General features: G+C 43.8%; 1 protein-coding gene across 1 annotated transcript; it reads left to right on the top strand.

Annotated features, from left to right (window-relative positions):
* Window positions 1-8234: 8234 nt before the first annotated feature.
* LOC146344778 (collagen alpha-6(VI) chain-like) lies at window positions 8235-90229 on the top strand. Its single transcript, XM_084859815.1, has 32 exons — window positions 8235-8429; window positions 12148-12232; window positions 14315-14847; window positions 15785-16445; window positions 19273-19833; window positions 24320-24877; window positions 28669-29244; window positions 30826-31392; window positions 32470-32813; window positions 32908-32986; window positions 39128-39273; window positions 43385-43477; window positions 43622-43675; window positions 46000-46071; window positions 46183-46209; window positions 50659-50703; window positions 50812-50865; window positions 51912-51971; window positions 53258-53323; window positions 66237-66299; window positions 67867-67929; window positions 69854-69916; window positions 70208-70258; window positions 74238-74300; window positions 77540-77602; window positions 79820-79855; window positions 79962-79998; window positions 80894-80905; window positions 81711-82204; window positions 83414-83510; window positions 85156-85830; window positions 90129-90229. The coding sequence occupies exons 1-32, from the start codon at window positions 8235-8237 to the stop codon at window positions 90227-90229; spliced, it is 6594 nt and encodes a 2197-aa protein (XP_084715941.1).
* The last annotated feature ends 31667 nt before the right edge of the window (window positions 90230-121896 follow it).

Genomic DNA, 121896 nt, shown 5'->3' with positions numbered 1-121896 from the left:
CAGGCAGGAATTTTTCCAGCACTACCTGGAAATTGTATTTATTATTTATTTATTACATTTATATCCCACCTTTCTTCCATTGTGGAACTCAAGGTGGCTACATGTGGTTCCCAGGTGATCTCCTCTCTAAGCACTGACCGGACCCAGACCTGCTTAGCTTCAGCAAGGTGTCTGCTTCCTAGGCCTTCAGACCATGCTCTGGGACCTGAAATGACTAGGATAGAACCTGAGACCTTCTGCATGCAAACCCTGTGCTCTACCACTGACCCTTCCCACTCTCTTGGTTGGAACTCGTTCCATACAAGTGACCAATACATCATTTTGCAACATGCTGCTTAGAGTGAGGCAAAATGTAATGACCTCTGGGCAGCTTCCCTCTAAAGCAGGGCTGGGGAACCTCTTTCAGCCCAAGGGCCAAATTCCATTTCAGAGAAGCTCTTGGGGGCTGCATTCTAGTGGCGGGCAGGGCCAAAAATACCAGCATATGTTAGTTTAAAGGTCTCACTGTCAGTTACTCAACTTTAAGAGAGGCTTTTTAACTTTTCAGAATGAGGGAAAAAGTTGCTCAAAAGACAGGAATCCACCAAACGATTGGTGGTTGAGGGAAAGGGAGTTTAACCAGGGGAAAAGGGTGGGGCCCTCTGGGGAACACCAGAGGGTCAGATTGTGCCCCCAGGTGGCCAGATTTGGCTCCTGGGCATGAGCTTCTGTACCCCTGTATAGAGGAAATTCCCTGGAAGGCCTTTGCATACCAAGAAGACATGCTGTGTGACATGCTACAACTGCTTCTTTGATTCCTGAAACTCCTGTGAGACCTTAAAAAACAGGCCTCTTAGGCCTCTTTAGGGGCCTTCTAGCTTCTTATCCTGACTCCTTGTTCTTCAAACAAGTTAGTATGGTATGCCCTTGGAAGGCAGGGAGGATCTCTTTGGCTGCAGTCAACCCGCTAATTTAACTTATCTTTTGGGTAAGATGGAAAAATGCCTAAACATCATGAGACCATCACCACAGGTGTGATTGATTAAGGAGCTGTGAAAAACAGCACGTAGCCACGGGAGACTTTGGGTATATACGTCCCTCCAGAACATCACTCAGTGGAGCTTTGGTGCAGACCGGGACGGCGGAGGTGCTGTGCGTCGGCCAACTGGAGACTCTCTGCTGTCATTATCTGGGGCTCCCAACAGCAGAAAGGACTAAGATATTTTGCTTAGATATGCTTTATAACATCATATGCTTAACTGTAATACTCTGCCTGCTGTAGTAATAAAGCTTTTTGACTCTTACTCCCTGGTGTCATCATTGCTCTGAATCCAAGAAAGAACCTCTCTGCCTTTGGCAAAACACCCTGCTCTAGAGGAAGCCTTGTAGTAAGTGAAAAATCAACCAGTGTGGCCAACCTCCATCGTAATCTGTGGAGAGGTGATACTTTTGGTGGTTGGACAACTAGCTTTGGGCTTTGTACCCTACAGATGTAATATGTTCCCAAAGACCACAGGACTTCTCATGGCATAGAAATGAAGGAGCACAGGGTCCCAGTGGGTTAGCCCTAGGCCAAATGCCGCCCAGCGCAAAGAGCATCCTCAGCGCCACTTGTTTGTTCAGCTCTTGAATGCTTTATTTTTTATTGCATGTGTAGCCAATTTGATGCCTGTTCACACAGCACTGAACCTGCGATTAGACGATGAGTCTGATCAAACATCAGATTAAGATTGCTGGGAGAATTATCAACAACCTCTGATATGCAGACGATACCACCCTAATGGCAGAAAGCGAAGAGGATCTAAAGAGCCTCTTGTTGAGGGTGAAAGAGGAGAGTGCAAAAGCTGGTTTGAAACTCAACATTAAAAAAACTAAGATCATGGCATCTGGCCCTATCACTTCCTGGCATATGGAAGCAGTGACAGATTTTACTTTCTTGGGCTCCAAGATCACCGCAGACGGTGACTGTAGCCATGAAATTAAAAGACGCTTGCTCCTTGGGAGGAAAGCTATGGCAAACCTAGACAGCATAGTAAGAAGCAGAGACATCACCTTGCCAACAAAGGTCCATCTAATCAAAGCTATGGTTTTCCCAGTAGTAATGTATGGCTGTGAGAGCTGGACTATAAGGAAGGCTGAGCGCCGAAGAATTGATGCTTTCGAATTGTGGTGCTGGAGAAGACTCTTACGAGTCCCCTGGACTGCAAGGAGGTCAAATCAGTCCATCCTAAAGGAAATCAACCCTGACTGCTCATTGGAAGGACAGATACTGAAGCTGAAGCTCCAATATTTTGGCCACCTAATGCGAAGAGAAAACTCCCTGGAAAAGACCCTGATGCTGGGAAAGACTGAAGGCAAAAGGAGAAGGGGACGGCAGAGGATGAGATGGCTAGATAGCATCACTGATGCAATGAATATGAACTTGAGCACACTCCGGGAGAGAGCGCAGGACAGGAAGACCTGGCGTGCTATGGTCCATGGGGTCACGAAGAGTCGGACACGACTGAATGACTGAACAACAACAACAACTGATCAAACATCCCCCCCACACCATTTGTTGAATGGATCCTCATGTAATCCCCCCACACACACAATGAATAGTAACAAAAAACAAATGTGAGTGCAACACCTCACCAGCCAAGTTCGTGCGCCAACATGAAATGTTTGCAATATTGGTTTCAGCTGCTGAGTGAATAGCTGTAGAGATTGGCCAAGGCAGGCTCACCCTGAGCTTGACTCCCCCTGAGCTTGGCGCCCCTGAAGCCCAGTGACCCAGGCAGCTGCCTGGGTTGTCTGCTCCTAAAATCCAGCAGTGGAATCAGTGCAGAAGGTGACTGTGTCATGCAAAGCCTCCTTTTAAAATGACATATTCCCACTCTTACAGTTGGAAATGGCAATACCTGCTTTTATATGATGGTTATTCAAGCATACAATCAGACATAGCATTCACTTTTCAATAAATCCCTGAAGGATATGTTGTATTTATATAAGTGAGCCTCCGCCACCACCACCTCCCCAACCCAAGCCCCAAACGACTCCTGGATTGAACTGGGTCGAAACCATCCAGCTAATTTTCTCCATGTCCTCAGGCCAAGAATGGCATACAAGGAAGGCCAGGAAAATCACTGTCTAGATCATCCCACTGGATCTCTTGCAACTTTGCAGCTTTGCAGCAACCAAAATCAAGGTTCACCAGCAGCTTAGATACATCTCCAAATTGTCTTTGCATAGAGCCATTGTCCACAGGCATAGCTTTGCCAGCCAAAACTGTACTGGAGGAAAACACGACAATATCATCCGATAAGGTGGTTATAAAGAAGTTATATTAAGATGCTGGGTTTCCCCCGCAACCCTTGCTGAAAGCTGCAGAACACCAGAATCATTTAAGAAGCTCCTGCGCCTGGCTAAGGAATTTACAAGATTGGCCTGATTCCCAGAGAGCAAGTCAGGTTAGTAAAAGATTCTTGTCGGGTAAGGGTATGAAGCAGGCTTGTTTTCCTCTCTACTGGTGGAATCAGCAATGAAGACTTGCTGGAGAAAAGAACGGTTAAGCAATAGGGTAGAAAGGATGGGGGAAAATAATCTTGGGAATCTTTAAAAATGCATGTAGTTTCATCGTAGCAGTGCATTCTATTGCAAATTAATTATAGGGACTACCACTGTCCTTGGGATCCTCTGAACAGGTTGCAGTTTTGAACTGCATCGTCCTCATCACTGGGTAAGTAGCAGCAACTGTCTTTGGTGCTGAATATGACAAGGATGCTTCCCTCCTTTACAGAGCAGCCCTAGGCATGTCTACTCAGCATATGCCCCACTGAGTTCAATGGGACTTACTCTCATGTTAGGATTGCAGCCTGATCTGTTGATTTGAAAAATCTGATTTGGGCAATAGAATACAGCCTGAGCACTTCCTTCTATATTGTTTGAAGCTTGTCTTACAGGTGACCTTCTCTCCCTCTCCCCCTTTCCTTTGTAATGCTCCCCCATCAATAATATAAACCCAATATATTTAAAGAATTACTTGAAAAGTTTTCCTAAGTGCAAATGCGTAAATACTGACTAGACGGCATATACAGCCATCTGTATGTATGATGATAGTTTATTATATATCCTGTCAAATATGTGTGTGTGTGTGTGTGTGTGCACGCACGCCTGCACACAAGTGTGTATTTATACCTTCTATATCCATCAGTTAAGAAGATTTTATAAGAAAGTAAACAAACAAAAATTGTACTAACCATATCAGAAGAGCTCCCAAATTGTTGCCAGTTTTTCTGCCATATTTCTCCCAAATGTTAAAATAATATAGCCAGATGATGGTCTACATATTGGTGGGGGGGGGGGCATTGCCAGTTGCCAAAAACTGTCTGGTAGCCTTCTAGCAAGTTATTTTTAAAACATTGCCAACACTCAGTGGCTAAGAATGTGTAATAATAACTCTTTAAAAATAAAGCCGGGAATTAAAACATGCCTACTAGGGCTGTGCATGGACCCCCCCGATCCAATTTGGAGGCCGCTTTGGGGCTTCTGAGGTGGGCCCAATTTGGTTCGGCCTGATTTGGGGGGGGGCTGACTCGCCTCGGCCTATGAAGCTGAAGAGGGAATCCCGCTTCACCCCCCGCACATGCCGCCTAGCCCCCAGCTCCTCACCTGGGCCCTTGGGCTTGTTCCGTGTGGGGGACAGGGCGGTGTTGCCATGGGACCCACCACCAGCACTGCCAGAGGAGCCATCTCTGCCACTGCCACCACTGTTGCCAGGGAGGCTGCCGCCAGCTCTTAGGCACTCTGGACGAGTGCCAGCAGCTGTCTTGTTGTTCCTGGGGATGGGTGAGACATTTTTAAAATGGCGACTCCCTGTATTTCCAGAAATATAGGTAGTCGCCATTTTAAAAATGGCTCCCCTCTCTGGAACAACAAGATGGCTGCTGGTGCATGTCCATAGTGCCCAGGTGAGGAGCTGGGGGCTGGGCAACGTCAGTGGTGACTGCATAGCGGCTGGGCTTCCAGATCGCGCCAAAGTGCACTGAAGTGCACGGAGTGACCCGATTAGCTTCGTGCTGCTTCGTGCTCCCTCCACTTCACCTTGGAGGTGGCTCGAAGCAGCTCAAAGCACCCCGCTTCTACTCAGGGTTCCAGCTTCATGCCAAAGCGGTGCACAGCCCTAATGCCTACCTCTTACACTACCTGCACTGTGATGGCATGGTTTGCAAGACAAAGACATCATGGCCTGGATTTGAAGATAAGTTAATTTAAGGACATTCACAGAAGGAAGATTTCCTGTTTGGTCCTTCCACATGCAGTCCTGGTGCCCCTGAGAAGCCTGAGCCTCTCTAAAGAGTCACAGGGACACTCTCCTGGAAGATGTGGCTTGGGATATGGGGGATATTGTGGGAAGGAGGAGATGGGAAACTTTTGTTTGCATGAACTTCCTTAAGGGTGCAATCCTATGCATGTTTAGACAGAAAAAAGGCCTACAACCCCCAGCATACCTGGCTGGGGAATGCTGGGAGTTGTAGGACTTTTTTCTGACTAAACACACATAGAATTGTGCCCTAAGTTAACTTATCTTAAGACCCAAGCCTATGACTTTAAGAACGGACACCAAGACTTTTAATATATATCTGTACACATACTTAATGGAACTAATGCTGGTAATTGTTACTGTACCCTTCTGTGTAACCAAAGTGATTTTACACTCACAGACTTTCTCTGTTTCACATCAGTGCAAATGCTTAAGAATTATGCTTCACTCCTCACGAGGCCCAGACCAGGGCTACTTTCTATGGATCTTTTAAAATATAAGTTGTTGTTTTATTTATCACATTATGGACATCCACAAATCCTGGTTTTATGAATGAGTCAGCATGCATTCAAATTGTGAGCCAACCCATCTTGAGGAATCAAACCTTTAAAATATGGGTTGCCCAAAAATTTCTCTTGCTATGTGATCATCTTGTGACTTATTCAAAAGATGTGTTGAACAATTCAACAGGCAGGAAGGCACATGGATATCTGCCCCAAGTTGTCTGATAAATTGGATATTAAGTGGACATTTTGGAAATTATAATTCTTTAAGTCTACTCTTGTTTGCTCACAAAGAAGGAAATACATTGGGGTACAAACTGACCAAACACCTCTAGATTTTAAAATATCACAGGACACCCATTGCCAGAAGTGCTTCAGATAGTCCACCTGCGTTGGGTCTGCCATATTATCAGTTTGACAAGTAGTGTGTGTAGCCACCATACTGGAATCCAAGATGGCTGTCATGAATTCACATTTTGGACATTCACTTTTTTTTCCATATAAATGATGAGGAAGCCAATGGATTTCAGATCAGAGAAGTGTTCTCAGATATATGTAACTTATATTATGCTGCACTCAAGTTCAAAGAAGATTGGAAAGTTAACGCTGGCATGAAGGAATATAATAACCTGAATGAAAAGCAAGCCCACAAATAGCTTTTATCCTGTGAACCATTTGGTTTTAGAAGATAATATGGATGACAAATGTTGAAAGCTGTGCACAATAAGAATCTAGAAACCATATGTACTGAATATATGTCAGGATTTGGTTTACCTGCACATAAGGGGGACACACACATAAAAAGCCAAAACATATCAAGTTAGACTTGTTAATACATCACATAGCTAGATCTAAGAAGCTGATACTATACACTGTGTTGGATTCAGACTTAGAGCAGACCTGTTTTAATCAACTGAATTTAAGTTAGTAATGAATAACATAAGTCCGACTGATTTCAGTGGGTCTACTCTGACTGCCTAGATCCAACCCATTGTCTCCCTGCTGCTGGATGCAGAATGCAGTATGTCACACTGGGATCATCATTACTGAGAAAAACATAAACATATGTTGGGGAAATAGACTTATCCCAATGGATCTAGCTCCTGGCCATTTTTCATCAGGAAATGTTGTCATCTTCAAGTAGCCATTGGATGGAAAACAAATATTTAATGCAATGCAAATTGTAGCATTTTGAAGAGGACCATCAAAACCAGTTGAGACTGACTTGTACATGGATATAACATGAAAAATAGGAGCCTTGAATCATGTACCACTTGAATTTAACAAAGTCATTTCAGTGTATTGTGTCTGCACCAGCATCTGAGAACAACATCACGTAGACTGTCATCATGCAATGTAAACCAATGGCAGGCAACAGCATTCAGCCATAACGTTTGATCAGATATTGTACTGCAAAAGAGATACACGTGTGCTCAGCCAAAACAGATTCAAGGAATAAATTCAAGACTTGAAGGTAATTTGAGGAAATGCAGAGTGATTTGGGGAACATGCTTCTACCAACGTGTCGAAAGGAAAATTGTACAACTGAGCTGCGAGAGTAATAATCAAAACAAAATGGAAAAGACTGATCAACAAACTGATTGTGTGTTTGCCCAGTTCAATGCAAAGGATTAAATTAAGGTGCTGCTGACTGGCTTTTCAATGGTATAGTGGTTGCATACAGAAATTATGGCTGCACACATATACTCAGTTACCTGGAAGTAAGACCCATTGAAACCAATGGGGCTTATTTCTGAGTAGATTTGTGTAGGGTTACACTGTATGTCTATAAAATGGGAAGGATGTAATAAAAGAACTCATCGCCCCAAAAATGACCACTTACTTTGAGAATTTGTGGACTAACACTCCCTTTCAAGATGTATTTAACTACCGGATGACCAATTCGAAAGCAAGAGCTGAATTCAGCAACTGTACATTGAGCAAATACCTTGTTTGTTTGTGCATCCCCAGCAAGTGGCTAATCATAGATTGCCAATGTACCTTTTGACATATGTTTCATTTTGTGGATTCTGAGTTGAATTTACTGCACTTCACTAGACTCCATGATGCTATTGGCTCCATTGTAACATTTGCATAAGGGCGAGTCTCTTATTCACAATCTTCAGTTCTCCAGTGGATGATGTCACATCAAGAGGTAGCAATTTTACAAACCTTCACCCCAAAGTATCTAATAATAGACAAGACATAAATTTGCGGCAGCCATCTTTGCATCCAGTATGGTTACAATGATGAAAATATCACAATTGGTCTCTTTGATTTATACACTTTTTGTTTTGTCACTGGAATTAGTTCTCTAGTCACAGTGGGTTTAGAAATATTGACCAAAATGTGAATTCACAACATCCAATTTGGATTCCAATATGGTAGCAACATGTCTTTCCAACACAGGTAGACCACCTCTACCTGAAACACATGTACCACTTGTGGCCATGACTTTCCTATACAGTGTGGCTTCAGCCTTCTTGTTTGCTCTACTAATACTGGATTTTCACAGTAAAATTAAAAACAAAAAATTGGGAGCACCTTCTGAAATTTCCAAAGAAACAAACCCCAATCCCAGACCTCCAGAGCTGTTTATCATTGCCTGCCTTGCTTACACTTTACCTCAATTCACTAATATAAACGTATCCTCCTAAGTCCATTCTCGGATGTCCAAGAACATAGCTTGGCTCATGAAGCTTAACACCATATGCAAAGCAAATTAAAATCTTGCCAAGCCATCTGTTTTTAAGCACAAGTTCTGCTGTCCTGGGTAAGAAATTTTCAAAAAATGAATGGAAAAATGAGGCCCCATAAGATGGCAAATTTCATTAACAGCACTGAAAAACAAATATATCTCTTATTCAAACTTCCAGACATTACCACATCTTTGGTTGCTCACATGACAAATGTTCTGAGCATTCCATTCCTCCAGAAATATCAGTGATACAGACAGTATCTTACTTTGCTATTCTGAATGCATACCAATGTAACTCTACCTCGATTTCTAAAACCCTCCACTTGCTTTCAGCCGTTCTGTGTAAAACAAAATTGGTCACACATTAACCAATCCACATTAAGGGCTGCAACCCAGGACGGTATCTCAGGGGTCATAGGAGTTTTTGAAATTCCCTCTCTGAGTGTGGAGAGAGAGAGCTCTCAGAGAGGGAGATCCGACCTTAGAGACCTCCTCTGCAAGGCTGTGGAAAGGTCTGCAGCCATTGCCAGTCTTCTTCCAATGTGGGAGAGGGGGGAAAGGAGGCATGCTGGAGATATGCTGAGAGATGCTTTGGATCTGCAGGGTACAGATCCACAGAGCGGGAGATTAAAATGCATTGGAAGTGTGGCACAGTTTATGGATAACTCCTTAGTTCAGGGATGGTTTCCCCTTATAGTTATCAGCAGACTGGGCTCCCACTCCAACTCCTCCCCCAAGCCCCTACCCCCTGGAAGCTAGCAGGGATTCCCCTTGGTGCACCATCTGCCCTCCCAATTGGCTGGGTGAGCAGCATGCTAAGTGTTTATTTGGCCCACTTCCTCCCCTGTGGGGGAAGGCACAGGACAGGCAAAGCTGCCTCAACCAAGCTGCAGGTGTCATGCCCCTCCTGGAGGACTCCTCAGAGAAGGAGCTAGGGCTCCCAGAGATAGATGATGCCATTGAACCATCTATATCAGGAGACTTGGAAGAACATTGCATCGCTAATTCTCTATCTCTGTCACACCTAGGGATGTACGAAAGTCACTCACCTGAACCGAAATTTGATTCGCAGTGGGGGGGGGGAAGGTGCTCCGTCCCTCCCCCCAAAATTCTGGCCGGGGGGGAGGCGCCCCATCCCTCCCCCCTGAAATTTGGGCTGGGGGGGAGGAGACCTGTCCCTCCCGCCACGAATCCTGGCTGGCCGGAAACGCAAATGGCGGTGGCCGTAGCCGCCGCCGTTTGCGTCCCTGCAGTCAGCCGTGATAGGCTACATAAATGTTTACGTAGCCTATCACGGCTGAGTAAAACAAAAACAAAAAGCACCATGCGTACACAAATGGCGGCGCCCATGGGCGCCGCCATTTGCGTTCCTTATTTTGGCACGTCTAGTCTACGTAAACATTTACGTAGACTACGGCAAAAATAAGGGGAACGCAAATAGTGTAGACGCTACGCTATTTGCATTCCCCTTATTTTCGCCGTAGTCTACGTAAATGTTTATGTAGACTAGACGTACCAAAATAAGGAACGCAAATGGTGGCACCCATGGGCGCCGCCATTTGTGTACACGCGGTTTTTTTGTTTTTTTTTTTACTCAGCTGTGATAGGCTACGTAAACATTTACGTAGCCCATCACGGTATTTTTTAAAAATCTAGCCGTGATAGGCTATGTAAATCTTTACGTAGCCTATCACGTTTTTTTGGGGGGGGTTGTTGTTGTTTTTTGGAAATGGCGGTGGCGGCAGCCGGTCGGAAGACCAGCTGCCACCGAACCACCACTGAACCGCCGCCAGAGCCGCTGCCGCCGCCAGGGAGATTCGCACAAGGTAAGTCCCGTCCCGGGGGGTGGTGGGGTGGTGGCAGACCGTTTCGCCACCGATTTCAGGGGGCTGAATGTGCTGGCATTCGGCCTCCTCGAGATTCGTGGCGAAATTCTCTGACATCCCTAGTCACACCATTCCTTCTCTACTTTGTGCATGCATACACACATGAAGTGGAAGAGGAAGCGGCTCCCAAAGAGAGCCCATTGGCCATGCTGGCTGTTGCTGTTGCGAGTTGACGTCCAAAACATCTGGAGGCCACCAAGTTGGGGAAGGCTGCTATAGAGTTAGTTAGGGCTTCTAACCCCACCACAGTGCAATGTACAGGGTTTCTTCCCATGTCCTCTGGGGCATCTGGAGCTGCGAGAGTCAAAGACATGGTGCTGCATGGTCTGGAGATGCAGCATGCAACTTGGGTGATAGGATTTTGCATGCTCAGGAGCTACGTTGCCAGCAGTTTGAAACAAGGACTGGCTGGATAGAATAACTTAGGGGGGGATGCCCCTCCCTTCCAGTGATGCTCCCCTATGTCGACCCTCACACATAGCCAACCAGGTCAAATGTCTGAGCTCTGCCTCTAACTTTTCCCTCTTTGCCGCAGTCTAGCATCCCTCAGGCCACGCCCTACACTCTCCTCCTCCTCCTCCTCCTTCTCCTGGGTTCTCACGAATGAGGGAAAGGGGGGGGGGGCTTCAGGCCCAGCCATCTCTGTGTTAGTATCCTGAGAAGCACACCTATTCATATCTGAACTTGCTCAGGAAGATGCCTCCCCTGGTTCTGGCTGTTTCCCTTCTGAGTCTGAACTGCTAACTATCTCCATACGCTCAGAATCAATCCTGACATCACCCCCTGACATCATCTGCCCCCCCAACAAGGTTTGGCACCCCTGCTTTAGTAACTGTGGAGATCAGAACCAAAGGGTGTCATTTCATCCAAATCTATCAATCAGTCAACCAAGGATAAAAAAATCCTGACACTGTTCCTGGACCTCTCCTGGATGTATGAAGCTGCCATTTGGGGCTTAGGGAAGGGAGGTCTGAGTAATCCAGGAATTCTTCTCCAGTTCATAGTTCAATCTGAGCTGGAGAAGAGTTCAGGACTTTCTTGATCTATGGATCAAGGGCAGGGCCTTTCTTTATTCAGCAGACACAAATAAACTTATTTTGGGGGTTAGGATGATCCTACAGTATTTGGCAAATAGCACAAACACCACGACTGGAGAGTGAATGAACACTGCCAGTTTAGGGTTGGTTACACTATAGCCCCGTGGAGGAAGGCTATGTGAAGAGGGCAGCACATGCAGACAGCTAGCCACTGTGTCTGTAATTATAGCCTTATAGGAGGATGTCCTGGATGAGATATGCAGGAATAGCCCTACCATGATGGAAGATGAAATAGTCACTTCAGACAGCAGATTCAGAGGGAGCAAGCAAGGCAAATCCTACCATTAGGCAGAGAGATTCAAATGCCCCAGGTAGTGAATGCTGTGAGGTTTGAGGCAGGGCAACAGTGGCAGCTCCCCTTCTCCTCTTGAGCCCCCTAACCATTCCCCTGTGTTGGAGGACAGAGCTGAATGCATGGCCTTCCCTACACCCCATAAGCTAGCTTACTGCCCTCAGGTGTGGTGGAGGGCATTGTCCTGTTACCAGTGTTAAAGTAAAACTGAGCTGTCAGTTTGGTTGACTTCTGTGCATGGAATTGGGTCTGTGGTTTCATCTTGACCTTTGCCTCAGGCATCAAAATGTTTTGGGACGGCTGTGCTCCGTCTTTGTTTCATGCTCCTGAACTAAAACGTGTGATGAACTGCAATGGCCAGCTAATGGGTTTTTCATTTTTCTTCCACAGCTAAAAATTGCTCCACTTATGAAGATGCTGTTGATATTCATTCTCATAATGTTTGAGATTCAGATGTCTATAGCCCAGAAACCAGGTATAGTTGTGTTTTTTCTTGTTTTAAAATAGTGAACTTTACCTCTCTGAGAAGCCGGAATACCACAAGGATAAAACCAAAAGAAAGAGGCATTTCAACCACCGAGGAAAATATTAAGTACAGTCACCATTTGTTGAAGGGTGCTCATAGGACTTAACAGGCCTCTAAGTTCATGTTCATTGACTGAGGGAGGAAAAAAGTCGGGGTAGGAATATGGGAGTAAACAGGAGGTTTGGAACACTCGCCCTGAGGAAGTTCAGCCTTTCCGATGAAGACCTTTTCTTTTATTTTCCCAGGCTTTAAATGCATATTTTAGCTCTTTTAAATGCTGTTTTAATGCTGAAATTCCTGGCTGATCTACTAGTTGTTTATTATTATTATTCAGTTCTAGTGTTATTTTTAGCTTGCCATTAGCTACTTTCAAAGTTCTTGGAACTGAACAGCAAGATATTAAAGAAACAGCAATAAAACAATTTTCCACAATGGTTGGGCACCTGTGCCAAGGTGGTGGAAAATGGTTCACAGGGATAGGCAACCTAGTGCCCTCCAGAATTTGTTTACTACAACTCCCACAATGCCTGACCCTGATGGCTGGGGCTTATGGGTATTGTAGGACACCAGGGGTAGTATCCAATGTTGCTGTGCTTGCATGTAGAGGGATCCCCATAGGGCAGGGTAGGTAACCTGGGATAGTATCCGCTGTTACATAGAGTAGACCCTTTGAAATGAATGGGACTTAAGTTAGTCATGACTAGCATAAGCCATTAATTTCAATGGGTCTCCTCTAAGTAGGACTAACACTGGATGCTACCCCAGATTGCCTACCCTGCCCTATGGGGATCCCTCGACATGCAAACGCAGAAACCACTTTATGGAGCAGAATTGTGCACTAGGTTAACAGTATAATTAACAGAGTAGATTAGCCTTCCACAACATGGTGCCCTCCAGATGGGTTGGACTACAGCTCCTATCATCCCCAGACAGCATAGCTGGGGAAAGCTGGAGTAGATCAATACTATAGATGAAGTACAAAAAGTCTGTGCAGACATTCAAACATGATAACAATGCGAGTTTGTGTGTCTGTGAGGAGGAAATGACTTGTATACGCTGACTCTGCCCCACATCCATGCATTCGTTGGAGTCTGTTCACAGGGGAGGACACACGTACAGCTCAGTCTGCATAGGCTCTGAATGAGTGAATTGAGTCCTGCAAAAATGGAAGGTACAGACTGCGCGTTTCAAGCCTATATGCACTGGGGTGTGCACAGATACTCCCCTATGTACATGCTCCGATGAACATATGGAAATAAGGGGTGGGACACCTAGGGAGGAGGGATAAATACATTCAGTTCACATTTTAATGTGAACTTACCTAATTTGGCACTTACAAACCAACATGCGACTGCAACTCAGTTATTCTTAGAAATCCACGCTTCCCAGAATTTTGCAATGGCATTCTCTAATTTAAAAATGCACGGAACAATGTGTATATTAGGGGAAATGACATTAACGATGCATTGTGTTAGGAAAAATGCTTGAAGAAATGTGTGTATTAGGCAAAAATGCATATAAAATGCATGTAATAAGAGAAATGTACAGAAAAATGATTATGAATTTTTATGTGAATGTCAAAATACTCTCAAAGTTTGGGACAAACTGAATTAAGATTGGAAAATGAGAAATCGAAAGGAACCGAAATTGACAGATCCATCCATCCCTAGGGTGAATAGAACCTACTCTTTCCTTTTATGTGTTCCTCTGTACCCAGCTTGAATGATTTCACATGGTTAAAGGCAGCAAGAAATACAGAAATGGAAGGGATGAAAACACTGAAAGAAAATGTTATTTTCCATATAATCTTAATAGATCACATGACTTGGCACACTCTCTGGCCTTACTCCCACAGCCACAATTTTCTCTAAAGTAATCCTTTTGGCCCCTTAGACTGCCATACTCCAGATTAATTGCTGAACCCTTTTCTTGTGCCCTGTGAAAAGTGAATATAACTAAACAAAGATTGTATTCAGTAGGCACAACAATATTACTTAATTTTATCTTTTTTCCTTCTTCTCTTCTTTTTAGATCCCAAATCTGCTGATATTGTTTTTTTGGTTGCTAGCAGTAATACATCTTCCCGCCATGTCAAAACGTTTATTAGCAAGGCAATCCATAGTTTACTGGTAGGTCTCAGTGAATATCGCATTGCACTTGCCCAGTATAATGATCAGGTATACAGTGAATTCCAGCTGGATACCTATAAAGGGAAGAATCCAATGTTGAACCATATCAAAAACAAAATTGTGTTCAGAAGTGGCCCCTTGAAAATTGGCAGTGCTCTTCGCAAGATTCTTGAGACCTATTTTTGGAAACCAACAGCCGGAAAAGACAGGGCCAAGATTTTGGTAGTTCTGACACCTCAGCCATCTGAGGATGATGTAGAAGAAGCTGCCCAAATGTTGCAGAAGGCTGGAGTGAAGGTCATTGCATTGGGGATGGAAGATGCTTCTTACAATGAACTAATTCTGATGGCCACAAAACCATTTTATTTCTTTTTTCCAAAAATAGAACAACTCAGTTTGTTTTCTCAGAACATTTCTGGGATCATCGTTGATGCTGTTCACATAGGGAACACTAACCCAAACCTATCAAATACTACAACTGTGAACAAAGTAAATAATGGAACAGCATTAGAAGGTAAGAAATCAGATTCTCTCTCTCTCTCTCTGTATATGTGTGTGTGTGTGTAGACACACACACAGTGAATTCACACACACACACACACACATTTATATCTATATCTCCAAATGTACGAAAATGTTAGAAACCAAAGTACAAAACTGACCCATCTCAAATATGGTTGGAGTCTTGGCATACATCCTTGCAAAACCTATTAATATAATTTGACATTTGGCCTTCACATGGTCTCCATCAGATTTCAAACAAGCTGGTGTGTGCTCCTGTCAGCAATCACATGGAGACCTTGGCTGACTGAACCACACCATGGCCTCTAGAGTTTTGACAACTTGCTTCAACACTGCTCCTTAGAGTCATAAGCAAGGGTTTGGTACATAAACAGTAGCAAACCTCCTTAACCACTTTTATGCAGTGGTTTGACTGGAGAGGTACTATTCTGACAACCTGTATATACAATTTGTAACTGTTCAACACTCAGTTTGTAACTGTTCAACATTCAAATATGTGTCAGTAGATTCCCATTTCCTGCCATTTCATTGTGACAGGAAATTAAAGGAATGATTGCAGTGGAGAACAGTTCACTTGGGATGCCTGAGCATAGGTGTACAGCTTCATTTATTTATTTATTTGTTTGTTTATTAAATTTATTACTCGCCCATCTGGCTGGTCACCCAGACACTCTGGATGATGTACAATAATAGAAACAGTTTAAACAATAACATTCTACATTAAAAACATCATATTTCTAAAAATACCCTAACAACCCCAAATGCCTGCCTGAACAACCACATTTTTAATGTGTGGCGGAAGCTCATTAAAGCTTCACAGCTGCTGTCCTAATAAAGATACCTGAAATAGCCAAGCGATAGCCAATCTTTAATTTCACATTTCCTCCCCATTACAGCTTGTGACGGTGATGCAGTGGCTGATGTGGTGTTCATAGTGGATGCGGGTTCTTCGTCAACCAAATTTGAGGAGATTCAAATTTTTTTAGAAAGCCTGGTGTCTTCTCTGGACGTGAAGGAGAAATGCATGAGGGTCGGATTGGTGACGTACAGCACTAAACCCCAGATGGTCTCCTTACTGAGAATGGCAAGTGATAAGACTCATGTCTTGCAGTACATACGAAGCCTTTCTCCAAAGACAGGGAAGGCCAACACTGGTTCCGCCATTCATTTCACAAGGGAGAAAGTCTTTACTGAAAGTGCAGGAAGCAGGAAGTCTCAAGGGGTGGAGCAAATTGCCATTTTGATCACCCACAGGTCTTCCGAAGATGGTGTCAGTGATGCGGCAACAGTTCTCAGGAGGGCTGGTGTGACTGTGTTTGCCATTGGCATTGAAGGAGCTAACATCACCCAGTTAGCTTGGATCGCTGCTTATCCACCACAACAATATGTTACTAACTTAAAAGCATTTTCCCATTTGCCACGTAAAGCTCTGGTCTTTCATAAGAAAATTGTGAACCAAATCCAGCAAAAGCTCTACATGGACACCAAAAGAACAGAACTTCTCAAAAGAGGTAACTTCTTGTCAGTGAATGCTGTTTTGAGCCTCTACTTAGGTGGAAGAGTGCTAGAGGTTCAGTTCATCAGTAAAATCAACTGGAAAATCTCCAGAGGAGTTGCAGGAAGGATTATTTTATTCTCAAAAACTTTGTGAGCATGCTATAGAAATTAAAAACTGAAAAACAAAGAAAACATATTGTCCCTTGAAAGAACTGAAAAAGGAAAATACCCTTGAACAAGAACTGTAAAGCCAGTGGTGTAGTGGAGCCAGGGTTTGCAGGGATGTAGTCCTGGCATTTTTTGATCAGCAGGGATGCTGATGTGCCACCCCCTCAGAATTCCTTGTTCCCTCTGAGCTTAGTTGCTATCCTCACAGAGGCTGTGGGCTGGGGCATGAATTCTCTCAGCAACAATATATAATTATGAGCTATCCCTGTTGTAATGTCAAGTATCTGGGTGTGGCTTTGCCTTGAATAGGCTATTAAGACCCAATCGCTTGATCAAAGACCTGCTCCTAGTAGAGATGAAAACTGCTAGGATTGTTTTGTTGATATGGATCAACACAAGCTGCCTGCAGTTTTGGCCTCTCTTTGGGGCCATGGCTATGGGGACTATGAGTGCCTGCACTTCAAAATTTACCACTACACCACTGTATAAAGCTCAAGGTGCTGTTGGCCAGTTTTGAGAATAAAAGTAGTCTTCTGCGGCTACCTTTGCCAATTCTTCTCCTTTTCTTTCTCCCATGGACTGGAATGGCTCTCTTGTTTCTGGGAAGTTCAGTTCCTCACACAGTCTAATCTCCACCTCTCTGCTCTTTCCTTTTTACTTGGAAGAACCTTGGAGGTTTTCTCACCATCTTGAACTTGCATGAGATTGATCTGTGACATATGTAGTTCTGCCACTGTACCCAGAGAGGATCCACTCACACTGATATGAGATTAACCCTGGAATAGGACACTTGTTGTGAATGGTCTCATCTGAATATTACGCTGTTGAAGACGAGCATTTTGGAGTGTGTATTCTGATGACAACCACTCTTCCATTCCACTTGCAAAAATGGGACACTGAAAAAATGGCTCGGATGATCGCTTCTTCCCATGATGCTGGCCGAAAGTTCCACACAGGCTGCTGAGCTTGTGTTCTCACACACAGCTCACAGCCTTGTGCAGCTTCCTCTAGTGGTCAAGATAAGGTGGGACCAGGAAGGAGGGAAGGGGGACCTGGTCTCAGTCCAAGTGAGTGCCCCCTCCCCATATCTCCCATCGCAAATTATCATTGTGATTGTGAGAAGCTTCAATGTTAATTTATACACCATGCTGACCACATTAGCTGAGGGGGGGAGGGGGCGCCTTCTTCTCTCTCAGTGGAGGCTGGTAGCGCCGATTTTGGTGGGGCTGTACAGCCATTCTGGGTTTCAGGCAGAAACAATCCCCCAAATGGGTCCAGCACCTTGGATAGCTCCTTTAGAGTTCTGGCTGGTTCTGACTGAAACCCAGAATGGATTCACAGCCCCACCAAAGTCGGACCCACCAGCCTCCACTGTTGTCTCCTCTCCCATGGGATATAATAACAGTTTGGCACTGGAACAAGGCACTCAAGGGCTATTGCACACATTGGGAAGCAGCAAATCCTAGTTTGCTATCAATTCAACAGGGAGCCCAAACCAACCATGGCTCCCTGGCAACTTGCAAGCACATAAAAAGAGCCATGCTGGATAGCCAAAGGGCTATCTAGTCAATGTTCTGCTTCCACAATTGCCAGACCAATGCCTATAGGAAGGCCACAGGAATACAATAGTATCCTCCCACTCATGTTCCCCAACAACTGGCATATAGAGGCATATTGGAGCAATACTGGAGGTAATATATTGGCTCAATACTGAGGGTAATATATAGCCACCACGACTGGTAGCCTTATCCCCCATGAATTTCTAACCTCCTTCTAAAGCTGTCCAAGTTGGCATCTTGTGGTAGCTAATTCCATAGCTTAACCATTTACTTGTATGATACAGGTGTCTGCAGATGCACGTTTGTCACATTCACACATTGTATTTTAGGTGTACATTTTAAAATGTTTGGGTATATGCCTAAAAATGTGATGTGTGAAGAAGTCCTTCATTTAATGGATTCCTGTTTCATCAAAGTGGCCCTAAGGGCTACTAGGGGCATGTGCCTAATTTGTGGCCATTTTTTCCCTATGGGAAAACTCGTATTTTTCCAATATAACCATGGACGATATTTCTTCCATGGCTTACCCAGTTGCAACTGCTTGCCCCAAAGCTGGAATGCTCATATAAGGACTTGCTTCGCTGTTGTGTGCTTTAGAAAATAATGAAGGAACAGATGCGCTATTTGAGTGGTGGAGGGAGCAATCCTATGGCCTCTAGTCAGTGGCTAGACGACCATAAGATATGTTGTTTTCTAGTGGGAACTGACCTTGAAGCCCAGGCTCCAAGGTTGGTTCCCAGAGAACCGACCTCCCCCTACTTCCACGCTGCCTCAGAGGCAGCGCGGAACAGCCCTATGCTTCACGCTCACAAGAGGAGCATGGAGTAGCCAAAAAGGGGCGTTCCGGGGCGGGGAGGGCGGAAATGCCTGTACGACACATCCAATGTGACGTACAGCAGCCTTCTCCCCCACTCAGCTCTCCCATGGCTAGACAGCCACAATCGGTTGTCTAGCTGAAAATGCAGGGCAGGAGAAGTGCAGAGGGAATGATCCCCTCTGGCTTCTCCTGCCCTGCTTTAGATAGGTGGTTGCCTCCGAGTTTGGAGGCAGCTGCCTATCTGAATAGGATTGTGCCGTACATATATCATCATGTACAAAATTCTGTTTCTTGTAGGATGTGTGGATACTGAAGAAGCTGACATTTATTTTCTTATTGATGGTTCATCAAGCCTGGATTATTTTGACTTTATGGATCAAAAACTTTTTTTGAAAGAAGTGGTGAAATTTTTTACAATAGGACCAAACAAGGTTCATTTTGGAGTTGTGCAGTATGCAAAAATCAATGAGCTGGAGTTTGGGCTTGAAGAATATGGTAAAACAAGTGAGATATTGAAAGCCATTGATAACATCCGCCAAATAGGTGGGAGCCCTCGCATAGGAGCAGCTTTGGCATTCATCCGGCCATTGTTAAGAAGGTCCCAGGGTCAGCATCCCAGAAGTGTGCCCTGCCATCTAATAGTGTTAACGGACCAGAATTCAGAGGACCGGGTGGAGGAACCTGCCAAGAGGTTGAGGAACGAGATGGTCAACATGTATGCCATCGGTGTTAGACGCGCTAATGAGTCCCAAATCTATGAGATGGCCACGTCAAAGGACCGTGCTTATTTTGTGAGCGATTTTGCCTCTCTGAAACATATAAAGAATGAAGTTGTTCAAGAGATCTGTGCTGTAGAAGGTAAGAGGAATAACAGAACAGTAGCAGAAATGTTTGAACTCCATAAAAGTTTTTGCTACCCAACGAGGTTAAGTCTAAAATAATGATGACTGTGTCCAAAATAATATGGAAGAACATCACAATCTACAGCTTCAAAATAAACAAGTTATTCATCCTGAGTACAGTTTAACAGAACAATCCTATGGCAAGTGGAGGGGAGAAGCCACACCATAGCTTTGCAGTTGCCTCTGGGTGGGAGATGGCGGATAAGGGTTTGTTGCTCTGTTGCTTTTTCACTGCTGTGGTCTTTTTTACACAAAAGTTACCCCTCCCATTGACATCAAGGGGAGCTCCAGGAGTAGTTTCTGGGCTGCTTCAGGGGCATGTAGAAGGAAATGGGAGGGCTATGGATCCAAGGCCTCCCCACCCCAACATGGCCATTCCTCCCATAAGAGCACCCCAACATGGCCATTCCTCCCATAAGAGCACCAACGGCACAAGGGGTGCAGAGGTTTCCAACTCTGCAATGAGGAGGCCTCCTTCTCCATCCAAGGGCCTCAGTTTCTGCAAACACTATCACAGAGCTGGGATGCCCCCCTCCCCCAGCAGGATTGCTGTCTTAATGTCCCCTCTTGAGCAGCTAATAACCGAACATTGAATTACTAAGGTGACTAAAATTTGAAACACAAGTCTATGGCTCCTTTTAAAGATGTAAGACATTGAATTATTGGTGGATTGCTTGGAGGCTTTCTTTCATCTGTTATTTTCTATTTCTTTTGAAAACAATTTATTTAAAAAGGTGATTCCCCCCACCCACTTTCCATCAGTAAGCTGCATATTTTCCCCAAGAAAATGGATTTTTACAGAGATGGAAAATGAGGTGTGCAAATATTGGATTCCTATTTGCATTATATCTAAACCACAAAGGTGCAATTCGGACAATGGGGATGTTATGTAGTACTACAGCAGGGCAACCAGGGACATGTTGAACCTCCTCATAGATCTCCACCACAGAGCGGCTGCTTGAAAATGATCTTGTGTTGAGAAAATGTGCGTGCGTGTGTGTTTTAAAATCAGCCTTAAACTCTTCCATTTTAAGGTTGCAGGGAATAGGATTGCTTCTACATATTCACTTTGCATTCATTTTTCCAGTTGTCACCATTAAAAGAAATTATATTTACAATGCATAAAACCCATTTTCTGTAGGAGTTCTAGCATCCAGCAGTAGTGATGAAGAGGAAAAATGTGAGAGCAAAACCTGCATGTGCCCAGACTACTAGTATTCTTCCTACATTTCGATTCAGTTCAGTTTGGTCTCTGCATGTATAGAACCCTTGCATGCATCTAAGGTGCTCTTTGGATCCTGGTCCTGATGTAGGTTTCAAATTAATCCAATTTCTGCACACCTGGCTCCCCTGCCAACATAGTCATAGCGAATGTGCAGGGCCAGCATCAAAGGTAGTGTCATAGAAATTTTCAGACTCTTGATCTGTTAAGTGTTTGTTTATTCAGGCACAAAGAATACACACACAGAATACACACACGTGTGGGTGCAGTCCTGAGGCTGAACAACCCGTGTAATGGTTAGCACTCACATTTATACGTACGAGTACGCAGGATGGAAAGGAAAGGTACTGACCCCTAGAGGGACGCTACTTGCGCTGGCGTTTTCATGGCAGACTATAGCGGGGTGGTTTGCCATTGCCTTCCCCAGTCGTGACTACCTTTCCCCCAGCAAGCTGGGTACTCATTTTACTGACCTCAGGAGGATGGAAGGCTGAGTCGACCTGAGCTGGCTACCCGAGACCCGGCTTCGGCTGGGATCGAACTCAGGTTGTGGGGAGAGTTTCGGCTGCAATACTGCCACCTACCACTCTGCGCCACACGAGGCTCATGTATACGCAGGATACATGAATCTTTAAGCTGACTGGTTACAGTTTGCTGCATTGCCGCATCCACACAAGCGTCAGCCAGCGCCCTTTGGCAGGGAGCCAATGACTTCCTTATGACCGCTTTGTAAAATAGGGACCAAGAAGATACGACAACTTGTCTGCAAGTCAGGAAGTATGTGCCTAAACACAAGGCTAAGTAAGTCTGCGGTTTGAACTGTCTGGAGGCAGAAAGTTCATGCAAAAGCAGAAGCTTGGAATGGCTTATCACACTCTTAGCACAAAATTTTCCTCCCCCTGCCATCCATCCATCCATCCATCCATCCATCCATCCACCCATCCATGCATGCATGCAGGTTCCCAAGATGGAGGGACATAGGCTAAGAGATTTCTTCCCCAGTAGGCATGGCTGGGCACTTGCCAAGGATTCACATTCCAGCAGCGGCCCGCTGACATGACGGCCCTACAGTTGCTCCTCCTTCACCCTTGCAACATGCGTCTTCCCCCACCTCTTGCTCTAGCCCAGACAATGATGGTGGTGAGAAGGAGGAGCAGTAGATGCCACCACCTACATGTTCACTGTTCTCAGCCTGTCAAGCAAGGAAGTGGTAGCGCTGATGATGATGTTGAGGAGCAATAGCAGCTGGCAACAGTAGTGGTGAGAAGGTAGACTTTCTGAGGGAGGCAGCCCACGGAGGGTGTCTTGCCCAAGAGTCCTAAAACCCCCGGGGAAGGCACTGCAAGTGTGAGATCTGAAGTTTGCCTGGTGCATGATGGGAAAGGCCCTTTCAACACATTCAAAATGGGTGCAGACTGAATGTTAGCGTCCTGTGGGGTTAGAGCTATAAACAAGTGGTTAGAGGAGCCAGAGGGAAGTTTCATTTTCAAGGGCAGGCCCAGGTAGTTTCCAGAGATGGCGGTCCAAGGAACCAGATGCAGGCAGCATAGGCCTGGAGCCTAAATTAACTTAAAGAAGTTCATGGAAGAGAATGCTTCCTATCCCTCCTCCCACCTGTAGCTACTCCCCCCCCCACAAACCTCTCCAGAGGGTTGGGCTCCTTCTGAACAATTCATGATGGGATGTGGATGACAATGGGGGCTTTTTCTTTAGCCCCTGCACAGGGAGGGGTAAATTTTAGAAAACAGGCAGCTAGGGATGGAGGTTTAAATTTCTCTTAACTGCACACAGTTATCAGAATCTGGACTGAGACCCTGTGTGCTTACTTGGGAGTAAAAAACCAAAGACATTCAGCTGCGTGCTATGCATTTAATGTTATGTGTAGTTTTGCTTCAGGATCAGAGCCCGATCTTGGGTGATTTTCCCCTCCCCCTGTATCCCATCCCAAATTGTTCAAGAGCCCCGCTTGTAAAGGGAGGAGGCATGGGAGAATTTCCTTCTGTGGACCTCCTTAAGTTAACTTGCGATCCAAGCCACAGTCCATGACAGGGAAGAGCTCAAATCCCAAAGACAGCAACCTAAAGTGCAAAGGGCCAGAGACAGGGGCTATTTATTAATTTATTTATTGCATTTGTATTTCACTTTCCTCCAAGGAGCCCAGGTAGCATATATGGTTCTCCTGCTCCCCATGCTATCCTCACAACAACCCTATGAGGTGGGTTAGGCTGAGTGACTGCCTCAAGGTCATCCAATGAGCTTTGCATGATATAATCTAATAAAAGAGATGTTTACACATTACCGTGAATACACTGTATGCATGTTCAGATGGCTGTGAGAATCTACTTACTTGCATTCATACCTGCTTTGTATACAGGTACGAAAATTTTACTTAACCCAGGGTGCATGGCTGGAAGAACACACATATTTTTGACCTTCAGCAATCTGGGTACAGTGTACATAGATTGTACACATCTTGAATGTTACATGCAAATTACTCTGTGTGTGCGCGTGTGTGTGTGTACAGATCAACAATCAGTGTACAATATGTACATAGATTGCATGTGCATTGAATGTAATGTGTGGGCATCCCTACCAGCAGGCGGGTGGCCAGGTCTGAAAAACCGGAAGTCCAGGGGAAAGGGAAGGGGTAGGTGAGACACAGGAGTCTCTGGAATTGCTACTCTATCTGACAAGTTGCTCAGATTGCAGAACCAAGCAGTAATTATATAAGGCCAACTGGGACCCCTTTTGGCTCCCCAGATCACCTGATCCATTTGGGCTGCTGAACTACACCTTTCTGGCCATCTGGGCAGTATTGCAGAACAACAAGGATCAGTTTCATCAAGCAACACACCCATCTTTTCAACTCAGCTCTTAACATTACTAGAATGTATGTGACTTCAGCCTCATAATGCTGTTGTTGTTACTGACATTTCTATACTGCCTAATAGCCACTCTGGGTGGTTCACAAAACCCTAAAATACAATATGATAAAACATAGTATAAAAAATTTAATAGACAAAAATTTAAAACAATTTAAAACAGCTAAAAACAATCAACAGTAAAATACAAGGACCCAGTAAAACAACTAACTTTAACTTTAAAAAGCCTCATCCTATGTCGTCAAATGCCATTATTGTGGCTTTTAAAAATATCCAGTCTGTGAAATGTCAAAACAAGATCATACGTAACAAGCTTTCTTTTACACCTCTTCTAACAGCCTGCAAGGAAAAGAAAGCCGACATTCTCTTTCTGGTGGAAAGTGCTAGCGGCATAGGTCCTGAAAACTTTGTGAAAATGAAGAACTTCATGAGCGAACTGGTGAACAAATCTGACATCGGTCCTGACCGCGTACACATTGGTGTCATCCAGTTCAGTGACAGGAACAAAGAAGAATTCCGGCTCAACTGGTACTCGACGAAAAATGATGTCATTGATGCTATTCGGAGAATGTCTCTCATGGGACAGAACACATTCACTGGACGAGCACTGCAATTTGTATCCAGTTATTTCAAACTTGCCAAAGGGGGACGGCCGTACATCAAGAAAATTCTTATTCTCATCACCGATGGCGAAGCGCAGGATGAGGTCAAAACCGCTGCCCAAGCTTTGCGAGAGGAAGGCATCATCATCTATTCGGTGGGGGTGTTTAATGCAGATAAAACGCAGCTGGTGGAGATAAGTGGGAAGCCTGAGATGGTGTTTTATGTGGAGGATTTTGATGTTCTGAAGCACTTAGAAAGTCAGATCCTCTTTGGAATATGTAGTCCTTATGATGGTGAGTTATAAAGCCGTTTTCAAATCATCCATAAATCTGTTTGGATATTGGCATGGTTTCCGATTGCAGCCTTCCAAGTTTGTTGTCACAGAATCTCATTGCTGTTGGGGCAGAAAGAGCCCATGCTTTTTTGGAGATGCTTTCACAGTCAGAAGGCAGGAATTACTACAGCACTGAGCTCAATGCTGTAGTAACTCTGCTCACTCTGTAGTCCATTGCACTGACCTCCACCATAAGTCATCACTCCCCCCGCCCTGGCTCTTTCTTTGCTTTTCTTTCTCACTAGAGCAGGGGAAAGGAACTAAGGCCCTCTAGATGTTGTTGGACTCCAGCTTCCATCAGTTGGGAGTGGCCAATGGTTAGGGATTATGTGAGTTGTAGTCCACCAACATCTGGAGGACCACAGGTTCACGCCTGCCCTACAGCTTTGTACTGATGTTACTGACAAGGGAGGTGAAAGGGAATGAACAGATCAACCCAAGGGGTGATCCTCCCACTGGGGACGGGAGTCAAGGGTTTATTAGTCAAGATATATAATGGAAGATCCTTTGAAGTTATTAATAAAGTTGTGGCCTTTGATTGAGTGGTTGCAATTAATGTTTATTTTCATCCCACATTTCAGGATAAAAATCCTTCCAAGATGGCTTAATCATAACGTCAAAATATATTAGTGAAATCACAGTAGACAATATTAATATCGAAAAAGTCATCATGATCCTTCCTATGGGGCAGCTGGCCCTGGCGGGGAGGGGAGTTCAGCTGAAGCAGGAACAGGTGTCGCCTTCACCTCCCTCCCTCTGTCTCCTGGGATCCTTCCCACAACACAATTGGTTGTGAGAAGGTAAATGAACCTGTGAGGGAGGGAAGGCAAAGCCCAGCTGGAGCAGGCCCTTGCCTCTGTCTCTGCCCTTAGTTAACCCCTCAAATTGCGCCTTGTCACTTTAAACCTAGGTCCAAGGATAACTTGCATTTGAACTAGGTGCCAAAGTGCGCATTTTCATTGGCAGTGTAAATACTGCAGTAGTGCCACCAGAAACCATACCGGGAACCATAGGAGCATCTTGCCTAGGGAAAGGTCCGCTCCATTCTCCATTCAAGAAATATGCAAAATCCATTGGGCTGGATCCAAAGGCGCCCTTCTGCATGCAGAAGAGCTGTTTGACATCTCATACTAGAGCTAGACTGTTGTATGAGAAAAGTGAGACTAAATCCAAAGATTTGTCTGTCTGTCTTTGTTGGATCAGCACTCTCGCCTTTCTTCCAAGGAGTCCAAATCAGCATAGATGATCCTCCTCCTCCCCATTTTATCCTCACAACCAGGGTTGGTGCAAGACCTCCCACCACCTGAGGTGGGAAGTCACGCCTCTGCCCTCTCTTCTCTCCCCTGCCCCGTGGCCATGACAACAACGGTGATGATGGTGGCAGCCCACCCACCTCCACCTCCCTTCCCTCCTGCTGCCACTGGTGATGGCGATGGCCACTGCCCAGCCACCTTCACCCTCCCCCCGCTGATGCCTTCCGTACTCTCTCTCCCCCACAGCTGTGACAGCGACAGCCCTCCATTCTCACCCTCTTCTCTTCCTGGCGATGATAGCAGCGTTGGCAGTTGCTGTACTCCCTTCCTCCTCACCTTCCCCCTTTTGATGGCAGCGGCAACAACCATGGCTGCCACCACCAACGCCCCCTCTCTTCCCCCCTGCAGCAGCATGAACAGTGTGCCACTGGCCTCTCCCTCAATGCCTTGCTGAGAGGGGTCCTTCTTGAGAGGAAGGCACTGGCGGGAAGGTGGCTCTGGAAATCGCCTGTGCCACACAGCACAGGCGACCTGCAGGGCCACCTCCCTGCCAATGCCTCCCTCTCAAGAAGGACCCCTTACAGTGAGGCATTTGGGTTGGGCCCTCTGGAGAGCCGTGCTGGCCACTCTCTCCTCTGAGCAGCTGGCAGCGCTTCCCAGAGAGTGTACTCACCTGAAGCCATGCTTTGAGGGGTCCTCAAGTGGAAGCATCGTGTGGTGGTACCCCAGAGAGCTGTACCACCTGCTCTTGCTGCAGCAGGAGAGTGGCCAGCATGGCCTTCTGGAGAGCCGGGTAGGGCATGCATTTCTTCAAGATCTACCACCTGAGGCATGGGATTCACCCCACCTCATGGAAGGGGCCAGCCCTGTTCACAACAACCCTGAGAGGTAGGTTAGGCTGGGAGTCAGTGATTGGCTCAAAGTTATCCAGTGAACTTCATGGCTGAGTGGGACTAGAACCCAGGTCTCCTGAGTCCCAGTATAAGATTCTAACCACTACACCTCACTTCTAGTGTGAAAACTTGCTCTAGTGGAAGCATGAGAACCTACCTATTATAACACTACACAAATGCCACTGTGCAAGTGGCTGTGGAACAGCACTTGTGGCTATCTTCCTTCCCCTCTCAGTTGTTTGGATCCAAGCCCTTAGAGTGGAAATTAAGCTGTCTTGTTAAACTAATACACATGGCAAGGAAGACATGGCTTAGGCTATAAAGTCACGTCTCCTGTCAGGGAATGACAGATAAACTGCAAGATACATAAATAAATACAGCTGCCTGTAAGTCAGAAGAAGGAATTAAGTTAGACTGAGCTAGTTTGATAAGGCCCAGCTGTTCTATGTTGACGTGAAGCAAATTTTCAAATATGATTACTGTTCCTTTTAGGGGAAAAGGTTTAGCACAGGCATAACTTTATATTGCAAGGCTTAGGAAAGGTTTTGGCTCCCATTAAAATGCTGGTTCAGAAAACTGTTGCTACAAACTATTTATGTGACAAAAATCATAATAAGGGAAGGACATGCCCATATCTACTAACAAACTTTCAGGCTTTGGTAGGCCAAACCAATCCTAATATCCCTGCCATACCCAAATTTGACATGCAAATAGCAGACCCAGAGACAGATCCAATACTACATTTTGTTTGTTTGTAATGGGACTTATATCTGGGGAAAGTCCTGTGAATCAAAATAATTACAAGGAGGCCTGCCAGTACTGTCAGAAGATGAGTTGCCTCAAGTGTTATCAAAGCTTTAAGGCCACTGCATAAATGCTTTCAAAATGGACCAAGAGCAGCACCAAGAGCCCTCCTGGACTTTCCTTCAGCCTCCTACATCTAAACGTTGTCTCATGCCTCTGAGGTGTACATGTCCTTCATGGAAACCTCGCAAGCATTTTGGTGACTGTTGCTGATTAACCAATTCAGTAGCATAATCACTGGATCAACTGACACATTGGTGCCTTTTCAGGGTCCTCAGAATTTACCACCTGAGGCTGACATCTCCGTCTGCTTCATGGTTGAGCCAGCACAAGACCTTGACATATGGCATATGCACATTTGTAGCTTTAAATTGTGTGACCTAATAATATAGCATGGTTGATGAAGGTCTCAAACGTTGGAGCAACATAAATGCTTGCCACACTGCTCTACTTGCATCCTTTGTGGAATGCTGGGAATATATCTGTATGTCCTGGGCTTAGCATATGTTTGCTGGCACAATAAATCTAGTATGAAGATACTCAAAGCTTTTCTAGTCATGCTCAACTGAATTTAGTTTGACATTGTTATTGTTGTCACGAAGCCCCGAATGAAGTTCTGGCAGCATAATAAAATATTACTGCTACCAGCTTAAGATTTTCTCTTGACTATGTGTTCCAAGCAGATTTTTTTTTGCCGAACAGTGATCTAAAGTCACAATTTTTGCTTGCAACAAAGGAGAGTATTAGAAATATTTGTTTTGACATGTATTTGTGACCTATTTTTACTATTCTTCTTCTAGAATGCAGGAGGATAGAACGTCTAGATATTGTTTTCGTCATTGATGGTTCTGCAAGCATAGATCCCAAAGAATATGATATTATGAAAGACTTCATGGTTGCTCTGGTGAAAAAATCTGATGTTAGCCATGACCGAGTTCAGTTTGGAGCTGTCAAATACTCTGCTGAGCCAGAAACCTTTTTCTATCTTAATGACTATGCTACAAAATCGGCAATTGTTAAGGCTATCAAGAATGATAAGCCTATTGGGGAAACCACGTACACAGCCAAGGCATTGCGACACTCGGAAGGACTTTTCTCTGAGGCGCATGGCAGCCGCAAACACAGGAATGTTCCCCAAGTTCTTATAGTGATAACCGACGGGGACTCCCATGATGCAGCGGAACTTGATGAAGTGTCCAAGAGACTCAGGGCTCATGGCATTGTCATCTATGCCATAGGAATTGAAAGAGCGAAGCCTGATGAGCTTCTGACCATGGCAGGGTCAGAAGATAAATATTTCTATGTAAATACATTTGAAGGACTGAAACACCTCTATCGCAATGTATCTGACAGGATATGCAGTGTTTCAAAACCAGGTAGGTGGCTATTTTATTTTTTAGCGGAAGCATTCAACTTTAAATTAAGACTTTTTGAAAAACGGCATTATCCTTTGTTCTCAAAGGCTGATCCACAAACCATTAAAGATGGAGTGTAACAACAGCCTAAATCCAGATACTTGAAATTACAGTGCAGTCCTTTGCATGTTTACTCAGAAGTAAAGTCCCTCTGTATTCAGTGGGGCTTTCCCCTAAGTAAGTGTGCATTGGACTGCGGTCTTAAACACATTTGTGGACTGTGCTGCTAGTATCTCCCATTTAGCTGTGTTCCAAAATACAGCATACTAGGAATGGGCGGGCACTCCCCCGCCCCCATCTGGGTTCTCCAGGCATCTGCCCAGCCCCTGCCTCTGGTCATGCACACCCGGAGCCATACTCAAGCTCCCTGCCGCTTCCTGAGCCACCTGCACTTACCTGGGTAACCTTGTCAAGCTCCACGATTGCCATTTTTTGAAAAATAAAATGGCAATCGCAAAAATGCACATAGTTGTATATGCACAAATATACACACTTTTGCAAATACACATGCACGAATATGCACCTTCTCATGATCATCGTTCCATTTTTCAAAAAATGCCTTTTGGGGGGGGCAAGCCACCCGGGTGAGTATGGGTGGCTCGGCAAGTGCAAGCAGGGGGCAAGCGGGGGTAGCGGCTCGGCAAATGCGACTCAGGGGTGTGGGCAGGAGTGGGGGTTCCACTGGATCCCCGGACAGAATCGGACGCCTGCTCCATCCCTACAGCATACCTTCTGTATTTGTTCTTACATGCATGGTGACAAACTCATTTTAGAAGATCCCATATGTCATAGATAGCTCAGTTGAAACACTTGCATGTTATCTGGTATTGGAGTCCTACTTCAATCAAGACAAGGAGTGAGTCAGCACTTTTCTTGCTTATCTAAGCACAGCATATGCAAGAAACTTTGGACAGGGATTTCAAATCTCTCTGTGGGCAGCAAGTACACCTCCTCATGGACTAGAGACTTCCTTCACACTTAAGGCGATATATGAAAATGCACATCATAAAGATAGGAACAGCTTAATTTTCACTTCCTGAACTAATATGTTAACTGGAACACAAATATCATTCAGTTTTTGCACGTCTCCAAATTCCCCTGAATGTATCAGGGCAAATCTGTGTACAAATTGAGTACACATGGGAAAATTACATACACAAATGAATATATTAGGGGAAATACTTGCAAAAATATGAATATTAGGGGAAATTGTGTGCAAAACTGTGTATGATTTTTTTATGCACACAATGTGCACGTGACTTTTTGTGCAATGTTTTTAAAAATCATAAACTCATGTAGAAATGGGACAGAACAAACTTGTGCTTGAAAAAAAAGTGAACATTATAAAGAGCAAAAGAGACAGGTTTGTCCATTCCTAGCGCATAAGAAAATGAGCTGAAACACAAGCAGAACTATTAAAGCTAGCCTGTGTTATTATATTATTCCCCAAGATGCATTGTTTGTTCATCTTCCCTCATGATTTCTTGAGATGTGCTTGTCTTTGTAGTCAAGTTCATTCTTCTTTTTTCTGCTCCTTTGCAGAATGTGGAATTCCAGCAGATTTGGTATTCCTGATTGATGGGTCTAACAGTATAAGTGACAGTGACTTTACTAAGATGAAGACCTTTTTGCAAGATGTGGTTCACCCATTTGACACTGGTCACAATGTAAAAGTTGGTATTGCTCAGTACAGTGACCGGTACCAGAAGGAATTCAGCCTGAATATTTTCCCACACAAATCAGAACTTGAAACTCAAATTGGACGCATTAGACAGATGGAAGGACTTCAGACATTCATTGGTGCAGCTATTGAGAGGGTGAAGCACTACTTTACACCAGAAGGTGGCAGCAGAATAAATGAAAACATCCAACAGATTTTGCTGGTGATCACAGATGGCCGATCACATGATAAAGTTGTTAAAGCAGCAGAAGATCTGAGAAAGAAAGGTGTTGACATATATGCCATAGGAGTAGGGAGAATTGACCATTTGCAGCTTAGTCAGATAGCTGGCTCTTCAGACAGGAAATACACAGTTGATAATTTCAGCGAACTGAAGGTAATTAAAAAAAGACTAGTTGATGATATTTGTGAGGAAGAAGATAAAACAAGTAAGTATTCTCACTTCAAGCATTCATGTAGTTCGGTATTCCCCAATTCTTGGGGCTTTGAGAAAAGTGGGGCATATGTCCATCCCTCCATCCAGTCACAAATTTACACAAACCTGATCCTTGACCCATAAGTTATAAAGATGGTGTGTTGCCCCAGCCGTGGGCATTGAACTCTTAGGTTAGAGGTGCCAAGATAGTGATAAATCAGATTCCAAGGTTTACTTACAAGGAGACTTTATTGGGTAACTTACAGCACACAGGCGTACCCGGTGGTTGGATCAGACAGCTTCTTGTAGGCCCCTTCCAACCCTACTATTCTATGACTCTACTATTCTATTCTATGAAATGGGTTTTATACAATACATGTTAGCAGTATAACAGCAGCAAGCACCCCCTAGCGTTCATTCCTGGCATAAACTAACAGCACTTGGTTCTCAGCACAGCCACCTGTAAACAAACTTCGCTTCCAAGGCAGAGTGCTTGATAACATTCTCACTCATTAGTATGGAATGTGCTAGGCTGCGCTATCGGCCCTTTGAATCATCTTCACATGCTCAGAGGCTTACTAGCAAGGGAATTGCAACAATAATGAACTTAAGCAAGCATTATGGATCTCTAGGCCCCCCTAACACTACAAATGACTTGGCTACACTCCCGGGGCCAGTACAGATGGACATTGGTGAATGTCCAAAGTGAGCCATCTATAAATGTTTTAATTGGGAGGAGCACTGAATGAAGCTGAATACTATTATCTCTAGCAAAAGTGTGATTCACTGATAACAGCTTGACAATGTAGTTCAGTATCTCTCAAGAAACATTTGCAAAACCTGTTGCCATATTTGGTAATGACTGGTTTAGAGTAATGAAAGATTCCACCATCCAGTCTAATTTGAGGTCCTTGGGTATTAGTTGTTCCTTGGTCCTCCTTTTAAGGTTTTGGGATCCCCAGTGATTTTAAGTCTTAATTCATATCCTTCACCTCCTGTCTTTCACTTATTTCACTTCCTCCCCCACTCCCAGTTTTTCCACTATCAGTTGTGTGTAGTAATTGGTGCTATTTTCCTCTCAAAAAAATAGCATGCTTCATGGATATTGTTGTGGGAATAGATGTCTCCTCACAAAGTCAAGGTGACTATGTATTCCATGGGCAGTCCCAGCTGGAAACCTACCTTCCTCAAATTATGAATGCCCTCACATCCTTAACTAATGTGAGCTGTAATGCGGGATCACAGTCACAAACCAGTGTGGCATTGAAAGTGAAAAATACCGATCCAGCTGTGACATCCAAGTTCCACATTGACAGTGAAAAGCTTTTGAACAGTCTTGTGGGCACAGCCATCCAGAATGCATCTCACCTGAATGTAGCCTTCTTGGATTCCCTTTGGGAAACATTCCAAGTCAAATCTGCAAATCGAAGAAAGGTAAGTGCTCTAGGTTCATCCTCATGCACTCAGAGCCAACAATATATGATGTAATTTTAACAGTTCCATAAACAATTGTTCTAACTTTCTGTAGGTGGTACTTGTATTTTCGGATGGCTTGGATGACAGCATAGGAGTCCTGGAACATAAATCAGAAGAACTCAGGAAAAGGGGTACATTATGAGCTTGATGAAATCAATAATATTTCATATTGCAAGACTTGATATGTTGGTTGGGCCTGAAGGGCAGTCTGGGGATTCTGCTTGTGTACCGTCCACCCCGCTGCACGACTCACTCCCTGGCCGAGGTGCTTGAAGTGGTCTCTGATGTGCATGTACAGTCCCCTAACTTATTGGTGTTGGGGGACATCAACGTATATTCGGAGGCCATCCTCACAGGAGCACCTCGGGACTTCATGGAGACCATGGCTTCCTGGGAGCTGCACCATATTCTAACTGGGCCCACCCATGTAGCCGGTCATGCACTAGACCTTGTGTTTGTTTCTGGAGAAGCGGGGAGTGATCTGGAAGTCGGGGGTATATCCACCCCCCCTTGTCATGGTCAGATCACTGTCTGGTGACGTTGGACTTCTCGGTTCCACAACCCCTCCGCGGGGGTGGAGGACCCATTAAAATGGTCCGCTCCAGGCGTCTTATGGATCCGAATAGATTCCTGAACGCGCTTGGGGATTCTCTGGATCACGCCAATGGCCACTTGGTCAAGACCCTGGTAGGTGGATGGAATGCCCGCAATCACTGGGTCATTAGATCAGGTGGTTCCGAAACGCCCTCTCCCCCTGAACAGGGCTTGGACTGCACCATGGTTCAATCCACGGTTACGAGTACGGGTGCACGAAACCCACTTACCTGGTCTCGCAGCTTTTCGCGGTGGGGGGGAGGCGCTTCGCTGCTCTCCCTCCGAAGTTCAGGCCGGGGGGGGAGGCTTCCCGCCTCGCCTGGCCGAAATTCAGGCCGGGGGGGAGGCGCCTCGCCTCGCCCGGCCGCGAAATTAAAAGTTAAAAAAAAAAAAACGCCCCCGTGATAGGCTACGTGACAATTAACGTAGCCTATCATGGCTAGATCTGCAAAGTCAGCCATGATAGGCTACGTAAATCGTCACGTAGCCTATCACGGGTGACTTTAAAAAAAAAAAAAAGCGTGTACACAAATGGCGGCCCCCATAGGGAGCCGCCATTCACGTTCCCTATTTGGTCCCTGTAGTCTACGTAAATCTTTACGTAGACTACGGCGAAAATAAGGGCAACGCAAATAGCGTTTACTTTTTTAAAGTAAAGTGACGATTTACGTAGCCTATCATGGCTGACTTTGCAGATCTAGCTGTGATAGGCTACGTTAATCGTCACGTAGCCTATCATGGGGGCGTTTTTTTTTTTTTTTAGTTTTATTGGAATGGCGGTGGCGGCAGCCGGTCGAAAGATCGGCTGCCGCCCCCGCCCCTGACGAAGACCCGACGAACCGCCGCCGGGACCCGCCGCCGGGAGGGACATTCGGGAAAGGTAAGTCCCGTCCCGGGGGGGTGCGGGGGGCGGGGGGATGCGGAGAATTTCTCCCCGAAACTTGTTCGGGGGGCCGAACACGTTGGCGCTTGGCCCCCCAAGTTTCGGGGAGAAATTCTCCGCCAACCCTAGTTACGAGCTCTGAAACAGGAGGTGAGATGGCTAGAGCGCCGGTGGTGGAAGTCTCACTCCAAAGACGGTCACTGTAGGGATGGACGAAAGTCACTTACCTGATCCCGAAGCTTGCTTCGCTGTGGGGGGGAGGCGCTCCATTTCTCCCCATGAAATTCTGGCCGGGGGGGAGGCACCCCGTCCCTCCCCGCCGAAATTCTGGCCGGGGGGGAGCGCCCCGTCTCCCCGGCCGCGAATCCCATCTCCTGCCGGGACGCAAATGGCGGCGGCCGTAGCTGCCACCGTTTGTGTCCCTGCAGTCAGCCGTGATAGGCTATGTAAATCCTTACGTAGCCTATCACGGCTGACTTTGGAAAAAGAAAAGAAAAATGCGTATGCAAATTGCAGCGCCCATGGGCGCCGCCATTTGCGTACGCGCTTTTTTTCCCCCCAAAGTCAGCTGTGATAGGCTACGTAAGGATTTACGCAGCCTATCACGGTGTTTTTTTAAAATCTAGCCGTGATAGGCTACGTAAATCTTTACTTAGCCTATCATGTTTGTTGTTGTTGTGTTTTTTTTCACTTGGAAATGGCAGTGGAGGCAGCCGGTAGGAAGACCGGCTGCCGCTGCAATGCCACCGAACCGCCTCCGGGAGCTGCCCGTACGAGGGACATTCGCCGAAGGTAAGTGCCATCCCGGGGGGGAGGGTGGCGGGGGGGTGGCGGACCGTTTCTTCACCAATTTCGGGGGGCTGAATCCGTTGGCATTCACCCCCCCGGAGATTCGTGAAGAAATTCTCTGACATCCCTAACGATCAGACACGGGCTAGATCTATATCTTCAGCCTATCACGTGGCGGTGAAGGCAGCAAAAAAGGAATATTATGCTACCTCTATCGCGTCTGCAGAGTGCTGTCCCAGGAGGCTGTTCCAAGTGGTCCGGAGCCTGGTCGGTCCAGTGGCTCTGGAACCACTGGAGCATTCTAAGGCCTCCTGTGAGGGCTTGGCAAGGCACTTTGCAGATAAAATTGATCAGATTAGGTGTGTTACTCTGCATGCTGTGGATACAGTTAGTGAGCAAGAGGTGGCCTGTGACAAACCGGTTTTGTGGGATCGGTTCCAGCTTCTTCCTCATGATGAAGTGGACAAGGTGCTTTCATCTGTAAGGCCGACCACCTGCTTACTTGATCCTTGCCCATCTTGGCTCATTATGGGCTGCAGAGAGAGACTGGGTGAGGGGATCAGGGTGGTGGTGAATGCCTTCCTTGAGGAGGGAGTGATGCCATCAGCCCTCAAGGAGGCAGTGATAAGACCGCTCTTAAAGAAGCCCTCCTTGGATCCTCAAGTTCTGAACAACTTTCACCCAGTCTCAAATCTGCCATTTTGGGGCAAGGTGATTGAGTGAGTGGTGGCGATGCAGTTGAAGGCACACTTGGAAGAAACTGATTATCTAGACCCATTTCAGTCGGGCTTCAGGCTTGGGCATGGGACAGAAACGGCCTTGGTCGCCTTGGTAGATGATATGAGGAGGGCTCTGGATAGGGGTGAATGCTCCTTCCTTGCTCTCCTCGACCTCTCAGCGGCTTTTGATACCGTTGACCACGGTATCCTCCTGGACTGCCTGGAGGGGTTGGGCATTGGAGACACCGTATTGCGGTGGTTCCGGTCCTTCCTCTCCAGCAGGTACCAGAGGGTAGCACTGGGAGAGGAGGTTTTGGACCTGTGGCCACTCACTTGTGGGGTGCCACAGGGTTCCATCCTCTCCCCAATGCTATTTAACATCTATGTGAAGCCGCTGGGGGCTATCATCACGAGGCTTGGGGTGTGGTGTCATCAATATGCAGATGACATGCAGCTCTACCTCTCGTTCAAATCTTCACCAAGGTTGGCTGTAGAATCCCTGTCCAAATGTCTGGAGATGGTGAGTGGCTGGATGGAGAGGAATAAGCTGAAGCTGAACCCTGACAAGACCGAGGTACTTTTGGTGGGAGACAAGAGGAGGCTGGGGGATGCTGACCTGGTGTTGAATGGGGTACGGCTACCCTTGAAAGACCAGGTCCGCAGCCTGGGGGTCATTTTGGACTCTCAGCTGTCCATGGAGGCTCAAGTGTCAGCTGTGAGCCGGACAGTGCTGTATCAACTCCATCTGATATGGCGGCTGTGCCCCTTCCTTCCCGACCATCTGCTCCCATCGGTAGTACCTGCCCTGGTCTCCTCTCGTTTAGACTACTGTAATGCGCTCTACGTGGGGTTACCTTTGAAGATGGTTCGGAAGCTGCAGCTGGTGCAGAACATGGCAGCTCGCCTGATTAAAGGCAACCGCCTGCGAGATCACATCACTCCAGTGCTGAAGGAGTTGCACTGGTTACCAGTTGTTTTCCGGGCCAAATTCAAGGTGTTGGTTTTGTCCTTTAAAACCCTATATGGTTCCGGCCCAGCCTATCTTAAGGAGCGCCTCCAGCAACACCAGACAGGCTGCTCAACAAGATCAGCCTCGGATGGCCTTCTCTCTGTCCCATCAGCCAGGACAGCTAGACTGGTGGGGACAAGGGAGAGGGCCTTCTCTATGGTGGCCCCCACTCTGTGGAACTCCCTCCCTAGGGAACTCCGCCATGCCCCCTCTTTAATGAGCTTCCGTCATGCATTAAAAACGTGGTTGTTCAGGCAGGCATTTGGGGTGGGTTAGGGTATTTTAGAAAATGTCTTTACTGTAGAATTTTATTGTTATAAACTGTTTTATTGTACGCTGTACATCGCCCAGAGTGGCTGGGTGACCAGCCAGATGGGCGATTAATAAATTTAATAATAACAATAATAATAAGACTTCTCAGGGCCAAAACAGACGTTACTTTACATTTGTATCTAGCAGCTATGTGCTTTTCATTTTTACTCTAGAGTAGGCACAAGGGGCTCAATCCAGACCTTAAAAGACTCCCTACCTCCCAAGGTAGGGTTCTGATGTGGATCACCACCCCTGCACCTACTCTAAAGTAAAGATGCAAAAAAAAGGATGTAGCTGCTAGATATGGATTTAAAATCATGTCTGTTTTGGCCCTGAATGGCAAATGAATTAGGGCTTCTTTGGCATTCAAGAGTCAGGAAACAGAAAAGCCAGGAGGGAGGGAAGAGGTGCAAATATGAGTGAAAGTTATAGACGCACTTTTGGCCAGCATATCTTGAAGGTCTGGGGAAAGCCTGGAGTCTGGTTCCTCAGACAGTTGAGATAAAGATCTTATGTTGCACATGTATCCCTTCAGGATATGACTATTATTCCACTTTCTAGGCCAAATTCGATGTGATGGAGAAGCCATCCATGTGTTTGCCCCATTCACATTTAGTGTGTGTGTGGACTTCTTACATGAAAATTCATTCCCCTCCCCTACATGACCTCACTGCACTCTACTGCTTTAAGCAACTTTTTTCTGAGCTGGGCTCTAACATACGAAAAGAGCAAGAGAAATTGCTTAAAGCAGCCAAACACAGGGAGGTAAAGTGGAGCCTGCAAGTTTCCCTCCTGTCCCTTGTCCACATTTATTTCTAGTTTCATGCTTTATTTGTTTTTGCAAGAAAATGGAATACATCTTTTACTAACTTTATTCGGTTCATTTCACCAACCAGAGTACACACAGCCCTGAAACCTAACAGTAACATAACTTCCTAAGGGCTCAATCCTATGCATATTTAGACAGAAAAAGTCCTACAGCTCCCAGCATTCCCCAGCCAGCATGCATAGGATTGTGCCCTAAATCATTAATATAAAGTACTAGGATTACATTGTTATAATAAGAAAAAAGGAAATGCAAACAAAAAAGAAATAAAAAGGGATGTCAATAATACAGTTAATCAGGTCTCAGATTAAACATTACTCTTAAAAGAAAAGAGAGAGAAAAATCTATACAAACAGATAAAAAATAAGTAATCCAAGAGGTGTGTGTGTATGGGGGGGGGGGAGGGAGAGAGAGAGAGAGAGAGAGAGAGCGCATCTTTTGCAGGGGTTACTGTCGCATAAACTTCATAGTATTTCAAAACAAAGATGTAAATTGGGATATATAGCATTTGATTTGAATAAGGTGATAAATTGTGACCAATTAATAGTGTAGTTATTCTAATTTTTCATGTTTTTCTTGCAAAACTAGATAATTTAGCTATTGCAGCACAATCCGATAATTCTGTAATCCATTCTAATACACATTGGGTATGTTTGGCTTCTTCCAGTATTTTGCATAAAGGACTCATAGTCATATCACTAGCAGTTTCATAATGCTGTCCTTTATTAATCTATACTAGATTCTGTAGTAATACATTCTATAGTTATAAATACAAGTGGCTGCCCCATCACATCTAGTGGGGCTTCTAGATACTATGAGTTAAACATGACAGGTGGAAATTGTGGAATTCTGACTTATTTCCCCTTCTCACTGCCCTCTCAACCGAAGCTTTCTGGGACAGAATCAGTATTTATTCTGGAGTAAAATGTGGAGGAAGGTGCTATACCCTCACAGATTTAGGTTACATAGGTGCATGTCAGATTGCTTCGCAACGTCCTTTTTTTTTTTTTAAGATGTAGTTGCTCCTCAGTTTTTACATGGTCATCTAAAAACCCTAAATTAGAATATGCTAAAGAAATTGTGTTGACTTTTTAAGTTCTTGGTGATATACTTACAAATAATAATCATCACTTTAAACAGGACTGGATGCGCTAATAACTGTTGTTCTGGAAGGAGCTTCAAATTTTAATGACCTTCAGTATATTGAATTTGGGAAAGGATATGGATACAAGACACAGCTGAATATTGGCATGAGAAATATTGCCAGTCAATTGTTCAAACATGTGGTAAGTAACTCACTGAAGTGCTGAGGTACATATTTACTAGGGCTGTGCACTGCTTCAGTCCGAAGCCCAAATCATGAGGCAAAGAAGGTTGATTCTGAGGTGCCTTGCTGTGATATGAGGCAGATCAGAACAGCACCGAGGCGCCCCAAAGTGAAGTGGGTCACTTATAAGGCGCCTCAGCCTGCCTCATATATTTGGAGCTCTTCTGATGCGTTCTGAGCAGCTCAGACAGCCTGTCTCCAAAATGTATCAACCTGTGAAAGATCAGGGAAGGGGAGGAGGAGGGAGGCGGGAAGGTGAGAGGAGGAGGAGGGAGTGGGTTTTAGAGAATGGCTGAACTTAACCCAGCAGTGTCCAGTTAGTGACAGTGGTGGAGGAGGGGGGAGGATAATGTATATATTTTGGCGAAAGCCTGCATTTGTTCATAGCACGAGAGTGAATGCTAGGGGGTTCATTGGGTGTGTTTGTTAACTTTGGTTAGATCTGGAGGGTGTGTGTGCAGCTTCTTCTTATTCTTTCCTACCCAGTCCTTCTCCACTCAACTCTTCTTTCTTTTCTAGATTATTAATTGAAAAACAAATGTTTACTGTATTAGTTAGCTTCTTCTTGGGTTGTTCTTTCACTCCCCCCCACCCTGCCTACCCTTCTTAATTATTTTCAAGAATAATATGCCCTGGTGGGCTAGACACTGTCCTCTTTCAAGGCACTGTTGATCCATTTCTGACCACTCTTCTCTAACATGCCCTGGTGGGCAGGGCATTGTTGATTTGTTTGCAGCCCCAGGCCGCTCTTCCAGATAGAATGAGGTCACTGCTCATTGCCATGTATTAGCTCTAGAACTACCACAGTTCCTGCCTGGCAGGGCTGCTGTGTCTTGCTTCCTCTTCTCAGATAAGGCCACTGCCATTGCTCTAAGTTCAATGCAATGTGCCCGCCTGGCAGGGTTGCTTGCTGTTCCTCCTGCCTCTGTCAGACAAGACCACTGACAGCCTGAAGTCATTGAAACCTACAGCAGAGATCACCAGCTGCATATATAAACATACAATGGATAGCGACATGCACTTGCTACAATCTCAGTTCCTTCAGTTAACTTGCATCATTTTTGTCTCTCTGAACTTTTGCAGCTGTGGTGTGGCTAATAAAAATAAAAAGTATTAATATAAAATAAATACAAATATTCATTTTGTGTGTGCTAAAACAAAAAAGCACATTACTACACAAACTGCTCTGCCAGTCTGCCTGCCAAGTCACGTGTGTATTCCATGTTCAGCCAAAGAGAGCCCAAGATCGTCCACTGTGAACCTGAATAGGAAGTAGTACCAGGGAAGATTTGCACTTCAAAGAAATGTACAGCAGAGATTAGGGATAGTGACCTCCTCCACTTAAAAACCTAACTTCTCTGATTATCATCCCTTCTGAGTTTGGTTTGAGTTTCTGAGAACAGCACATTTCACCTGCACCTAGCACAGAAACTACTGGGCCAAACTGTCTAAACTTTGGCATGTGGGATCCCCTCCAGGGGGCTGAGAGTTCCCCAAATGTCATGCGCTTCTGTGTAACCAGTGAAAAGTTGTAGCTCCCTGCTTTGAGAGTTTTTGTTGAAAAAATCAAATTTCACCTGCACCTAGCACATGTATCATGAAAACTGAAAAGGTTATGGCCATTTGTGTTTTCCCATGATGCAAATCAATGGGAAACATGAAAAATAGGTGATTCAGATGTCCGAATCTCACTTTGGATTCAGATCCGAGTTGAAGCGGGTTGGGTCCGAATCAGTCCAAAGTGAAGCGGGGGGGGGGGGTCTGTGCACAGCCCTAATACTTACATTTACACCAATCCTATATATGCTTGCTCAGAATGAAATCCCAGGATGTCCCATGGGTCTTACTGTCAGGTAAGTGTGCATAAGATTACAAAGCTCGAATCTGGAGTAAATTGGTCAAGCTTATTTAAATCAATGGGAATTAAGGGTGCAATCCTATTGTCCCAGGGGCCATAGGACTTTTCAGATCCCCCTCTCCAAGGGCAGGGAGAGAGAGGTCTTGAACTAGCAAACCCTCCTATCTGCAGCTGTGGAATGATCCGCAGCAGGAGGTATGTTGGAGGTGTCTACGGGATATAAAGTCCTCCTGTTTTTCCAGCACACAACTGGAATAAGGGGGGAGGGGAACTACACCATCCCTGAAACTGGGAGTAATGGGAGAGATTTATTTAAAACAACAATTGGCCTTAATTAATTTAATTTTTAATTGGCCTTAATTTTAAGGCCAATTAAAAAAGAATAAAGCAGTGCCCCTCCCACCTTCTGGCCTGTGGTTATGAGTCGGCAGGGCATAGGAAAAGGTGGTGCCTCCACCTTGGTTTTTCCCGACCCCTCCCTCTTAAGATTGCTCGGTAAATCAGTTGCAACTAAGGCTGCTTCCAAGCTAAAGCCCTTTAATGTTGCTGAGGCATTGCCTTCCCACATTTAGTGGAATGAAGTTGTGGGTTCCACACACCACATAACATAGTGTTACATTATCTAGCAGTGCCCTTCCCTATAGCCAATATCCTCCTATAATGTTTACTCAGAAATGTTTTATTCAGAAAAGATCCTTTCCAGTGTTAATTGAAAGCCTTGTTTGCTATTCACTTTACAAGAAAAAAAATGAGATGTGGGGGGGGGGGGAATGGAAGGAAAACAGTAATTTAAACCCCTGCCCAGGGAATAAAAGTGCGCAAAATAAGGGGCAAATAAAGGGCACTTCAGTGCTATTCACCTAGATGTGCTGAATGGAGCAGCAATAAAATGGGTTGAACCTGCAAACAGGTACCTTTCAAATAAGGGAGCAGTCCCCTTAAAAGTCTCAAAGTTTTGACCGTACTGTTGCAACTCATTTTATAGCAAAAATTCACCATAAATAATAAGACATGGAAAAAAAACTGGGAAAACAACACAAAAAATGCTGCAATGCAATTATTTGACAATAACAAATAATTCTTTGGAACCTCTTTAATACACCTTTAACTCCCTTGTCATCCAACAGTCCAGCTGCCTCCCTAGCTGATTTCCTGCTTTTGATGTATTTAAAGCATTTTTAATGGATGCTCTTAATGTTATGTTATTAGTGACATGCTCCTCTAAATCCATGTTTGCATCCCTTATTATCTGCTTGAATTTTTTTGGTGCAAGTCTGTGTTCCTTTTTGTTCTTGTCTGGATAGAACTTCCATTTACTGAAGGAAGCTGTTCCTCTCTCTCTAATAGCTTCCTTGACACTGCTTGTTAACCATACATATTTGGATTTTGTGGTAACCTTTTTGATCCATGGTATACATTCTAGCTCAGCTTCTATTATTGTGGTTTGGAGTAACCCCCAAGAGTTCTGGAAAGATTTGATCCTCTTGACTTTCCCTTTCAACTACCTTTTTACCAGTCCCCTTATTTTTGAGAAGTTTCCTCTTCTGAAGTCAAGTATGACTGTATGGGACTTCCTTGGTAATTTTCCACTTACATATTAATTAAACTTGATAGTACTGTGGTTGCTGTTTCCAGCTGGTTCAACAACACTCGCATCTTGCACAAGGTCATAGGGACCATTTAGGATTAAGTCCAAGATAGTCTCCCCTTTTGCCGGCTCCATGACCGACTGTGCTAGAACTCAGTCATTTAGGATATCTAGAAATGTTACCTCTTTTTCATGACCAAAACATGCATTTATCCAGTCTATGTGAGGGTAATAGTAGTCACTCATTACTATAACACTTTCTCCTTCAGAAGCATCCCTGATATCATTCTCTTTCATCATGTGGAAGCCCCATAAAAAGTGAATGAACAATGGTTGGCAATTCTACAGTGGATGTCAACAAGCAAGTTAGGGTGTTTTTCTAGAAAATTTCTCTAAAAAAGCACTCTTGACTTGTTCGTTTCCATAGCATGACCAACTTTCTTTAAATTGGTGCCAAAATGTTAGAAATCTGACAATAGTTGACAGTAGTACATACTTAAGTACATACAATAATTAAGAACCAAGCAGAGAACTCATGTTATTGTGTCACATTGATATAGTAGTCCTGTATAAGTAGGTTACAAAACTTTGAGTGACTGTACTTATCATTCTCTTCTTGCTAAGACCAACATTGCTGAACGAACATGTTGCTGTGTGTATTGCAAATGTATTGGTGAAGACGGAGAAGTTGGAGACCAAGGAAGACATGGGATGGAGGTAAGGATAATAGACTATCATCCTGTATATGGATTTTAATCAGGGAGACACAATGCAAGTGTTGAAAAGAGAAAAGTTCTCATAGTTGCACATGCTTGAAAAACAACATTTGATTTTAATCGTTCTTCTTAATCTTAATTTCAGGGTCTTCGAGGTGTTAAAGGAAGTCCAGGACATTTAGGAGATGAAGGGGAACCTGTACGCTTTTAAGTTACAATTATACATTTCTGATCTGATAAAGGACCATTTCAAAACTATAGCCAAGATCCAAAGAACATGTAACGACTTGTATGCCCAAAAAGTAGTGCTGTGCCAAAATCTGCCTCCCCCATCTCAATTTCCTAGAGATTTTCTTCCCCTGTGAAAGAGGTCCCATTTTTCTGCCTTATTCTCAGGGTGCTTTGGTGATGTTTTTGAGCTTGCCTCATTCATTGCTGAGAGGTGGCCATGGGTGCAGTGTGTTTTCTTTCTTTCTATTGCACATCTCTGTTCTGTGGTCTCCCCCAGCAGTCCACACTTCATGATCTGAAAAAGCCCCATGGGAGGAGCTACCTCATTGTGGTATATGGTCTGTGAAGGGTTAAAAGGAGATTGGCTGAAGCCACCATTCCTCCCATAACTCAGTGAGTAGGACTTTATTTCTGTGTTCTTCTCCTCCAGTCAGTCAGTCGTGTATTTGTGAGCATCTGTGCCAGTTGTATTTGTTACCTGTTGTTCAACTGTTCTCTGGAAGTCAGCTGTGGTGTGTGGTCAACAGAGAGGTGCGCAATCACGTGAGTAGTTGCACAAGGGACCCATACAAGAACACTACACTCACGATGTCTTCCCCTTGGCTTTAACTGAAGTATGGGCACCTGGAAAGACCACCGGAGAGATGATTGTACTATGAAAGATAGGACACTCTCACGTTTGCCTTTGGCCACCTCATAATTGAACCACATGCATGAGAATTTTGGAGAAAATTTTGTTTCCTCTGAATCTTTAACAAGCAATTTCTTTTCCATCAGACTGGATGAGAATGGAAAATACAGACACCCACACATACAAAAAAATAATTCAGCACAGCTATCTGAAGGAACTTTAGACTTGTGTTGCTGAAACAGGAGGTCTCCCCATGCCACATGGCAAACCTGTTCTGAAACTTAAGGGAAAGTCAAAGATAGTTTTGAAATGGTGAAAAGGGAAGGTAGTGTCTGCTGTTCCAAGAAAAACAGTCAAACATTTCTACTGGGTGTGTACTAGGGATGGATGGCAGGGGTCATGGGTGAGATACTTTCTAGCTCACATTCTTAGCCACTGTGTTATACCAGCTCCCTGCATCAGCTCACATCTGTGTTGATGAAGAAGATGATGAAATAGCATCATTATCACTGTTATTTTCTCATCCTCCCCCCCAACTTTTAGGGTGAGTCCTCACAAGGCAACTTCCAGATAGACAATTGAAAATATTAAAATCAGTACAATAACAATTAAAACAAGAACAACTCCAGTATCAGATTAAAACTAGTGCCTGCTGAATACTCCCCATCTTTTGTGGAGCTATTTCTCCCCTGAGAAAGGGGGCAGCAAGAGAGATTTGGCTGCTCTGGGGGGATGAATTTCCTAGAATTTTTCAGATGTGGGGACTTTGTTTACCTTAGTTTAGATGAGATGGCTCAAGGGTCCCATCCTTTTTTTGAGGAGTACAAAAAGAAAAAGGAGAAACCCTCAACCAGTTTACTCTGTCTAAAGTAAGATAAGGTAAGCCCCACCCCAATTTTGAGAAATCTACCCCCTGAGTTTTGGGGAGCCTTTTCTTTTCACCCCCCCCCATGTGATTGAGACTAGAACTGATTTCACTAGAGAGGGTCACACATGGAGAGGCAAGCGGAGTGCTCCTGAGCAACACCTGCACTGCCATAAAGACCACTGGGTCCAGGAGAAACCCCAGATTGTACATTTTCTTCAGGGAGAGTACAACCCCATCAATAACCCACTGCAACCCCCTTTCCAAATCTGTGATCTTCCCAACCAAAAGCACTTCCATCTTATCTGGATTAAGTTGCATCTTGCTTGCAACTATCCACACTAGAACTGTCTTAAGACACCAGTGCAAGGTTCCCACTGCCTCCTGGGATTAGTGGATGGAAATGAGAGGTAGAGCTGTGTGTGTGTTGGTGACAGCCTAGCTCAGACTTGGGAATGACCTTTCCCAGTGGTTTCATGGAGATGTTTAAAATCACCCATGGCCTTTCCCTGAGAAATACATAAATCTTTCCTCTGTGTAGAGTGGGCCGTCGCTCAGTGGGAGACCACCTGCTTTGCATGCAGGATGTCTCAGGTTCAATCCCCAGCTTCTCCAGATAGGGCTAGGAAAGAATCCTAGAGCTGTGTGGAGAGCTGCTGCCAATCAGTGTTGACAATACTGGGCTAAGTGGAACAATGGTCTGGCACAGAATAAGGCAGCTTCCTATGTCTTATGGTCCTATATTCCTCCCTTTCTTAATTGTCATTCATTTTCACAATCATGCTGTTGTTATCAGGGTCCAAGAGGTTTGCCAGGACCAGATGGAGATAAAGGCTATATGGGTTGCCAAGGTGACAGAGGACCCAAGGTAAGCATCTGCTACAAATGCATTACTTTGAACTTCTAGCAAAATGTTCCCTGTGATCATCTTGTGTATAAAGTTCATTCCATTTACATTGGCTTTTCTAATCTTTTTCAGGGGCAAAGAGGAATAACTGGCCGAAAGGTACAGGGACTTTCTTTAAAAGTATTGGAAGTTTATTTTTATTTGCTGAGTAAGTTTAAGGGGGCAATCCTATGCATGTTTAGACAAAAAAATGTCCTGCAACTCCCAGCATGCCCGGCCAACCATGCTGGTTGGGGCATGCTGGGAATTGTAGGACTTTTTTCTGTCTAAACATGCATAGGATTGTGTCCTAAATGAGTTATCATATCCAAATCAACACTGGCTGTTTCCCCCTCCATCTTTCATCTCTGGAAGCGATAGCACTTTGAGATTATTATCAAATATGATCTTCTGTGGACTAATATGAATCCATTCTTCCAAGGGAATACTAACAGCATCTAAGAAAGCCACTATGGAGTAAGTAAGTGGCTGGCCGCTAGAGAAGGGTGAGAATTTTGTTTGGTTCATTTTTTGATAAGAACTTGCAGCTTTGTGCAGCAGCTTCATTGTAGCCAATGGAGATAAGGACTTGCCAAAGTTAGCAGATTCTCTCTAAACATGATGAAAAGGACTTAAGGCTTAAAAAAGAAGAAGAAATCAAATGTGTGAGAAAGCAAAACTGAGGGACTTGTCCATTCGGGCAGAGGGCTTTGAGTGCTTCGCTCTTTAAAGTCTGGGTTTGAATTCTCGTGGGTATAGCCATGTGCTGTGGTGCTGAATTAGGGTCTTTTTACTGGCAATCTCCTCCTCTTTAACAGCGACATGGCAGGAAGGTACAATATGGTCCTCTCTATGCTGTGAATAGCTGTGCCTATTGAATCTGCCCTGTGCAGATGGGTGAGAATTTCCTTTGGTTCGTTGTTTGATGAGAACTTACTCCAAATTCTCAAATTTTGTCTTAAAAACATGCAAAGAATTTAAGATTTAAATGAAAATTGAATGCAGGAGAAAGCGAAACTGACAGATTTGTCCATCCCGAGTGACCACCCATGTTGACCCAGTTATAGAAAGTGCACTGCAGTACACATGAGTAATGTATGGAATTTCTCTGCCATGAGATGTGGTGAGGGCCATTCACTTAGATGGCTTTAAGAAGGGGCTAGACCGATTGATGGAGCATGGGTCTGTTTCAATGGCTCTTATTGATCGATCGATGATTGATTACATTTCTATACCACCCAATAGCCGAAGCTCTCTGGGCGGTTCACAAAAATTAAAACCACAAGTACAGCATAAGACAATATAAGATATAAAAGCTTAAAACTACAGTGTAAAAGTACAACCAGAATAAAACCTAGCAGCAATGCAGAGATTTAAAATACAGATTTAAAACAGCAGAGCTAAAAGACTAGAATGGTAAAATACTAAAATGCTGCAAAAATGAAAAGGTCTTCAACTGGCACCAAAAGGAGTACAACATAGGCACCAGGCTCTCTAGGGAGCTTATTCCTCAACCAGGGTGCCACAGCAGAGAAGGCCCTCTTCCTGATAGCCACCTGCCTCACTTCCTTTGGCAGGGGCTCCTGGAGAAGGAATCCAGAAGATGATCTTAGGGTCGGGGCAGGCACATATGGGAGGAAGCGATCCTTCAGATAACCTGGCCGCAAGCCATTTAGGGCTTTGAATGTTAATATCGGGCCCGGACATGGACTGCCCCCCCCCCCAGTTGTGGAATGAGCTCCCTGGAAGGGTGCTGGCATAATATGATATGGCCTGTTAACAATCTCGCTGCCCTGTTTTGGACCAACTGAAGTTTCAGGACTGTTTTCAAAGGCAGCCCCACATATAACGCATTGCAGTAATCCAGAGGAGAGGTGATCAGAGCATGGGTAACTGTACCCGGACTATCTGTGTCTAGATAAGGGCATAGTTGGTATATCTGAGTCAAGGTGGCTATAACGCCTCCTCCTATTTGGAGGTGATATGCCTCCGAAGGGCCGTCCCTGGGGAGCAGCAGCAGGAGAATGGCTCTTGCCCTCAAGTCCTGCTTCCCAGGGGCATCTGGGTGGCCACTGTGGGAACAGGATGCTGCACTTCATGGAACTTTGGTCCAATCTGGCTGGGCTTTTTCCATGTTCTTATGGGATTGGGTCACTATTATGGGATATACTCCCCTGTGAGATCTTCTAGCTGACATTTATTTTAATCTTTAAGAAGCAGGCAAAGGGTTTTCTTTTTCTTCCAATAGGCATTTGGGAACAGAGGGAGACCAAGTGTATGCTTGCCGCTCTTTTGCTTTGCTTTTCTAAGGGTTGCGTAGAAATGTTGATTATACTTGGCAGCAGCTTTCTCTAACCTGGTGCCTTCCACAGGTCGATGGACTACATCTCCGATCAATCCTAGCCAACGTGGCCTGTGGGCAGGGATGATGGGAGTTACAGTCAGTCAACTGCTGGAAAGCACCAGGTCAGGGAAGGCATATATTTGGGCAGAGCAATTGTATAGCAGGAGGAGGGAGAATCCGTGGCACAAGAACGGTCTTTTCCTAGGCCCTGCTGGGCATGTGCTAGGAGGGCTGAAGATGGAGGAGGGAAGAGAGCAGATTTTAACCTTTGTTCTTTCATTTCCTCATCAGGCTTCCTCTCCCTGCCCCCCTGCCCCCAAGTTCCAATGGGAGGAAATTAACTACTCCACCTCCAGGGCTGGGTCAGAGGAAGAGTCCACTCCTGATCCATTCCCAGCATGCCCCTTTCTACCCTCTCTGAGTAGGGATGGATGGGCTCGCCCCAGTCCACCTCCTATGCTGCTCACTGGCCCCCTGCTGCCTGCCCGCCCTTGTTCGCCATGCAAGCCACTGGACGGTCTGCAAGCACCTGTCACTTTACTTTAAAGCACTTTGCGGCCACCATGTGTGTAACAGGCCCTTGACATAAAAGAACGAGCTGGCATTTTTACACAAATGGAGACTCACTGAGGGAATGGGCAGCCATGCGCCACTCACCAGGTGTTCGTGGGCCACCCAGCGGCTCACATGACAAACAGGGTTCGGCAGCAGGGCGGTCCAAGGAGTGGCGTCCGGGGGGCTGAGTGGGGGTGGGGGGAGTCCACTGGACTCCTGCGGCATCCCTATCTCTGAGGTTCAAGCACTGAGGCAAGGGCTGCAGAGATTTCCACATTTGCAGCGGGGAAGCTTGTGATGGCAGACTTCCTTCCCCAAGGAAACACCTACCTTTCTAGCAACAGAGAGGGAGATCCCCTCTATCCTATGCATTCCCAGAGAACATTGGATTGCAGAATGGGGGAAGTGTGGTCTTTCGGATGTTGTTGGACTGCAGTTCCCATCATCCCTCATGATTGGTGATGCTGGCTAGGGGTGCTGATGGGAATTGCAGTCCAACAACATCTGGAGGGCCACATGTTCCCCTTCCTGGTTTTAAAATGCTTTTATGTTCTGGTTACACAACCAGATGGTGGGCTGTAAGTGAAATAAATACATGTAAGCATACAAGCTGATCTAATCAAAGGAGCAAATGTTGTAGATCTTTGCTCGGAGTGATGTGGGAGCAGTGTGGGAAAGTGGCAGCCATGCAGCTTTTCAACTGCAATCCTATGCACACCTTGGGAGCTTTTCTACATACAGCTGTTAATTGGCTGCACCAACTTTCTGTTTCATCGCAGAATTGAGATCTGAGCCCTACACAAGAGCATTTCCTTTCTTGCTTTTCCACTACATAACCTCTAGGTGGCACTGTGGTATAGCGGATTAGTGCAAATACACAAAAGGAAATCACACTTTATTTTGCTTTCACAATTAAATGCCGCCTTTTCCCTGATCTAAAAAAAGTAAAAAACTCACCGAAAGTGCCAGTTGACACAGAAGTGAACCTGGAGGGTCACAACATCATCTAAAGAACCCATAAAAACCATGAGTAGGAAATGATGAGCGTGTGATAAATGCCTCATGTAGAAAAACCCTAGAAGTAAATCATATTGAAGTCAGAGGGACTTATGACTGAATATACATGCATAGGGTTGCTCTGTATGTCGTGTACAAATGAGACCATAGTTACATGGATGTCAATAATTGAAGTTCTGGAGCTTTTTAATTGTTTAAGTCAGGCCCAGGTTGGGCAACGTATGCCCAGTCCACCCCACATCAAACTGTAACTCATATGCACATATGGATATGTGAACCAGCCCTTGGAACAGGGATGAGCAACTTGTGGGGAACAGGGATGAGCAACTCCAGTTGTTTTGACCTACAACTCCCATGATCCCTTACCATATTGGCTAGGGCTGATAGGAATCGTAGGTCAAAACTGGAGGGACACTAGTTGCCTACCCCTGGTTTCCCTGTGTACTGGACTACGTAGCTCCTTTAAGCAAAGAAGAATGTCAAAACAAAAAGAAAAAAAAACCCAACTGATTCCAATAGAAGGGAAAGAACTTGGGGGAAAAAATAGCGGACATATCTTTTTTATGATTCTTATCAGGAAGCAGCTTCAGCAACACATACTTGATACAGCAAGGAATTTGGCAGAAAACTCCTGGTGTTATTTGTTCTTGCAGGGAAATGAAGGGGAGAAAGGAATTGATGGCATGAATGGAGAGCCTGTAAGATCTTCTTTTTCGTTTCAGTGGTCTGTTTGAATTAGTGAAAGAATTTTGTTTTAAACACTGAGTAAATCACGTGCAGTATTTCTCATTCATTTTATCTTTAAGGGCTCATCTGGGCTTCCAGGAATTAAAGGAGAAAATGGTGACCCAGGCTATCAGGTAATTTAATTTACTCATTTTAGATATTTACAAGTGGGACTAGCAATCCTTATTCATGGAGGAGAAGGCTATCAATGGCTACTAGTCCTGATGGCTATGTGCTACCTCCAGTATCAGAGACAGTATGCCTATGTACACCAGTTGCTGGGGAACATGGGTGGGAGGGTGCTGTTGCACTCATGTCCTGCTTGTGGGTTTCCTGTGGGCAGCTGGTTGGCCACTGTGTGAACAGAATGCTGGACTGGATGGACCCTTGATCTGATCCAGCAAGGTTCTTCTTATGTTCTTAACAAAATGTTGCAGCGTGAAATTCTGTTGTTCAAGATTCTAGCCACTCTACTCCATTCCTGCTCCCCGCTTTTCCGATCCCTCCCCCTCCTGACCCCCTAAACAGCCAGTCAGAATTCTGTGGCCATTGAACACGCTCAGTCCTTGTTGGGTTGTTTTGGCTTTTTACTTATCATTAGTGTGTGTGTGCGTGCGCGTGTGTGCGGGGGGTGGGGGTTTCTAATGATTTTTTTGTACTTCTGCAAATCCTGGGGTGCCCTCAAGCCTACCAATACATCCCTCTTGTGTATGGGTGGTGCAGTTTTGGCTTCATAAACAACAGCATGCACAGACTGAACACTGGAAAGAGAGGAAATGATACCATGTCCTTGAAAGAAACTTCCCCAAGGAAGCTTTACAGTAGAACGGAAGCACAGTAACACCAGCATTCAACAGAAGTAATAAAATGAATACCATAATAATTGAAACTGTAAATGGGAAAGCAGCATAAGACATTACAATGCTTGGGAGAATAAATGGTCTTAACCTGAAAAACCAAGATGACATCAAAGTAGTGGCATGGAGAGCCTCCCGGCGGGTTGCTTCTAATCTCATTACCCTGGAAAGCGTATATTTTCATTGGGCCTAAATCAGAAGTGGAAGAGAAACCAGAATCACTTGAATCCATCAGTTGCCAAAAACATCAGTCACACAAAATTAAGATTGCTCTCTTCTGTTTTTTGTTGTAAACCTCTCTCAAATGTTTTATTTTTTTAAAGGGCAGTCCAGGACCACAGGGAAACCCTGGTGAACGTGGTGAGAAGGGTTTTCAAGGAGATGTAAGTTTTTCCAGAGGCAAGTGGGAGGGAAACCCATGGTGTGCTTATTACTCTGGTTTTTGCACTCTGCTTTCTGGGGGAGCAGGGAGAGTGGGCCAGACTACTCTGACAGCCCTCTTTGCTTCTGCCGTATATCTATATGTAGTGTATGTATATGTGTGTATATGTATATACATACGTGCATGTATGTGCCCTCTCTCTCCCTCCACCTCTCTCTATAGACTGCTTACTATCTGAGACAAAGCACGGAGGAATCTGTTCCAGTTTCTCCCACATTCAGCTTTTAAAAAAACTTATGTTCTTTCTGTCTTGAATATGAAGAAATGTGCAAATTTTGATAAACTATAATAAAAAAAAGAATTCAAATGAAATTCTCACCGATCTGCACTGGCCAAATTCTCAGTGTGGAGAGGACTATGATACCTGCCTGCCATGTAACGGTTAGAGATGAAGAACCTGTCAGAGAAAAAGAGTTGCCAGCTGTAATTCGGCACCACAAACACAGTTGAATACACCAGGATTCAAACCCAGGCTTTTAAGAACTAGGCACTCAGTCAGAGCCCTGGGCCTGGATGGATGAATCTGTCAATTTTGGTTTCTCCAACATTCTTTCCCCCCCTTTAACCCCAAATTCTTTCATTCCCAAATATGAAGGAATTTGCAAACATTGATAAATTCTTATCAGAAATGAACTGAAACAAAATTCTCACCCATCCTTATCTCGAAACTGCTTAGGAACAAATAAAACACAATAAACATCACAACAAATACACATTAAACATCAAAAATACTTTAAATCCAAGGCAGTAAGGCCCAGTGTTTAGTGATCAGTAAATGCCGGGGAGGGGGGGGACACACCTTTGAATAGGTGCTGTAAGCACATAACTGTTGGCTCCTCCTGAACAACATAGGGGGGAGCATTCCCGAAGGCAGGGGCCAAAACAATATCCATCCATCCACCTATATCTGTCTAGTGTCACTGCTAATATTTAGACCCCTCTTGGCCCTCTTACTCTGTGCCTGAGATTCTAGTATTATTCATTTGGATTTTATAGATTTACAGGTGGCAAGGGAGAGAACCCATTACAGTCATTTTGATTTGTATCGCTGATATATGATAGGGCTGATTCTTTACCAGTGATTCATCTTACATTGGTGCAGTCTTTTAATAAAATTGCACTAGTATGCTAATCTGTAATTCATTGCTGAATTACAGAGGATCATTCATTGCTGAAAAAAGTCTTAACAGCATGGCAATCCTAACATTTTTCCCCCTTTGCATCTAGGGTAATCCTGGGGTAGATAATAACATAGTAGGACCGAGAGGTTTGGAAGGACAAAGAGGAAGAGAGGTAACCTGCTATTTTTACACAATGTTTCTTTATTACTCATCTATGAAAAGTAGTTTCCATAGAAATATAGTATAATAAGTGGGTGATATTGTGCATGACTTATATAGCTCTGGCAAGCCCTTCCATCCCACTCCCTGTGCATGGCAAACAGGTTATCAAAATTGATTGCCATGGATAGAAGCCACCATTTTGCAAGGCATCACTCAATTCACACAACAGTTCCAATGGTGTGCATCACAGAAGCTTATGCTCATGTTGAGCTATTCAGACAGCCTGTTTTCTGTAAAAAGGAATATGGCATAAGGAAGGTGAAAAAGGACACCCCCTGCTCTTACGTCTCTGCTCTTACATCCTGATTCCTGAGACAGCCCTGTCTCTCAGCTTCACTCACCCACCTCCACTGCCTCAGTCATCCCCAAAGTCTCCTGAACCACAGAGGACTCCACTCTTTCTCCTTTGCTGCCCCTTATGCCTGGAGCTGCCAACCAAAATGCCTCCATGATGTCACCTACCTTGCTTCAAATTTCTCCTCAAAACTCACCATTTTTGTGAAGCTGTTGGCTAGACCCTCTAGTTCCAATACCTTCTTGTAACTAAGCCTGTGTAACTGAAATAATTGCATATTCTTCCCCCTTTTACCCCTGCCTCCATTCCCCTCCTTCCTTGTGGACATTTGTAGCCCCGCAGAGTAAGAATCTGCCTTCTCATGCTTCGTAAAGTACTATACATCATCATCATTATAGTGGCAGCCAGTTACCACAACGAGAATGGTCATGAACAAAAGGGCTGGGTCTTCAGAAACATTAACAAGAAGGGTATACAGGAAAGAAGTGCAGGGAATTTTACACAGACTAGATTGGGCATAGCCCTGCCAAACATTGGCTGGCTATGAGGCTGACTGATTTTCAGTGGACAAGCAACAACAACACCATGGGGCTGTTCACACATAATGACAACCCATGTCTTTAAACCTCTTCCACTTTAGCACACAACCCACAATCAGCTCCTTCATAGGTTGTGTAGCGTGATGTGTGATCCCAGACCACTGGGTTGTTTAGGGGCTAAACAACCCAGTGGCTAACCCAACAACTAACCATGCACAACAACCCATCAGTTTTTTAAATGATGCATTGTCATTATGTAGAACTAGGTCCATGACTGTCTGGTAAGCACCCTTAATACTCTTCAAAAATCCAGGATGACTTTCTTCACCTCATCTGATTGTAGACTGGAACATGGCACCAAATCAATCTTACATCAATCTCTAGAAATGTACTTTCAGGAGTAAGTCCCATTGAGTTCAATGGGACTTACTCCCAGGCACTCCCAGCTAAGTGGGTATAGGACTGTACCCTACACACACATTACTTGTGAGTAAGTTCAATTGATTTCAGTGGAACGTACTTCCAAATAGCTGTGCTCTGTGCGCAAAAAAGCTAGCACATAGTGAGATAGAATAGTTTTGCCATATACATTTGCACAGCCTTGGATCAGTGGTAGGAGATTGCAAGATAGTTGCGATAAACATGTGTGCTAATTAACCCTTTCCTTTTTCAAAAATGTGCTAGTATTGTGTACCAGGGTACACAGGGTGCATGACAGCCAGCTCTTCTGTTTTTAATTTCTGCAAGTGAGTGAGTAGCCCACACACATTGCATAAATAATATCACAATGCACATTTTTTCTAGTCTCCAACTTCTGTCTGTTTAAGGGGACAATAGGCTGGGAGCTTAGGAAAAAAACCCAAAACCTGGTGCATAGTAAATCAAATTAAAATTCAATGTTTTGTCTCCAGGGTGAGAGAGGACCAAGAGGTCGCACAGGATTTCCAGGCTCCCAAGGAACCAGAGTAAGAGTCAAAAGAAAAGAAGATGCTGACATTGTTTTTCCCCATGGAAGAACTTCATGGTGTCATCCAAGGCGGAGAGCCACTTTGTGAGATAACCTTCTCCAGATCTATTCCTGGCCATAGGCATAAACAAGCAGTAAACCCTAGCTTTCCTCTTCTACAAATAAAAATCAGTTTGAACATGTTTTAATTACAGTTTTATAGGGCTTTTCCCTGTGTGAAACTATTCTCATTTGCCTTAAATTTTTTGATACCCAAGTCTGGGAAATGGCTTGAGGCACAGTGGTATGGTCAGAGCAGTTCTTTTGAATCCACTTCATGCAATCCAACCCCACTAAAATCGGTGGGGGCTTAGGCACTGACACCAATAGGATGCACCTTCTCTTGTGGAGCAGGGCCTTCACCACTGTCATTCGTGCCCTGGGAACATTTTGACTGCATTACTGAGACTCCTTGCTTCAGAACTTCTCCACAAAGTGTGGATGGGCGGAGGTGGGGGACACAGGAACAGCAGGCCAGCAGCAAACATGGCCCCATTCTCACTTTCACATTATTGTATTTGCATGAGGGGAAAACGCCTGAAAAGGATTATGGAAAACATATTAAAAGTGCAATCCTATGCATGTTTAGACATATAAAAGGCCTACAACTCCCAGCATGGCCCAGCCAGCATGGCTAACTGGGGTATGCTGGGAGTTGTAGGCCTTTTTTCTGTCTAACCGTGCATACGATTTCACCTAATGTTATGAGAACTTCATTGGCTCTCAGTTAGGGATGTACGAAAGTCACTTACCTGAACCCGAAAGTTGATTCGCGATAGGGGGGAGGTGCTCCGTCCCTCCCCCCAAAATTCTGGTTGGGGGGAGGCGCCCCGTCCCTCCCCCCTGAAATTCTGGCCGGGGGGGAGGTGCCCCATCCCTCCCCCCTGAAATTCTGGCTGGGGGGGAAGCGCCCCATCCCTCCGGCTGCGAATCCTGTCCTGTTGGGACGCAAATGGCAGCGGCTGTAGCCACCGCCGTTTGCGTCCCTGCAGTCAGCCGTGATAGGCTACGTAAATGTTTACATAGCCTATCACGGCTGAGTGAAAGAAAAAAAAAACCCTGCGCATCTGCAAATGGCGGCGCCCATGGGCGCTGCCATTTGCGGACATGCGGTTTTTTGTTTTTTTTTTCACACAGCCATGATAGGCTATGTAAACATTTACGTAGCCTATCACGGTGTTTTTTTAAAAAATCTAGCTGTGATAGGCTACGTAAATCTTTACGTAGCCTATCACTTTTTTTGTTTGTTTGTTTTTTTAACTTGGAAATGGCAGTGGCGGCAGCCGGTCGGAAGACCGGCTGCCGCAGCCACTGAACCGGTGCTGAACCGTTGCTGGAGCTGCCGCCGCCGAACCGCTGCTGGAGCCGCTGCCGCCGCCAGGGACATTCGCACAAGGTAAGTCCCATCCCGGGGGGGGGGGCGCGGGGGGGCAGACCGTTTCTCCACCAATTTCAGGGGGCCGAATGCGCTGCCATTCGGCCTCCCCGAGATTCGTGGAGAAATTCTCTGACATCCCTCAGTTTGCTTTGGAGCTCAGTTCAAACTTCTGTAGTTAATAATTAAAGCCCTAAATGGTCAGAGTTGATGTAGGCCATTTGGGGCTGGACCTTCTATTAGACAAAATGAGGTGGCCGCCTCAGGTGGCAGATGCTGGGGAGCAGCAGTGAGGTGCTGGAGGACAGAGCTTATGGGTGTTACCTAGCTTGTCATGCAACTCCTAAGCTACATTGCTGTTCTCAGGTGTGGTGGAGGACGCTACTCCACTGTAAGCATTGAAGCAAGGTTTGTTCAACTATCACTTGGATCAGCTTCTGTATGTGGAATGGGAGAGAGACAGCAAACTGCCTTGGACTGGCCCAAGGGTATTAAAGAAAACTTTTCAAAGATGAACCTTCCCGTACTCTGAAGTCTCTAGGCTACTACCCTGCTCTTGATGCCTCAGCATGCTGGTATCATAGAATCATAGAATAGTAGGGTTGGAAGGGGTCTGCAAGGCCATCGAGTCCAACCCCCTGCTCAATGCAGGAATCCAAGTCAGAGCATCCCCGACAGATGGCTGTCCAGCCTCGTCTTGAACGCCACCAGCGTGGGAGAGCCCACCACCTCCCTAGGTAATTGGTTCCATTGTCATATTGCTCTAACAGTCAGGAAGTTTTTCCTGATGTTCAGCCAGAATCTGGCTTCCTGTAACTTGAGCCCATTATTCCGTGTCCTGCACTCTGGGATGATCGAGAAGAGATCCTGGCCTTCCTCTCTGTGACAACCTGTCAAGTACTTGAAGAGCGCTGTCATATCTCCCCTCAGTCTTCTCTTCTCAAGGCTAAACATGCCCAGTTCTTTCAGTCTCTCTTCATAGGGCTTTGTTTCCAGTCCCCTGATCATCTTTGTTGCCCTCCTCTGAACCCTCTCCAGTTTGTCTGCATCCTTCTTAAAGTGTGGCGCCCAGAACTGGACATAGTACTCCAGCTGAGGCCTAACCAGTGCTGAGTAGAGGGGAACTAGTACTTCCCAGGATTTGGAAGCGATGCTTCTATGAATGCAGCCCAAAATAGCATTGGCCTTTTTTGCAGCCACATCACATTATTGGCTCATATTCAGCTTGTGATCGACAACAATTCCAAGATCCTTCTCGCTTGTAGTGTTGTTGAGCCACATATCCCCCATCTTGTAACTGTGCATTTGGTTTCTTTTTCCTAGGTGCAGAACTTGGCATTTATCCCTATTAGATGTCATTCTGTTGTTTTCTGCCCAGCGCTCCAGTCTGTCAAGATCACTTTGAATTTTGTTTCTGTCTTCCAAAGTATTAACTATCCTGCCCAATTTTGTGTCATCTGCAGATCTGATCAGCATTCCCTGCACCTCCTCCTCCAAGTCATTAATAAAAATGTGGAAGAGCACTGGGCCCAGGACTGAGCCCTGCGGTACCCCACTTGTTACCTCTCCCCAGTTTGAGAAGATCCCATTGATAAGCACTCTTTGATTCCGATTCTGTAGCCCACTGTGGATCCACCAGATCGTTGTTTCATCTAGCCCACTTTGAGCTAGTTTGCTCATCAGGATATCATGGGGCACTTTGTCGAAAGCTTTGCTGAAGTCGAGGTATATGATGTCTATAGCATTCCCACAGTCCACAAGGGAGGTGACTTGATCAAAAAATGAGATCAGATTCGTCTGGCAGGATTTGTTCTTGACAAATCCATGTTGGCTTCGAGTCATCACTGCATTGTTTTCAAGGTGCTTCCAGATGGATTGCTTTATCATTGCTCCAGAATTTTCCCAGGGATTGATGTCAGACTGACTGGTCTGTAGTTCCCAGGTTCCTCCTTTTTACCCTTTTTGAAGATAGGAACCACATTAGCCCTCCTCCAGTCATCTGGCACTTCCCCCGTCCTCCATGATTTCTCAAAGAGAAGTAGGCAGCGGTTCTGAGAGTTCTTCTGCCAGTTCCTTTATTACTCTAGGATGCAGTTCATCTGGCCCTGGAGATTTGAACTCATTCAGATTAATTAGGTGTTCCTTGACCATATGCCTATCGATCTCCAGCTGCAATCCTGCCCCTTCAGCCTGTACTTCGCCTTTGCCAGGGGAGTCATAGACCCTCTTTTGGGAGAAGACTGAGCCAAAGTAGGAATTGAGCACCTCTGCCTTTTCTTTGTCATCTGTTATCATTTTTCCATCCTTATTTAATAGCTGAACCACCATTTCTTTCCTCTGCCTTTTACTATGCACGTAGCTGAAGAAAGCCTTTTTGTTGTTTTTAGCATCCCTCACTAATGTCAGCTCGTTCTCAGCTTTAGCCTTCCTGACGCCATCCCTGAAATTCTGTGCTACCTGCCTGTACTCTTCCTTTGTTACTTGGCCTTCTTTCCACTTCTTATATGTGCCCTTTTTTGTTTTCAGGTCATCTCTAAGCTTTCTTGTGAAGCCACATTGGCTTCTTCTGTTGTCTTCCACCTTTTTTTCTTGTTGGAATTGTTTGTAATTGTGCCTTGAGAATTTCCTTTTTTAAAAGCTCCCACCCATCTTGGACTCCTTTTCTCATTAGCGTCACTTGCCATGGGACCTTACTGATCATTGTTCTGAGTTTATTAAAATCAGTTTTCCTAAAATCCGGGGTACATGTTTGACTACACTCGGCTTTTGCATCCCTTAGAACCGAGAACTCAAGTACAACATGGTCGCTTTCCCCCAGAGTTCCTGTAGGTGCTACTTTATCCACTAAGTCATCTCTGTTGGTTAGGATCAAGTCAAGGATAGCCCATCCTCTAGTTCCTTCCTCTACTTTCTGTAGGAGGAGGTTATCTACCACACAAGTCAGGAATTTCCTGGAGGGGCCATGTTTTGCAGAATTTGTCTCCCAACAAATATCGGGGAAATTGAAGTCCCCCATTACTACTACATCATGCTTCCTTAAAACATTGGCTATTTGCTTTTCAAAAGTTTTATCCTCGTCTTCTCCTTGATTGGGTGGCCGGTAGTAGAATCCGACCATCAGGTTCCTTTTATTCTTTGCTCCATTTATTTTGATCCAGATGCTCTCGATGGGGCTACCAAGCTCATCCTCCTGTATTTCTGTGCAGAGATATGTCTTTTTCACATACAGTGCAACTCCACCTCCCTTTCTGTTCCTCCTGTTCTTTTTGAACAAGTTATATCCTTCAATTGCTGTATTCCAGTCATGAGAATCATCCCACCAAGTCTCAGTTACACCTATCAAGTCATAATTTCCCTCCTGTATTAAGAGTTCAAGTTTGTTCTGTTTGTTTCCCATACTCTGGGCATTAGTATATAGACATCGAAGACCATGTGCTTCATAGTCTGGCTTTCTTCCTACATGTGTCTGAAGACTATTATTTGGTGCTAATAGAGCTGTTCTCTCCGTTGCAGTGCATGAGCCTACGTCCATTGTTACCCCCAACTTTACATCTCCCTTCCCCATAGGATTCAGTTTAAAGCCCTCCTGATGAAGTTCTTCATGCTGTGGCCAAACATATTCTTCCCATCCTTTTGAGGTGCAACCCGTCCCTTGCCAGCAGCCCATCGTCCAGGAGGTATAGCCCGTGGTCCCAGAATCCAAATCTCTCTCGTCGGCACCACCTTCGTAGCCAGTCATTCACCTGGAATGATGATCATCATCAGGCTGATGATTACAAGGATCAGGGCATTTTTGGTGGTGGCATCCTCACCCTGGAAATCTCTGCCAGCAGATCCTTGTCAAACTGGCTTGCCCTTGTTCTTTCATAGGTTGGTCAAGTCACGTTTCTGCTGAAGGGCTATTGGTTTTGCCAGCACAAGTGGGAAAACTAGCTGGACATGGGGGCATGGCAGGGGAACAGGGGAAGTTCACTTTCTGAGGGCATAACTGGGGCCTCTGGGGCAGATGTCAGCTTTGGAGAGTTTTATCCTTGGAATGTTAGTATAAATGTAATCACAAAAATGCATGTTTTGCCATTTAAGGGGTGGGTGCATCCATCATTTTTGGTGCTTTTATAAGGCATGTGTTAATTTAAACAGATCACATGACAAAGCTCTCTATGGCTGCAATTGTATACCCACTTACATTACCTGGGAGTAAGCCCCATTGAATTCAATGGGATTTATTTCTAAGTAGACATGTATAGGTTTGTACTCTCAAGGTATTTATCTGAAGAACTATAGACTGCATTGAGGCTGCAGTCCTATGCACACCTACTTGGGAGTAAGCCCTACCTTCTCACACGTAAACATGCATAAGGATGAGCTGTAAGTTCTAATAATGAGTCCTAATAACATGAGGTCTAAAAAGTTGCTACTAAATTTCTAACTTATTGTAATGATCTTATCTTAGGGATGCCAGGGTCAAAGAGGCCATCAAGGCCCTGAGGTATGTATAAATAATTTCCTAATTTATAGAAGTGCTTTCTCATCATGATGATATGTTAGGTTGTCCTATAAATTAATCTAAGTTTCCAATATTCCCCTGTTTATCATAATTTAAGCAAAATAGACACTTCCTGAAATGCCCACAAAAATCATTTGATTTTTTAAAATTCTGTTTATTTTAATTTAGCTGTAAAATGTATAACAAGAAAAGATGCCTAGAACTATAAAGAATATAAAAATACTATCCCTAAATTATGGACTTGAGCACGCTCCGGGAGAGAGCGGAGGACAGGAAGGCCTGGCGTGCTATGGTCCATGGGGTCACGAAGAGTCAGACACGACTGAACGACTGAACAACAACATCCCTAAATTAGTAAATAGCTAGATAATTTGATGCATTTTTGTTTGTTTCTCTTTGTCTTTGGACAATTAATAACATTTAAAATAAATAAGTTAGAGTCCATAATTACAAAACCCAGAGCTATAATGTCACTGACTCAAAAATCCACATGTGATCTGATGCGTACATGAAACACTTATGTGAGGTGCCTACTTTCACTTTAGGAGATGGAGTAACTCCATGCACATATCTTTCTGTGTCTGTGATACTTCCCCCCACCTTGACTCTGCAGATGAGAGAACTCCATGTGCCCATGGTAGTCCTGGAAGCACAGTGTATCTTACTGTCATGTTACACAACACTTCCATTGCCATATTTTTTCCAGATGTTTCTATTGTTTTGTTGATTTCACTCAGCCATGTCATGGATGGGGGATAAATGGATTCACATGTTCCGATTTATTAAGTGTGGTGATTGATTTGTAAATGTATTTTTCAATTCCAACATAGAACGGAATTCTGTTTTCATAACTGGATCCACATCACAAGAATAGCCACTGCAATTAATTTCTTGACTGACAAATGTGGTTCAATATACAGTTAGGGCCAGAAATCTTGGAACAAGGATAACTGTTTTGGCAGTTGGCCTCTGTACACCACCACATTGAAGTTGAAAGGAAACACACCCAGATGGGAGCGAGGTCAGGACTTCCAGCTGTAATTCAAGGGGTTTGACAAAAGTGGGGCACTAACCATTCAGGAAGGACAGCCAGTGGCATACACCCCCCCATCGTTGGTGGCTCATAAGTAATGGAACAAACCAACGTCATGTTAATCCTATGTCTTGATGAACATAACATTTAAGCACTGTTTTTTGTTGCCACAGGGAAGAAAAGGATCCCACGGTCCCAGTGGTGTTTCTGGACAGCAAGGTTTTAAAGGCCCACAGGTCAACATTTAATCTGTTCAGGTTTATTTCTGAGGAAGTGGAAGTGCCAAGGTGAAGAGAGGGAGTCTATGCTGAAAAACTGTGCAGTTTTCAAACAAAAGATGTAACAATTTTGTGAACACATTTTCAAAAGATTCATAAAGTTTCCACAAGATTTCTATTAGCATAATAGATAAATCATGTGAAAATTCCATGAATGATTTGGTTTCTCCATAATAGCCTTTTCTTGAATTATGCCCAAGTTAGGACTGTCAGTGGTAACTAGGGTTACCCAGAAATAAGTTTGCCACCATGTGAACGACAGTCCAGAATTCTGAATCCGTACTTATAGATATTGGTTCTAAAAATTTATACTTCTGGCTACGTGGTATGAAATAGTGAGGCAATTGTACTATGCCATGTTCTGCATATAGCTGCCTCAATTGTACCTCCTAGTGACATGCATCTTCCTTCCTATACCAGCATTTGCATGTTTGTTGAGCAAATACACTTAAGCTAAATGTTGATTGAGACTTCTCTGCATGTATAGCACAATTTCAGCTCTATACGGACATTTCAGTACGGATGTTGTGAGTGTCCAGTTGGGGGCTCGAGCTCAGTGGGTTCCCACCAGCTCAGCCCCCTGGATGCCAGTCCACAGAACCCCATGCTTGCCCGACTCAGCACGCGCCAAGGTGGGCAAGCGGGCGGTCCCTGCTCCTGCATCAAGCTGCCATTTTGTGGGAAATGGTGGCTTCACCTTTTCCATAAAGGATTTTATGTAAATCGTGGCTCATTTACACAACATTACATACATAAATGATCTACGCCTTTAATGTTGTGTAAATTTGCCTCTTTATGACAGCCATTTATGTAGAATTGGCCTTTACAGAAAAGGCTGAGCTGTCATTTTTTGCAGAATGGTGGCTTGGCAGAGAAGTGGGACACCACATGCCACTCGTCAGGCGCCCGTGGACTGCTGCGTATGGCGAACAGGGGTGGGCGGCTGGTGGGGGTCTGCATAGCAGGGCAGGTAGAGGTGTGTTCAGCCATCCCTACATTCCAGAATGCAGGTACAGTGTGTGTGCATGTGTGTGTAGCAGGTGGGGCGGGGGGGGGCACAGGCTCCCCGGGTGCCACACTGTGGAACGCTGCCTTAGAACTAAGTCCCTACCATATACCCTCTATGGATTGTTTTTCTCCTCTTCCAAATTACAGGGGGTGCCCTTTTGAGGAGACAGCAATACTCTATCAGGGTGCTGGGTCTTTCCAGCCTCCTTAATATCCACTCCTAGTCAGATCAATAGACCAAGTGTTTTAATAAAATGTCCAACTTCTTGCCGGAAACAGCAAGGTAGGGATGGGTGAGAAATTTGTTCAGTTTGCATTAGGGATGGCGGAGAATTCCACCACGGACTCCAATGAGGCCGGATTCTAAAGAATCTGGCCCCCCAGAGTCTCTGGCAGAACGGAAAACTTACCTCCGCCTCCCCGTGGAATCCTCTTCAGCCGGATCCTCTTGCTCCGGATTGCCAGCGATACGGCCACCATGCTGTATCACTGGCTGAAGGGGACTGAATGCAGACGCAAATGGCGTCCAGGACGCCATTTGCAGCCGTAAATGCCTTAGTTTAAGGTAAATGCAGCTGTAAATGGCTGTGTTTACCTTAACCTAAGGCCTTTACGGCCGTAAATGGCGTCCTGAATGCCATTTGCAGCTGTGCTTTTCATTCACGCGATAGGCTATGCAAATATTTTTATTTAGGCTATTGTGTGAATGAAAAGCACGGCCGCAAATGGCGTCCTGGACACCATTTGCATCCGCAGTCAGTCAAGTCCCCTTCAGCTAGCGATACGGCATGGCAGCTGTATCGCTGGTGCTTCGGAGCCAGCTGGCAGCTCCTCAGAATCGCTGCGGAGCAGAGCCGGCCAGCAAGGATTCTGGGGGGAGGAACAGATTGCCTCCCCCCCACGCCCCCCCCAGACTGGCAGGTAGGGGATTCATACATCCCTAGTTCGCATTTTAAGGTGAACTTACCAAATCTGCACCTCTCAAACTTGACAATGAACTGGAACACAGTTATACAGCAATATCCGCACTTTCCCAAATTTTGCGATGCAGTTCGCAAATTTAAAAAACGAATACAACAATGCATACAATAGGAAAATGTGCACACACAAATGTATATATTATTAGGGAACGGTGCACACAGAAAACACATTACGTTAGACAAGCCACCTGCAAAAAGTGAGTGCATTAGGAAAAGTGCATACAAAAATGTGTATATTCGGAAAAATATGTACAAAGTTTCATGAGGACTTTGCCGGGGGGTGGGGGTGGGGATTGTAAACTGATGTGGAAACTGGGTGGGACAAATGTAATGTTGGCAAAATGAGAAAGTGGGCAGAATCGAACTTGATAAATTTGTCCATCTCTCCAGCAGGTCTGTTTCTACCATCACAGGCACTTGAACTGAGTGATGTCACTGGGAGCTCTAAAACACTCATAACTATGAGCCCATAATGCATAAAGTTCCTGGAGGAAAGAAAATTAAATTGCACAAACACAGAATCTACTGGTATAGAGTGTGTTTCAGACAAAGAAATTAGAGCCCTAACTTCGCAGACTAAAATATCCATAATGAAATTGTTCAGTATTTTTCTTCATAAAGATCCAGCTGAAAAAATAGGCTCTGCACTTTGCCTTGGCATTTGCTTCCACATTTTAAAGGGAACTTGCATTCTATTGTAGGTAGGGATGGCAGAGAATTCTGCCACCGATTCCAGTGAGGCTGGATTCTAAAGAATGCAGCTCCCCGGAACCCATGGCAGAACGGCCTCTTGCCCCCCTGCGGAATCCCCCCGGGACGGCACTTACCTGGGGCGGATTCGGTGGCGACGGATTCGGTGGTCTCCTGCCGCCGCTATTGCCGTCCTTGCAGCCGTGATAGGCTACGTACGAATTTATGTAGCCTATCATGGCTAACCCCCCCAAAAAAACCCAGCGTACGCAAATGGCGGCGGCTACGGCGACCGCCATTTGCATTCCCTATTTTTCGCTGATTTATCTTACGTAAATATTTACGTAGGCTAGAACGGTGAAAAATAAAGGAACGCAAATAGCGCCCACTACGCTATTTGCGTTCCCCTTTTTTTCGCTGTTTTATCTTATGTAAATATTTACGTAAGATAAATTGGCAAAAAATAGGGAACGTAAATGATGGCTGCCATAGCCGCCGCCATTTGCGTACACTGGTTTTTTTTGGGGGGTAGCCATGATAGGCTATGTAAATTCTTACATAGCCTATCATGGCTGCCTGGCTGGACGCAAATGGTGGCCGCTACGGCAGCTGCCATTTGTGTATGCAGCAGCCCGTCCGCAGCCGGAAATCTGGCTGCAGACGGCCCTGGCTGGCTGCTCTGCGGCCTGGCCGCGGAGCGGAGCCAGCCATCAAGGGTCCTGGGGGGAGGACCGGATCGCCTCCCCCCGATCGAGGATTCCGGGGGAGGGACAGAGCGCCTCCCCCACCCACCGCGAAAGATTCCGTGAAAAGGTGAGTTTCGTACATCCCTAATCGTAGGGCTAATCCATTTCCATTCATCATCTCTGGCAGGGATGGCAAAACTCTGGCTTCCAGGGACTTTGCATGCCTAAAGGTGCAACCCTATGCATGTCTAGACAGAAGAAAGGCCTACAACTCCCAACATCCCCCAGCGAGCTGCTGGCTGGGGCATGCTGGGAGTTGTAGGCCTTTCTTCTGTCTAGACATGCATAGGGTTGCCCTCTAAATAGTTTTAAAGAGTAAATAAAAATAAGAGAAATGCATGTGCACTCTGTGTGTATGCATTACGTATTTTAACTCAGTTTTCTGTTTTGTGAAATATGCTTCTAGGGTGAAAGAGGAATTCAGGGAGTGAACGGAATGAAAGGAAATCAAGGAAGCAAGGGGTTTCCAGTATGTAATATATAGCATAAATGTCATTTATGCCTTTTCTCTGAATTTCTATTCTGCTTCGCGGCCTTCATAGGTGGGCAACGTGTGGCCTCCAGATGTTGTTGGACTGCAGCTCCTACTATCCCTCACCATTGGCTGTGCCGGCTAGGGCTGATGGGGATTGCAGACCAACAACATCTGGTGGGCCATATGTTGCTCTTAAATCAGCTCACAGCTACAAAGCAAGTCAATATACCTAGACCCAAAGGGCCACATGCCGTAAGTCCGTGGTGACTTTTTCATCCCTCTCCCCCTGCTTCCGACAGCAGCCCCCCACACCGGTGCCAGCCCAAGACATTTTGTTGCCTGAAGTACTGCCCAACTGGTAGTGCAGCTTCCTGGCAGGGCCGACGCTTTAAGAAATCTGGCTGCTGGTGTGGCCATGTGTGTTGCTTTACAGAGAAAAGGACCGTCCTCCATTTGAAGGGCTGTCTAGTCCAAGTCCACCTTAAAGATAAAGAACCATAGGAAGGGACAGCCGGGGCAGTGAACTGACCCGTCATTGATGGGCACCAGGTCCCAGTCTTCCCCCGTATGGTGAGATGCATTCCATATTTAAATTATAGTAAGCATTTCCAAATTTGCATCTATACATCTAAATTAGCATACACACATTTTATGCAAATCTCTGCCTTATTTTGCTCCTTTTGGGGGTGATGCATTTCCTCATTTTTTTGGCTATGTGTAAGAGGTGCCCCTGCTTGTTGCCCCATTCAGGCACCAAATCCTGCCTTCATCTTTAGATGCTGCCTGAAGCAGTCACATCACCCGGCTGCAATGTAGGGCCAGCCCTGCCCACACTCCTGCAAAGGCCTTTCAGATCAGGAGCCCTTCTGAGCAGGATCCATGAGGCATGAAGAACTGACACTGGAAGGAAAACAGAAGCACTTCGCTTACATTGGTGGGCAGGTGGGCGAGCAGGCCTCTCTAGGGGGCAATCTACATCACAACTTTAAACTGGTTTCAAACCTGTTTTTAGCAATTACGGCTACCAAATACAGGAATTCTGGGAATTGTAGCTCTAGGAAGAGGGGCTGCTTGGGCAGGGGACAGGGGTCTCTAGCAAAGAATTCTCAGTACCGTCATGAAACTGCAGGATCCCTTTAGATAAACCGGTTTGAAACCAGTTTAAAGTTGCAATGTAGATTGCCCCTAGGTCCCTGTCCTAATGTTTTCCATACTTTTCAATTGACACATTCAGTGCCATCCTATATGTTTCTTCCAGTGACGGAATATTATGCTGCTCTATTGTTACTTCAGAATACTCTTTGGAAGGTTGGTTTCTCCCTATTACTCCCAGTTCCTTTAACATCTGCAGGAAATGCAAAAATTCAACCATTGAAACTTTTCCCAGCATGGAGTAGTGAAAAATACTACATTTGCAGGTTTTATGACTATAACATAGATGTTGCAGTGCATTATAAGAGGAACGTTATGAAAATTGTTATTTTCTAATTAATATTCAATCTAAAACAATTCCAGGTGTACAATATTGCATTGCTTTGTTTATCTCCTTGTTTTATTTTAGGGTCACCCTGGAGTGGCAGGTCCAACAGGCATTCCTGGAAGTTGGGGAACCAAAGGGAATAAGGTATATCTCACAGCCTAGCAGCTTCCATTTTACTTTGCCTTCTCAAAAAATATGTGTTAGGTAAAAGATTACATGACCAGGCTGGCATTTGGTCAGCCAGGGAAATATTGCAGTGGTGGTTCACCATGTTTCAAACCAAATGCAATCGCTCCTCTTTGTTCTGTCTTTGGTTATAAAAATAATCACAAGAAAATCACAGTGCGCTGCTGCGGGGGGTGGGCAATGTTATCTTAAATATATCCAAGTGAATCTTGACCCCGCTCAGCTAGGAATGCTTAAGGATTTTGTTTGGCTTGCATTTCAAAGCCAACTGTCCTGATTTTACCTCCTGGACTGATGTGGGAACTGGAATGCAGGTCTCAGCTCAAAAATACTGTGTACCAAATGTGTATTTGGGATAAAATACATTTAGGGCATAATCCTATGGCCACTAGTCAGCGGCTAGACGGCGATAGGATAGGTAGTTTCCTGGGAACCAACCTTGGAGCCTACTCCAAGCTTGGTCCCTGAGAACTAACCCCCATCCCCTCCTGCACTGCCTCATAGGCAGCGCGGAACAGCGCCACGCTCCACACTCGGAAGAGGAGCGCAGAGCAGCAAAAACGGGTCATTCCGGGGTGCATGTCAGGGCGGGGAAGTCAGAAATGCTGGTACGACATATCTTATGTGTCATCCGGCTGCGGCTTCCCGTGCTCCAAGGTCCCACGGCTAGACAGCCGAAATCGGCTGTCTAGCCATAAATGCAGGGCAGCTGAAGCACTGAGGGGAAGCCCTCCGTGAAATGCAAACTTTGCTAGAAAAGACCATTAGAAATGCATATTGTGTGAGAAAATACGTTCAAAATAGTATTTAAATACAAATGTTGGTGCAGATTTTTTTTTTTTTGTAAATCACAGATTAAAGATGAAACAGGACAGGACAGATTTACGGATGAACACCCGTGAATCTGATACAGACTGGAAATTGATTGATTCTGCCATTTGTCCCCACCGCACATGCACACACAACTGAAATGATAGAACATTGGTCTTTGTGATACAGTACCATATTCCAATACTTGAAGAAGAAAAAAAACTATTCATGAACTTTGATGGAACAGATTTTTTTGACCACTGTGACATCCTTGTTTAGTCACTTGCCATAGCTACGCTAGCACTGAGATGTTTACCTTTTCTCTTTTTTGAAACAAAGGATAATAATAGTTCTTAATGGCATGGAAATTTGCATGGAAAAAGAACAGCCGGACAAAATTAAATTGTAAAATAATATGATCAAAATAGTTTAGTAAAACTATTTTTCAATCAAATAAAAAGCTAACAATAAAGTGTCTCCATATTTCTTTTGCAAATAATTATCAATACACATCTGTCAACTCATGCTATGTTTAAATACAGAAATTGGTTTGCTTACATAAGGTAGACAACCTAGATGCAGAAGTAAATCAGAGCACCACACATCTCAGTTCTGCCCATCCACGTTCACCCAATTTTAAAGGCGTTTGTTCAAAACTAGCTTCCAATTTAAGTCTCCCTCCCATCTTCAGCAGTCTTCTAAGAAATCTTTTACATCCATACAATAGACATGATCTGAAATTGATCAGAGGTTATTTTCCAGATATATTCATCAAATGACACATAGATAACCAAACTATTTTTTCCCAGTCTTGTATGAAAGGTCTCTTTTCATTCATATGTGTGTGAGATGGGGTTGGGAATATGATAGCTCCTCTTCTCACAACCAAAAGGTACTTGTTTTATCCCACAAATCTGATTTCTTACTACGTTCACATTAAGCTGATATGTGTTGTTTCAAGTTTTTAGCATATTGGCACAGTTTTGAGCTCATATGTCGTTATTTACACAGCACTGTTGATGACACTGGAACTACTCTCAACTTTAGTATAAATTTTATATTCATTTAACAGGGAGAGTCTGGTAATCCTGGGGTGAAGGGGGAGAAAGGACCACCTGGACTCTGGGGAATGAGGGTTTGTATTTTATCCTCTTGTTTACATTGCAGTTTTAATCTTGTTAATATTTTTATCTAGGTAGAAGGAGTAGCTGATCTGTTCTTTGTATGGTTCTAAATAAAAAGCAAAGCTTATAAGGAAATGAGGAGAAATACCTTTTGTTGTCCTCTGTTCAAGTAGGTTTGCCAAAAGACACCTTTGGTTTATGTGTGGTTGCTAACACAAAATGGAAACACTGAAGAACACTGTGTACCAAAAGGGTAAATGGAAATGAAAATGAAACCTAATGTAAATGTAATTTTGTTTTAGGGAGATGGTGGTGCTATTGGATATGGTGGGCCAGGTAGTAAAGGAATAAAGGTAAGTGTCAAAGGAAATCCTACATGAAAATCTGAACTCCTTTTCAGCAGTCTTTCAGATCATTAGAATGAATGCAAATAAATATGGCTTATTTTAGAGGTATGGACACAAATCATCCTGCTTAAGTGTTGCTTTCTAATACCAAATGTCATAGTTCAGTACCTATTCATTTGGCAGCAAACAGGGCCATTCAAAAATGTACACGCAAATCCAATCTTGTTTTTCTCATTTGTGAGTTACAGGGGCAAACAGGATTTCCTGGCATTATGGGACAGAAGGTAATGTACTTTCAAAACATTAAAATAAAAGAGGCTGCATATCTATTACACACAGGGATGGTACAGGTGCCCAATTCTGTTTGGGAATCCGGTGGACCCCGCTGCCTGCAGCCCCGAGCCCTGCTCACTGAGCCCCTGCCCCAGCTCACCCCCTGCCCATGCTTGGCGAGCAGGCCACTCTCACCCCAGCAGCCTCATCGAGCTCCGTAGACACCATTTTTTGAAAAATAAAATGGCAATCGCAAAAATGCACATATTTGCAAATGTGCATATTTGCGATTTCCATTTTATTTTTCAAAAAACGGCGACCGTGGTGCTTGACGAGGCCACTGGGGTGAATGCAGGCTGCTCACCGAGTTTGGGGGGCCTCGAGCACAGTCTGGGGGCCGGTGAATAGGGGCAGGGGCTGGGCGGGCACCTGGAGAACCCAGACAGGGGCAGGTTTGCACATCCCTAATTCCACGTCACTGTTTTCACTGAGTTCAAATGATCTGGGTAACTGTGTATGCAAAAGAGTGGAAATGCAATCTGACAGCAGATGAATTGAATAGTCTCCTTTTGGTACAAGAGTAGTTGTTTGGCTGGCAGTTCATTAATAACATGTCTGCTTCTTCATGCCCTGCTATTCACAGAAAAATGGCTCCCTTTTGAGGATCTTTTTCATCCATTCCTGCGACTTGCATGTAGATGGTGAAGTCCTGCTTGAACCTTTCCCTGGGTTCTGCTGCGTTGCAACTGATTTAGCTTCCCTGCAGCCTTGAGAAATTCCATCTTTTTGCTTCAGTTTTCTGTGCCTTACTTTCCTCTTCCTCCTTCCTTTTTATTTGTTTACTTTTTGACCCCACTCCTGGTATCATGTAACATTCTTCATCTTAAATGTACTGGTCAGATGAGATATACAATGAATTATTTTATTAAGGACTGATATGCAAAAGGTCTTCCATTCTTGAGCAACTTTCTCCTTGTGGAACCCTTCCCTGCGTCTAACCTCCAGACTCAGCTGGGGGTGGTGCCCTTTGCAGTACATGTGGAGCTGAATCCAAAAAGACCCTTAGACTATTTATAGACACAGATCATCCTTGCTGGACTGGAGAAACTATGGTCTGATTCACATTTCCCTCTTTGTGTATCACTCCAGAGGTATCAAAGTGGTGAACATAAAATACATTATCAAAACAGTAATAAGTATAACAATAAAACACCACAATAATAAAAATGTCAATCAGCAATAAAACTGCACATTCTACAGTGTGCTACAGACCATGGCTAGCTGGTTCACACTTCAGGGAAAGCCTGTGTGAAGACATGGGTCTTAGGAAGACATCTAAATGTCAGAACTGTGGGGGCCCATCTAATGACAGTTGGTAAAGCGTTCCAGAGGATGGGGGTTGCAACACTAAATCCTCTGCTGCACGTGCTCATGAGGTAAATCTCTGGAGCATGTGGCGCCCTCAAAAGTGCCTCACAACTAGGGATGTGTGAATCCAGCCCTGTCCAGGTTCTCTGGGCACCCGCCCAGCCCTTGGCCCTGTTTGCTGGACCACGCTTGAGCCCCTTCTGCACTCGGCGAGCAGCCTGCACTCACCCCAGTGGCTTTGTTGAGTTCCGCGGTCGCCATTTTTTGGAAAATAAAATGGCAATCACAAAATGTGCATATTTGTGTGTGTGCGAAAATGCGCATTTTTACAAATGTGCATAATTGCGTATGTGCAAAAATGCATATTTTGCAAAAATAAGCATTTCGTGCATATACCAATATGTGCATTTGCAAAATGTGCATTTTTGCGCATACACAAACATGCACATTTTTGCAATTGCAATTTTATTTTTCAAACAATGGTGGCCACAAAGCTCAATGAGGCTGCCAGGGTGAGTGCATCCCTACTCACAACTCTTATGATTGCAGAGATGGGGCAGGGACATAAGGAGTGAGGTGATCCTTAAGGTAACCCAGTTTCAATTGTTTAGAGCCTTATATATGCCTGGATATGGATAACTGAATACAAAATACAGATACGCACTATGTCATTTGTGAATGCCACACGTACATTCTCACAGTGTACACAGAAGCGCAGAATCCATCCCCCCCTCCCGCCCAGTCACTATTTCCATGTGGAAGAGCAAAACACCTATTTCAAATTATGCATGATTCACAATGTGTGTGTTTGGTGTATATTTTGCACTTGGGTATCCAACCCAAGACTCATTAATTTTCCTTGGCCTTCTCCTGAATTGTGGTTTGTTTTTTTCATGGAACTGTTTTGATTTCAATTGTTTCTTGTTTTAATATTTTTAGATTGAGATGTCTGTTTTATTATTGTCATTGGCTTTTATTCATTACTGTTGTATTGTTTTTATTTTGTGAGCCAACTTGAGAGTGTTTTCTACTGTAAAAGGTACTCTAAAAGTATTTGAAATAAATAAATACACACAGAAAGTAAAGTGCAAATTGGCCCTATGTTTGTGTTAAAGGGGCACTTTCATTTATTATTTGTATATTTATGTACAGACTATGGGAAGAATATTTTCAGTGTTTTCATTGCATACAGATATTCTTAAGATTTCCACTCCCACCCCCCATGCCTTTGCAAATTTGAAAACATATTGCAATACTCCAGTCATTTGTCTCGGAAAATACTCGGCTTGGAGCTAAAGGTTACACAGCATATCTTCGACTCATAGCAGCAGACCAAAATCTCCTCCTTCCCTCTCCTATTCCCTGAAATGTCTGGTCACTTCATGGACAAATCTTTCTCAGACTGATTCAGAATTACTCAGCAATTACTGAGAAAAAAGCCCCCCCCCCCTTTAGGGCCAAACTTGAAGTGATGCCATATGTGCAATTAGCAATTGTGCGGATGGCTTTTTAAAAAATATACAGCAGTCACAGGCGGCCTGATCTAGACTGGGACTCTTGCAGGGGGACTATAGGGACTTTAACCCTTTGCCCCCCCTTATGGTCTTGATCTCGATCAGCCCCCTGTGTATCCTTCCATTCCATCCTTTTATCATTATTTTTGCCCTGTGGTCTATTATATAGGCGTATTGTGAGAAATTGTGTAAGGATGCTTGAATCATTGAACAGCCCTGCTGGACTTCTTTGAGTTCCCAGAACTGCCACAAAGAAATTCACTCTACAGGGGGCCTTTTAAGAGTTCTCAGAAACTATAGCTGGTATAATGCGGTTCTCAGGCCAGAGTGGGCTGCAGGGCACAAGTGATATCAATCTTGAAAAGCTATATTAGTCCCCAATTTCATTTCAAAGCTTAATTCAAAGTATTTTAATGGTCCCAAAGCCCTGGTGCCAGCTTCTTCATATGAGAGAAGGGCCACCTTCTCTCATATGAACCTATGCAAACCTATTTGGGCAGGGTTTTCCATTTTGACGGGGTTCTGTCCTTATTCTACAGATCTTCCAGCAGATAGTCAAGATTATTTTTATTTCAGATGGCATTTAAGTTTTGCAGAGCTGATGTAGTGGGACAATAATTTCAAGCTGCTGGCTGTTTTTGTTTTTGCCAGTCTGCTTTTCGATTTAATGTTTTTAATAAGTATTTGATTTTGGTTTTTTTGGCAGCTGTTAGCCATCTTAGGTTGCTTTGGTACAAAAGGCAGACTATAAATATTTCAAAAAATAAATAGACGCATCCAATAGTCATCTCCCCCTTAAATTATTGGTTCTTTTAATCTATTCAACGTAGGGTGATGTCGGCAACACTGGAATTCCAGGAGAGCGTGGGCCAAAAGGGTTCCGTGGGCAAAGGGTAAGCTAAACCTTTATACCTTCTTAATATCAAAGTGAATTTTATATCTTAGAGGGATTTGTATTTTTTTTTTAACATACTGCTTAAGCACTTACAATCCAATCCACAACTCAGACATAATGAAGGATTTGGGTTTAATTTCTTCATAACATGAGTGTGTGTGTTGTGTAGTAAACAAAGTATTGGTATTAGAACCAAAAGGCATAGGTTCAACTCCCCACTCAGCCATGAAACTCAATACGCAATATTGGCTCAAACATTATCTCTCCACCGAAACTACCTCACTGGGTTGTTGTGAGGATAAAATAGGGGAAACTTATGCATACCACCTAGAGCTCTTTGGACAGGGCCGGCCCAAGACATTTTGCTGCCTGAGGCGGACAAGATGGTGCCCCTTCCCGTTCCATGTACAAAAGTTGACTGGACTGGCAGATGAGTCTGTCTTCCACGCTAATGATGGGACAATGTTCTCCACTGAACTTGAAGGCAGCAGGCTAACTTAGGGGGCACAGAGTAGGCTGCAAGGCACACAGCTCTCTCCTTCAACACCTTGCTGCTCTTTCCCAGCATCTGCTGCCTGAGGTAACTGCCTCACCCTGGCTAACGATAGGGCCAGCTCTGTCCTTGGAGGACTGTTAAGGAACATATTATGTTTAATAATAGTAAAAACTGTGTCGGTTTCATATCGTGAGAAAATCTGGGGCCATCATGGAATATCAAATGCCAGTTTATGAGAACAATTTCAAGTGTTTATGCTCTTGGCTTTTCTTAGGAAATAAGAGAAATAGGCAGTCTCCCAGTGATGATGAGGATCCAACTCTATTTTTTCAACTATAGGCTGAAGCTTATTACTATGCCAGATGCAAAGTTGCCTGGTAGAGACACTCTAGCAATCATCTGTTGACACTTGATTATAGGAGAGAAGATTCAACAGGCCAGGTTTTCTGCAAATTCTTTTTTTAGGAGCCAGGAAGTTGGCTGCCAAAGCTGAATTTAAAAACAGATTTAAAATATTTTCATTCAGAGCAAATTATCGTCTTCGATTTCAGCAAAATTACCCCTTATACTCTATGTTGAAATATCAGCCTGGACTAGAGCATCCTTCCCCGATCTGGTGCACTCCAGATATTTTGGACTTCAGCTCCTATCAGCCCTAGCCAGCATGGCCAACAATCAGGAATGCTGGGAGTTGTAGTCTAAAACTTCTGGAAGGCATCAGGTTGGGGAAGACTGGATTAGAGAACTGGTGTGTGTGTGTGTGTGTGTGTGTGTACATTTCCCGTGAGAAAAACTTCTCATTACTTAGATTTCAACTAATGCCATCTGCTGTCTTAGGTCACAAAGTCTGAAAAACAGCTTACAATACGTGGCATTGTGTTTGCAGCACTGGTGACACTGAAGAGTTACCTCACCGTTTGTTCTGTTGCCCAGTAACAAATGGAGTATGGAACTGATTCCTCAGTGATTTGTTCTTAAGGCAAGAGCGCTGATCTCATAGGCAAAAAATTAAAATTAAAAAATTGACCTTTTACCAATGAATAATGACCCAAAGTATGTTCAAAAGGTGGCTATTTTTGCATTGCATATAGTTTGGATTGCACATACTTAAACAAGAATATATGGGTGAACATGTCCTTGATGGCTTAATGGGGATGTAGGCCTGATTCTGTACTTTTACTTCTTTTTTGACTAATGATCATTTTGTGGTTCTCTTACTGTTTGAAGATGTGCTGTTAGAATCACTATTGCTATAGCTAATAGTGCCAGCAACGTTCTCCTGAGCCAGGCTCAGAACTGAGTTTGAAGGACCTGTAAATCCACCTCAGAAGAAGAAAACCCTGATCAAAAAGCCCTTGATAAAAATCCAAGCAGCAGAGGAAGTCCCTCGGGCTGCCTCTACTGTTCTTCCTGCTCATCTGAGCCACCCACTTCCCTTCCCTCCTCTCAACATGGTAGCTCAGGAACGGCAATGGCAACAGGAAAGGGAAAAAAAGGAGGCTTTATTTGTTCTCTCCACCCCTCCCTCTGTTCCTCTCCTCCATTACCCTGGCTAACAGCATGATACAATGTGGGGCCTATGAAATTTGTAGTCTTCAAGCCCGGTTTTATGGCAGAGGCCATTTCCCTCACAGTATGTTTCTGGAAATGATTCTACATCATTGCATAGTGCAGTAGTTCCTAGGGGGATTCTGTGGAAAACTGGCAACCACCAGCTTCTGGCCACATGAAGGCCCTATTGCCACTGTCCTGCCACTGTCCTGCCCCTGAACTTTCAGCCACCTGAAAATGGTCAAAATTCCCCCCCCCTTGCCATTGTTGCTGCCTGTGAATGAAATGGTTAAAAAAGAGAGAGGGAGGTTCAGGGCAATATATTTACTACTAAAAATAAGAATTGTATCAGAGGGAAATATCGCTGTTCCCCCTCCTTGTAAAAAAAAGCTATAGAAGTAATGGAACTAGGACTTAAATTTGACATTATTAGCTTAAACCAGGGGTGGGCAACTTGTGGCCCACCGGACATTTTGGCCTGCAACTCCCGTGTTCCCTCATCACTAGCTATGCTTAACTGAAGTATTTTGCCTCCACCATGTTGTGGATCAGGCTGTGATAGTCATGAATGAGATAAGATTGTAAAACACCTTTTCAACTTTAAAGTGCTATAGAAATCATGAAAATAATAATACTAATAAATTCCAACTGTGTTTATGTAAAAATAATATCAAGGAAGCTCAGCTGGAGTGCGTTATAAAAATCTTTTAAACAAATGTAGGCTAAGATCCAAAAGACTGCGTTAGACATACCCAACAGCTTTCACATATTCAGTGGAATCTTTGATGCCTTGTCTTTGAATGGCTGACCCTCACATCATGTTACAATCTAATGTTACAAAAATTACAATCTAATTTTAATTTCCCCTCAGTTTCAAAAGTAGCTTGCCAAATAGTGGACTGGGGTCATGGAGAGATGCTACACTTGGAGAGAAACAAGTCCAAATTCCCCTTGGGCATATGGAATTATGTTGGACTGTTCTTTAGATGCTAGCCATACAAAATCAGAATTAAGATAATTTTTCAAATGTTCATGCAGTACCTGTTAACAGTATTAGAACTAGCAATCCCAGATCGCTTGCTGGCTATCCTGTATCTTACCATTAGCATCGTTCACCTTTTCTGTAGTGCCAAATGTGTGTCTAAAAGTATGTTAGTTTAATGGGGACCTCCCAATGTAATTGTTTTTAGGGTGCAGCAGGTGCCACCGGCCTGAAGGGGATATCAGGAGACCATGGTCCTCCAGGACGTAGGGTATGTGCATCTATCACATGTGCTTTGCACAACCTTGTTTGCATGGAAAGCTCCATCTTGTGAAAGTGCAATAAGTGCAAGGTGCAATAATAACAGCAAACTCAGCACTTTGCATCCTTTTCTCCTTTCCATTTCAACATAGCTAATGTACATATTCCTTTCCTGTATGTATTGGGTTATGCTGGATTAATTGGACTATCTCTTAGGATGAGTTTTGCTTGTTTGTTTTGTAGATTACTTTTTAATTAGAAATCAATGACTTGCCAAGAGGCTGTGTATGACAATTTAAATTTTATAAACACAAGATTTATATCCGTACATGCACTTCTTTATGCTTCTTTGAACACATCTTGCTATGCTTCTAACTGAAGCTGTAATGTGACTTCTTTTATGGAAGGGTTTGCTGTGGATTGAGTTTAAGCCAGTTTCCTAGCTGCACCTAGTGTATTGGTTGCAGCTCAAAGATGCAGATTGAATTCACATAAGTGTGCAGCAAGTGTCAGGGTGGACACTGAGCCCATAGAATCCCAGAGTAGTTCTGATTCTGAGGAAGAGCAGTCGCTCCTGGGAGAGGAGCGCGCTCCTCTTTCCCAGGGCCCACAGCTGACCGAGATTCCTCCCACCAGCATTCCTAGTTTAGTTAGCAGTCCAGGGAGTGACCGAGCACAGATAGCAGACTTGGTGGATGCGCGACGCCGACGCAGAGAGCGGCGCCAGATGGAGGGCGCGGAAAGGAGGCGAAGTGCCAGGTTGGCGCACAAACAACGGCTGTGCCCAGAGGCTCCAAGGGAAAAGGGGAGGGACTCTCCCTAGTCCTTAAGTTCAGGGGTCTGCCAGTAATTCCCTTTCAAACGGGGACCAACTGTTCCAACTTAGGGCATAGGTACTGTGCTGCTCAGATCTAGTTGCAAACGGTATAGTTGTTAAGTTGTAAAAGAAGAATAAAGCTTTGAAAGGAATCCCTTTGTCAGTGTCTGGACTTAGCTACTGGATTAGACTGAGAGAGCCCTCCAAGGAGCCCTTGACAGCAAGGTGGCAGTAGAGATAGACACTATGTAGGCGCTAGGTAGCTACATGTTAGTCCTCAGTTTACATGGATGTCTTCATGCATAGCTAGTACATTTCAGACTCTTACTGTATTGTGGTTTGTGCTTATGACCATGTACTATACAAGCAAGTTGTGCTGTGGTGATTAAAAATTTCATTACGCTGTTGGGGTTGCCAGTGTCTTGCATGTGTCCTGAACACTTTTTGGCCTTGCAATTACGTAAGTTCCAGGAGCCCTCTGATCCAGGTGTTCATAGAACAGTTACAAATGACAATTTAAACACGGGGTGTATCTGTTCTATGTTGGTTTAACATAGTTGCTTGGCTTTAAAATATGTTGAATTTATAATCCCCAAATTGATTGCCTCATAATTCTAAGACATAACATAATAAAGCAACAGAACAAATGGCTATATTGGATGATTGGATTATTAAAATGCACTCTTTATGGAGCTGCCCTTGAGGCTGGTCCAGAAGCTGGAGCTAGTGCACAATGCAGCAGCTCAGCTGTTGTCAGGAGCTGCCCCTTTTCAGCTTGTAACTCCTTTGTTGAGGGAACTGCATGGGCTGCCTATTTATTCCCAGGCCAGGTTTAAGGTATTAGTACTAGTATACAAAGCCCTAAACTATTTGCAGGGACCAGGATACCCGAGAGAGCACCTTCTTCTCTTTACCAACCTGCCCGGTCACTGAGGTCGTCAGAGGGCTTGTGCCTGGTGGTTCCACATGGACCTATGGCCTGGTTAGAGTCCACCAGGAAAAGAGCCTTCTGCGTGGTGGCCCCCTTCCTGTGGAATTCCCTGCCTTTGGAGGTCAGACAGGTGCCAATGTTGTGTTGGTTTTGGCACCTCCTGAAGACATCACTATTTCGAGAGGCCTTCCCTGAGTGACCAGCTGCGGTTTATTAAATTCAGAATCTGTTCTTTTAAAATGTTTTTAACTGTTTTAATTATGGGGTTTTATTCTTTTATCTTGTTGTTTACAGCTCCAAAATCTTTGATGTGAAGCAGTATATAAATATTGTAAATAAATAAACAAAATAAATAAATGATCATATTCTGCTACAGTGTTCTCACCTTCCCTTTCAACTACTTTATCAATTGTGGCTATCCATGAGAAGCCATTACTTGGTGATTTATTCAAAGATAATCTGTGCTTTCCTTCTTTCAGGGTGTTAAAGGAGCAAAGGGTGTGGCTTCCTTTTCAGTATGTATTTAAAACATTAGCCTTATACGTACAGAAAAATCCTCTATAACATTTATCATATCACTCATTACTTGATTCTGCTTGTTTTGCTTTTCTCCTTCCACAGCCATGTGAGCTCATTGCTTATGTTCAGGCGCACAGCTGTAAGTACTGCAATAATAGTTCTGTGCTTACACAGTCACTTATGCATGAAGCGGGAATCATCACTCTATTTGTCATGGGCAGATCACTGCCTGGGCTTCTGATATGATACATCTGAAAGTACCTCTAGATGTTAAGATTAAGGACGTATTATTTATTATTTTTTCTATCTCTGAAGGCCTTTGTAGATGAAAGCACACTGAAACAGTAGTTTTGGAAAGGAAAACCAGATAACTTCGTTGAGGAAAATCCTATGAACAGGATAGAAGCTGGCATGTGCACTTAGACTGTTCCTGAAAACACTGTGTTAATTCCAATAGCAGTTTGAAAGCAAGAAATTGCAAGTAGATAAATAGGTACCGCCTCGGCGGGAAAGGTAACAGCGTTCCGTGCACCTTGGTGTTCAGTCATGCCGGCCACATGACCACGGAAGCGTCTTCGGACAGCGCTGGCTCTTCGGCTTAGAAACAGGGATGAGCACCGCACCCTAGAGTCGGACACGACTGGTTGGGGACACCTTTACCTTTTAATGTGTACCATCTGTATTCACCTGTAGGAATAATTCCAAATCACCCCCATGAAAGAAAGAAAAAAGTTGCATGGGATCCAGTCATTTGTATGCTTTCTGAAGCACTCAGTGCAACTTGGAACTGGGTGACTTGGACTGCAACAAGTTGGTGCGGGGGGTATGCAAAGAAACACAATTCTCACAGTGTCATTTGCTCTCTCTGGCTGTGGATGCCCTGTGCATTCAAAACCGCACTCCCCAGTGACACAGGCACCAATTCACTGCTGTAAAGTAAATCAGCAAAGAAATCACAGTGGTGATATATGCGCAATAGACACTTGAATGTTGGCTGCATAATAATGCTATATTATTTTCTCTCTTTTGTTCAGCTTGTTACAAAGGTGAGTATTCATTTAATATTACGCGACTTAGATATCCAGATGTGCTCAGATATCTGACAAGGTGGCCGAGTGCTACTTTATGCCTGTGTGGGCTTCATGATACTGGGTTGTATTCAATGTAAGTCCTACTAAGAGTAGACCTATTGAACGAATGGGACTTGCGTTAGACTAACATTGGATACAACCCACTGCTTCCCTGGAGCAGCTGCTCCATGAAGGAATCATGTGGAGTGGCATGGGGACAAGTCTGTATGAGACGTTATTTAGATAGTGAGATCACACTGGGGTTAAAAGTGCTGCCCTTTGGCTTGATCATGCCCTTTCTTGCCTGTTTTTGCATCCAGGCAGGGCAAAGACAAGTATGCTGAGATGAATTCTTCCATTAGTTCAATGTTCAACTGCTTTAAGTCTGGTTATTTAGGGCACAATTCTATGCATGTTTAGACAGAAGAAGTCCTACAACTCCCAGCATTCCTCAGACATCCATAGGATTGTACCCTTAGTTGTTTAGTCAGGCTTATAGTACTTGCCTTTGATTAAATTAGGTCATTTTATTTTTTTTATTTGTTCTTATTTTAATGTGTTCATACACAGGGGTTTTTGTATACCAGTTTGGAAAGAATTATAGAAAAGTGGTCTCGAATTTAAAAAACAAACCAGATTACCATATAGTGAATAGTTTAGCCTGAGCACTACACTCATGTATTAGTAACAAAAATGTGATTAGATATGCATTGAAGCAAACATTATCTGCCTTTTGAAATCTCATGGCTTGTTTGATAAGCAGTCTGGTCTTTTGTCCTAGGAAAACTGGAATGCCCAGTATATCCTACTGAATTAGTATTTGCCTTGGATGTATCCCAAGATACTACACTCCAGACATTTGAACAAATGAGACAGATTGTTGTAGCAATTGTAAACGATACCAAAATCAGAGAGAGCAATTGCCCAGTGGGAGCCAGAGTGGCCGTTGTGTCCTACAACTCCGATACCCGCTATCTCATCCGCTTCTCAGATTTCCATAGTAAGAACCGGTTGCTCCAGGGACTCAGTGCTCTTTCTTACCAGAGATCAACAAGCAGACGGGACATTGGTGGGTCTATGAGGTTTGTTGCCAGGAATGTCTTCAAGCGAACTCCCCAAGGTCCTAATGTGAGAAAAGTGGCTGTGTTTTTTAGCAATGGCCCATCTGACGATCCAAGTTCTATCAACACAGCAGTCCTTGAATTCAGCGCACTTGACATCATTCCAGCAGTCATTTCTTTTAATAACATCACTGAGGTCAACCGTGCTTTTCTGGTGAGAAAGTGTTGTCTTTTTCTTCGGTGTACTCAGGGGAATTATCTCAAAAGCTTTAAATTGCATTGGCCCTGGCATAATCTTATGAATTGCAATGAAATTACTTTACAAATTAAAGAGTGAAATCCGAATGGGGACAGCCATCTTGTTTTAATGTTTAATGCCCCTGGTAGCCTCACAGAAAAACAGATGGCTGCCCCATCTGGTTATGCAGTGGGGGCAGCCATTGTTTTTTTCCTTTTTCCTCCAGGAAGCAATGGCATGTAATGATGTACCCCTACTTCCTGGGCATTTTCAGAAGCATTTTACCCCGCTTAGCAGGCACCACACTTTGTAGCTTCTCCAAGTGACTTTAAATGATGGTGGTGGTAGTGGTGGTGGTGAAGAAGAAGAAGAAGAAGAAGAAGAAGAGTCACTTCATATGTACAAAACTTCAAGAAATGTGGTTTTATAGGTGTGACTTAAAGGTTTTTTTGTAAAAAAAAGAAATAAAATCAGATGGAACTGGGACAGGATAAATTGCACATGCATGCATGGAATGAAAATGGACTTAGCCTGTTTGTCCATCCCTAGTTAGGACGTTCATGTCAGAAAGCCCTTACCGATCAAGCAAACGTATTCAGCCTAAACAGGTCGTGCTGATGTGTGTATGTAAGGTTTCATGACCCCTTCCTGTGATCAGCCTTTTCACTACTACTACCACCATCTATTTGTGGTCCTGGTGGTGGTGATGCTTATGATGCTTATTAATATTAATATTAATATAAGCTTGTTCTATTTTAACCACAAGTTGCCAAAATGAGTAGGAATCATTGCTTCCTATTCTCAGTTTGATTTGACTTCAGCTAATCACTCTGGGAGTTGAGTGGGAGCGTGGCAGTTGTCTCCAGAAAAAGCAGGTGCTAATTTTCCACTGGGCCAAGGACATCCCACTCCCCTCTCCCAAAGGCTGCCAAGTGTCAGCTACTCCTTAATCTTGTGGTCTTCTGAAGTACCAGAGTGGGATGATACATCTGAACAGTGTGGACTGGAGGCTCTAAATAAGGATTATCTGGATATGCCCTGAGTTTTAATTTTTCTCATTGGTTACTATTTCTCTCTCTCTCTCTCTGTGTGTGTGTGTGTGTGTGTGTACACGTACTTGGGGAGGGGAGACCTTTAAGTTATGTGTTTCTTGTCTGCTACCTGATTTTCCATTTTTATTTCTAGACGGATGATTCCGGGCAGTTTCAAGTCATTTCCATCCCTAGCAAGGGAGATTATACATCATTTTTATATAGACTCCAGCTCTGCACCCTTTGTTATGGTATGAAGCATAATCTGCTTACAATTATACTTTCCTGGAGGCAACTATATTTCATAATAATTGAGCCATAAGTCTGACAGAGCTTGGCAGAAGTCTCTGGGTTTTTAAGGAATCACTACCGGAGTGTCTACTCTGGTTTTTACTAACTGTGAGTACCTAAATGAGGTGCACTTCCCCTAAATTATACATATCTGTTTTGCTTTTCACAGAGCGTTTTTGTCATCAACACCTGAATAATATCCCTCCCCACAGGAGTAAAATATATTCAAATGCAAAAAACAGAAAGTAAGAAAAAGTGTTGAAATGACGATATCCTACCATAGGAGTAAGACTGAAAATCATAGACTTGCTTTGCAGCATGCAAACAGGCCTATCAAAGGTTTAATTGGAACCATAAAAGGCAAATTACCAGGACAAAATTATCAGGCAAATTGACCACTTAGTAAGGTCTACTCCAGAGTTAAGTACTTAACTACTCTCATGATTTCAGTAAACAAGATTCCATGTTAACCCATGGAATAAACATGGATTGATTGGTTGTAATGTGCCCCCGTGACTACTGACTTAAAAAGCTATACATCAGTAAAACTGCTTTGGATCAGTCTAGATCCGATCGGATCAGATTACCTGTCTCTTTAACATTTTTGTTTTGGAGCAGCCACTCCCACTGCCCAAATTGGGTGGGGACTGTGGCACTAGTGGAGGGAGGTTTAACCCTTTCCATACATACCATCTCCCAATATAAATCACCTGCCCTCCTCAAGCTGCTATTTGCCCTGTTAGGGAAAACTTAGACAGTATCAGAACTGGGGATACAGAGGGAAGAGAGAATGGTAGAGCACTCTGGGTTGGAGAGGGAAAGAGGAGGTGAGGACAGCTGACCAATGCGGTACAGAAAGGCATGGGGTGGTGTAGGGACAGAAGAATGACAATGGTACAGGGTGCAGAGAGAAAAGAGGTGTAAAAGAGATGGGGTGCTGACCTATGGGATGTTATAGGATACAGAGAGGGGGGGGTGAGAGAGCACAGAATGGAGTTCAACAGTGAAAGGGCAGAAAAGAAATTGAGTATTGGAGCAAAAACGCCTTTGCATAGTTAAAGTGATGCAGAGCTATGGAGTTAATAAAAATGTAAACATGGCCTTGAGCTGTGCATCTCTGAACTAGTTGCCCTTCCTCAAACATAGCACTCTGTCAGATCAGGACTACAAGAGAAACATTGAGTTTTGTTCTGCTGTTTGTAAATGGATACCTAAAACCAGGGCTGGCTCCAAGGGTAGGTATGGTTTGGCACCTGCCGGGGGCCCACACCCCAGCAGGGGCCCATTGACAAGAGCCCCCTGGACTTGCTCCTTTTCTTCACCATGGCAACCTACTTGTTCAGCTGCCTCTCGCTCTGGCCCAGACAGCAGTGGTGGTGAGAGGAGGAGCAGTAGATGCTACTGCCTTCTTGCTCACTGGCTGTCTGCCTTCTAAGCAAGCAAATGGTAGCAATGATGAGAAAGAAGATGAAGAACAAGAGCAGCTGGGGACAGTAGTGGTGAGGAGGGAGACTCACGGAGGGAGGGGGCCCCTTGAGGGTGGCTTGCCCAAGGGCCCTCCGAAACCTGGAGCCAGCAATGCCTAAAATATTTGTTCATTTCCAGATAAATGTAAACCAAATCCTATCTGTGGACGAAGCCGAAGAGCCCACCCATCGTGGGGATATGTGGATGCTGCTTTCGTTTTGGATAGCTCACGCAAAATGAATCTCAGTGAATTTGAGAAGCTGAAGGGCTTCTTAATCAGAGCACTTGACCATTTTGATGTGTCCTCTGCGCCTGCCACATCTTCTCTAGGGGACAGGGTGGCTGTGTTGAGCCACGCTCCATCTTCATTCAGACCCCACACACAGACAACTCCAGTCAAGAAAGAGTTTGGCTTGGTGACTTATGGCAGGACACAGATAATAAAAAAGCATATCCGAGAATCTATTCAACAGCTGGATGGAGTAGCAGCTGTTGGCCATGCCATCCAGTGGACAATGAACAACATTTTCTCAGAAGTGCCCAATCTGAGAAAACACAAGGCTATCATTATTATATCTGCTGGAGGAACGAGTCAGTGGGATAGAGAAGTCTTAAAGAAAGTGTCTCTGAGAGCCAAATGCCAAGGATATGCCCTGCTGGTACTGTCTTTGGGACATTCATACAATAGCACAGAACTCGAAGTGATGGCAAGTTTACCCTTGCAGCAGCATTTGATTCAGCTTGGCAGAATTCACAAACCTGAACTGAACTATGCACTTAGGTTCCTGAAATCATTCTTACAGCTCCTTCGGAGTAAGTTTTTTTAAATCATTTTTTTATTGTGAGTTTCAACTAAACAAAACAAACAAGCGAACAAAAAACAAACAAAAATGCAAGTGTAACTACATGCTTTAAAGGCCTCAGTTTCAAATATTACAATGTTCTTTTTAAAAAAAGGAAAAAGGAATAGATTACAAACTTCAGTAAAAGCAGGCCAAATATCCAAATACAAGTCATTTTGTGAGTGGCGCCTATATACCACTCTTTGAAATGTTGCTAGTGTTGTTAGGTCTTCAATCTTTTAGCAGTCAAGAGGGTGTGAAAAATCCATTAAGCTGACCATATGTTACATTCCAAGAAGCAGGTAAATAATTTAAGAGAACATGTACATCAGTAAATATTAAAGAGCTTTCCAATACAGAGTTTATCTGTATTATAACTTCCTCCCCAAAGGAGGTAACTATTGAGCATTTCCAAAACATATGAATAAAAGAAGCATTAACTGTATTACATCTCCAACAATTAGCCAAGTTAGACAAACCTTGATTAAAAAGACGTCGTGGCGTCCAATAGACCTGAAACAAAAGTTTTGCTGAATAAGATGTAATTGGAGGTCCATAGACATTAGATACAGATGAAAAAATAGCGGTTCATTCATTAGGCAAAATAGGACATTCCAATTCCCTGTTCCATTGCTACTGAAGACTCCATGTACCATATTTATTCACTGATAATAAGTATTTATAGACATGAATCGTGGGCCAGTATACCTGATCAGTTTCAATAAGTGTTTCAAATAGCAAAGGGGAATCCAAGGCAGCAAAAGCAGCAGGACCGAATCTAGATTCTAACAAATGTTGCCATTGCAAATACTGCCATTCAGCTGTAGCAAGCAAATTACATTTATCTTGCAAAGCTGAAAATGGCCAAAGCTCATCATCGACACCCAAAAATTGATCTGGAGTAAAAATCATCCATCCAGCCCCACTCCACCACAAAAACATTTTCATTCCTATTTTTAAATCTGGATTTCCCCATAACGTCAATTTGGCATGGGAAAATGGGTCAGACTGTAAATGGTGTGACATTATTCTCACGAGATTGTGGGAAGAGCTCTGTCCTCATTAATATACCAAGGGCTTAATGCCATCCATTTGGAGAGAGGCTTATTTCGGAATAAGTTTTTGATAAAGTGGTTTTAAAAAAACTTGCCGCTGTGACAGATCCTTTCCATCCCATTTTTAAGAATAGATTATTATTATTTTAGCATAACATTTTCACTGGCTTTATTAGCCCCTTTCAGACTGTCTCCTCCATGCATTCATTCTATGTATGAAGGACAGAGTGGGGCTGTGTATCGACATGGCCTATGCACCCAAGTGCTCCTTTCCAGTTCTTTGGTTCTAGGCGTGCAGGTCAGAGACGGGGCACGGCAACATTGGGGCAGGCCTAGCAGCACAATCCCGCTTGCACTTTCACATGTATAAGGTCCACTCATCCCTAGCTATCACACTACTACTGCAAGATCAGGACTAGTGCTAAAGTAGCACTAACAGAGAATTTCATACCCAAAATTTCACTGAGGAATATAGGACACTCCTGTTCATGAATGAGTCTGACAGCCCAACAACATGGCCTGGTAGATAATGATGGGCCAATAGAAGCAACACTCAGTTATTAACACGGAGCACTAGTTTTTATCAGCTTAGGCTGGTATACCAACTACGCCCTTACCTGGACAGAGATAGCCTAGCTACAGTTATCTGTGCTCTGATAACTTCTCGTCTGGATTACTGCAATGCGTTATATGGGGGGGGGGGGGCTGCCTTTGAAAATGGTCCATAAACTTCAGCTAGTCCAAAACAGGGCAGCAAGATTGTTAACAGGGACTGGCCAATGAGCTCATATTATGCCGGTACTTTTCCAGCTGCACTGGCTGCCCATCCATTTCTGGGCCCGATTCAAAGTGCCGGTATTAACATTCAGAGCCCTTAACGGCTTGCGGCCAGGTTATCTGAAGGATCCCCTCTTCCCATATATGCCTGCCTGGACATTAAGATCAACCTCGGTGCTCTTTCTCCATGAGCCCCTGCCAAAGGATTTGAGGCGGGTGGCTACTAGGAGGAGGGCCTTTTCTGCTGTGGCACCCCAGCTGTGGAATGAGCTCCCTAGTGAGGTTCGCCTGGCACATACATTGCATTCCTTCCGGTGCCAGGTGAAGTCCTTTTTATTGTCCCAAGCATTTTTGCATTTTAGCTTTCTAGTCTTTTAGCTTTGCTGTTTTAAATCTGTATTTCTCTTCATTGCCGCTAGGTTTTATTCTGGTTGTATTGTTATATTGTGGTTTTAATGCTTTAATAATTTATATTGTTTTACTGTGTGCTTTTTGGTTTTAATTTTTGTGAACTGCCCAGAGAGCTTCAGCTATTGGGCGGTACAGAAATGAAATGAAATAAATAAAGTAATAAAATAATAAATTATGCTATGCGTAGAAAGTAAAAGTACAAGCGAAAGGTTCAGTGTAATACAATCACAGGGAGAGACTACACACTACATGGTAAGGTAAATGTATATAATACAGATGGTACGTTAAATGCATATTATATGTATCATCTCTCTCTCTGCCTATCTATCTGTCATCTATCTATATCTGCCTATCTATCTGCACAGTCCTGTATCTATCCCACTTAGAGGACACTAGCCCATTTTATAGGTGAGGAACAATAAGGCAGAGCAATAAATGACCAACCCAAAGTCAGTGAATCCATAGCACAAAATTCTTAAGCAAAAATAACAGCTAGGTAATAACAGAGTGCCTCTGAGCATGTGCGGAGTGCCTTCACCGCACCACGAAGCAAATACAGTCTCCAGTCTTCATACATACTTAGAATAAAGAATCAGGGCTTACAGAGGAGTAGAGTATCTCCCATGCGGATAAAAACCCCAGAACCTCTCTCTTAAAAATTAAGCCCCGATCCCACCTCATGGAAGACAATGCTATCCATTAGCTACTAATCACAATAGCTAAATATTATTACCTCTGCTACCAGAGGCAGTGTGCTTCTCAGTACCAGTTTCTGGGGAACACAAGTAGGAGGGTGCTGCTGTTCAGGTCAGTTGGTGGGCTTTCCATAAGCATCTGGTTCGCTACTGTGGGAAGAGAATGCTGGACTACATAGGCCTTTGCTCTGATCCAACACAACTCTCCCTATATTCTTATGTTCATCTCCATTGTCAGCAAACTAAAACAAGAAAACACATATTGTTCCCCTCCATGCCAAAATCTGCTCCTTATTTCCTTCTCTCAATTTCCTTTCAAGCAGCTACTCACAAAAACAGGTTTCCCCCTGCCCTGCACACAGCTGCCCCCCTCCTTCTTATTACAGGCCATATTATTCTTTCTTTCTTTGGGGGGGTTATTCTTCTCCCTGTAATTCCCAGGAATCTGTTTTCACTACTGGGGGAAGTCCTAGAATATGGGAAGAGGACTACCTCTGCATATATGAGGACCGGCTTTCCCCTATTATTAAGCCATTGCCCCCTACGCACAATTCCGGAATAGGCTGCTTCCAAGCACATGCTTAGCTCAAAATTTTCAGTATTATTAAGGACTGAGCCCCAGAAATTTTCTTGCATGCATACAAAAAAATCAGTTCCTGGATTCCTTCCTCCCCTTCGCTGCTTTTCCTCATTTCAGCAGCCCCAAAAGATATTAAAGAATAAAGACAGCTTATTAGTACAGTGGAAAAAGGAACCTTCATCTTTAAAAAAAATCTTTATATTGTTATTTTAATAATACATGCATGGGTGTGTGTTGGGGGGGATGTATTTTAAAAGCCTTTGTTAAGAGTCCTGTTCAGACATTCAGTACCCATGACTACCAACTATGCAAAGGAGCAAGGGGAATGCACAGGGCTGGCCTCATCTTCTTGATAGGCTAGCTATGCTTCCTGGGAGACATGCGATTGGGTCAGTCTGAAGAGGGCCACCTTCTGTGTGTTTCCTATGCACCTCCTAGGGTTTCAAACATGGGGACCCAAACCCTGGTCAAAATAACCAGAGATATTTGAGGTCTTGAAGAATGTAGACTAAAAATAGAGGGGAGGGGGGGAATAGAACTGCTCTCTCTAAATGGTGTCCCTACAAAATGAAAATGGTCTTTCACGTCAATTGATTTTTCAGTCCTTTCAATGTCTATTATTATGTCTATAAAATTAAAGATGAAAGGTGGTGGCGGGAGAGTTGAAAACCTGTCTAAACCAAAAGGAAAGCATTGCAACATCTCTCTCCAAATGTAATAGATGTTATTTCTATATTCATTTGTCCAACAGTTGGAGTCAACAGTTATCCACCAACTGAACTCAGAACAAAATGTAACAAGATCAGCACTCAAAAATCAAGATACACTTCAAGGAGTCTTAGTCTCATGTGAGTCCAGACCACTCATGGAGATTATTATTAACTAACAAAATGCCCCTTATTATCACAGGTGTGTGTAGGGGAGAGCTGGGTGGAGGACAAAAGTGAACATGTCAATAATCTATTGAAAAATTGTGGTGTGGGAATGAGTAAAAGATATAGTCTTTAAACTCCTGATTATAAAATAGACAAACATCTGTAAGATTATGATAATAACTCCCGGTCCAAATCGTTTTCAATAGTAACAAAAATGCTCTGCTCGTATCTGTGATCATATCTATACTAAAATTCATAATAACATTCAAATCTCAACTTACTTGTTTTGGAAGTAACTTGTGAGGGAAACACTTTATCAAACAAATTGTCTCAAAATGTATTGCATGTTGCAGGTCTACATGTGTCTCTTGAAGTAACAAGATACCGACATTCAGACTTTTCAGATGTCAATACATTTATTTTATTTTAATAGAGTTGGTCAATCCTTTAATGTTCTGTAATAAGTATTTCACCTGTTTAATGTTTTTAACTAATAATAAGAATTATTTTGATACATTTGCTCCTTTTGTGTGTGGTAAAGGTGGCTTAAACATTGTTTCCATTTATTAAAGCCCTTGTCCTTCAGTTTCTGGTACATGATTGTGGTGGATCCAGGTTTAAAAACATGAGATTGGATTCAGATATAGTCATACTTGAAGTAGACCACCTTAAATCAATTGGACCTAAATTAGTTGTGACTTGAAATCTCGTTCCATTGATTTAAATGGGTCTGTTGTTGTTATTGTTCAGTCGTTAAGTCGTGTCCAACTCTTCGTGACCCCATGGACCATAGCACGCCAGGCCTTCCTGTCCTCCGCTCTCTCCTGGAGTGTGCTCAAGTTCATATTCATTGCATCGGTGATGCTATCTAACCATCTCATCCTCTGCAGCCTGTCCCCTTCTCCTTTTGCTTTCCATCTTTTCCAGCATCAGGGTCTTTTCCAGGGAGTTTTCTCTTCGCATTAAGTAGCCAAAATATTTGAGCTTCAGCTTCAGTATCTGTCCTTCCAATGAGCAGTCAGGGTTGATTTCCTTTACGATTGACTGATTGGACCTCCTTGCAGTCCAGGGGACTCGTAAGAGTCTTCTCCAGCACCACAGTTCGAAAGCATCAATTCTTCGGTGCTCAGCCTTCCTTATAGTCCAGCTCTCACAGCCATATGTTGCTACTGGGAAAAACATAGCTTTGATTATACAGACCTTTGTCGGCAAGGTGATGTCTCTGCTTCTTACTATGCTGTCTAGGTTTGCCATAGCTTTCCTCCCAAGGAGCAAGCGTCTTTTAATTTCATGGCGACAGTCACCATCTGCCGTGATCTTAGAGCCCAAGAAAATAAAATCTGTCACTTCTTCAATTTCTTCCCCTTCTATATGCCAGGAAGTGATGGGGCCAGATGCCATGATCTTCGTTTTTTTAATGTTGAGTTTCAAGCCAGCTTTTGCACTTTCCACTTTCACCCTCAACAAGAGGCTCTTAGATCCTCTTAGCTTTCTGCCATTAGGGTGGTATCGTCTGCGTATCTGAGGTTGTTGATAATTCTCCCAGCAATCTTAATTCTGACCTGTGATTCATCCAACCCAGAGTTTCTCATGATGTACTCTGCATATAAATTAAATAAGCAGGGCGACAATATGCAGCCTTGTCGTACTCCTTTCCCAATTTTGAACCAATCAGTTGTTCCATGTCTGGTTCTTACTGTTGCTTCTTGACCCTTGTACAGGTTTCTCAGGAGACAGGTAAGGTGGTCTGGTACTCCCATCACTTTAAGAATTTGCCAGTTTGTTGTGATCCACACAATCAAAGGCTTTAGCGTAGTCAATGAAGCAGAAATAGACGTTTTTCTGGCATTCTCTCGCTTTCTCCATGATCCAGCGAATGTTGGCGATTTGGTCTCTAGTTCTTCTGCCTCTTCGAAACCCAGCTTGTACTTCCAGTAGTTCTCGGTTCACATACTGCTGATGCCTAGCTTGTAGGATTTTGAGCATAACCTTGCTGGCATGTGAAATGAACGCAATTGTACGGTAGTTTGAACACTCTTTCGCATTGCCCTTCTTTTGAATTGGAATGTAAACTGACCTTTTCCATTCTTGTGGCCACTGCTGAGTGTTCCAAGTTTGTTGGCATATTGAATGCGGCACTTTAACAGATTTTAGGATCTTAAATAGCTCAGCTGGAATACCGTCATCTCTGCTTGCTTTGTTGTTAGTAATGCTTCCTAAGGCCCACTTGACTTCACTCTCTAGGATGTCCGGCTCAAGTTCAGTGACTGCACTATCATGGCTATCAGGGATATTAAGATCTTTCCTGTATAGTTCTGTGTATTCTTTCCACCTCTTCTTAATCTCATCTGCTTCTGTTAGGTCACTGCCTTCTTTGTCCTTTATCATGCCTGTCTTTGCACAAAACATTCCCTTGAGATCTCCAATTTTCTTGGAGAAAATTTCCCGTCTTTCCCATTCTATTGTTTTCCTCGATTTCTTTGCATTGTTCATTTAAGAAGGCCTTCTTGTCTCTCCTTGCTATTCTCTGGAAATCTGCATTCAATTGGGTATATCTTCCCCTTTCTCCCTTGCTTTTCGCTTCCCTTCTTTCCTCAGCTACTTGTAAAGCCTCATCAGACAGCCACTTGGCTTTTTTGCATTTCTTTTTCTTTGGGATGGATTGAGTTGCTGCCTCCTGAACAATGTTACGGACCTCCGTCCATAGTTCCTCAGGCACTCTGTCTATCGGGTCTAATCCCTTAAATCTATTCCTCACCTTCACTGTATATTCATAAGGGATATGATTTAGGTCATACCTGAATGGTTTAGTGGTATTCCCTACGCTTTTCAATTTAAGCCGAAATTTTGCAATAAGAAGCTCATGATCTGAGCCACAGTCAGCTCCAGGTCTTGTTTTTACTGACTGTATAGAGCTTCTCCATCTTTGGCTGCAAACTGCATAATCAATCTGATTTCGATATTGACCACCTGGTGATGTCCATGTGTAGAGTCGCCTGTTGTGCTGTTGGAAAAGAGTGTTTGCTATGATCAGCGTGTTCTCTTGGCAAAACTCTATTAACCTTTGTCCTGCTTCATTTTGTACACCAAGGCCATGCTTGTGGGTTATCCCAGTGATTTCTTGACTTCCTACTTTAGCATTCCAATCCCCTATGATGAAGAGGACATCTTTTTTTGGTGTTAGTTCTAGAAGGTGTTGTAGGTCTTCATAGAACCGATCAACCTCAGCTTCTTCGGCCTCAGTGGTTGGGGCATAGACTTGAATCACTGTGATGTTGAATGGTTTGCCTTGGATTCGTACTGAGATCATTCTGTCATTTTTGAGATTGTACCCCAGTACTGCTTTTCCCACCCTTTTGTTGACTATGAGTGCTACTCCATTTCTTCTAAGGGATTCTTGCCCACAGTAGTAGATATAATGGTCACCTGAATTAAATTTGCCCATGCTTGTCCATTTTAGTTCGCTGATTCCCAAGATGTCGATGTTCAATCTTGCCATCTCATGTTTGCCCACCTCCAGCTTACCTTGATTCATTGATCTGACATTTCAGGTTCCTAAACAATATTGTTCTTTACAGCATTGGATTTTCTTTTCACCACCAGACACATCCACAACTGAGTGTCCTTTCGGCTTTGGCCCAGCCGCTTCACTCTTTCTGGTGCTACTTGGAAATTTCCTCTGCTCTTCCCCAGTAGTATATTGGACACCTTCTGACCTGAGGGGCTCATCTTCCGGCATCATCTCTTTTAGCCTTGTGATACGTTCCATGGGGTTTTCTTGGCAAGAATACTGGAGTGGGTTGCCATTTCCTTCTCCAGTGGACCACATTTTGTCAGAACTCTCCACCATGACCTGTCCGTCTTGGGTGGCCCTGCACGGCATAGCTTATGGCTTCACTGAGTTTACGCAAGCCCCCTCGCCACAACAAGGCAGTGATCTATGAAGGGGAAAATGGGTCTATGTATGACTAAGTCTGGATCCAACCAATGATCTACTGCTGTCACATCCAGTTTGGTCTTTAATCTGTAGTGTGTGAAGGGACCCCATGTGTTTATTGTAATTCATCTCTGTGAATTTCATTAAAGCTTCACCCAGAATATGGTTTTAATATTTTTCAGATAATTGGAAGAAGATATCCTAATCCTGGTACAGAAAAGCACACACCTTTCTTTCTCATTGGTCAGAAGTAATCGATGGTGATTAAAAAGAAAGAAAGGAAGACTGAATATTTCCAATTGCATTCATTTGTCTCACTTGTCCCTTTCAACTTTCTACAGAATAGTTGCTCAATTGGTGGGAATTACAGGAAAAAACAAGATATGGTATATGAAATCCATGGAGTGATTCTGATCCTCTTCAACTCTTTTAAAGAAGTACATCTGGTCTATCATTTTAACAAGGCCATGCCTGCTGTTGAACACTGTTCCTACCCTCTCCCTGTACACATGTTCAGAGGAGCATCTGAAGGAGCCTATTGCATGTATCATCTGTACATGCATAGGTTGTTTCAGACATTCCTTTGAACATGTGAAAGGAATGTGGCCAGGGAATGTGATTGAGCGCAATCCTCACACACACCCCTCTACGTACATTTGGACAGATGTCTGAGCAGTGCTTGTGCTGAGCAGTTCCACCTACTTTTACCTGTATCACCCACCAGTGACTATGACACAGTAGACTCTACTGAGTAGAGCATACTTATATCAACATCTGTTGTAATGATAACACATCAAGCAAAATGGGCAGAGCACTGACAGCTGTGTATTGCTTACTTTATAAGGTTTAAACAGACTCCACAAACAAACAAACAAACAAATGAACCTCAGTTTTAAATATCATTTCTCATTTTAGAATATTGTATCGACATATATGTGGCTTGGCTTGCTCTCTGCTGGAATGCTGGCCACTATTCTGGGGGAGGCTACATGTCCTGAATTTCAAGCAAGATATTTAAAAATATCTAGCCATGACTTATTGATTTCATCCTCATTGATTTCAGCTGGAACTAAGTGCAACTAACTTAGTCTAGATGTAACCCACTGTTCCCTGTAGAATTTTTAAAGTCTCTCCTACAGATATAAAACACTGCCCTGTTATACTGGTGAAGATTCTTTAGGAAATGCTCACCACTTAAGAGATCTTGTAAAAACCTTGGACATGGGTCAGTGACCTTTCCTTTATGAATAGATTATAGATTATATAATGATCTCTGCTTTCTCAGACCTGAAATGTTTGGCTGAACAATATACACAATATTGTATTAAATTGCTTATATAAACACTGATGTTGTGTTTGGCACTTTAAAGGGCTCTGGGCTTTTAAATACATACTTCTATTATACACTCACACCCACACACACACATTGTGTGCTCCAGCAACACTCTCAATAAACTGTCACATGTTGGTAAAATCTGTGTTATTTATTCTTGCTCAATTAACATAGATTTGTTCAGCTTTTCCTTTCTTATCCTGTTTTTCATAACACATCTATTTTCTTTTACAGTGTTTCCCCAATTCTACTCTGTTTGTTATACATGTACAAACCTTGGATGTATCCTCTTCCTTTTTCTTTTTTTTTTTTAATGGCTCTCTTTCTGAACCTATCCAGTCTTCTTAACTCCATTAATAGTCTGTTGAATAAAGTTTCAGTGTTTTAGAAGCATTCATGAGTTTCCCCTGCCCCACAACATTATTTATTTATACACATTTCATGAGAGTCTTCAATTAACTATTATTAGTGCCTGTAATTAAACTGAAATTGAATACATGTGCATTCCCTTCTCACGGGGTTTGCCTTACATGTTTGCTGCCTTGGGCAGGAAGGGGGGAATGAGTACACCCTATGATACTTTTTTAAAATGCAAGGGGTGGGGGTTCTTTCCATGATTTTTCCAAAACAATGCCTCTTCCTATTCCTCAATGTAGTCAGCTAAAAGGAAAGGAAGGCATGTTAGATGAAAACAGAAGGGCGAGATATTTTTTTCAAAGAGTTCCTAAATTTTGTTTCAGTTCAATGAGTTTCAGAAAAATTATTTTCCTTCTTCAGGGGCTAATCTAGATATCGAGCATTTCTACATGAGGCTTTTATTGCACCCTCATGATTGGTTACTGACAGAAATGTGGGGGTCCTTTACACGATGTCGTCAACCTCTAGGGCATCTCACACTTTCTGACCATTATCCCGGTTTTTAAAAGATCAGAGATAATGAAGTAATAAATGTCATTCCACTTTAATGGCCATGTGTAATTGCGCAGTTCCACTATATCACAGTACCATCTAGTGGCTGTATAATGAAACATATAGAATTTGCAGACAAAGGAAGTTCTAGAAAAAAAGCCCATGTCAGCCCATGTAAAGAGCCAATCTGAATCCTGCAAAGAATCAGGAAGCAGAAGCTCTGGTAAATTGTGAGATTAAAAGCTGTGGGTGTGGGTGTGGAGAAGCCCACTGTCTTTTTAACTTTGAGTCATCCTTATGGGCTACCTGTCTTATCACTTTGCTATTATATTTTTTTCACTTTATCACAGAAGTTGGCATTTGGTTCAGTGTGCAACTTTCTTTTCTCTCACAAAGTCTACCACAGTTCTGAGTAGTAAGCTGCAGTTTTCAGACCAGCCGCCATCACCTGTAACCAACTGTCTCTCAACTTCCAAGTCCCACTCTCCTTTGGCTTTTTTCACGGTCAGGACTGGATTCTAACATTTTATTTTAACCCAAAGGTATGCAGAAACCCCTAGTTGTCTGTGGGTGGCCCCATTTCACAGCCCACCTGTTTAGCGAAGGGGTTTGCTAGAAGACTGAGTGATGTACGTGTCGCTTTCCCTTACTTTTCCATACATGAAAGATAGGTAACAGCACAAAATTGTAGCAGTTAGTGAAGAGACTGAGCTGTGCATCAGGGAGCCCCTGGGCTGGTTTGAATCTTGCCTCTGCCATAAACTCACTAGAGGACCGTTACCGTAGGCAAGCCACTTTCTCTCCACCTCTGTCTCCCCATCTGTAAGATAGGGGATAATAAAATTGACTTAAGTCACAGGATTGCTATAAGAATGACAACTGCTGTGAAGCACTTCGCATATTTGAAAGCACAATTATTACTACTTTGTGATGCTGCAATCCTGTGTACAGTGTCTTGGGAGTAAATCCCTTTGAACTCTGGCTTACTCCTGAATGCATCTGGCACTCTGTGGTTCCCTTCCCTTAGCTCCATCCCCTTTCCCACCAAGCATCCATTGTTTGGTGATTTCCCAGCCTTTGTGAAATCCCCCCCCCCCAAAATCTCAAAGGTTGAAATGCCTCTCCCAAGGCTTAGTTACTGGCAGTGAGAGCTTTAAGCTAAAAATTATTTTGTATTTTTTACTCTACCCCTTTTGCCTTTGGCCACAGCCCCTTTACCTTCAGCCACACCCACCACTGGAATGCAGCCCCTGAAAGCTTCGAAATTGAATTTGGCCCCGAGGCTGAAAGAGGTTCCCTACCCCGGTTGTATAGAATTGCAACCTAAGGATTGGCGAAGGGTTCACAATTTGTTGGCTTTCTTTTGCTGCTTTGCCTGAATGTACAAAAAAGACCCTGATACTGGGAAAGACTGAAGGCAAAAGGAGAAGGGGACGGCAGAGGATGAGATGGCTAGATAGCATCACCGATGCAATGAACATGAACCTGAGCACACTCCGGGAGAGAGCACAGGACAGGAAGGCCTGGCGTGCTATGGTCCATGGGGTCACGAAGTGTCGGACACGACTGAACGACTGAACAACAACAACAAAAAGAATCCATAGCCTCTTCAGCGACTTAATATTGTGGGGTTCAATTATTCTTTAAAATCTGCTGGAGGCTTTTGCATATATAGTAGGCTATTGTCCTATACCCACTTACCTAGGAGTAAGCCCCACTGAACTCAGTGGAACGTACCCTTGTGCAAATATGCATGGGATTGCACTGTTAGAGTGCAAATAGAAATGATTACTTAAAACACACTTTGGCACAAGGAATGTCCCCAAGTTAATTTGATGTGTGTTCAGTTAAAAGCAAATGGAGGGAGGACTCCTACTAGGATATACGGCTGCCTCTGAACTCAGAGGTGACCGCCTATCCAATGCAGGGCAGGAAAAGCATGGAGGGGATCGTCCCCTCCGCGCTTCAGCCACCCTGCATTTGCAGCCAGACATCCGATTTCAGCTGTCTAGCCGCAGGAAGGCAGAGCGGGGGAAGTGGCTGCCGGACAACATGTTGGAGGTATCGTACCAGCATTTCTGCCTTCCCCACCCTGGAATGCCTCCCGGAATGCCCTGTTTTCACTGCTCCACACTCCTCTTCCAAGTGTGCAGCACGGGCCCATTCCGAGTTGCCTGCAAGGCAGTGCGGGAGGGTGGGGAAGGTCGGTTCTCCCGGAAACTGACCTATCCTATGGCCATATAGCAGCTGACTAGCGTCCACAGAATTGCTAAGAAAACTATCCAAATCTCCCCAACTGCAGTGATCATATGTACTACTGAAACAGCAAAGGAGCACATAAGATTCGATGCTGGCATGCAAATTCACGGGAAGTGTCAGAAAAGCTGAATTAATTCTTTGTGTCTATCTTCACTGCGGAAGATGTAGGGGAGACCCCTGTGCCTGAACTGACTTGTGCCTGAACTGACTTTTCCAGGAACAGAACCTGAAGAACTAAGCTGACAGGGCAACAACTAGGCATTGTTGACACATTAAAAACGTTCTAGGCATTGTTGAAAATTAAAAATTAACCAATTATGGTGTCTGGATGGCTGCCAGATGAGAATTCTTGAAGAATTCAAATGTAAAATTGCTAACCTAAGAAAAAATATGTAACTTGTTCAAAAGATTAGTCTCCTTACCAAAGGTCTGGAAAGTGGCCAATGTAATACCAGTATTTTAAAAGGGGTGCAGGGTTGATGTAGGAAATTGCAGGCCAATTAGTTTAAAACAACATATCCTAAGGCCTCCCCAGCCTCCTTCCGTCCCATTCTGACATGCCCCAGCTAGATGGGCAAAAAAGCCCGTCTTGCCAAAATGCAGAGTGGGAGGAGCACGGAGGTGAAGCTCACCTCTGCCACTCCTCCGGCTCTGCACAGCATGCCCATAAGCAGTTTGAAGGCTCTGAGTTTGAAGGCTTACAGCATCACCATAGGAGTACTCCCTTAAAAACATACAATGCATAATGTATAACTTAAGTCCCATTCATTTCAGTGTGTCTACCCTCTGGAGCAACAATGGATACTGCTCACAGTTCTTGAATACAATTGTCCTGTTTGGTATATTTATGATTGATCTTTGAAAGCATACATGCCTTAGTTTCTGGCTGGCAGGTGCCAGGTGCTAAGTTCTTGCAGGTGATTGCTTCTTGGAGCCAGGGCTGGCCCAGGATCAGCAATGCTTGCTAGAGTGCACAATCTCGGGCTGCAAAAGGCAGCCAGCTAGCCTGACACATGCCAGGGGAGCCCCCACCAGGACTCCCCTTGCCTACGCTGTTGTGGCTGCCTTTTGCACCCTGAGATCGGAGTGCTTGTTAGTCCTACTGGGGTTCCTCTACTCTGTATGGAGCTGGCTGGGCTGGCTGCCTTTAACATCCTAAGATGGAGATGTTTGCTAGTTCTCACAATTATGGGCTGCAGATGTCAGCTCAGAGCAACCCAAGGAGATAGCCAGCACTGGGACCTCTTCCCCTCGGCCGTGCAGAGCTCTCATTGCAAGCCACCATACCTAGCTGTAAATGACAGCTCAGCATGTCCAGGAGAGATGCCCTAGCCATGTGAAGCTTCCAAACTCATCTGCAGCAAGCCAGGACCCCTCCTGGCTGTGTGAAGCTCCTGGGCACGTGTTTTGGGTCAGGTGTTGGGTATTAGGTTAGGAGATCTTACCTGGCTCATTTTGACCTCAGTAGGTAAAAAATTTAGGACTCCTAATGTTCTTCTCAAGGAGGGGTGCTAAATATAAAGGTGGGGGAATCCATAGGCAACATAGTAAAACTAATGCAGATTAAAGGCCTTCATGTGAACCTGGCTTTTCTTAGTTAAGAAAAGAATAGGAGAATTCCAAGATATAAAGGGTAACTTCTAGCTAACTATGGAGAAGAACTAGTTTTCTAGTAGCTCATTTGCAACATATCATTACCAACAGAGCCCATATGGGTAGGGTGGCCACGTGTCCTACTTTACAGAGGACAGTCCTCTATTTGATGAGGTGCCCAGTCAAAGTCCAGTTTAAAGATAAAAAACCCTACGAAGGGAGAGCAGCAGGGACCTTGAAGGGGTCCATCCACCTTTAGCACCCAGCCAGCAGATTGAGCAGCAGCCACACAGGTCACCTGGACACAGATGTCCCCACTATGGTGAGATGTACCATATTTCTATTTACATTATACTAATTATTTCTAAATATGCATCTATACAGATAAATTAGCATATGCAGATTTTACTCAAATGTATATCCTCTTTTGTGCTTGTTTTGGGGAAGGCACTTCCTCTTGGGGGGGGGGGGCTGCGTAAGTGGCCACTCTACGACCCCAGAGCATTTGAAGTCTTCTGATGAGGCTCTGCTTCAAATGCTGTCCTATGAGGAGACCAGGTTAGTCTCCACTAGGAGTGGAATCTTCTCCATGGTGGTCCCAATATTGCAAAACTCTCTACCAAAAGTGACCCATAGAGGTTCTTCCATGGTAAATTTCTGAAAACAAGCAAATGTTTGGGGTTGCTCTTTGAAAATTAACAATTATTTTTATGGACCTTATCTGGATTTAATTGCTGTGCTGTTTCTTCTTGTTTGTATTGTTGTTTTATTTATATTGGGTTGGATCCAGACTTAATCTTACTTAGAGTAGACCCATTGAAATAATTGGGACTTGCATAATTGGACTAACTTAAGTCCAGTGGATTTTAGTAGATTTGCTCTGAGTATGGCTGTCAGGATCTAACCCATTGTATTTGTATGGGTATATTAATGTTTTTGTTTGTTGTTTGTGAACTGCTTTTGAAACTGATATGGTAAAGCAGTCTATAAATCTTTACAAATAAATAACAGTAATAAAATGCGAAGGATACTGTTTGAATTTACCTGTTACTAGTAAAGTGTGTGTGTGTGTTGGGGGGGGGGACGACTTTTCTCTGCATTTTCAAAAAAATCTTAAGTAACTTTTTGGCATTTCCTCTTTTTCTTCCTCTGCTTTTCTTGTCCTTGGAGAAAAAATCCTCAGAGATGAGATGATAGGATAGTAGGAACATAAGAGTTGTTCTGATATAGCCGTCACGAACAAAGACAGATTAAAATTTAGGAGGATGGAGCCTTGCCCAGGGTGCTTGGCTTTTAAGGCAGTGCTGTCAAAACTATTTCCCAAATACATCTGTTATGCTAATTTAGACTGTGGAAAGCCAGGATTTAATTTTCACTCTCCTTTTGACACACCAAAATGATGTTCATGTGCACTTGGGGGTGGGGGGTGGGAAGTAAACATGAATTGTTCCAAAGTTTTATTTTATTTATATTTATTATGAATTATTATTATACCAAACTTCACTAAAAATTCCCAGGTAACATGAAAGAAAATACCAAATAAATAAATAAAATACAAATAGTACAAGTCAAAATCATTACAATGGACACTAGAACTAAAACACAGTTTGGTCTTCAAAAATCAGATTAAAAAATGATCAACAGGGTTAAGGGTATGTCAAAAAGCCCTTGGAAAAGAGAACAGTCTTTGCCATTCTGGCAACAAAAGGACAACAAAATAGGAACTAGGTGTACCTATCCGGAGAGAATATTCCATGCAATCCTACACCAATATATGGAAACAATTGCCCGTTCTATGGTTTTGTATTGTACGGTATTAAAAAGTATTAGGTATCTATGACTCAGGCCTAAACTACGCTACATGCTACATTAAATGCGTAGCATAGCATGTAGCTTATCTTCTTCTTCTTCTTCTTCTTCTTCTTCTTCTTCTTCTTCTTCTTCTTCTTCTTCTTCTTCACATTTCTATACTGCCTAAGCCCTCTGGGTGGTTTACAAAAGATTAAAGGCTTAAAATTCAATAGAAAACATAATATAAAAACCATTTACATACAAAACTTAAAAACAATCAATAACAAAGTCCCAGGACTGATTAAAACTTATCATATGCTGTAAAGGCCTGGGAATTCTGGAGAAGGAAATGGCAACCCACTCCAGTATTCTTGCCAAGAAAACCCCATGGAACGTATCACAAGGCTAAAAGAGATGACGCCGGAAGATGAGCCCCTCAGGTAGGAAGGTGTCCACTGTGGAAGAGCAGAGGGTATTTCCAAGTAGCGCCAGAAAGAGTGAAGCGGTTGGGCCAAAGCCGAAAGGACACTCAGCTGTGGATGTGTCTGGTGGTGAAAAGAAAATCCAATGCTGTAAAGAACAATATTGTTTAGGAACCTGGAATGTCAGATCAATGAATCAAGGTAAGCTGGAGGTGGGCAAACATGAGATGGCAAGATTGAACATCGACATCTTGGGAATCAGTGAACTAAAATGGACACGCATGGGCGAATTTAATTCAGGTGACCATCATATCTACTACTGTGGGCAAGAATCCCTTAGAAGAAATGGAGTAGCACTCATAGTCAACAAAAGGGTAGGAAAAGCAGTACTGGGGTACAATCTTAAAAATGATAGAATGATCTCAGTACGAATCCAAGGCAAACCATTCAACATCACAGTAATTTAAGTCTATGCCCCAACCACTGATGCCGAAGAAGCTGAGGTTGATTGGTTCTATGAAGACCTACAACACCTTCTAGAACTAACACCAAAAAAAGATGTCCTCTTCATCATAGGGGATTGGAATGCTAAAGTAGGAAGTCAAGAAATCACTGGGATAACAGGCAGGCATGGCCTTGGTGTACAAAATGAAGCAGGACAAAAGCTAATAGAGTTTTGCCAAGAGAACACGCTGATCATAGCAAACACTGTTTTCCAACAGCACAAGAGGCGACTCTACACATGGACATCACCAGGTGGTCAATATCAAAATCAGATTGATTATGTCCTTTGCAGCCAAAGATGGAGAAGCTCCATACAGTCAGTCAAAACAAGACCTGGAGCTGACTGTGGCTCAGATCATGAGCTTCTTGTTGCAAAATTTCGGCTTAAATTGAAGAACGTAGGGAAAACCACTAAACCATTCAGGTATGACCTAAATCATATCCCTGATGAATATACAGTGGAGGTGAGGAATAGATTTCAGGGATTAGACCTGATAGACAGAGTGCCTGAGGAACTATGGACGGAGGTCCGTAACACTGTTCAGGAGGCAGCAATTCAATCCATCCCAAAGAAAAAGAAATGCAAGAAAGCCAAGTGGCTGTCTGATGAGGCTTTACAAGTAGCTGAGGAAAGAAGGGAAACGATAAGCAAGGGAGAAAGGGGAAGATATATCCAACTGAATGCAGAGTTCCAGAGAATAGCAAGGAGGGACAAGAAGGCCTTCTTAAATGAACAATGCAAAGAAATCGAGGAAAACAATAGAATGGGAAAGACTAGAGATCTCTTCAAGAAAATCGGAGATCTCAAGGGAACGTTTTGTGCAAAGACGGGCATGATAAAGGACAAAGAAGGCAGGGACCTAACAGATATAGATGAGATTAAGAAGAGGTGGAAAGAATACACAGAAGAACTATACAGGAAAGATCTTAATGTCCCTGATAGCCATGATAGTGCGGTCACTGAACTTGAGCCGGACATCCTAGAGAGTGAAGTCAAGTGGGCCTTAGGAAGCATTACTAACAACAAAGCTAGCGGAGATGACGGTATTCCAGCTGAGCTATTTAAAATCCTAAAAGATGATGCTGTTAAAGTGCTGCATTCAATATGCCAACAAATTTGGAACACTCAACAATGGCCGCAAGACTGGAAAAGGTCAGTTTACATTCCAATTCCAAAGAAGGGCAACGCCAAAGAGTGTTCAAACTACCGCACAATTGCGCTCGTTTCACATGCCAGCAAGGTGATGCTCAAAATCCTACAAGCTAGGCTTCAGCAGCATGCGAACCGAGAACTACCAGAAGTACAAGCTGGGTTTTGAAGAGGCAGAGGAACTAGAGATCAAATCGCCAACATTCGCTGCATCATGGAGAAAGCAAGAGAATGCCAGAAAAACGTCTATTTCTGCTTCATTGACTACGCTAAAGCCTTTGATTGTGTGGATCACAACAAACTGTGGCAAATTCTTAAAGTGATGGGAGTACCAGACCACCTTACCTGTCTCCTGAGAAACCTGTACGAGGGTCAAGAAGCAACAGTAAGAACCAGACATGGAACAACCAAGTTGTTCAAAATTGGGAAAGGAGTACGACAAGGCTGCATATTGTCACCCTGCTTATTTAACTTATATACAGAGTACATCATGAGAAATGCCGGGATGGATGAATCAGAGGTCGGAATTAAGATTGCTGGGAGAATTATCAACAACCTCCGATATGCAGACGACACCACCCTAATGGCAGAAAGTGAAGAGGATCTCAAGAGCCTCTTGTTGAGGGTGAAAGAGGAGAGTGCAAAAGCTGGTTTGAAACTCCACATTAAAAAAACAAAGATCATGGCATCTGGCCCTATCACTTCCTGGCATATAGAAGGGGAAGAAATGGAAGCAGTGACAGATTTTACTTTCTTGGGCTCCAAGATCACCGCAGACGGTGACTGTAGCCATGAAATTAAAAGATGCTTGCTCCTTGGGAGGAAAGCTATGGCCAACCTAGACAGCATAGTAAGAAGCAGAGACATCACCTTGCCGACAAAGGTCCGTCTAATCAAAGCTACGGTTTTCCCAGTAGTAATGTATGGCTGTGAGAGCTGGACTATAAGGAAGGCTGAGTGCCAAAGAATTGATGCTTTCGAACTGTGATGCTGGAGAAGACTCTTACGAGTCCCCTGGACTGCAAGGAGGTCAAATCAGTCCATCCTAAAGGAAATCAACCCTGAGCGCTCATTGGAAGGACAGATACTGAAGCTGAAGCTCCAATATTTTGGCCACCTAATGCGAAGAGAAAACTCTCTGGAAAAGACCCTGATGCTGGGAAAGACTGAAGGCAAAAGGAGAAGGGGACGGCAGAGGATGAGATGGCTAGATAGCATCACCGATGCAATGAATATGAACTTGAGCACACTCCGGGAGAGAGCGCAGGACAGGAAGGCCTGGCGTGCTATGGTCCATGGGGTCACGAAGAGTCGGACATGACTGAACGACTGAACAACAACAAGGAGAGGCTCAAAGCAAGTGTGATCTGGCTGGGGGAGGAGGAGGAAGAAGACAGCAACTCCCCATGTAAATGGCTGACAGCAACAAAGCCCCCCTCGCACTCCACCTCGCCCCCCCCCATGTGCTGCTTTGCAGAGAGGGACAGAGAGAGAGAGACCCACTGATTCACTGCTTGCTCTCTAACCCAAGGCAGGCTGTGGAGAACTTGTCTGCGTAAAGGCTGATGTTTATCTCACTTAGAATGCGGAAACACATGCTCCTGTAAATTGCGAAATAAACAGCCTGGTGTGATGGACCCCTGTGTGACTAAGAGAGTAAAACAGAAAAAGCAAAGTTGCCTTCATTCTTTACATATTTTCCTTTCACTGGCCTGGTCAATGACTACAAAGTCTAGGCTCTGCAAACCATCACACTTTACAAAAGGACACAGTTGTGTTACAAGAGTGACACAAATTAAGAAAGTGAGCAAGTGAGAACCAAACTAGATGTGACCTTTTTCACATAGGCTGGTGTTGTAGCTGTTTTGTTGTTGTTGTTGTTGTTATTCAACAAATAGCCAGGGACTGAGTTAGATCATGAGGGGAGCGGGAATTGGATCCTCTCCCCCACGCTTACTATCCTCTCTCTTTTAATTTATTTACAAACAAACAAACACATCAAGTTTAAATCTACTTGTTGACAGAGGGTAGTACATTTAACACTTTCCCCTTTATTTTACAGACAGAAATATAGGTGGAATTCATTGGCTGCTTGGAGGTTTTCTTTATGGTTCTCTATAACAACAAATTATATTTAGGATGAATTTATATATATTATATATTGACGTTCATGCTAGTTTGGCCCTGAGTCTATTTTGTGTTATGCTGACAAGATTTCATCAGTTATGCTTTATCTTATCAGTGGTTAGGGGCTAATTTGAATTGCTGATGGCAAACGGCAAATTTTAATTTGACAGTTATAGGCATACTTATTTATTGTTTGAGTGTGTGCTTGTATTCATTGTGACTGTGTGTTTTATTCAGCTCTCAAGCTTCGAGAACAAAAGATTGTGGGGAAGGCAGCAAGAGTAGTAAGTCTGAAAACATGGTGGGTGTTCGAGGGGGAGAGCAACAGAAGTCTACATGGCACTGCGCTTTGGTATTCTGTTCTGCTATTGTAGAGCAGTGATGGGTGGTGACTGTGTATTGGTTGCCATCTTGATTAATGTATTATCGCAAAGTTTCAGTGGAGGTCTTTCTAATCTTGTGTACCTGGCAGTTGTGCATCAGCCCGAGGGATGCCTACCGTGGAAAGCTGGATGAGCAGGAAAATTTACTTTTTAAAGTATTCACAGTCTTACTTCTTTGCCACAGCCATTTTATCATCTTTGCTGTCTATCCAATTCCACAGGGTAAACTCAGAGTCATCGGCAATCCTGGGGACCTGGACCAAAAGGGAGTAGAGGAAGAATGGCATTGAGGCTAGCGGTTTGTCTGGGAGAGGGGCAGGGTTTGGTATAGTTTTTAGTATATTAGTTTGGTATAGTTATTGCCTGCTATTCTTGCACTGTGTTATTTATTTTTCACCTTCTGAGAAGCCTGAATTATGTTTTATGCACGTTATGCACTCCCTCCTTAATAGCGCTTCATGATTGTGGGAAACATGCTCCCTTGACCGTAGGCTACTAGAGCTAATGTATTTTTTTATGGTTATGATTTAATTGATGGCTCAAAGCAACTTGTACAAAATAAAAAATTGCACCGAGTAACTCATGAAAGCTATGAGAAGGCATTGCAAATAAAGAATAATTGAACTCTTGAGTATAAATAGACATCTCTATCAAACCATAATTCTGAGAAGCCCTCAGGAACAGGAAAACTCCTGCATTGTTTTTTGTTTTGTTTTGTTTTTAATAGCAGGGTTGAGTAAAAGCTGGTGTTTTCAAGAAGTATGTTTCATAAGCTTGAGGCCACAGCTTTAGAAGACCTGCTTTATCCCACCACAGATCTGAGATCTTTCAGCAGGACCTCTCCCACAGATGATTTCAGTGGAAATGCATATTCATATGTAGGCTTAAAGCCAGTACACCCAACCACAAGAAACTCACACCAGCTTCTTAGAGATGCTTCTGATGACTCAGATGTTAACTGGATAGTACAATTTCCCCGGAATGGTCCTACTTGACATTGCTGCCAAAACAATGCTCACACACCAAAATGCATTCTGTGCACACTGTTCCCCAGCACCTAGCACATCAGGCTAGCATCACGCAACCAACTTTCCCTAGCTGTTCTGCTCTAGCAAAGAGCCAATAATTTCCAAGGAAAATATACAGGTTTGGAAATAGTTTCCAAGAGAAACAGGGAGCTGGATAAAATGTGTGCGTGGGTGTTTGTGACTGTACTAAGTGCTGGAGAGTATGTGGACTGGCATGCATACCTCTTATAACATCCCTGCATGCTGCTGCTAAGTCAACAAGATTTTTCTGCCCCTCACCCATTCACAACAGGCAGGTGGCAGGGCTCTCCGTCCACAATCATAAACAGACAGTTGGAAGATCCAAATTCTGGCCATGCAGATCCCCAACATATTCTTGGCAGGAAGAGTTTCTTCACAGGGGGCCGAGCTGCTGGATGCCCAAGTGGGAGGGTTGTTGTGTTGCTTGGACATTGAGCCACAATGGCAGGAGTGTTGTGCAGAATCTGTACCTAGGGATAGATTGGGTAAGCATCCAGGCTGTTTGCACCTGGGTCCTGATTAGGGATGTGCGAATAAGCAACTCTCGAACTTATCACCTTTCTCTAAATTTCACCTCGAAGCGCTTTCCAACTTGTGCTTGTATCAGATTGTGAACTTTGGGCATTATCCAACACTGCCAGCGCTCATATGCTATTGATGTACCTCTAATATAAGCAACCTCTAGCAGTGCGCCAATAGCGTAAGCTGACGCAATGGTTTTTCCGGGGGAATCCATTGCACCAGCTTATGCTATTGGTGTACCACTAGAGGTCACTTATGTTAGTGGCATGTCGACAGTGTATCCGGACTGGCAGTGTTGGACTTGCAGCCCATAGGGGATTTTTTTTGCATCAAAATTTGTGTGTTTTTCTAAATGTGTGCATCAATTGTGTGCATTTTTAAAAAGTTCCCATTTTTCTCCCATTGATCAAAGCATGTTTGTGTGCATATTCCAAAAGGATGCATTTTTCATGTGCATTTCTCAAATGGATACACTTTTTGAATGCATTTTTCCTGTTCTGCCAATCTCATCACAAGCCTGGAAATATATGGACTTTGACCACAGATTGCGTTTGGCTCTGCATTTGGTTCCAGGAGGTGCAAACTAAGGAAATTCTGTTCAGAAACAAACTGAAGAGCATTTCTTGTACATCCCTACTCCTGATGTGCTTTGGTACCCAGTGTGCTTCAGTGTTGTGCCCTCCATGAACACTGGAGGTTGGATTGTGCCTCTTATACCCATGTCTGGAGAACATTCTGCATGCACTCTGATTAAATTGCATTGAACTATTCAGCCAGCACTTTAAGACTTGGTTTTTAATCAAATAATGTTATGAAAATCAAATCTGGAGTATATTATCAAATGGACTATCTGGAAACTTTTATAATTTCCTACAATGTTATAATTTCCCATAATTAAAAATGACTTCAGGTTTGTCACTGAGGAGGTTAGATGTTATGATCTCGATATTATGGACCATTGGTTAAGAGTGCTATCCTGCGCATGTTTAGACAGAAAAAAGTCCTCCAACTCCCAGCATTCCCCAGCCACCCATGCTGGCTGGGGAATGCTGGGAGCTGGAGGACTTTTTCTGCTAAACATGCATAGGATTGCATCTTAAATTACTTGCTTTATTGAGTTGGAGGTAAAGCCCTTTTATTATACAACAGCCTGAGAGGAAATGATTTTTAGGGTTGTGCACGGACCCCTTGCTTCACTTCGGATGCTGCTTCAGACCCTCCTAATCAGCCCCGCTTCAACTTGGACCGATTCGGACTTGCTCCGCTTCGACTCAGTTCCAGATCTGAAGTGAGCTTTGGATATCCAGACCACTCGGTTTGGGCTTTTTCCCATTGACTTGTATGAGGAAAACGCAACTGGCCATAACTTTTTCGGTTTTCATGATAAATACATGAAACATAGAGGCCTCTCTGCTGACATGGAGAGGATCAGACCTGCCAAATAGTTTGGCCCAGTATCCTTCATGCTAAGTGCAGCTGAACTTTGAGTTTTCCCACAAAAACTCTCAAAGAAAAAAGCTATACCTCTCAGTGCTGAGCTGCCCCCGCCCCTCGCCTGCTTAGCTGTCTATGGCTGTGTTTCCATGACAATGGAAGGAGAAGCTAATGGAGGAATACTGGATTTTAATTTAAAAGGAATCAGCTTTGCTGCAATGTGGTCCATGTAGGCCTCCACGAGCAGGTTCTCAGCACCAGTAAAAATCGCTTCACTGAATGTACTTCCTGGTGGGGGTGAACATCATCTGACTGGCAGGGGCTGCTCAACCAATAAGAGAGGCTTCCCCCTCCCCCCCTTTCTCCTTTCCCCTGAAAGGTCCAGATGCACCTACATTTCAGGAGAAAGCCTCGTTGAGCACAATGGGAGTTACTTCTGAGTAGACAGACATATGCTTGTGCAGTAAACACAAAGGGGACTGGGTAAAATGAGGATCCAAAAAATCAAAAAGGGATCCTCCTGATTTCGTATGATTTTTAAAGGGGAGACCCACAAAACCACCATCCAATCACAGAGCACATCTGCCTCCATTGACTGAAACAGAAAAATCATGGATCTGCCACTCGTGGGTGCAGTCACAGTGGAAAACATTGGATTCGAGGCAGGGATCCTTAGGGATTCTCATGATTTTTACAAGAAAGATACCCCCAAACACCATCATATCACAGAGCACATCTATGCCCACAGGTTGAGTGACAAAAAACAAAGATTTGGGTCTTCATAGCACCGTCATGTTATAAAGCCATGGATAAGATGCCCAATTCAATATGGATCCTCTGAACATTTACATTGGGTCCCTCCTGCCCACCCATCAAAGCACAGAACTCATCTTTGTCCAAGTATGCTTGGACATCACAGCAGCAGATCCCAGATCTTCTGCTTCACCTAAAATGGTGAGGTGATGAAAAATGGTGTGAAAAATCATATGAAATCAAGAGGATCCCTGCCGCAGATCCCTGTTTTTGCACCATGGCTGCACCCACAAGTGGCAGATTAGTGATTTTTCTGCTTCATTCCATGGAAGCAGATGTGCTCTGTGACTGGATGGTGGTTTGGGGAGTCTCCCCTTTAAAACCATATGAAATCATGAGGATCCCTTTTTTGATTTCATGGATCCTTGGTTTACTTTCTTCCAACACAAAGATGGAAACCAGCCCCCATTTTAACTCTCAGGATCTCTATAATGAAGGGGCACTGTGCCTTGTCAATTGAGGGGGTAAATCTCCTGTGGAAGCACCCCCAAGGACTGCTAGCTGTCTCCTGTTCACAAGGAGGAGACAGCTAGCGAGTGACGGGGACGTGCATCTCACCTCCTCCTCCTGCCTGGGTGATTTTTCATATAAGTCTATGTGCACATAGACTTCCAATCACCGGTCTGGTAAGAGTCAATGTCATCCTGGCAGCATTCCATGGAGCCTCCGCAGGACGCTATCTCAAACAGCTTTTAAAAGGTTGAAAAACCTTTTCATCTTCCCCTGGAATTAAAAGGGGAGGCAAGAGCAGCATCTGGATGAAGTCTTGGAAGAGTAGCCTTCTTTGCGAAGCAGCAAAGGGGCTGGGCTCCAAGCCTAATCTGCCAGCTTAATCATCGCTCAAAGTTGTTTTGAAAGTCCTATCTAATTAGGAGAAAAAAGGGCTGACGTGCTCCAATGTAGTTTATGGATTAAGAAAAACCAACAACATTTGAGGACCCACAAGATCTGTTTGAAGAGAAGGATGGCTACATCAAGGAAGAAAAAAGTAGCAGGATCTCCATTCCCCCCACCCGCATACCTCCCATGGCAAAGGCTCCGAGAAGCAAAAATACAGAGGAGTTACTTGCTCTGATAAAAACGTTGTCCTTGCAATTTGCTGAACAGGCTAAAAGGTTGGATACAATTCAAAATTCCATCACCACCCTGCAAGGGGCTGTGGACTTAATTAACACTTCTTGGCAAAAAATGGAGGCGAAGGTTAACGAGCTGCAAGATAGGATGGCAGCAAATGAGACTATGTCACAAGCTTTTAACAACATTTTTTTTGGGCCAGAATCTCCCAACTTGAGGCTCTCACGTGCAGGGCAAATGTACGTATTATTGGTATTAAGGATCTACCTACTGAAGTAAATTTGTCTACTTTTGTAGATAAGCTTCTGCATGAGATACTCCCTGTGTCATCTGATTGTTTACTTGATATTGAGCAGGCATTCCATGTGCCAAATGCCAAAGGGACTGGTTATACGATTATAGTCCAATTTGCAAGAATTGCCAAAAAAAATTATATCCTGCGTCTGGCAAGAGGGGATGGAAATCTTGTTTGTGGATCAAAACTAGAAAAAGTCATGTTAATTCCGGATTACACCAAAGAAATTGCTGATAAAAGAAGGCAATTTACCAAGGCGAAAAATCTGGCAAAACAAATGAACTTACAATATCATTTAAAATATCCTGCTACATTTTGCATTGTTTCTGAAGGTCAGATGAAGAAGTTTCTAAATCACAAAATGGCAGAGGCGTGGCTAATTGGAAAATCACGTGAGACTTCTTTTTCAGCCCCATGAACTGGAATCTACAAACATGTTTTGTTAACTGGCTATGTTTCGTCTGTAAGATCCAGGCTAGGCCAGAGATAATTGCTTATATATATTTGTCTTTTCTCTCTCACTCCCCCCCTTTTTCTTTAAACCCTTTCTTTTTAAATGGACATGTTATACGGTACTTAAATTTACTGTTTGAGGGTGTATAGAAATGTGCACACTCATTTATATATCCAGTACAAAATATATTAGTGATTGTTGTAAGGTTGATTTTAAGCTTTATTATTATACAACAATATAAAATTTATTAGTGACTTATTATTTATCCTTTCTAATTTCCTTGCTTTTTATTATTATTACTATCATTATTATGAGACTGGTTAGTAATATTTCAGGCTGGTTAAATTGTTAAGCTCTACTATTATATGTTAATGGAAGGGCAATATATGGTTATTGGAAATGAATTGTAGGCCTGCTTCCTTGCTTTAAGACTGATGATATGATATTGAATTGTAAGGTTGATTATCTATGCTGTACTGAATTGTAATATTGCCAGTGTTATAGGTGTAACTTTTAACTTTGTGTGTAATGGAGTTTAAATGTAATCCTTTTAAGTAACTTTTGTATATTTTTCATATTTTTTCTTGCTTTCTTCTTCCTTCTCCCTCTGTTTTCTTTTTTCTTTTTTCCCTTCTTTTTAGTTATTGCTGTGTCCTCATAATTATACTGTATTGTTGGGAAACTGCAGATACTGATTAGGTTGTTGGTACTGTTTATTTCATTTATAAAAATAAAAATAGAACAAAAAGTATTTTAAAAAAATACTGCCAATCACCATGTTTTTTAAGAACATGGTGATGGCAGTGGAGATAGAGGAACTGGCAAGCAGAGCAGGGGCTGGGAGCGGGGGCTTTCTCACTTCTCATATCCCTAAGTAACACCACCAGAATGATCTGTCTCTGAAACACAGCCATTTTTCTCCAATTATTCAATCTTCCCCCCTCCTCCACCACTGTCTCTGATTGGAGATTGCTGGGTTATGGTCAACCCTGATTTGGCAACTAGAGTTTCCATTCGCCAAAGTTCTCTCCCTCCCTCCTTCCTCCTCCTCCTCCTCAACCCTTTGCTGAACTTTTTGAAGTTGATACTTTTGGTGCCAGGCTGTCTGGGCTGCTCAAAATGAATCCCTGAGTCAGACGAGGCACTTTGTATACAAGCTGCTTCACTTTGTATACAAGCTGCTTCGTTGCTATTCTGCTCCACCTTGTACCACACGGAGGCACCTCCAAAACAGCCCGCTTCGACTCATTATTTGGGCTTTGGACCGAAGTGGTGTGCAGCCCTAATGATTTTACAAAATCCACAAATCAAGCACCAGTTTCAGATTTTCCCTCTCAAAGAAAACCCATATTGTACTCATCAGTGATGCAGATAAGATCATATATTTTTCCATCTGCCTTCTTGATTAAATTTAAAATAATATTTTTATAGTTTTTAGATTGATCACACAGGACAGGACTGCTTGAGGTTTTCAGTATTCATCAAGAAAGAAATTAAATTCTAGCCTTACAAAGATTTCAGTTGTGTGTATTTTGCTACAGTAAGAGCTTGTGAAAAGAACACAAGAACCAGCCCTCCAGCCACAACTTCACTTTTTTTGCGTTGTGTTGTTAAAATGGTGGTTCAGCCCAGATGAATCTTGACTCGGTGACTTCAAGCGGTAAAGGATGTATGAAGAAGCACATCCAGGAGTCTGTCCAGCAGCTGCATGGATCAGCTGCTATTGACCATGTCATACAGTGGACAATCAATAACATATTTTCAATAACACCCAACTAGAGAAAATATAATTGTTATATCTGCAGGAGAAATAAGTCAATTGGACAAGGACATGTTGAGTGATGCATACCTGAGAACCTAGTGCTGTCTTTGCACTCTCATTAGGGCATGAATATGAGGACATAGACCTTGGGAAACTGGCAAGCCTGCCCCTGCAGCATCATTTGGCACCTCTTGGCAAAATTCACAAGGCTGAGCTTGGATATGCGGTGAATTTTCTGAAGACATTTTTAAGTCTTCTCAAATGTAGTTTCTTGTGTACAGCCAACTCTCTTTTGTGTGTAGAGAGCTCAGAAGGTAAACTGAGATGCAATACTTCTCTTGCATCTTCTGCATATATGACAAAGGAATGACAGCAAATGTTTTTCAGGGGAGCCCCCTAAATCCTTTAGGATGATGAGCAGGTGGCTCAGTTCAATATTTATTCCAACTCTCTTGTGAGACAGCCGATAAACTAGTAAAAGTAACACTGCACAGAAAAATGATGTAATTGAATATTGGATGAACGAGCAAGTGGACATTAAAATATAGTTGGCTTTCAGGCCTCTGAGCCAAAGTAAACTTTTCACTGTGACAACATCTCTTATTTAAGGTTGTTGAAGCATGCATGTTTCCCAGAACAAATGAAGCTGACAATCTGACTTGCAAAGTTTGCTAATAGTGTTTCTACCAGTCCCAGTGGAATCAAAGTCATGCTATTCATGAAACATAACAGCAACTGAGCCTATTTTAGCATCAACATGAGCACAATTCAGTGCCCTTGGTGAAGCTCCTGAATTGCAATCCATATTTCACTAGGATGATTGTGACCCTGAGGGATGGAAAGGAATGGTCAGGAATGAATCTCTCTGTGTGTAGAGATGTCTAGCAGCTCAGATTCAGAATGGGAACAGCCAGAACAGGGGGAGGCACCCTCTCTAGTGAGCTCAGATATGGCAAGGCTTTCTTCCCAAGACCTTGACACACAGATGGCTCAGCCTGAATGCCCCCCCTTTTCTCCACCATGAGAACCCAGGTTCTGGGGGATGAGGAGAGCGAAGGGCATGATTTGAGGGATGCCATGGTCCGTCGCAGAGTGAAGTGGGAAAAGTTAGAGACGGAGCTCAGACGCTCCACCAGGTTGGCCACTCATGAAAGCCTACATAGGAGGGAGCCACCCTAAGGGAGGGGCATCCCTCTGAAGCTAGTCTGGCTGAGAAGTTCTTGCCCAGACTGCTGGCAATTTCTCTAACTTCCTCTTCTTGGTATTCATAGATGTGTTAATTAGCTGTTTCTTTGCAGTCTGAGAGTTTCCTAGAATCTGCATTTGTAAAGAAGCGAGTCATTAACTAATAAAGTAGTGAGCCTGAAGCCTTGTTTCCTGGAGTGTGTTGATTGTGAAGGGGGAGGACAAAGGAACATGACAGGATCAAGCACATATTCAGATCACATGTTAACATGAGCTCAGTAAGCTTCAAGATTATGGTTGCCAAACTTTGTTAAGCTTGTGATAAAAACACATTGAGCCTTTGGCATGCCCCACTTCTTGAATTACCAAAGAAAATGTGGTTGTGTGAATCTACCTAGGTTGATTTATCACATTTTGGCTGCCAGTAGCATTTAATTATGTGGCATCTCCTTATTGTTAGCAGTTGGTAGTAGAGTGCACGCTTTGCATGATTGTAGAAAGTCCCAGGTTCAGTCTTTGGCATCTCTATTTAAAGGCTGTATGCTGAGCTAGCAAGGGCTGGAAAAGTCTCTGCCTAAGACCTTGGAGAACCTCTGCCATTTCAAATAGATGGTATTGGGCTAAAGAAAACCAGTACAGGCAACTCCTTATATCTAAACAAGGAGCTCGGGAGGTAGCCCTCGGTGTCACTGTCACTGAAAAGACTGCTTCTGACATAGGACTACCCATTCTCCAAACCATGGTTGCTGAGCGTTTGGGTGAAATAAATGCAATTAGTTAACCAGCTCTCAGTGCAGCTCTTCTTGGGAAAATGTTCTACCATAATTGTATTCTCTGCCTTGAGAGATGAAATCTACATGTACCCATCCATGTAAATCAACTCCCAGACCCTGTGTATTGCAGTTACCTTCATTCTGATTAATGATTAAATTGGATAGATGTAGGGATACATTAAAGAATATTTCACTTTAGATCAGATGTATTTTTCTCATACAAATAAGATACAAAATTATATCGGTGCAATATGGTTCATAAGGAAATTCATCAATTCTAACTAAACTTGGTTAATTTCTTTCTGGCACAAGGCACAGTCTACATTATCAGGCAAGGCACTATCTATACATGATGTAGCAGGTCGATTAACTTCTTGTGGCTTGAAAGCGTGATGAAAGTTTAAAGGAAGCTAAACAAAGCCAGCTTGCCAATTTGGATTTGTTCTAGTTGCTGAAGAGCATATTTTCGTCAATGTTGTAATCACTGCATTAATGCAAAAGGCCACATAAGCCATATTCAGGGGACTAATTAACGGGAAGGAGCATTTTGCCCTGTAAAAGGTCTGTTGCATTCTGAAAAGGCATGAAATACACAAAATCCATTGGGTTCAATCCCAAGGCACCTTTCCACTTGCAGGAGATATTTTCCACTGATGGAAGAGCTGTGCTAGAGCCAGGCTGTTACATGAGAAGCAATCCAAATGTATCTTTTCTTCTTGTGAGAGAGATTCCTCAACCTCTTCCATAGGTAGAAGCATGAGATCTGCTACTGAATCTACCTATTATAGCACTGCATAAACTCATGCATAAGTCCTTGTGCAAACATTTGTGGAAAAGCAGTTGCAGCTATTTTCCTTTCCCTCTCAAGTTTTTGGATCCAACACCTTATTGCTGGAGATAAAACCGCCATGTTAAATTAATACACATGGCTTGTAACAGACAAATAATGCTGTAAAGTTATGCCTTCTGTCAGGAAATGACAGGAAAACTGTAGGATACATAAATAAATACAGCTGCCTGTAAGTCAGAAGAAGGAATAAGTCAGAACACTGAGCCAGTTTGATAAGGGCATAAGGCCCAGCTGTTCAATGTCAACATGAAGTACGCTTTGAAATGTTAGGGGGAAACATTTAGCACAGAAAATGTTTAGCACTTAGAAAAGGCTTTGCCTCATATGTCAATGTTGGTTCAAATCCACTTCTTTGACAAAGATGATAATATGGAAAAGTTGTACGCCCATGTCCTCAACTTTTGAGCATAGGTAGGCCAAGTTACTCCTAAATCCTTATCATGCCGTTATTTCACATGGAGGTTATCAGAGGCTACCAGTCACACCACCTATAGGCTATATGTTATATCCAGTATTGGAGACAATATGCCAGTTGCTGGGGAAAATGAACTATTGAACTCATGTCCTGTCTGTGGGCTTCCCACAGGCATCTGGTTGGCCACCATGTGAACAGAATGCTGGACTACATAGGCCTTTGATCTGATTCAGCAGGACATGTTCTTCCAAGTTTACATATTTTGTTTGGTGGGACTTACATATGGGAAGGGTACTGTGAATTAAAATAATAACATGGAAACTTGTCTGTACTTTCAGATGAGTTGGCCCAAGTTTGATACTGAGGGCCACTTCTGAGGGCCACTATCAAAATGTGTTTGAAGTGGACTGGGTCAGCTGAACCGGGGGCGGAGGCGGGGTGGGGGATAGCTCAGTGGAAATGTTTTGCATGCAGATGGTCCCATGTTCAATCCCTACCAACTCCAATTAGAAGGATCAGGTAGCAGGTGATGCAGAAGATCTCTGCCTTATATCCTACAGAGCCACTGCCAGTCAGAATATACAATACTGGGCTAATTGGACACAGTTTGTTTGTTTATTTATTTATTTATTTATTTATTGCATTTATATCCTGCCTTTTTTCCTCTTACAAGGAACCCAAGGCGGCTTACGTTATCCTCCTCCTCTGCATTTTATCCTCACAACAACAACCCTGTGAGGTAGGTTGGGCTGAGAGTCTGTGACTGGCCCAAAGTCACCCAGTGAGCTTCCATGGCTGAGTGGGGACTAGAACCCAGATCTCCCAGGTCCCAGTAAAACACTCTAGCCGCTACACCACACTGGCAGTTTGACCTGCTATAAGGCAGCTTCCTGTGTTCCTCTGACTTTGCAATCAGTCTGCCACTGACCCAAACCTTGGCTTGGTGGCTAGATTCTCCTAGATCGCTGTTGTCTCCTCTTCAGTCTAATCACTCCTCCTGCCCTCAGGTATGCATGCTCTACATGTGGACATTGCAAGCATATTGGCGGCTGTTAATTCATATGTTCATCAGTTGACAAATGATTGCCCTGTAATGGTACTCATTTGAAGAAGACATCTCCATCAGCCTCGGTTTTGACATACAGTGTGAACATTCATACTTTTCATTGTGAGATCTAAAATAGCATTTGGATGAAACTCTTGAGCTACCTTCATGCAACGCACATGTGAAAGGGCCTTTGGAGTAATATAAAATGTGGCAACACTGCTTTACCATAATCCTTAGGAATGTAGGAAGCTGCTTTATATGGAGTCAGACCCTGGGTTCATCTAGCCCAGTATTGTCAACACTGACTGGCAGCAGCTGTCCAGGATTTCAAGCAGGATTCTTTCCTCGCCTTACCTGGAGATGCCGGGGATCAAACCTGGGACCTTCTGCATGCAAAGCAGGAGCTCTATCACTGAGCTATACCTCATCTCCCATCGAATGCTGGCTAGATAATTTGTATGTCTTGGGCTTAGGATAGATTTGCTGGTGCACTATATCTGGTAATGGGTTCCTTTAATACAGGAAATTTTTTGGTCAGGGTCAACTGAATTCAGCTTGACAATCCTACTGATGTAATGGACTCCAGTTGAACTCATGGCAACATAGCAAAGTATTAGCGTTACTGACCTTTATCCTTTTAAGACGCTGTCTTGGAAATGTGTTCCTCCAGGCAGATTGGAGGTGCCTTTGTCCAAATAGTGATCTAAACTCAACAAGCGTTGCTTGCAACATGGGAGGCTATTATAAAGATTGATTTTGACATTCGTTAGTAAAATATTCTTAGGGCCAAACTACATATTACGTTATTCACAATTTTTAAAAAGTGTACTTGAACTGTCCAGTTCTATTCTGAAGAAAAAGCAGCCATGGGGCCCCAATCCAGAATGGGCTGCTGCTTCAGACTGAGGCCCTGCACCAGTTTCCTGCCTGACATTGCCTAGCCTGGCTATTATTTGCCCCTGTTATACTGGGCAAATACTGGGGATTTTCAGCAGGGGATGAGCATGGGTCCTGATCCTGAGCATGGGTCCAGGAACACATCCCAGTTTTCATGGCTGTTTTTCCTTCAAAATAAAAGCGGCCCATTTAAGCAAGCTTTTTTAAAAAGTGTGAAAAACATCACATGAAGTTTGGCCTTTACTATTATTGTTTTAGAATGCAGGAGGCTAAGACATGCAGATACTGTTTCAGGTTCTGGAAACAAAGATCCCAAAGAATATGATATTATGCGAGACTTCATGATAGCCTCGGTGGAAAAAAAAATCTGATGTTAGCCAGTTCAGTTTGGAGCTGTCAAATATTCTGCTGTGCCAGAAACTTCTCTTTTTTCTCTCCTAATGACTACAGAACAAAGCAATGATGATCCTTATCTAGAAAGAGAACCCTATCAGAGATACAACACATACAGCCAAGGCACTTTGGCATCCTGCAAGCTTGTTCTCCAAGGAGCAGGGTACTCACAAATGCTGGAGTCCCCTCAAATTCTTATACTGATAACTGTTTGGGAATCCCACAATGCAGCAGAACTTGATGAAGCATCACAGAGACTCAGGGCAAATGGAGTTGGGGAAGCGGGGGGGGGGAGAACCAACTCAGATGATCTTTTGACGAAATATGTCTATGTAAATACATTTGACAGGCTGAATAACCTGCATTCCCAAATATCCAATAAAGATGTATATAATTCCACTTTAAGAAAAGGTCCTTGAAGAGGAGATTCTCCAGACCCAAAAAGAACCTCATTATCTTTTGTTATGAAAGGCAGATCCACAAATTAGTCAAGTTAGAGTAAGCATCTTAACTCCAGATGCTCCAATGTAACACATATCTGGACTGTTTTTATTTGTTGTTGTTGTTGTTGTTCAGTCGTTCAGTCGTGTCCGACTCTTCGTGACCCCATGGACCATAGCACGCCAGGACTTTCTGTCCTGCGCTCTCTCCCGGAGCGTGCTCAAGTTCATATTCATTGCATCGGTGATGCTGTCTAGCCATCTCATCCTCTGCCGTCCCCTTCTCCTTTTGCCTTCAATCTTTCCCAGCATCAGGGTCTTTTCCAGAGAGTTTTCTCTTCGCATTAGGTGGCCAAAATATTTGAGCTTCAGCTTCAGTATCTGTCCTTCCAATGAGCACTCAGGGTTGATTTCCTTTAGGATTGACTGATTTGACCTCCTTGCAGTCAAATCAAATTGCAGGGAACTCGTAAGAGTCTTCTCCAGCACCACAGTTCGAAAGCATAAATTCTTCGGCGCTCAGCCTTCCTTATAGTCCAGCTCTCACAGCCATACATTACTAACTGTTTTTATGGTATCCCCCAAATAGCTATGTGCCAAAAAAACAAAACAAAACAAAACAGTATACCTCCTACATGCACTGTTGTATGGATGGTGGCAAACTTGTTTTACAGGATGACATGCATAGTGGAGTTGAAACTCTTGCCTTAGTGCGGCTCTTGAGAGAGTGAAGCACTACTTGACACCAGAAGGTGGCAGCAGAATAAATGAAAACTTCCCACAGATTTTGCTGGTGATCACACAGGTGGGCACAGAGGCTTACCCCAGTGCCCAAGCTGGACTTCTGTGAGCAGAAGGCAGGCAGGCAACACAGTCTATCTTGAGAGGGCTACCAGGCCTGATTCTGTTCACCCTGAGGGGGTATTCTATGTTCATTCACTCTGCTTGAGAGGATGCTGTTGCACACGCATGTCCTGCTTGTGGGCTTCCCATGGCCATCTGGTTGACCACAGACCGTTGATCTGGTTGACCACTGTGTGAACAGAGTGCTGGACTAGTTAGTCCTTTGGTCTGATCCAGCACAGCTCTTTTTATGTGAGGTCTGATATCCCACACCAGTCTGTTGTGGTCCTTAGGGGAGGAAAGCTTAGGGGCAGGAGGCTCCCGTGGTTCCTTCTCAGGTGGGAGAGGCCCAGCCAGGCTTCTCCCTCTTCCCCCATGATTCTATGAAAGTTGGAGAAATACGGATTACAAATTGTGTCATCCATGGCAGAAAATGTCAAGGTCTGGGTATGATACAGTTTAAGTCATTTCCATGATTCCAGTTGGAGGAAGGTCTTGCACCATCAGTAGGTTGCAAGCATCCTTGCTGGGAAAGGAGGAGAGACCCAAGCAGGTATTGTGGTTGGAACCACTGCCAGAGCTGTCTGCTTCATCCTGGCCCCTAAGGAAAGATTCGTTTGCCCTCAGGGACCAGGGTGGACTAGCATAGGGGTGGGGGGTGGGGATCAGGTCCCCTTGAATGGCCCAATCAAATATTGACTCCCAAAGTGTTTCAATGTTCAATTTGGCCACTCAATGGGACCCACATCATTTTGGGGTCAAAAAGTGTGCAGTTTGCCCTTCCCTACAGTTTTCTTGTTTTTAAATGTAGCATGCTTCATAGATAGTATTGTGGGAATGGTTGTCTCCTCACAAAGTCAAGGTGACCATGTATGCCATGGAGGGTCTCCGCTGGAAACTCGGTGGGTTGTCTTCATGGCAACAGGTTTAGTTCACTCTCCACTTTGCTATAGTTTTTACTGGAGTCGAATCTGCTCTGTCTGGGGACA

The sequence above is a fragment of the Heloderma suspectum genome, chromosome 5, assembly GCF_057233095.1.
Source record: "Heloderma suspectum isolate Gila_16-S chromosome 5, 16-S_ref, whole genome shotgun sequence".
NCBI classification, from domain to species: Eukaryota; Metazoa; Chordata; class Lepidosauria; order Squamata; family Helodermatidae; genus Heloderma; species Heloderma suspectum.
This window is presented reverse-complemented; position numbering and strand designations above follow the sequence as displayed.

What these genes read in the sequence shown, in the direction of transcription:
- LOC146344778 (XM_084859815.1), top strand. Translation starts at nt 8,235, where the DNA reads ATGACTTTCCTATACAGTGTGGCTTCAGCCTTCTTGTTTGCTCTACTA. An exon ending in GTCAATTGTTCAAACATGTG is followed by an intron (nt 39,274 to 43,384) that starts GTAAGTAACTCA and finishes CTTCTTGCTAAG; the next exon opens with ACCAACATTGCTGAACGAAC. An exon ending in GAGGAATAACTGGCCGAAAG is followed by an intron (nt 46,210 to 50,658) that starts GTACAGGGACTT and finishes TTGTTCTTGCAG; the next exon opens with GGAAATGAAGGGGAGAAAGG.